Here is a 144179-nt window from a genome sequence, read left to right on the forward strand (position 1 = left end):
GAGAAATGTCTGTTTGAATGCCAATCTCTTCCTTTCCTAGGATACTTGGTCTCTGGCCAAGGACTACAAATGGATCCAGACAAACTCTCTGCCGTCTTAGATTGGCCACGCCCCTCCGGACTCCGTGCTATCCAACGTTTTTTGGGGTTCGCCAATTATTACAGGCAATTTATTCCACATTTTTCTACCGTTGTGGCCCCTATCGTGGCTTTAACCAAAAAAAATGCCAATCCCAAGTCTTGGCCTCCTCAAGCGGAAGACGCCTTTAAACGGCTCAAGTCTGCCTTTTCTTCGGCTCCTGTGCTCTCCAGACCTGACCCATCTAAACCCTTCCTATTGGAGGTTGATGCCTCCTCTGTAGGAGCTGGAGCGGTCCTTCTACAAAAAAATTCTTCCGGGCATGCTGTTACTTGTGGTTTTTTTTCTAGGACCTTCTCTCCGGCGGAGAGGAACTACTCCATCGGGGATCGAGAGCTTCTAGCCATTAAATTAGCACTTGAGGAATGGAGGCATCTGCTGGAGGGATCAAGATTTCCAGTTATTATTTACACCGATCACAAGAACCTCTCCTATCTCCAGTCTGCCCAACGGCTGAATCCTCGCCAGGCCAGGTGGTCTCTGTTCTTTGCCCGATTTAATTTTGAAATTCACTTTCGGCCTGCCGATAAGAACATTAGGGCCGATGTTCTCTCTCGTTCCTCGGATGCCTCGGAAGTTGAACTCTCTCCGCAACACATCATTCCTCCTGACTGCCTGATTTCCACTTCTCCAGCCTCCATCAGGCAAACTCCTCCAGGGAAGACCTTCGTCACTCCACGCCAACGCCTCGGAATCCTCAAATGGGGTCACTCCTCCCATCTCGCAGGCCATGCGGGCATCAAGAAATCTGTGCAACTCATCTCTCGCTTCTATTGGTGGCCGACTCTGGAGACGGATGTCGTGGACTTTGTGCGAGCCTGCACTGTCTGTGCCCGGGATAAGACTCCTCGCCAGAAGCCCGCTGGTTTTCTTCATCCTCTGCCTGTCCCCGAACAGCCTTGGTCTCTGATTGGTATGGATTTTATTACAGACCTACCCCCATCCCGTGGCAACACTGTTGTTTGGGTGGTCGTTGATCGATTCTCCAAGATGGCACATTTCATCCCTCTTCCTGGTCTTCCTTCAGCGCCTCAGTTGGCTAAACAATTTTTTGTACACATTTTTCGTCTTCACGGGTTGCCCACACAGATAGTCTCGGATAGAGGCGTCCAATTCGTGTCAAAATTCTGGAGGGCTCTCTGTAAACAACTCAAGATTAAATTAAACTTTTCTTCTGCATATCATCCTCAATCCAATGGACAAGTAGAAAGAATTAACCAGGTCTTGGGTGATTATTTACGACATTTTGTTTCCTCCCGCCAGGATGATTGGGCAGATCTTCTACCATGGGCCGAATTCTCGTATAACTTTAGAGTCTCTGAATCTTCCTCCAAATCCCCATTTTTCGTGGTGTACGGCCGTCACCCTCTTCCCCCCCTCCCTACTCCCTTGCCCTCTGGTTTGCCCGCTGTAGATGAAGTGACTCGTGATCTTTCCACCATATGGAAAGAGACCCAAGATTCTCTTTTACAGGCTTCATCTCGCATGAAAAAGTTTGCCGATAAGAAAAGAAGAGCTCCCCCCATTTTTGCTCCCGGAGACAAGGTATGGCTCTCCGCTAAATATGTCCGCTTTCGTGTCCCCAGTTACAAACTGGGTCCACGCTATCTTGGTCCTTTCAAAGTCTTGTGCCAAATTAATCCTGTCTCTTACAAACTTCTTCTTCCTCCTTCTCTCCGTATTCCTAATGCCTTTCATGTCTCTCTTCTTAAACCACTCATCATCAACCGTTTCTCTCCCAAATTAGTTTCTCCCACTCCTGTCTCCGGTTCTTCTGACGTCTTCTCAGTGAAAGAGATACTGGCCTCCAAGACGGTCAGAGGAAAAAGGTTCTTTTTAGTGGATTGGGAGGGCTGTGGACCTGAAGAGAGATCCTGGGAACCTGAGGACAACATCCTAGACAAAAGTCTGCTCCTCAGGTTCTCAGGCTCTAAGAAGAGGGGGAGACCCAAGGGGGGGGGTACTGTTACGCCGAGCGCTCCGGGTCCCCGCTCCTCCCCGGAGCGCTCGCTTCTCTCTCGCTACCGCAGCGCTCCGGGCAGCTCCACTGACCCGGTGCGCTGCGATACCGTCTCCAGCCGGGATGCGATTCGCGATGCGGGTAGCGCCCGCTCGCGATGCGCATCCCGGCTCCCGTACCTGACTCGCTCTCCGTCTGTCCTGTCCCGGCGCGCGCGGCCCCGCTCCCTAGGGCGCGCGCGCGCCGGGTCTCTGCGATTTAAAGGGCCACTGCGCCGCTGATTGGCGCAGTGGTTCCAATTAGTGTGTTCACCTGTGCACTCCCTATTTATACCTCACTTCCCCTTCACTCCCTCGCCGGATCTTGTTGCCATTGTGCCAGTGAAAGCGTTTCCTTGTGTGTTCCTAGCCTGTGTTCCAGACCTCCTGCCGTTGCCCCTGACTACGATCCTTGCTGCCTGCCCCGACCTTCTGCTACGTCCGACCTTGCTTCTGCCTACTCCCTTGTACCGCGCCTATCTTCAGCAGTCAGAGAGGTTGAGCCGTTGCTAGTGGATACGACCTGGTCACTACCGCCGCAGCAAGACCATCCCGCTTTGCAGCGGGCTCTGGTGAAAACCAGTAGTGACTTAGAACCGATCCACTAGCACGGTCCACGCCAATCCCTCTCTGGCACAGAGGATCCACTACCTGCCAGCCGGCATCGTGACAGTATGGCTCTCCGCTAAATATGTCCGCTTCCGTGTTCCCAGCTACAAATTGGGACCACGCTATCTTGGTCCTTTCAAAATTTTGTGCCAGATTAATCCTGTCTCTTATAAACTTCTTCTCCCTCCTTCTCTTCGTATTCCTAATGCCTTTCACGTTTCTCTTCTTAAACCACTCATCATCAACCGTTTCTCTCCTAAACTTATCTCTCCCACTCCTGTCTCCGGTTCTTCAGACATCTTTCCTGTAAAGGAGATACTGGCCTCCAAAAAGGTCAGAGGAAAAACCTTCTTTTTGGTTGACTGGGAGGGCTGTGGTCCTGAAGAGAGATCCTGGGAACCTAAGGACAATATCCTAGATAAAAGTCTGGTCCTCAGGTTCTCAGGCTCCAAGAAGAGGGGGAGACCCAAGGGGGGGGGGTACTGTTACGCCGAGCGCTCCGGGTCCCCGCTCCTCCCCGGAGCGCTCGCTACACTATCGCTCCCGCAGCGCCCCGGTCAGATCCACTGACCGGGTGCGCTGCGATACCGCCTCCAGCCGGGATGCGATTCGCGATGCGGGTGGCGCCCGCTCGCGATGCGCACCCCGGCTCCCGTACCTGACTCGCTCTCCGTCGGTCCTGTCCCGGCGCGCGCGGCCCCGCTCCCTAGGGCGCGCGCGCGCCGGGTCTCTGCGATTTAAAGGGCCACTGCGCCGCTGATTGGCGCAGTGGTTCCAATTAGTGTGTTCACCTGTGCACTCCATATATATACCTCACTTCCCCTGCACTCCCTCGCCGGATCTTGTTGCCATTGTGCCAGTGAAAGCGTTTCCTTGTTTGTTCCTAGCCTGTGTTCCAGACCTCCTGCCGTTGCCCCTGACTACGATCCTTGCTGCCTGCCCCGACCTTCTGCTACGTCCGACCTTGCTTCTGTCTACTCCCTTGTACCGCGCCTATCTTCAGCAGTCAGAGAGGTTGAGCCGTTGCTAGTGGATACGACCTGGTCACTACCGCCGCAGCAAGACCATCCCGCTTTGCGGCGGGCTCTGGTGAAAACCAGTAGTGACTTAGAATCGGTCCACTAGCACGGTCCACGCCAATCCCTCTCTGGCACAGAGGATCCACCTCCTGCCAGCCGGCATCGTGACAAGGACGAGATATGAGGGCGGGATTTGAGGTCAGGATATGAGGATGACATATGAGGACGGGATATGAGGACGAGATATGAGGACGGGATATGAGGACAGGATATGAGGACAGGATATGAGGACGGGATATGAGGACAGGATATGAGGACGGGATATGAGGACAGGATATGAGGACGCGATATGAGGACGGGATCTGAGGACGAGATATGAGGACGAGATATGAGGTCGAGATATGAGGACGGGATATGAGGACGGGATATGAGGACGGGATATGAGGACAGAATTTAACAAACGAGAGCATCATTGTTGCCACAAGGTTTAGACCGCGCAAAGCCGAGTACTCCCCCAGTCTTGTACTAATTCTAGTGAATGGATTTCTATTTTTCCCCATTCTCCAATAAACATGTCCACCCATGGGTAGAGCAGAATAAGCCCTTCTGCCTCTTATCTTGTGGGAACATCCAAACGCCGGTAGATTGAGCTCTGCAGGATAAGAATAGGCTGTAATATAAAGTGTATATAACTCAGGACAATCTGGCAATTATATATTATACACTTATATATTTTTTATATTGCATATGTATATACATATATATATATATATATATATATATATATATATACTGCTGCTGCATGATATTATCCCTATTGGGTGTAGACAGTGTGGCAGCTCCATGCAATAGAGTTAATCTGCCAGCAGGGGAGACTATAGAGCAGTGTTTGCCAACCAGTGTGCCTCCAGCTATTGCAAAACTACAGCTCCCAGCATGCCCGGACAGCCAAAGGCTGTCCGGGCATGCTGGGAGTTGTAGTTTTGCCACAGCTAGAGGCACCCTGGTTGGGAAATACTATCTTAGAGACTGTACAGAGATCTTGATCCCCTTAGGTGCCACGATCAATGGCGATCATAGCACTTAAGAGCCGCAATGACCGTCCCCCTGCCCAATCGGCACCCCGCAATATATAAATATATATACGCAGGGGGTCCGATCAGTACACATATCTACCAGAAGTCTCCACTCCTCTGTTTGGTGTACAGGGGGCCGTTCTGCCGACCATAACATTTATGGCGTAACAAAAAATATATATTATTTGTGGGCGGAAATTGAAGAGAAAAGAGTAATTTTGCTAATTTTATTAAATTTTTTTGTTTTTACACAGATCTCTTTACAGTAATAATGACAGGCTAGCTTTATTCTGTGGGTCAATACGATTAAAATGATACCCATGTTTACAGTTTTACCGTAAAGTGTACTGTGTACAAATAAAAAAAAAAAATAAAAAAAAAAATTGGGTTTTATTTCCAAATGCCCCCCCACAAATAATATTTTTATGGGTGCGCCGTGCGTTTTATGGTAAAATGAGGGATGACATTACAAAGTACAATTGGTCGCGCAAAAAACAAGCCCTCATATGGGTCTGTGGATGGAAAAATAAAAGAGTTAAAGTGAGGAAGATAAAAACAAAAAACGCAAAAAAATTAAAATTTTCTGTGTCCTAAGGGGTTAAACTGCTTGTGTTCCGGGGTAGGACAAGGCCAGGACTAAATAACATTATAATCTCTTATTATGACGTCACCGGCCTTATGTATAATACTGGAGACACTGGTCTCCCCACAGCCGCCCCCTCCCCCTCCCGTCTACATCACGTGCTCAGTAAGTCATGTGACCCCACCCTCCTCTCTGCGGCATATTCCCCCACCTTCCTCCCCGTTCCATTCTGGATAACCTGTCACGTGATAGCCCAGCCGCACAGTCACCAGCGGCCATATTGCTTATGGGCAACACGGGATTCTTCGTTTCCACACTTACAGTAAAAAGTCCGGATAGTGATGGCGGCCTAGGCGTCTGTGGGATTGACCGTCTTCTTTTGTCATTCGCTAAAGCCCGAAAGCTTGTGAAGGGGCGGGGCCAGGAGCGCCGCATTCCCTGAGGTGGTTGTGACGTAGGGCACGTCACGGGGCTGATCTCCAGGGGGACGGAGGAGGAAGGGGCAGCTGATGCTGAGCTCATCTACAAGGTGAGGGGACCGGGGGGTCTGGGGGGCACATAGGGTCTTCTATAGAGGCTGCCGGGTATATACGTGAGCGAGCAGTGTCCTGTAGTGATGTATATAGGATTGTGTCATCTCCTATTGTGTAATGTACAGAGAGATACATCAATGGCTGCGGTGTCATCCTGTGTCTGCTGTGTGTACAGTTCTGTCTATGTCTGCCTCATATTTATTCCATATCTATCTATCTCATATCTATCTCATATCTATCTATCTCATATCTATCTATCTATCTCATATCTATCTATCTATCTCATATCTATCATCTATCTCATATCTATCTATCTATCTATCTATCTATCTATCTATCTATCTCATATCTATCTATCTATCTCATATCTATCTATCTCATATCTATCTCATATCCATCTATCTCATATCTATCTATCTATCTATCTCATATCTATCTCATATCTATCTATCTCATATCTATCTATCTCATATCTATCTATCTATCTATCTCATATCTATCTATCTCATATCTATCTATCTCATATCTATCTATCTATCTATCTCATATCTATCATCTATCTCATATCTATCTATCTATCTATCTATCTATCTCATATCTATCTATCTATCTCATATCTATCTATCTCATATCTATCTCATATCCATCTATCTCATATCTATCTATCTATCTATCTCATATCTATCTCATATCCATCTATCTCATATCTATCTATCTATCTATCTCATATCTATCTCATATCTATCTATCTCATATCTATCTATCTCATATCTATCTATCTCATATCTATCTATCTCATATCTATCTATCTCATATCTATCATCTATCTCATATCTATCATCTATCTCATATCTATCTATCTCATATCTATCTATCTCATATCCATCTATCTCATATCCATCTATCTCATATCTATCTATCTCATATCTATCTATCTCATATCTATCTATCTCATATCCATCTATCTCATATCTATCTATCTATCTCATATCTATCTATCTCATATCTATCTATCTCATATCTATCTATCTCATATCTATCTATCTCATATCTATCTATCTATCTATCTCATATCTATCTATCTCATATCTATCTATCTCATATCTATCTATCTCATATCTATCTATCTCATATCTATCTATCTCATATCTATCTATCTATCTATCTCATATCTATCTATCTATCTCATATCTATCTATCTCATATCTATCTCATATCCATCTATCTCATATCTATCTATCTATCTATCTCATATCTATCTCATATCTATCTCATATCTATCTATCTCATATCTATCTATCTCATATCTATCTATCTATCTATCTCATATCTATCTATCTCATATCTATCTATCTCATATCTATCTATCTCATATCTATCTATCTCATATCTATCTATCTCATATCTATCATCTATCTCATATCTATCATCTATCTCATATCTATCATCTATCTCATATCTATCTATCTCATATCTATCTATCTCATATCTATCTATCTCATATCCATCTATCTCATATCCATCTATCTCATATCCATCTATCTCATATCCATCTATCTATCTCATATCTATCATCTATCTCATATCTATCATCTATCTCATATCTATCTATCTCATATCTATCTATCTCATATCTATCTATCTCATATCCATCTATCTCATATCCATCTATCTATCTCATATCTATCTATCTCATATCTATCTATCTCATATCTATCTATCTCATATCTATCTATCTCATATCTATCTATCTCATATCTATCTATCTCATATCTATCTATCTCATATCTATCTATCTCATATCTATCTATCTCATATCTATCTCATATCTATCATCTATCTCATATCTATCATCTATCTCATATCTATCATCTATCTCATATCTATCATCTATCTCATATCTATCATCTATCTCATATCTATCATCTATCTCATATCTATCATCTATCTCATATCTATCTATCTATCTATCTCATATCTATCTATCTATCTGTCTCCTATCTATCTATCTATCTCATATCTATCTATCTCATATCTATCTATCTATCTATCTATCTCATATCTATCTATCTATCTATCTATCTATCTCATGTCTGTCTATCTATCTATCTCATATCTGTCTATCTCATATCTATCTATCTATCTATCTATCTCATATCTATCTATCTATCTCATATCTATCTATCTATCTATCTATCTATCTATCATCTATCTCATATCTATCATCTATCTCATATCTATCATCTATCTCATATCTATCATCTATCTCATATCTATCATCTATCTCATATCTATCATCTATCTCATATCTATCTATCTATCTATCTCATATCTATCTATCTATCTATCTCATATCTATCTATCTATCTATCTGTCTCCTATCTATCTCATATCTATCTATCTATCTATCTATCTCATATCTATCTATCTATCTATCTATCTATCTCATGTCTGTCTATCTATCTATCTCATATCTGTCTATCTCATATCTATCTATCTATCTATCTATCTCATATCTATCTATCTATCTCATATCTATCTATCTATCTATCTATCTATCTCATATCTATCATCTATCTCATATCTATCATCTATCTCATATCTATCATCTATCTCATATCTATCATCTATCTCATATCTATCATCTATCTCATATCTATCATCTATCTCATATCTATCATCTATCTCATATCTATCTATCTCATATCTATCTATCTCATATCTATCTATCTCATATCTATCTATCTCATATCTATCTATCTCATATCCATCTATCTCATATCTATCTATCTCATATCTATCTATCTCATATCTATCTATCTCATATCTATCTATCTCATATCTATCTATCTCATATCTATCTATCTCATATCTATCTATCTCATATCTATCTATCTCATATCTATCTATCTCATATCTATCATCTATCTCATATCTATCATCTATCTCATATCTATCATCTATCTCATATCTATCATCTATCTCATATCTATCATCTATCTCATATCTATCATCTATCTCATATCTATCATCTATCTCATATCTATCATCTATCTCATATCTATCATCTATCTCATATCTATCTATCTATCTATCTCATATCTATCTATCTATCTGTCTCCTATCTATCTATCTATCTCATATCTATCTATCTCATATCTATCTATCTATCTATCTCATATCTATCTATCTCATATCTATCTATCTATCTATCTCATATCTATCTATCTATCTATCTATCTCATGTCTGTCTATCTATCTATCTCATATCTGTCTATCTCATATCTATCTATCTATCTCATATCTATCTATCTATCTCATATCTATCTATCTATCTATCTCATATCTATCATCTATCTCATATCTATCTATCTATCTATCTCATATCTATCTATCTATCTCATATCTATCTATCTATCTCATATCTATCTATCTATCTATCTCATATCTATCATCTATCTCATATCTATCATCTATCTCATATCTATCATCTATCTCATATCTATCATCTATCTCATATCTATCATCTATCTCATATCTATCATCTATCTCATATCTATCATCTATCTCATATCTATCATCTATCTCATATCTATCATCTATCTCATATCTATCATCTATCTCATATCTATCATCTATCTCATATCTATCATCTATCTCATATCTATCTATCTCATATCTATCTATCTGTCTCATATCTATCTATCTATCTCATATCTATCTATCTATCTCATATCTATCTATCTATCTCATATCTATCTATCTATCTCATATCTATCTATCTATCTCATATCTCCTATCTATCTATCTCATATCTATCTATCTATCTATCTCCTATCTATCTATCTCCTATCTATCTATCTCCTATCTATCTATCTCATATCTATCTATCTCATATCTATCATCTATCTCATATCTATCATCTATCTCATATCTATCTATCTCATATCTATCTATCTATCTATCTCCTATCTATCTATCTCCTATCTATCTATCTCCTATCTATCTATCTCATATCTATCTATCTCATATCTATCTATCTCATATCTATCTATCTATCTATCTATCTCATATCTATCTATCTCACATCTATCTCATATCTATCTATCTATCTATCTCATATCTATCTATCTATCTATCTCATATCTATCTATCTATCTATCTCATATCTATCTATCTATCTATCTCATATCTATCTATCTATCTATCTCATATCTATCTATCTATCTATCCATCCATCTATCTATCTATATACTATAGTGCTTCATCTGGCACTGATCTCCAACTTGTTGCTCTCCAGCTGTTACAATACCACAACTCCCAGCATGTCCGGACAACATTTGTCAACAGCTGGAGACCCCCACTTTCTGTGTGTGCAGTTTATGATATGACGATGAGGCGTCCATCACTCTGATATATTGTTCTCTGGACCTTCATTCACTGTCACTTATTCTTCCCTAATGATATAAATATTTATTCTGCCGATCTTCCTTGGTGAAAATGGATATTTTACCGTTTCATGTTAAGTCGGTTTCACGCGGGCGTAATACGGCGGTAACCCTGATGCAAAAATACCGCCATAAGTCCTGGCCTGACCGTGATCCCGCCACGTGCACGGTGCAGCAGAATCCCATTGAAAACAATACATCGGAATTTCCGAGGGGAATTTTTACGCTAAATTCCGCTCTGTATGAATATTTGTGTTCTTTATGGCTTCAATAGAATTCCTGGAGTCACATGATAAGAATCACATGACCTGTAGTAACAAAAAAAAAACAAAAAAAAAAAAACAGCAAGGGATTAAACGCTAAATAAAAACGTCTGTACTAATGCACTTTATTTAGGGGGGGGGGGGGAAAAGACACAAAATCTGCATCTTGGGAATTAAAGTCGTTTTTGGAGTGTTTTTTTTTTATTTCCTCCTTACAAGTCATGTGATTCTTTGAGAACGGATGTGGGGGGTGGGGGGGATGCCAAAAATGGCAAAAAAAAAAAAAAAGAGCAATATATAGATCAGTGTTTCCCAACCAGGGTGCCTCCAGCTGTTGCAAAACTACAACTCCCAGCATGCCCGGACAGCCAAAGGCTGTCCGGGCATGCTGGGAGTTGTAGTTTCGCAACAGCTGGGGGCACCCTGGTTGGGAAACACTGATATAGATATTCGTGTGTTTTTTTTTTTTTGTTTTTTTTTTTCATTCCTATCTGTAATGGAGGTAAAACGCCACAAAGTCGGGGAAAAAAAATGCTAAATCTACAACACGCTGTCATTTAGGTTATGTTCACACTGGAGAATGTGCGCTGGGAAAATTTCCGTGCGGACATTCCCTTGAGAGCAGAGCGCCGGCAGAACATGGAGGCGCTAGGACCGCTCGGGAATGCCCCATCTCCTAGACAGCAATGCATTTCCGTGTGGACGCCGCAGAAAGGATAGACATGTCTGCTCTTTCTGCGGACTCCGAAATTGGGATTTCCGTATATGCTGCGGAAATTCACCATGTGCACGGCGCAGCTGAGTCCCTTAGATATCACGTGGACTCTGCTGCTTCGTAATCTCCGTGCGGAATTCTAAGGCGCGCAATTCCGCATACGGAAATTTCACTGTGTGAACCTGGCTTTATAAAAATGAAAAACTACAAAAAAAAAGGCGTTTTTATTTTTGTGTTTATTTTTTTTAATTACTAACAGGTGTGTCTGATTGTCTGATTCTTCTTTAAAGGGGTACTCCGCCCCTAGACATCTTATCCCCTATCTAAAGGACCCCCACCATCTCCATGCTGCACCCGGCGTTTGTTTAGAGCATTGGGTGCAGCGCAGGAGAATCGCGACATCACGGCCACGCCCCATTCGGTGCAAGTCTACGGAAGGGGGCATGACGGGCGCCACGCCCCGCCCCATAGACTTGCATTGAGGGGGCGTGGCAGTGACATCGTGAACATCCGCCCCGCATCGCAAGTCATCTGGCACAGAGCGAAGTTTGCGAAGTCTGTCTGGGGTGCCGCAGCCGAAATCGCTGTGGACGCCCGCGATTCCTTTGGATAGGGGAGAAGATCTCTAGTGGGGGGGGGGGGGAAGCAGATTTGTAAATTACTTCTATTAAAAAATCTTAATCCTTCCAGTATTTATTAGCAGCTGTATGCCACAGAGGAAATTCTTTTCTTTTTGAATTTCTTTTTTGTCTTGCCCACAGTGCTCTCTGCTGACACCTCTGTCCATGTCAGGAACTGACCAGAGCAAGAGAAAATCCCCATAGCAAACCTCTCCTGCTCTGGACAGTTCCTAAAATGGACAGAGGTGTCAGCAGAGAGCACTGTGGGCAAGACAAAAAAGAAATTCAAAAAGAAAACAATTTCCTCTGTAGCATACAGCTGCTAATAAGTACCGGAAGGACAAATATTTTTTAAGAGAAGTAATTTACAAATCTGTTTTACTTTCTGGCACCAATTGATTTGAAAAAATAAAATAAAAAATGTTTTCCATCGGAGTACCCCTTTAACCCTTCTTTTTGTAAGAAAATAAATACGCTTAAAATTCTCCTCTTCTGACCCATATTACCCTTTTATTTTTTCCGTATACGCGGCTGTATGAGGGTCATTTTTGGCGACCTGATCTGTAGTTTTTATCGGTACCATTTTTGTTGTGATGGGACTTGTTAATAGCATTTTATCCAACCAAAAATCAGTAATTCTGGATTTTGATATTTCTTTCCGTTTACGCCATTCACCGTGCGGTTTAATTAGACTTCTGTTTGAATCGTTCGGACATTTCTGCACACGGCCATACCAAATAGTATGTTTATTTTTGTTTACATTATTATTATGTTTTTTTAATGGGAAAAGGTGGGCGATATAAACTTTTATTAGGGGAGGGTCTTATTTAACCCCTTAAGGACGCAGGACGTAAATGTACGTCCTGGTGAGGTGGTACTTAACGCACCAGGACGTACATTTACGTCCTAAGCATAACCGCGGGCATCGGAGCGATGCCCGTGTCATGCGCGGCTGATCCCGGCTGCTGATCGCAGCCAGGGACCCGCCGGCAATGGCCGACGCCCGCGATCTCGCGGGCGTCCGCCATTAACCCCTCATCTGCGGCGGTTCGCGATTTAAATGAACGATCGGATCGCCCGTAGCGCTGCTGCGGGGATCCGATCATTCATAACGCCGCACGGAGGTCCCCTCTCCTTCCTCCGTGCGGCTCCCGGCGTCTCCTGCTCTGGTCTGTGATCGAGCAGACCAGAGCAGGAGATGACCGATAATACTGATCTGTTCTATGCAGGGGCGGACACAGACAACAGGGGGCCCCTGTGCAAAGAATGTGCCTGGGCCCCCCTCCCCCCCCCCCCCCCCCCCAAAAAAAAAGTAATATGCCATAAAATTGCACTGCAACTCACATTAATCTGCATTAGATACTCAGCAGTTCCCCCACATTAGGTAGCATAGATTCCCCACATTAGGTAGCATAGTTTCCCCACAGTATGTAGCATATATTCCCCACATTAGGTAGCATTGCATAGTTTCCCCACATTAGGTAACGTAGCATAATTTCCCCACATTAGGTAGCGTAGCATATATTCCCCACATTAGGTAGCGCAGCATATATTCCCCACATTAGGTAGCGTAGCATAGATTCCCTACATTAGGTAGCGTAGCCCCACATTAGGTAGCGTAGCATAGCATATATTCCCCACATTAGGTAGCATGGCATAGATTCCCCACATTAGGTAGCGTGGCATAGATTCCCCACATTAGGTAGCGTGGCATAGATTCCCCACATTAGGTAGCGTAGCATAGATTCCCCACATTAGGTAGCGTAGCATAGATTCCCCACATTAGGTAGCGTAGCATAGATTCCCCACATTAGGTAGCGTAGCATAGATTCCCCACATTAGGTAGCGTAGCATATATTCCCCACATTAGGTAGCATAGCATATATTCCCCACATTAGGTAGCATAGCATATATTCCCCACATTAGGTAGCATAGATTCCCCACATTAGGTAGCATAGCATATATTCCCCACATTAGGTAGCATAGATTCCCCACATAAGGTAGTGTAGCATATATTCCCCACATTAGGTAGCATAGCATATATTCCCCACATTAGGTAGCATAGCATATATTCCCCACATTAGGTAGCATAGATTCCCCACATTAGGTAGCATAGCATATATTCCCCACATTAGGTAGCATAGATTCCCCACATAAGGTAGTGTAGCATATATTCCCCACATTAGGTAGCATAGATTCCCCACATAAGGTAGTGTAGCATAACCCCAACAAACAAACACACACACACTCTCACTCACCCACACACTCTTACCTGGCCTGCACTACTTACATCTGCCCATGGGGACTTCCTGGCCGAGGTGCGCGCTATAAGTGACATCATCGCACGCTCTGCGCTGGACGTCAGCGTCCAGGTGCTTGCGATGACGTCACTCACTGCACGCACCTCAGCCAGGAAGTCCCCATGGGCAGATGTAAGTAGCAGTTTAGTGACTGGGCAAGACTGGTTTCCCTGTCATATGTGCACTGGCAGGGCTGCCATCAGAAATTTCGGGGCCCCTTACACAACTCAAGGCCTGAGACCCCCACCGATCACCTTGGTTGAAGTGGTTCTCCAGCTGTTGGAAAGCTAAAACTCCCATCATGTCTGGAGAGCCTCAGGCAATGGGAGTTGTAGTTTTGTAACAGCTGAAGAGACACAGATTGGACACAGTTTTACCCATCATCACTGCAGAACTTACAAGTGACTACAGCTCTGATGGGACAGTCATAAGAACACACAATGATGTCAGTGACCTGAGTGACGTCTTCTGACTTATATCTTCTCTGTTATCTTTTCTTCTTCATCTGGTCCAGAGACCAGGTCTTCCCCCAGCTCCATCTTCTCTGCAGAGTCTGACCTCCAGACATCATTGGCTCCTCACTGTCAGCAGATCCTCATCCTCTGCATGAAGACAATAATCATTATAACCTTGCCAGAAAGTGTAACCTAAATAAAATACTGCCCCACACTGTACCCTGAATATAATACTGCTATACACTGTACCCACTAAATATAATACTGCCACACACTGTACCCTGAATATAATACTGCCACACACTGTACCATGAATAGCATACTGCCATACACTGTACCCACTAAATATAATACTGCTATTCACTGTACCCACTAAATATAATACTGCCCCACACAGTACCCTAAATAAAATACTGTCACACACTGTACCCTAAATAAAATACTGCCCCACACTGTACCCTAAATATAATATTGCCAGACACTGTAACCTGAATACAATACTGCTGTACACTGTACCCACTAAATATAATACTGCTATACACTGTATCCACTAAATATAATCCTGCTACACACTGTAACCTGAATATAATACTGCCACACACTGTACTCCGAATATAATACTGCCACACATTGTACCCACTAAATATAATACTGCCACACACTGTACCCTGAATATAATACTGCTATACACTGTACCCTGAATATAATACTGCTACACACTGTGCCCACTAATATAATCCTGCCACACACCGTACCCTGAATATAATAATGCTATACACTGTAACCTGAGTATAATACTGCTATACACTGTACCCACTAAATATAATCCTGCCACACACTGTACCCTGAATATAATACTGCTATACACTGTACCCACTAAATATAATCCTGCCACACACTATACCCACTAAATATAATACCTCTTATCCTCTGTGTCCTCATCATTCCTCATCACCCCCATAACCCCTGCCAAACCTCTCCTCAACACTACTATAACCACCCCCGCACCTCTCCTCATCACTACTATAACCACCCCGCACCTCTCCTCATCACTACTATAACCCCCCCACACCTCTCCTCATCACTACTATAACCCCTGCACCTCTCCTCATCACTGCTATAACCCCCCCTGCACCTCTCCTCATCACTACTATAAACCCCCGCACCTCTCCTCATCACTACTATAACCCCCCGCACCTCTCCTCATCACTACTATAACCCCCCCGCACCTCTCCTCATCACTACTATAACCCCTGCACCTCTCCTCATCACTACTATAACCCCCCGCACCTCTCCTCATCACTACTATAACCCCCCCACACACCTCTCCTCATCACTACTATAACCCCCCCACACACCTCTCCTCATCACTACTATAACTCCCGCACCTCTTATCATCTCTACTATAACCCCCGCACCTCTCCTCATCACTACTATAACCCCCGCACCTCTCCTCATCACTACTATAACCCCCGCACCTCTCCTCATCACTATTATAATGCCCCCTGCATCTCTCACCACCCCCATAACACCCCCCTGCACCTCTCTTCACCCCCATAACACCCTCCTGCACCTCTTATCACCCCCATAACCCCCCCTGCACCTCATCACCCCCATAACACCCCCTGCATCTCTCATCACTCCCATAACACCCCCTGCATCTCTCATCACCCCCATAACCTCCCCTGCATCTCTCATCACCCCCATAACCCCCCTGCACCTCTCATCACCCCCATAACCCCCCTGCACCTCTCATCACCCCCATAACCTCCCCATGCACCTTTCATCCCCCCATAACACCCCCTGCACCTCTCATCCCCCCATAACACACCCCTGCACCTCTCATTACCCCCATAACACCCCCCTGCACCTCTCATTACCCCCATAACACCCCCCTGCACCTCTCATTACCCCATAACCTCCCCATGCACCTTTCATCCCCCCATAACACCCCCTGCACCTCTCATCCCCCCCATAACACCCCCCTGCACCTCTCATTACCCCCATAACCCCCTGCACCTCTCATCACCCCCATAACCTCCCCATGCACCTCTCATCCCCCCATAACACCCCCTGCACCTCTCATTACCCCCATAACCCCCCCCCTCTCATCACCCCTATAACACCCCAAGCACCTGTTCCCCTGCTCCTGTCAGAGTGTCACTGCATGGGGAGGATCCGTCGGGAAGATGATGGACTGGAGATCGCGCCGGGACAGGTCAGGTGACTGGAGTAGACGTGCGTGCCTGCGCGGGGCACGTCGACTCCCATCAGCCCCTGGCCTGTCCGGCCCTGCCGTACTTCTTAAGGGGCCCGCGCCCTAGAAAGAGCGGGCCTCATAGTCCTGCGGGCCCCCCAGACTATGTGGCCCGGTCATAGTTCTGACAGGTACCCAGCCAGGAGTCAGTGAGTGACAGTCGCAGTCACTCACTGACTAGCCGGAAAAAAAAAAGTACAGGGTCGTCCGGGCCTCCCTGAAGCTCCGGGCCCCATACAAGTGTATGGGTTTACCCCCTGATGGCGGCCCTGTGCACTGGGTCCGATGGTAGGACTGGCCCAGCGTGTGAGGGCGGGCCCCCTCACACGCTGGGCCCCTGTGCAGCTGAACCTGCTGCACAGGCGATATGTCCGCCCCTGGTTCTATGTCCTATACATAGAACAGATCAGTATTAGCAATCATGGTATTGCTATGAATAGTCCCCTATGGGGACTATTCAAGTGTAAAAAAAAATGTAAAAGTAAAAGTAAAAAAAAAGTGAAAAATCCCCTCCCCCAATAAAAAAGTAAAACGTCCGTTTTTTCCTATTTTACCCCCAAAAAGCGTAAAAAACATTTTTTATAGACATATTTGGTATCGCCGCGTGCGTAAATGTACGAACTATTAAAATAAAATGTTAATGATCCCGTACGGTGAACGGCGTGAACGAAAAAAAATTTAAAAGTCCAAAATTCCTACTTTTTTAATACATTTTATTAAAAAAAAAATTATAAAAAATTTATTAAAAGTTTTTTATATGCAAATGTGGTATCAAAAAAAAGTACAGATCATGGCGCAAAAAATGAGCCCCCATACCGCCACTTATACGGAAAAATAAAAAAGTTAGAGGTCATCAAAATAAAGGGATTATAAACGTACTAATTTGTTTAAAAAGTTTGTGATTTTTTTTAAGCCCAAAAATAATATAAAAGTATGTAATAATGGGTATCATTTTAATCGTATTGACCCTCAGAATAAAGAACACATGTCAATTTTACCATAAATTGTACGGCGTGAAAACAAAACCTTCCAAAATTAGCAAAATTGCGTTTTTCGTTTTAATTTCCCCACAAAAATAGTGTTTTTTGGTTGCGCCATACATTTTATGATATAATGAGTGATGTCATTACAAAGGACAACTGGTCGCGCAAAAAACAAGCCCTCATACTAGTCTGTGGATGAAAATATAAAAGAGTTATGATTTTTAGAAGGCGAGGAGGAAAAAATGAAAACGTTAAAATTAAATTGTCTGAGTCCTTAAGGCCAAAATGGGCTGAGTCCTTAAGGGGTTAAAGGGGTATTTCAAGAAAAAAATTTTATTTTTATTTTTTTTATGTCAATTGGCTCCAGAAAGTTAAACAGATTTGTAAATTGCTTCTATTAAAAAATCTTAATCCTTCCAATAATTATCAGCTGCTGAAATTGAGTTGTTCTTTTCTGTCTGACCACAGTGCTCTCTGCTGACATCTCTGCTTGTCTCGGGAACTGCACAGAGTAGAAGAGGTTTGCTATGGGGATTTGCTTCTAAACTGGGCGGTTCCCGAGACAGGTGTCATCAGAGAGCAGTTAGACAGAGAAGAACAACTCAACTTCAGCAGCTCATAAGTACTGAAAGGATTATTATATATTTTTTTTTAATAGAAGTAATTTACAAATCTGTTTAACTTTCTAAAGCCAGTTGAGATATATATATGTGAGATTTTTCCTGGATAACCCCTTTAAATTTATAACAATTTCTAAAGTAAGTTTTTGACTATTTTTTTTTTAGCCCCCATAAGAGACTATTACATGAAATCTTTTAATTGCATACACTGTTCATAGTCTTCTATTATACCGCAATATAAACATCTGCAACTGCTGCAAAACTACAACTCCCAGCATGCCCGGACAGCCTTCGGCTGTCCGGGCATGCTGGGAGTTGTAGTTTTGCAACAGCTGGAGGCGCCCTGTTTAGAAAACACTGCGCTAATGTAATGCAAGTGACTATACAGGTTGCATATATGCTTTTGCTAGGTGAAGGAGAGCCATAAATAATTCCTCAGCCGGATACGGTGACACCGCCGGGAGGACGCGCACTTCTTCAGCTATTGTTTTTTTCTTCAGGTTTGTAAATCATTGCAGAACGGGTCGCTGTGACATCAGCCGCCGTCCTGCGTTCAGGTCAAAGTATATTCGTGCTGCAGAGGTGTCAGACGCTCCTCGTGATAACACAAGTAATAGGAAGAATGATTCATAAAATGACTATGAATCTATAGGGGACGTGTATACTGCATGGTCACCATTCATATAGGCAGGTAAATCTATAGGGGACATGTATACTGCATGGTCACCATATAGGAAGGTAAATCTATAGGAGCCGTGTATACTGCATGGTCACCATTCATATAGGAAGGTAAATCTATAGGAGACGTGTATACTGCATGGTCACCATTCATATAGGAAGGTAAATCTATAGGGGACGTGTATACTGCATGGTCACCATTCATATAGGAAGGTAAATCTATAGGGGACGTGTATACTGCATGGTCACCATTCATATAGGAAGGTAAATCTATAGGAGACGTGTATACTGCATGGTCACCATTCATATAGGAAGGTAAATCTATAGGGGACGTGTATACTGCATGGTCACCATTCTTATAGGAAGGTAAATCTATAGGGGACGTGTATACTGCATGGTCACCATTCATATAGGAAGGTAAATCTATAGGGGACGTGTATACTGCATGGTCACCATTCATATAGGAAGGTAAATCTATAGGGGACGTGTATACTGCATGGTCACCATTCATATAGGAGGATAAATCTATAGGGGACGTGTATACTGCATGGTCACCATTCATATAGGAAGGTAAATCTATAGGAGACGTGTATACTGCATGGTCACCATTCATATAGGAAGGTAAATCTATAGGAGACGTGTATACTGCATGGTCACCATTCATATAGGAAGGTAAATCTATAGGAGACGTGTATACTGCATGGTCACCATTCATATAGGAAGGTAAATCTATAGGTGACGTGTATACTGCATGGTCACCATTCATATAGGAAGGTAAATCTATAGGGGACGTGTATACTACATGGTCACCATTCATATAGGAAGGTAAATGTATAGGGGACGTGTATACTGCATGGTCACCATTCATATAGGAAGGTAAATCTATAGGAGACGTGTATACTGCATGGTCACCATATAGGAAGGTAAATCTATAGGAGACGTGTATACTGCATGGTCACCATATAGGAAGGTAAATCTATAGGAGACGTGTATACTGCATGGTCACCATATAGGAAGGTAAATCTATAGGAGACGTGTATACTGCATGGTCACCATTCATATAGGAAGGTAAATCTATAGGGGACGTGTATACTGCATGGTCACCATTCATATAGGAAGGTAAATCTATAGGAGACGTGTATACTGCATGGTCACCATTCATATAGGAAGGTAAATCTATAGGGGATGTGTATACTGCATGGTCACCATTCATATAGGAAGGTAAATCTATAGGAGACGTGTATACTGCATGGTCACCATTCATATAGTAAGGTAAATCTATAGGAGACGTGTATACTGCATGGTCACCATTCATATAGGAAGGTAAATCTATAGGGGACGTGTATACTGCATGGTCACCGTTCATATAGGAAGATAAATATATAGGGGACGTGTATACTGCATGGTCACCATTCATATAGGAAGGTAAATCTATAGGGGACGTGTATACTGCATGGTCACCATTCATATAGGAAGGTAAATCTATAGGGGACGTGTATACTGCATGGTCACCATTCATATAGGAAGGTAAATCTATAGGGGATGTGTATACTGCATGGTCACCGTTCATATAGGAAGGCAAATCTATAGGAGACGTGTATACTGCATGGTCACCATTCATATAGGAAGGTAAATCTATAGGGGATGTGTATACTGCATGGTCACCATTCATATAGGAAGGTAAATCTATAGGAAACGTGTATACTGCATGGTCACCATTCATATAGGAAGGTAAATCTATAGGGGATGTGTATACTGCATGGTCACCATTCATATAGGAAGGTAAATCTATAGGAGACGTGTATACTGCATGGTCATCATTCATATAGGAAGGTAAATATATAGGGGACGTGTATACTGCATGGTCACCATTCATATAGGAAGGTAAATCTATAGGGGACGTGTATACTTCATGGTCACCATTCATATAGGAAGGTAAATATGTAGGGGACGTGTATACTGCATGGTCACCATTCATATAGGAGGATAAATATATAGGGGACGTGTATACTGCATGGTCACCATTCATATAGGAAGGTAAATCTATAGGAGATGTGTATACTGCATGGTCACCATTCATATAGGAAGGTAAATGTATAGGGGACGTGTATACTGCATGGTCACCATTCATATACGAAGGTAAATATATAGGAGACGTGTATACTGCATGGTCACCATTCATATAGAAGGGTAAATCTATAGGAGACGTGTATACTGCATGGTCACCATTCATATAGGAGGGTAAATCTATAGGGGACGTGTATACTGCATGGTCACTATTCATATAGGAGGATAAATCTATAGGAGACGTGTATACTGCATGGTCACCATTCATATAGGAAGATAAATCTATAGGAGACGTGTATACTGCATGGTCACCATTCATATAGGAGGATACATCTATAGGAGACGTGTATACTGCATGGTCACCGTTCATATAGGAAGATAAATCTATAGGAGACGTGTATACTGCATGGTCACCATTCATATAGGAGGATACATCTATAGGGGACGTGTATACTGCATGGTCACCATTCATATAGGAAGGTAAATCTATAGGGGACGTGTATACTGCATGGTCATCATTCATATAGGAAGGTAAATATATAGGGGACGTGTATACTGCATGGTCACCATTCATATAGGAAGGTAAATCTATAGGAGACGTGTATACTGCATGGTCACCTTTCATATAGGAAGGTAAATCTATAGGGGACGTGTATACTGCATGGTCACCATTCATATAGGAAGATGAATCTATAGGAGACGTGTATACTGCATGTTCACCATTCATATAGGAGGATAAATCTATAGGAGACGTGTATACTGCATGGTCACCATTCATATAGGAGGATAAATCTATAGGGGACGTGTATACTGCATGGTCACCATTCATATAGGAGGATAAATCTATGGGGGACGTGTATACTGCATGGTCACCATTCATATAGGAAGGTAAATCTATAGGGGACGTGTATACTGCATGGTCACCATTCATATAGGAAGGTAAATCTATAGGGGACGTGTATACTGCATGGTCGCCATTCATATAGGAAGGTAAATCTATAGGGGACGTGTATACTGCATGGTCACCATTCATATAGGAAGGTAAATCTATAGGGGACGTGTATACTGCATGGTCACCATTCATATAGGAAGGTAAATCTATAGGGGACGTGTATACTGCATGGTCACCATTCATATAGGAAGGCAAATATATAGGGGACGTGTATACTGCATGGTCACCATTCATATAGGAGGATAAATCTATAGGGGACGTGTATACTGCATGGTCACCATTCATATAGGAAGGTAAATCTATAGGGGACGTGTATACTGCATGGTCACCATTCATATAGGAAGGTAAATCTATAGGAGACGTGTATACTGCATGGTCACCATTCATATAGGAAGGCAAATCTATAGGAGACGTGTATACTGCATGGTCACCATTCATATAGGAAGGTAAATATATAGGGGACGTGTATACTGCATGGTCACCATTCATATAGGAAGGTAAATCTATAGGGGACGTGTATACTGCATGGTCACCATTCATATAGGAAGGTAAATCTATAGGGGACGTGTATACTGCATGGTCACCATTCATATAGGAAGGTAAATCTATAGGAGACGTGTATACTGCATGGTCACCATTCATAGGAGGATAAATCTATAGGGGACTTGTATACTGCATGGTCACCATTCATATAGGAGGATAAATCTATAGGGGACTTGTATACTGCATGGTCACCATTCATATAGGAGGATAAATTTATAGGGGACGTGTATACTGCATGGTCACCAGTCATATAGGAAGGTAAATCTATAGGAGACGTGTATACTGCATGGTCACCATTCATATAGGAAGGTAAATATATAGGAGACGTGTATACTGCATGGTCACCATTCATATAGGAAGGTAAATGTATAGGGGACGTGTATACTGCATGGTCACCATTCATATAGGAAGGTAAATCTATAGGGGACGTGTATACTGCATGGTCACCAGTCATATAGGAAGGTAAATCTATAGGAGAAGTGATGGTCCTCAGTTACATAAAGTTTTAGGCTGGATTCACTGAGCCGAACGCAGAACATATGTGAACCCAGCGTAAAACATATCCTCTAGAGATAGCAGTATACAGATAGAGCTGGGGGGGAGGGATATAACTACTATATATCCTGATCCCATAGAGATAGCAGCAGTATACAGATAGAGCTGGAGGGGAGGGATATAACTACTATATATCCTGATCCCATAGAGATAGCAGCAGTATACAGATAGAGCTGGAGGGGAGGGATATAACTACTATATATCCTGATCCCATAGAGATAGCAGCAGTATACAGATAGAGCTGGAGGGGAGGGATATAAATACTATATATCCTGATCCCATAGAGATAGCAGCAGTATACAGATAGAGCTGGAGGGGAGGGATATAACTACTTTATATCCTGATCCCATAGAGATAGCAGCAGTATGCAGATAGAGCTGGAGGGGAGGTGTATAACTACTACAGTCATGGCCGTAAATGTTGTCGCCCCTGAAATTTTTTAAGAAAATTAGGTATTCCTCACAGGAAAGGATTGCAGTAACACAGGTTTTGCTATACACATGTTTATTCCCTTTGTGTGTATTGGAACTAAACCAAAAAAGGGAGGAAAAAAAGCAAATTGGACATAATGTCACCAAACTCCAAAAATGGTCTGGACACAATTATTGGCACCTTAACTTAATATTTGGTTGCACACCCTTTGGAAAAAATAAGTGAAATCAGTGTCTTCCTATAACCATCAATAAGCTTCTTACCGATACCGATAATCGGTGGAGGTTAGGGCCGATAGCCGATAACTTATACCGGAATATCGGTATAAGTTATCGGCTATTTAACCCCCTGCGACACCGCTGCAGATCATTGATTTAAAGCGGGCGCTTTAAATCAATGATCTGCAGTGGCTTTTGCGGGGCCATAGACCGCCACCGCCACCACCCGCTTCTCTCCCCTACCTGTCAGGGTGATCCGGGCCATCCATCCATCGTTCATGTAGTGTCCGGGGGCGTTCCGGGTGGAGGGTGGTCCGGTCCGGGCTGTCCTCCTTCTCCGGGGGTCATCTTCTCCACTCCGGGCAGGCTCCGGCCTAGTACGCTGCATAGACGCCGCTGCGCAGTGACGCCCGTGCGCAGCGACGCACCTGACGTCACGGCATAGCGGCGTCTATGCAGTGTACTAGGCCGGAGCCTGCCCGGAGTGGAGAAGATGACCGCCGGAGAAGAAGGACAGCCCGGACCGGTTCACTCTTCACCCGGAACGCCCCCGTACACTACAGGAAGGAAGAATGGATGGCCCGGACCACCCTCATTACGGGTAAGTTTAATTTTTTTATTGACTCAGAGGGTGGGGAAGGGGCCCGACCGGTATAGCGGTATGGCCAAAAATCCATACCGGTATACTGCCCAGCATCACGGTGGGGGGTGCGACACGGTGCGGGGGGTCGGGGGTGCGGTGCGGAGGGTCGGGGGGGGTGGCGGTGGCGGTGTGGGGGGCGGGGCGTTATCGGATTATCGGCAAGATAATTGCCGATACCGATAATGCCCAAAATCGTGATTATCGGCCGATAATATCGGCCATACCGATAATCGGTCGATCGCTACTTCTTACACCTCTCAGCCGGAATGTTGGACCACTCTTCCTATAACCATCAATAAGCTTCTTACACCTCTCAGCCGGAATGTTGGACCACTCTTCCTATAACCATCAATAAGCTTCTTACACCTCTCAGCCGGAATGTTGGACCACTCTTCCTTTACAAACTGCTCCAGGTCTCTTATTGGAAGGCGCCTTTTCCCAACAGTAATTATAAGATCTCTCCACAGGTGATCAATGGGATTTAGATCTGGACTCATTGCTGACACTCAACAACAAAAAACGTGGTCTCAAATGGCTGAAGGTGCTCAATCCCAAATGCAGTTGTGCATATATACTGGGGGAGCAGATCCTGCCCTTGTAGTCCGTTGCTAGGGGCGATCCCCAGCATAAAAATGCATACAATGGAGGATGCCTGCAGCGGACTACAAGTGCCACAATAGAATCCTACACCAGATAGACGGTGGGGATGTGTAACAATTAGAATAATACAATACAGAAATTAAGGTGCACTACTGTGGTAGATGTATACAGTGACATTGGCTAATCCCTCAACACTGATGTTAAAATTGAGACATTCGCCAGTATATCCTTATATGAAGGACACACCAGAGCCCGCACACCAACGCCAAGGTTTCTCAGATGGCACGGGACCTAACGCTAACCTACCTGTGCGTAATAAGCAAAAACCAGGGGCCAGTGGGCAATTACAGCAGCACTAGGTCGACATGCAGCCTGCTCCCAGTTCCCTCCAGCGTGACTGAGCACACATACAATGGAAGGGGGGAGAGAGGCTACAAGCCCCACCCAAGTTGGCTGATATAGGTGCATGGCCTCACAGGTGCAACCCTAATGCTGCCTGGAAAGTGTTCAAGGCGCATTAACATATGGAGTTTACACACCTCCAAGTATAAATTTACAAACAACAACAAAAAACGTGGTCTCAAATGGCTGAAGGTGCTCAATCCCAAATGCATTTGGGATTGAGCACCTTCAGCCATTTGAGACCACGTTTTTTGTTGTTGTTTGTAAATTTATACTTGGAGGTGTGTAAACTCCATATGTTAATGCGCCTTGAACACTTTCCAGGCAGCATTAGGGTTGCACCTGTGAGGCCATGCACCTATATCAGCCAACTTGGGTGGGGCTTGTAGCCTCTCTCCCCCCTTCCATTGTATGTGTGCTCAGTCACGCTGGAGGGAACTGGGAGCAGGCTGCATGTCGACCTAGTGCTGCTGTAATTGCCCACTGGCCCCTGGTTTTTGCTTATTACGCACAGGTAGGTTAGCGTTAGGTCCCGTGCCATCTGAGAAACCTTGGCGTTGGTGTGCGGGCTCTGGTGTGTCCTTCATATAAGGATATACTGGCGAATGTCTCAATTTTAACATCAGTGTTGAGGGATTAGCCAATGTCACTGTATACATCTACCACAGTAGTGCACCTTAATTTCTGTATTGTATTACTCATTGCTGACACTTCAGAACTCTCCAGCACTTTGCTGCCATCCATTTCTGGGGCTTTTTGATGTATGTTTGGGGTCATTGTCCTGCTGGAAGACCAAACATCTCGGACACAAACCCAGCTTTCTGACACTGGGCTGTACAGTGCAACCCAAAATCCATTGGTAATCCTCAGATTTCATGATGTCTTGTACACATCCAAGGCCCCCAGTGCCAGAGGCAGCAAAACAACCCAAAACATCACTGACCTCCACCATATGTCACTGTAGGTTCTGCGCGCTTTTCTTTGTAGGCCTCATTCCCTTTTCGGTAAACAGTAGAATGATTTGCTTTACCAAAAAGCTCTATCTTGGTCTCATCTGTCCTCAAGACGTTTTCCCAGAAAGATTTTGGTTACTCAAGTTCATTTTGGTAAAATGTAGTCTTGCTTTTTTATGTCTCTGTGTCAGCAGTGGGGTCCTCCTGAGTCTCCTCCATAGTGGGGTCCTCCTGGGTTTCCTCCATAGTGGGGTCCTCCTGGGTCTCCTCCATAGTGGGGTCCTCCTGAGTCTCCTCCATAGTGGGGTCCTCCTGGGTCTCCTCCATAGTGGGGTCCTCCTGGGTCTCCTCCATAGTGGGGTCCTCCTGGGTCTCCTCCATAGTGGGGTCCTCCTGGGTCTCCTCCATAGTGGGGTCCTCCTCCTGGGTATCCTCCATAGCGGGGTCCTCCTGGGTCTCCTCCATAGTGGGGTCCTCCATAGCGTTTCATTTAATTTAAATGTCGATGGATAGTTTGTGCTGACACTGATGCTCCCTGAGCCTGCAGGACAGCTTGAATATCTTTGGAACTTGTTTGGGGCTGCTTATCCACCATCCGGACTATCCTGCGTTGACACCTTTCATCAGTTTTTCTCTTCCGTCCACGCCCAGGGAGATTAGCTACAGTTCCGTGGGCTGTAAACTTCTTGATAATGTTGCGCACTGTGGACAAAGACAAATCTAGATCTCTGGAGATGGACTTGTAACCTTGAGATTGTTGATATTTTTCCACAGTTTTGGTTCCCAAGTCCTCAGACAGTTCTCTTCTCCTCTTCCTGTTGTCCATGCTTAGTGTGGCACACACAGACACACAATGCAAAGACTAAGTGAACTTCTCTCCTTTTTATCTGCTTTCAGGTGTGATTTTTATATTGCCCACACCTGTTACTTGCCCCAGGTGAGTATAAAGGAGCATCACATGACTGAAACAATCTTATTTATCCACAATTTTGGAAGATGCCAATAATTTTGTCCAGAACATTTTTGGAGTTTGGTGACATTATGTACAATTTTCTTTTTTTCCTCCCTTTTTGGTTTAGTTCCAATACACACAAAGGGAATAAACATGTGTATAGCAAAACCTGTGTTACTGCAATATATATATATATATATATACAGAGGAGAGGAGATCTATATATATATATATATATATATATATATATATATATATATACAGAGGAGAGGAGATCTATATATATATATATACACACAAAGGGAATAAACATGTGTATAGCAAAACCTGTGTTACTGCAATATATATATATATATATATACAGAGGAGAGGAGATCTATATATATATATATATATATATATATATATATATATATATATACAGAGGAGAGGAGATCTATATATATATATATACACACAAAGGGAATAAACATGTGTATAGCAAAACCTGTGTTACTGCAATCCTTTCCTGTGAGGAATACTTCATTTTATAGAGAAATTTCAGGGGGGACAACACTTACGGCCATGACTGTATATCCTGATCCCATAGAGAGTTTTCCTCCCGAGTACCCCTTTAAGCCCCCACCCATCTCCACCACCCTCTACAAGACCATCCACAGTATTTCGACGTTTGGAGGACATTCTTAGGGGTCGGAGGTCACCTTTAATAAACAGGTTCTGCTCTCGCAGTTGTTGCTCAAGACTTTGCACAAAAGCCACATGACAGCGACCCATAAGCAGCCATGAGACCATAATGAAGCTGTATGTCTACAATAGTCGTATTGTTATCTGCGCTGCTTCATTCCGCAGGTACTGTCTGTTCTTTTTGGGGAAGTCATGAGTCTAGTAAATGGCACTTACTTCTGGGAGGGCAGATCCCCCTCCAATCCCTGGTTTCATCCCCTTTCAGCCAGAACACAAGGTTGTCATTATATAGAGTAACCCTGCGTATAGGACTCCATTCACTGTATGTGATTTTTGGGATAATTTGGGATAATTTTGGGATAATTTGCGATTTCTGCTACTAATTCAACTGCTAAGTTAGTGTTTCCCAACCAGGGTGCCTCCAGCTGTTGCAAAACTACAACTCCCTGCATGCCCGGACAGCCTTCGGCTGTCCGGGCATGCTGGGTGTTGTAGTTTTGCAACTAACCTCTTAACACAGGATAGGGGATAAGTAGCTGATTGCAGGGAGTCCCACCGCTGGGACCCCCTGCGATCTCTAGAACCGAACCCTGCTCTTTGTGAGGAGCTCGTGCGGTAGACGAGTACAGGAGAACTCTGCTGGAAAACACTCCCATAGAAGTTAAAGGGGTACTCCACTGGGATTTTTTTTTTTTTTTTTTAAATCAACTGGTGCCAGAAGGTTATACAGATTTGTAAATTACTTCTATTTTAAAATCTTAATCCTTCCAGTACTTATCAGCTGCTGTATGCTCCACGGGAAGTTCTTTTCTTTTTTAACTTCCTTTTCTCTCTGACCACAGTGCTCTCTGCTAACACCTCCTGTCCATGTCAGGAACTGTGCAGAGTAGGAGCAAATCCCCATAGCAAACCTCTCCTGCTCTGGACAGTTCCTAAAATGGACAGAGGTGTCAGCAGAGAGCACTGTGGTCAGACAGAAAGGAAATTCAAAAGGAAAATAACTTTCTGTGGAGAATACAGCAGCTAAGTACTGAAAGGATGAAGATTTTTGAATAGAAGTAATTTACTAATCTGTTTAACCTCCTGGCACCAGTTGATTTTTTTCCAGTGGAATACCCCTTTAACTTCTATGGGAGTGTCAGAGATGCCCGAATGCTGTACTCCGGTCTCTTCGGCACTCTCATAGAAATAATAGGAGCGTGTGCTGTCTACCCCACGCGCTCCTCACTGAGAGCTGGGGACAGCCCTTTTTAAGCTTGAATTCTGGTCAGTATGGATCCACTGAGGAAATTTTACGAGGGTTTCCTTAAAGAGTACCTGTCATGATCTTGTTAAATTTTATAATCCTCCCAGGTCACTGCCCCCATCATGATAAACCACCCCCTACCTTTATTTTTTATTATTTTTTAGTTTTCTACCTTGATATTGCTCTGTATTTTCTGCTCAGTCTCAGTCAGGTTCACAGACTGGGGAGGGGCGTTCCCCAGCAGGCGTGACATCATCTGAAGCCATACAGGGGAGAACTTCCTCCCTCACTCTGCTACACACAGCCCAGAGCAGTTCAGTGTGAGATGAGCTATGATTGGCTAAGGCTGCTCACCCCACCCCTCAACATTTCCTGATTTTGGACTTGTGTCAGGCCAGAAGGAGTCCAAAGTCTGTGCAAGAGATGGGGGGGGGTAATGTGCTCTGGACAAGTAGGGAGACACCTAGTGGCAGATTTTTTAAACACAAATAAAACGCAGAAAACTTTTTTACATTTTCTTTTAAAAACAAAGTATATTAGAAAGGAGTGCAATAGCAAAAATTAGTTTTAATGACAGTGCTCATGTAAAGGGGTACTCCGCTGCTCTGCCTTTGGAACAAACAGTTCCGAATGCTGGAGCTGGCATCGGGAGCTTGTAACTTCATAGCCCCACCCCTTCATGTCATGCCCCGCCCCCTCAATGCAAGTCTATGGGAGGGGGCGTGACATTCGTCACGCCCCCTCCCCTAGACTTGCATTGAAGGGGCAGGGCATGACGGCATGAGGGGGTGGGGCTATGACATCACAAGCTCCTGGCGCCGGCTCTAGCGTTCGTTGTTCCAAACGCTGAGCAGCGGAGTACCCCTTTAAGGATTCCTATAGCAGTAATAAGACTATAGACGTGTCACCTTCAGGAGATCAGTCATATAATGACTTCCCCTTTGTCTCGGAGATCAGCTGATCACCATGTGATGTTTCCATTTTCCAGGAGGCAATGACTTATTCTAAGTCCATTTTCGGTAGTCACATTATTCTCCTCTGATCCTCAGAGCCGTCTGCAGTGTGAACTTTCCTATTGTATTTACATCCACCAGGACGGCTTGTTCCGTATAGTCTTTGCACAGCTGTTAGTGCCCTGGTTTCCCGATCACTTTGGAGGGTCATCCTCTACACTGACGTTACCGGCTGTTACTGAAGTCACAGGACAGAGCCCCCTCCATTCATTGTCTCGTCAGATTCCCTTGCGCGGATGTTCTGTCGCTCTCCTGTCAGGTAAAGTATGGACTGCCAAAAACAACAATGCATGGTTTGTACTCCAGTGACCGCTCTGCGGAATTCGATTTCCCTTCCCCGCTTGTAGCAGGAGTCGTTTTATCTAGTAAAATAATAGTAGGTATAAAGTGATTGAAAATTATACAGACACCTCCTATACATTTACCATAAAAGCGTAGCTGTACTTTCTAAAGGATTTTTTTTAAATCATGCCTGGATTTGTTAGTTTAACCCTTCAGATTGGTGACAAGGTGATTTCAGGGCTTTGATTTTCTTAGTCTCTTTCGGGACCAGATCTCTGTTGGTTGCCAGCAGTACTCACACCAGGACTTCCTTTCCCTTAAAGGGGTATTCTGGGCAAAAACATTTTATCCCCTATCCAAAGGATGGGGGGATAAGATGTCTGATCACAGGGGGTCCGCTGCTGGGACCCCCCATGATCTCCTTGCAGCGCCCGCATTCTATGCGGGGACTGCGTCTCTAGTTTCAGAAACCTCCGGGTTTCCGGGACTGGGGACGTGACGTCACGCCATGCCCCCTCCATTCATGTCTATGGGAGGGGGCGTGAGGTTTCTGGAGATTCAGCACCCTCATAGAATGCGGGTGCTGCAGAGAGATCGCGGGGGGTCTCAGCAGCCGCCCCCCCCCCCGCGATCAGACATCTTATCCCCTATCCTTTTGGATAGTGGATAAAATGTTTGTGCCCGGAATACCCCTTTTTAAAGAGGTACGCCATGGAACTGAACTTATCAGACACTTATCCCCTATCAACAGGAGATAGGGAATAAGTGTCTGATTGTGGAGGAGTCTAACAACTGTGATATATAGTAGTGTATAGTATAGGTCAGTGTTTCCCAACTAGGGGGGCCTCCAGCTGTTGCAAAACTACTACTCCCAGCATGCCCGGACAGCCGTTGGCTGTCCGGGCATGCTGGGAGTTGTAGTTTTGCAATAGCTGGAGGGCCTACTTGTAGGTTTAGTATATTATACAGACCCCTGTCCATCCCAGAACCCTGACTCACCTTCCCAGTTGCTGCAGGGACCGTCCGGGGAGGGTGGTCTGGGCCATCCATCCTTCCTGTAGTGTCCGGCGGCATTACGGGTGGAGGGTGAACCGGTCCGGGCTGTCCTTCTTCTCCGGGGGTCCTCTTCTCCACTCCGGGCAGGCTCCGGCCTAGTAACGCTGCATAGACGCCGCTGCGCAGCGTCGCACCTGATGTTGCGGCGTTGCGGCGTCTATGCAGCGTACTAGGCCGGAGCCTGCCCGGAGTGGAGAAGAGGACCCCCGGAGAAGAAGGACAGCCCGGACCGGTTCACCCTCCACCCGGAATGCCGCCGGACACTACAGGAAGGATGGATGGCCCGGACCACCCCCCATTAAGGGTAAGTTTAATTTTTTTTATTGACTCGGAGGGTGGGGGGAGGGGCCCGACCAGTATAGCGGTATGGGCAAAAATCCATACCGTGGGAGAAAAAAAAAAACGTATCCGGTTCATACCGGTATACCGCCCAGCACTACTTAGTAAATATGTTGGGTTTTTGTGAAAATGGCGGGAGCATGCCCCTTTTCTGAGACCACACCCCCTTTTCTCGGCGACCACGCCCCTTTTTGGGTATTCTTAGCAAAATGGAGAGTTAGTCGGGTTTTTTTCAATTCTGGCGCAAAATCTGGCACAGACAGAATTCCTGGCGCAATGCTCCATACAGATGTACCCAGACGGGTGTGTGTAGAGGGAGAGATGATACGCAGTGATATTGTTTTGTGTCTACCCTGTTTATTTTCCGTAAATAAAGAAGCCGGCGAGGAGACTTCCCTAATCAATTCATCTGAGGGGTTTGATGGTCGGTCGGGGTCCTACATGGGGAGAATGTGATATTTTATTACTCAAAGCACCAGATGTTTGTATAATTCAGCCTTAGATCTGCAGGGGTTCATTTACATTAGGAAGGGTTTGTTTACGGGGTCTTCAGATATCTGTTATGTCTCAGAACAGGGGTCACAGGGCAGGGTCTTGTAAAGTCCTGCAGATCCAATGAATGTTAGAGGGGTAAAAAATAATTTTTTTTTTTTTTAAATCAACTGGTGCTAGAAAGTTAAACAGATTTGTAAATTACTTCTATAAAAAAATCTTTACCCTTCCAGTACTTTTTAGCAGCTGTATGCTACAGAGGAAATTCTTTTCTTTTTTAATTTCTTTTTTTTTGTCTTCTCCACAGTGCTCTATGCTGACACCTCTGTCTGTGTCAGGAACTGTCCAGAGCAGGAGAATATCCCTATTACAAACTAGGGATCGACCGCTAATCGGTATGGCCGATATTATCGGCCGATAATCACGATTTTGGTCATTATCGGTATCGGCAATTATCTTGCCGATAAGCCGATAATGCCCCGCCCCCCGCACCGCCCCCACCGCACTGCGACCGCCACCCCCTCGACCCGCCGCACCGTACCTCCGCACCTCCGCACCGCGTCGCACCCCCCCACCGTGATGCTGGGCGGTATACCGGTATGGATTTTTTCCCATACTGCTATACCGGTCGGGCCCCTTCCCCTACCCTCCGAGTGAATAAAAAAATTAAACTTACCCGTAATGGGGGTGGTCCATGCCATCCTTCCTTCATGTAGTGTCCGGGGGCGTTCCGGGTGGAGGGTGGTCCGGTCCGGGCTGTCCTTCTTCTCCGGCGGGCCTCTTCTCCACTCCGGGCAGGCTCCGGCCTAGTATGCTGCATAGACGCCGCTACGCCGTGACGTCAGGTGCGTCGCTGCGCACGGGCGTCACTGCGCAGCGACGTCTATGCAGCGTACTAGGCCGGAGCCTGCCCGGAGTGGAGAAGAGGACCCCTGGAGAAGGACAGCCCGGACCACCCTCCACCCGGAACGCCCCCGGACACTACAGGAACGATGGATGGATGGCCCGGAGCACCCTGACAGGTAGGGGAGAGAAGCGGGTGGTGGCAGCGGCGGCCTATGGCCCCGCAAAAGCCACTGCAGATCATTGATTTAAAGCGCCCGCTTTAAATCAATGATCTGCAGCGGTGTCGCAGGGGGTTAAATAGCCGATAACTTATACCGGAATATCGGTATAAGTTATCAGCTATCGGCCCTAACCTCCACCGATTATCGGTATCGGCCCTAAAAAGACGATATCGGTCGATCCCTATTACAAACCTATGATGCTCTGGACAGTTCCTGATACGGGCATCAGGTGTCAGCAGAGAGCACTGTGGACAAGACAAAAAAGAAATTCAAAAATAAAAGAATTTCTTCTCTAGTATACAGCTGCTATAATGTACTGGAAGGATTAAGATTTTTTTTTAATGGAAGTAATTTACAAATCTGTTTAACTTTCTGGCACCAGTTGATTTAAAAAAAATAAATTCCCACCGGAGTACCCCTTTAAAGGGGTTGTCCACTTCGGACATCACCTAGTTCTATGTAAGGGTATGTTCAATAATAATTTCTATATTTATATAATGCCAACATATTCCGCAGTTAAAGGGGTATTCTGGCTTTATACATCTTTTTCCCTATCCTTTGGATGGGGGATAAGATGTATAAAGCCGGAATAACCCTTTAATGCTTAGATTGGTCCCTGTCCCCACTGGGGGTCACAATCTAAATTCCAAATTCACCTATCAGTGTTTTTTTGGGGGTGTGGGTCGTGGGAGATAACAAGAGTACCTGGAAGAAACCAGTGCAAACTTGGGGCGAACATACAAACTCCTTGCAGATGTTGAACCTAGGACCACAGGGCTGCAAGGCAACAATGCCAGTCACTGATCACTGTGTTCACCTCATGTTGCTGTTCGGGTCATGGATACGTCAGCAAAATATCAAAATGGGTGCCGAAATATCCATGCGTGTGAAGACTCGGGCCCCACTTTAAAGGGGCACTCCGGTGGAAACCTTTTTTTATTTTTTTTTTATTTTTTTTAAATCAACTGGTGCCAGAAAGTTAAACAGATTTGTAAATTACTTCTATTAAAAAATCTTAATCCTTCTGGTACTTATTAGTTGCTGAATACTACTGGGGAAATTCTTTTCTTTTTCGAACACAGAGCTCTCTGCTGACATCACGACCACAGTGCTCTCTGCTGACTTCTCTGTCCATTTTAAGAACTGTCCAGAGCAGGAGAAAATCCTCATAGCAAACATATGCTGCTCTGGACAGTTCCTAAAATGGACAGAGGTGTCAGCAGTCAGCAAAAAGAAAATAATTTCCTCTGTTGTATTCAGCAGCTAATAAGTACTGGAAGGATTAAGATTTTTTAATTGAAGTCATTTACAAATCTGTTTAACTTTCTGGCACCAGTTGATTTAGAAAAAAAAGTTTTCCACCGAAGTACCCCTTTAAAGGGGTATTCCAGTTTTTTTTTTACCCTTTGAGCCCATGATACAAGTTATAATACAGTGTAATATTCTTCTATCACCTTTGTGCGCCGTTTTGCCCCGTTTTCTCACACAGAGACCATGTGATTTATGACATTTGTCTCTGACAGCATGGAATGCTGGGAAAGGTCAGAGACAACCATAAAATAAAAAGACTTGTACTCCAGCACTTCCGGGTGCGACCCGCACCCGAAAGTGCTGGAGTAAAAGTCTTTTTATTTTATTTCCCCTGTAGTATTCAGCAACTAATAAGTACTACAAGTCTTTTTATTTTATTTTATTTCCCCTGTAGTATTCAGCAGCTAATAAGTAGTACAAGTCTTTTTATTTTATTTTATTTCCCCTGTAGTATTCAGCAGCTAATAAGTAGTACAAGTCTTTTTATTTTATTTTATTTCCCCTGTAGTATTCAGCAGCTAATAAGTACTGGAAGGATTAAGATTTTTTATAGAAGTAATGTCATAAGTCACATGGTCTCTAGGGGGCGGGTCTATGCTGCAGGATGGAAGGGATTTGCTGAAGTAATGTTATCCACCCACACACTGCAGCATAGCCACGCCCCCGAGAGACCATGTGACTTATGACATATTGTCTCTGGCTGCATGGAATGCTGGGAAAGGTCAGAGACAACAGTAAAATAAAGAGACTTTCACTACAGCACTTCAAGGTTCCTGCCCCAAACCCCTGGTATCTGTAATTTTATACTTCAGATCCTGTGATCAGTATGGTGGCCTGAGGGCACAGCGGACCCCCGGACCCCGCCTCCTGGACACTTCTGATGTGCATTTCTGAGTATCTTGTTGTTATATGTATTGTAAGTTATGTGTTTCTAACCTTTCCTTCTTCTTTTCTTTCAGTTTGCTTTAGGATAAGCATCGGGCGCATCCACAAAAATGGGGGAGCTCTTCCGCAGTGAAGAGATGACGCTGGCGCAGCTCTTTCTCCAGTCTGAAGCCGCTTACTGCTGTGTCAGTGAACTGGGAGAACTGGGAAAAGTGCAGTTCCGTGATGTAAGTTTACAAAAAAAAAGCCTAGTTTCTACCAGGGATTTGTTGTGTTACCTCAACTTCTGGATTGTTTGTTTATTTTTTTTTTTGTGTGATTTTTTTTAATTAACTTTATTGCTGTTACTACAACATGAACATGAACGCAAACAAAGGGTCCAGTGTTCCTGGTTAAAAACAAACAAAAACTGTGGCATACATTTTTTATGTCCCCCTGTGCCTTTGCTGCAAAAATATAAAAGACATATAAAAAAACAAAACTTTAAAGGGGTACTCCGCTGCTCAGCGTTTGGAACAAACTGTTCCGAACGCTAGAGCCGGGAGCTCGTAACGTCATAGCCCCGCCCCTCAGGACTTCACCCCCACCCCCTCAATGCAAGTCTATGGGAGGGGGGCGTGACAGCCGTCACGCCCCCCTCCCATAGACTTGCATTGAGGGGGCGGGTTGTGACGTCATGAGAGGGAGGGGCTATGACGTCCCAGGCTCCCAGTCCCGGCTCCAGCATTCAGAACACTTTGTTCCAAACGCTGAGCAGTGGAGTACCCCTTTAACTCGCCTTCCTACGTTCCCCCATTGCAGAGATATAGGCGTCCCGTTCCTCCGAAGGCTGTCTGGGCATGCTGGGAGTTGTAGTTTTGCACCAGGTGGAGGCAACCTGTTTGGGAGACCCTGTTCTATGGAAAGGGAATTGTCTGCTGAATCGCGCTATTTAGTTCCACGGAATGGACAATATCAGGAAATTACAAAAGGGAAGCGGTTTCCTGTAACGTTATTCTCCTCGGTATCACGGGCCCTGGGTATGAATATTTATGTGAATGTGATTGAAGTTACAAAACAGATGATCTTCATGGAGACAATGTTATGTCCTGAAACACGAACGACCTGTTTTACCTTTCCATTACCGCGCTGCCTGCGTTTTTTTCCCCGGAATTTATGATCATTTAAAGGGGTACTCCGGGGTAAAAAAATTTTTTTTTTATTAACTTATGCCAGAAAGTTAAACAGATTTGTAAATGAATTAAACAAATACCAACCCCTCAAAATTAGCATCAGAAAACTGATACATGAATAAGATCTGGTACCGCGCTTCAATTATGTGATACAAAATAATATAAAATGTTATTAAAATACAATAATAGATGCAAAAATAAACCTCATAAACACCGATATCTAATACTGTTTTATGAAGTAAATGAGATTTTCCGATAATCCGGTATCTAATAGTCCGGACAGTGCTGGAATGTCCCGTACTTTGGATTGAATCCTGATAGAACAAATGATATAATAAGAATATAGTTACCAGCCTAATGGAAAGCTCAGCCGTGATCTCCTTAGGGTGAGGTCCGCAATGCTTGGGTGGTATACAACGCTGGCGTGCATTACCGCGGTGGTCTGCCTGCCACAGACCAAGATGAAATTGGAATTGTGCCGCTCCCAAAGGTGCTCACTGATAGATGGTAACAGGCGGCTTCTGGATGCAGACCTCGTGGTGTCCTATGGCGTGTGACGTCACAGGCAATCGGCAAGACTGCCTGGACACGGGATCAGGAGAGTACGGCTGGTTTAACAAAGATCTTTGGCTGCATTCGGAGCAGGTTTAAAAGTCCTCAGGTGAGTGCGTGCTCAATAGGGATCGGTGGTGTAATAAACCTTTTTCTAAAAAACACCTAGACACGTTTCAGGGCACTTGTTTGTCGGAACGGCCCTTTCCTCAGTAGGTATAATCTTATATAATCTGTATAATCTTATATAAAGTGCCCTGAAACGCGTCTAGTGTGTGCAGCCTTAGCCAATCATAGCTCATCTCACACTGGACTGCTCTGGGCTGTGTGTAGCAGAGTGAGGGAGGAAGTTCTCCCCTGTATGGCTTCAGATGATGTCATGCCTGCTGAGGAACGCCCTTTCCCAGTCTGTGAATCTGACTGAGCAGAAAATACAGAACAATATCAAGGTAGAGAACTAAAAAGTAATAAAAATGGCTACGGTGTCATGCTGCGGCCTCCTGCACAGGAGAGCCGCGGCAGAGCCGGGGGCCCCCAGCATTCTGACCCCCTGCGATCAGGCTCTTATCCCCTATCCTGCAAATAAGAAATAAGTGTCTATGGCTGCAGATCTCCTTTAAAGGGGTACTCTGGTTGAAAACTTTTTTTTTTTTTTTTTTTTTTAATCAACTGGGGCCAGAAAGTTAAACAGATTTGTAAATTACTTATATTTAAAAATCCTTTTAGTACTTATTAGCAGCTGTATGCTACATGGGAAATTCTATTCTTTTTGAATTTCTTTTTTGTCTTGTCCACAGTGCTCTCTGCTGACACCTCTGTCCGTGTCAGGAACTGTCCAGAGCAGCATAGGTTTGCTATGGGGATTTTCTCCTGCTCTGGACAGTTCCTGATACGGGCATCAGGTGTCAGCAGAGAGCACTGTAGACTAGACAAAAAAGAAATTCAAAAAGAAAAGAATTTCCTTTGTAGAATACAGTTGCTATTAAGTACTGGAAGGGTAAAGATTTTTTAATAGAAGTCATTTACAAATCTGTTTAACTTTCTGGCACCAATTGAGTTAAAAAAAAATTTTTTTCCACTGGAGTACCCCTTTAATGATTTCGTGGTAAAATGAGTATTTGTTACATAAGGAAAGGAAGGGTTAAAAGGGTTATCCAGGAATAGAAAAACAGAGCTAATTTCTTTCAAGAAACACTCCCTGTCTGTCTCCAGGTTGGGTGTGATTCTGCAGCTCAGCTCCATTGAAGTGAATGGAGCCAAGTTGTAATACCGTACCCAACCTGGGGACAGACGTGAAGCATTTTTTTATTTTTTTTAAAAAGAAATTAGCTCTGTTTTTTAAATTCCTGGATAACCCCTTTAAATCCGCAGAATACATCTGTAACATTTCCACACAAGAATGAGCGCGCTTCGGATTTTACATCGTGCTCATACGATATATCTATGCCACATTGCACAGTCCACACCAATTCCGCCATGTCTGAGAGGGAAGGTGGGGGGGGGGGAGGATTTATTTATTTGTGTGAAATTATTTGCGCAATATTTCTTTTCATTTCCACAGTTTTTCATGCAACTTAATTAATTGCATGGATTTTTTAAAGGGTGCACCCTGGGGGGATAAAAAACACCCTCACGACCCTGAGAGTAAAGTTTTATACGCGCACAATTTTTTTTGTGCACAAGTTAATATTTTACACAGATGATAAACGCAACATATCTATTTTGCGCTATTTAGTCAGGTGATCTGTTATGCTTGACCGGTGCATACTCCCAGACAGAATGTAGTCATTTGGAGGAATATGATAGGAGTAGTAGTGTTCTAGAAGTTGTTGGTTAGTGCGTCCTTACTCACTCATTTTTTTTTTTCTTTTTTTCTTTCCAGTTAAATCCCGATGTCAATGTTTTCCAGCGGAAGTTTGTCAATGAGGTCAGAAGATGCGAGGAGATGGACCGTAAACTGCGTAGGTTTCTATTCTTATTCCTGGGCGCCTCGTTGATATGACTAAGCCTGATAAGCAGAACTAGGGCAGAGTCTAGTGACACCGGTCTGTCCTGCTCTCGTCTTAACAGGCTTTTTGCATAATTATAGTACTATTATTATTATTACAATATATATATATAATTATTATTAAAGTGTACCTGTCGTCAACAAAAACTTTTTATATAAAACAATTATATGAATAACAAACAAAGAAAACATAGGTGCACTCACCGCAAAGCTGAGACTGTCAGGTCTAGGTGTCCGGTGACGGGTAGCCGGGTCACGGCATAGGCGCTGGTGTAGTGTGGCGCTCAGAGGCTTGTCCTCAGTGTACAGAGCCCCGCTTGTCCTCAGTGCACAGGGCCCCGCTTGTTCTCAGTGTACAGGGCCCCGCTTGTTCTCAGTGTACAGGGCTCCGCTTGTTCTCAGTGTACAGGGCTCCGCTTGTTCTCAGTGTACAGGGCTCCGCTTGTTCTCAGTGTACAGGGCCCCGCTTGTTCTCAGTGTACAGGGCTCCGCTTGTTCTCAGTGTACAGGGCTCCGCTTGTCCTCAGTGTACAGGGCTCCGCTTGTTCTCAGTGTACAGGGCCCCGCTTGTTCTCAGTGTACAGGGCCCCGCTTGTTCTCAGTGTACAGGGCTCCGCTTGTTCTCAGTGTACAGGGCTCCGCTTGTTCTCAGTGTACAGGGCTCCGCTTGTTCTCAGTGTACAGGGCTCCGCTTGTTCTCAGTGTACAGGGCCCCGCTTGTCCTCAGTGTACAGGGCCCCGCTTGTCCTCAGTGTACAGGGCCCCGCTTGTCCTCAGTGTACAGGGCCCCGCTTGTTCTCAGTGTACAGGGCCCCGCTTGTCCTCAGTGTACAGGGCCCCGCTTGTCCTCAGTGTACAGGGCCCCGCTTGTCCTCAGTGTACAGGGCCCCGCTTGTCCTCAGTGTACAGGCCCCCGCTTGTCCTCAGTGTACAGAGCCCCGCTTGTCCTGAGTGTACAGAGCCCCGCTTGTCCACCCTCACTTCCTGTATTTGGACTCCTCATAGAGACACATAGGCAATAGCTGCAGAGACAAAAATATACACACTACACCAGCGCCTATGCCGTGACCCGGCTACCCATCACCGGACACCTAGACCCGACAGTCTCAGCTTTGCGGTGAGGGCACCTATGTTTTCTTTGGCTGTTGTAGTTGATGCTTTATATCTGTGTACGTGCACCCCGCAGGAGACTCTGACCGGAGGTCACCGAGGACCTTACTGTATACATCATTAGGTGATATAGTTTTCCATGTGTGCTCTCCCTACATTTCTATCTTGAGACTTGGTATATTACAATTATATGTATATTTGTATTATAAATTGATAAAAAAATTGTATATTTTGGGTGAAAAAATGCTGTCCCTGCAGCTATTGCCTGTGTGTCTCTATGAGGAGTCCAAATACAGGAAGTGAGGGCGTGACAAGCATGGCTCGGTGCAGGTTCCTGGCTTGTCAATCATCCTGATGTGTAAGTCCGGAGAGTGTCATAGAGCCTCAGTGTACAGAGCCCTGCTTGTCCTCAGTGTACAGGGCCCTGCTTGTCCTCAGTGTACAGGGCCCCGCTTGTCCTCAGTGTACAGGGCCCCGCTTGTCCTCAGTGTACAGGGCCCCGCTTGTCCTCAGTGTACAGGGTATCTCTTGTTCTCGGTGTACAGAGCCCCGCTTGTCCTCGGTGTACAGAGCCCCGCTTGTCCTCGGTGTACAGTGCCCCGCTTGTCCTCGGTGTACAGAGCCCCGCTTGTCCTCGGTGTACAGAGCCCCGCTTGTCCTCGGTGTACAGAGCCCCGCTTGTCCTCGGTGTACAGAGCCCCGCTTGTCCTCGGTGTACAGAGCCCCGCTTGTCCTCGGTGTACAGAGCCCCGCTTGTCCTCGGTGTACAGAGCCCCGCTTGTCCTCGGTGTACAGAGCCCCGCTTGTCCTCGGTGTACAGAGCCCCGCTTGTCCTCGGTGTACAGAGCCCCGCTTGTCCTCGGTGTACAGAGCCCCGCTTGTCCTCGGTGTACAGAGCCCCGCTTGTCCTCGGTGTACAGAGCCCCGCTTGTCCTCGGTGTACAGAGCCCCGCTTGTCCTCGGTGTACAGAGCCCCGCTTGTCCTCGGTGTACAGAGCCCCGCTTGTCCTCGGTGTACAGAGCCCCGCTTGTCCACCCTCACTTCCTGTATTTGGACTCCTCATAGAGACACATAGGCAATAGCTGCAGGGACAAAAATATAGACATTTTTTAACCAATGTATAATACAAATATACATATAATGGTATTATCTGCATTATATAAGAAGTTTTTGTTGACGACAGGTAAACTTTAATAATTCTTATTAATTATATATATATATTAATAATAATAATTTATTATTAATAATAATATATTAATAGTAATAAATAACTATATATATTATATTTATGTATAAATATATATATATTATAATATATTTAATAATATATAAAAAAAATATATACAGTGATCCCTCAACTTACAATGGCCTCAATATACAATAGTTTCAGCATACAATATTTTTTTCTGGACCATCGTAACTTGAAACCAGACTCAACATACAATGCTACAGACAGTCCAGATCTGTGAACGTGTCACAACTAGAGGAACTGACCAATCAGAATGGGCATTTTACTGGTAAATCACCTCTATTACTGAAGTGCCTGCACTGACTGGCTGTCTGGTAGCGCCCCCTACAGTACAGGGAGGAACTACAAGTTCTGTACTACTCCTTACCTGTGCCAGGGTTAGCTGCTCCTTTGGACACCAAGTAAGGGCGGCTCCATTTGGGACACTGTGTGTACTGTATAGGACCCTGAAGAAGCTCCTGTCCTCTACATAAACCATTGTTTCCCAAGCAGGGTGCCCCCAGCTGGTGCAAAACTACAAATCCCAGCATGCCCGGACAGCCAACGGCTGTCCGGGCATGCTGGACGTTGTAATTTTGCAACAGCTGGAGGCACCCTGGTTGGGAAACACTGACATAGACAGTGATTACAGCTCCCAGCAGATCTTTCTTACTTTTATATGTAAGGATTTGCTTTATCTATATTAGTTATCTACTTATTTTTCTTTCATTATCACTTTTTCCTATTTTTGGATGACATTTTTGTGGCTTCAGAACCAATTACCAGGTTTCCATAGAGTTCTGGTCCCAACATACAATGGTCGTCCTGGAACCAATTAATATTGTAACTTGAGGGACCACTGTGTATAATAATTTAGTTTTTTATTGTTTATATCTTTTTTTTTTTTCATCTTACAGGATTTGTGGAGAAGGAGATTAAAAAAGCAAGCATCCCAATTCTTGACACGGGGGAGAACCCGGAGGTCCCCTTTCCTCGGGACATGATTGATCTGGAGGTGAGACAGACTGGGTTGTTTTTTGTCTATTGGTAGTTCATCCATTCCCACCTTAAAGTTCTATGTCGTATCTTATAGGACTGATCCCAAGAGCAGGGGTCCCCTGCCCCCACCCCATCCTGCTACAGGCAGAGGCCGGGATTATGAAAGCAGAGAGTGGGGTCTTCTACATCAGTGTTTTCCAACTAGGGGGCCTCCAGCTGTTTCAAAAATACAATTCCCAGCATGCCTGGACAGCCAAAGGCTGGGGTTTGTAGTTTTTTTAAGGGGTACTCCACTGCCTCAGCATTCAGAACATTTTGTTTCGAACGCTGAGTGTGGGCGTCGGGGCTCGTGACGCCTCCACCCATAGACTTGCATTGAGGGGGCGGGGTTGTGACGTCATGAGCCCCGACACCCGCACTAAGCGTTTGGAACAAAATGTTCTGAATGCTGAGGCAGTGGAGTACCCCTTGTAACAGCTGGAGGCTCATTGGTCGTTGAACTTAGTATACTCCAGAGTTTGGCCTAAAATCAAACCGGTCGGAAACCCAGGTTACCCAGCCATTGTGCCCCCAGTAGTAGCGCCCCACCCCCAAACACACTGCCCCCATATAGTAGTTAGCCTTTTGCTGTCCAGGCTGTTTTGCAAGAGCTGGAGGGACCCTATTTGGGAAATACTGCAATACTCACTTACTAGGGAATGTCATAGCGCGCTGGTCTCTCAGAAACTGTTAGGCATGCTGAGCCTTGTAGTTGCACAAAAGCTCCGTTCTCATGTATCTCATTATCTCTCTATCACAGGCCAATTTTGAGAAGATCGAGAATGAATTAAAAGAGATCAATACCAACCAGGAAGCTCTGAAGAGGAACTTTCTGGAACTGACCGAATTAAAATACATCCTGCGCAAAACCCAACAATTTTTCGATGAGGTCAGCGTTTCTATTCCTCTTGATTTCAGAAATTGACTGAATTACGCAACAGCTTTGTGTCATACGGTAGTTTTTTTTTAATTTTCCCTCCCGGATAGATTTATTAACCTTTTTACATCTTGTGGGACGGATAAAGTCTGGTATATGTGTAGTGACAAGTAATGGCCGTCAGACTGAGGCCGTCACCATCTTTTATATACTGATTTATGACGTTTTACAATAAGTGTTGTGTGACTGTATTCTGAGATGTTTTATGGCACGTTCCCTTATGTTAATATGTGCCCCTGTATTCTGCTATATGCTATCTATTTGAATATATACCAACTTTCTCTATATACCATCTATTTCTTTCCGTCCTTATGATGCCGCTGCTTACGTTGCCTTCCTTTGGCTGCTTCTTGCTTCCTATTATCATTTATCACTTGTCTCAGTACCTGTACTGTAGTATATTATTTCTCTTCTATTCCCTCTTTATTTATTATTCATTTAACTATCATTTTCCTTTTGTCTTTTTCTCTTGTTCCTATTTGCTTTTACATATTGTTCACTGTTTACAGTTATCACTGTTCTGTTGCTTGCTTATACTGTTTGTTTCCTACTGCTACCTGCTTTAACCTTTTGACCCTTTTCTGCCATCTTTGTTTTCCCCATTCCTGACATTTCCTTTCAGTATTTGTCTCTCTTCTTGCTGCTTCTTTACACGGTTTCCCCTTTTCATCTTGTGTTTTGTGACTCTGGCATACATTCTCTCCACTTGGCTTCCACTCACATGGCTCCTTCTCTTCATCCCTCGTGCTTACACAGCTCCTCCCCTTCCTCTCTCCCCCTTACACAGCTCCTCCCCTTTCTCTCTCCCCCTTACACAGCTCCTTTCCTTTCTCTCTCCCCCTTACACAGCTCCTCCCCTTTGTCTCTCCCCCTTACACAGCTCCTCCCCTTCCTCTCTCCCCCTTACACAGCTCCTCCCCTTCCTCTCTCCCCTTCCTCTCTCCGGCTTACACTGCTGTTCCCCTTCCTCTCTCCGGCTTACAATGCTCCTCCCCTTCCTCTCTCCCGCTTACACTTCTCCTCCCCTTCCTCTCTCCCGCTTACACTGCTCCACTACTTCCTCTCTCCCGCTTACACTTCTCCTCCCCTTCCTCTCTCCCGCTTACACTTCTCCTCCCCTTCCTCTCTCCCGCTTACATGGCTCCTTTCCTTCCTCTCTCCCGCTTACACTGCTCCTCTCCTTCCTCTCTCCCGCTTACACTGCTCCTTTCCTTCCTCTCTCCTGCTTACACTGCTCCTTTCCTTCCTCTCTCCCACTTACACTGCTCCTTTCCTTCCTCTCTCCCGCTTACACTGCTTCTCCCCTTCCTCTCTCCTGCTTACACTGCTCCTCTCCTTCCTCTCTCCCGCTTACACTGCTCCTCTCCTTCCTCTCTCCCGCTTATACTGCTCCTCCACTTCCTCTCTCCCGCTTATACTGCTCCTCTCCTTCCTCTCTCCCCCTTACACTGCTCCTCTCCTTCCTCTCTCCCGCTTACACTTCTTCTCCCCTTCCTCTCTCCCCTTCCTCTCTCCCGCTTACACTTCTTCTCCCCTTCCTCTCTCCCCTTCCTCTCTCCGGCTTACACTGCTCCTCCCCTTCCTCTCTCCCGCTTATACTGCTCCTCCACTTCCTCTCTCCCGCTTATACTGCTCCTCTCCTTCCTCTCTCCCCCTTACACTGCTCCTCTCCTTCCTCTCTCCCGCTTACACTTCTTCTCCCCTTCCTCTCTCCCCTTCCTCTCTCCCGCTTACACTTCTTCTCCCCTTCCTCTCTCCCCTTCCTCTCTCCGGCTTACACTGCTCCTCCCCTTCCTCTCTCCCGCTTACACTGCTCCTCTCCTTCCTCTCTCCTGCTTACACTGCTCCTCTCCTTCCTCTCTCCCGCTTACACGGCTCCTTTCCTTCCTCTCTCCCACTTACACTGCTCCTCTCCTTCCTCTCTCCCGCTTACACTGCTCCTCTCCTTCCTCTCTCCTGCTTACACTGCTCCTCTCCTTCCTCTCTCCCGCTTACACTTCTTCTCCCCTTCCTCTCTCCGGCTTACACTGCTCCTCCCCTTCCTCTCTCCGGCTTACACTGCTCCTCTCCTTCCTCTCTCCTGCTTACACTGCTCCTCCCCTTCCTCTCTCCCGCTTACACGGCTCCTTTCCTTCCTCTCTCCCACTTACACTGCTCCTCCCCTTCCTCTCTCCCGCTTACACTGCTCCTTTCCTTCTTCTCTCCCGCTTACACTGCTCCTCTCCTTCCTGACCCCTTTTGACATGACCCCTATTTCTCGTTTACACATCGTTTCACAGTGAATGGGCTGATCCCCCTGCAATTATGGCCCCCCGATAATTATGACAAAGTTGCAGGGACCTCTGATTTTAATTTCTTAGTTTTTTTTTCTTTCTTCTTCTTAAAACTATGGAACATAGAAAAATCCTGTGGAGGCCAAAAAAAAAAAAACGTTCATGAATTAGATTCAAACGAAAATCTCAGATTAAATGGGTCTTTATTGCACATAACCTTAGTATCTTAATATTACCCTAATGCAGTGTTTCCCAACCAGGGTGCCTCCAGCTGTTGCAAAACTACCAACGGCTGTCCGGGCATGCTGGGAGTTGTAGTTTTGCAACAGCTGGAGGCACCCTGGTTGGGAAACACTACCCTAATGTGTATGGCCCAACTCAGTCTCTAGTTTTCTGCTTTCTACCTGTATTCTCTTCTTTTTTTGCTCTCCATGCACCCGGCCACCTGTCTGTTTGCTTTGTCTTCTTGCTGACGTTCACTTACCTTCATGGCTGACTACTTTAACCCTCTCATTCTTCATACTCCAGCTCCTAAGATCAGTGCAGGGATTTAACACTCTTTTGCTTTGACATAACAGGCAGTAACCAATGTCTGAGCAGCACTTGCTCTTCTTAGTTGTGTTATGGGGAGGTTTTAACATGGTGGGTGTATACGTAAGGTAAGTGCAGAATGAACACCCACCACCCCGTACTCCCCTCTCTTGGCTGTAATAGCTCACCTGAATGCTGCTTACTGCTAGGGTAATGCTTTCTTTATGTGTGACAGGTAAATACTAGTCTGTAATGATACTATTGTACAGAGGGGGAACAGCTATTATGATTGGTGCTTGGTCCTAACCAATCAGAATAGGTTTTGTTGCTTTTAAAGAAGAAGTTATTGGCATGCAGGTGGTATCCTGGCTTCACCGTCCTTTTCACCGCTCCATCTGATGTCTGTGTGTTTTGTGTCCAAATGGCTTAATCCAATATGGAGGCTGCATCCTAACCGCTCGTTGTTAAAGGGAACAAAACCCTTGTTTATTGTTCGTGAAAACAGGTGTTGGGTTATGGCTTTTCCCTAATTCATGGAATAGCAGAATATGGGAAATAAAAAAAAAGAAGAAAAAACGAAGGCGCTACCTGGTGCCGACACTACGGGTAACAAAGTAGAGAAAACAGGAGATGTATGGAATTCTCAGCTCACCCTCAAAGGCCCCGAGGCGCACGGACTGTGCGAGGCAGCACCACTTAGCAAAATGAAAAACTGGATGTCCAGCGCCAGGATACGTGCAAAACAGGTTCTTTATTGCTTAAAACGCCATAGCAGGGGTCAGAATGTGACGCGTTTCAGGTGCGTTAGCACCCTTAATCGTACATAAAATAAAACCACAATTGTCTGAGTATATATAGGGGAAATGACGTGGTTCCACGTCATTTCCCCTATATATACTGAGACAATTGTGGTTTTATTTTATATACGATTAAGGGTGCTAATGCACCTGAAACGCGTCACATTCTGACCCCTGCTATGGCGTTTTAAGCAATAAAGAACCTGTTTTGCATGTATCCTGGCGCTGGACATCCAGTTTTTCAAAGTAGAGAAAAGGTACATAAACTGCTCAACACCTAGTAGTGCATGAAATGTTTGTTGAGTTGTAAGACAGCTGCCACCATCCCAGACCGATCGCAAGGTAGGGGAAAAATGGGTTAAAGGGGTACTCCCGTGGAAAACCTTTTTCTTAAATCAACTCGTGCCAAAAAGTTAAACAGGTTTGCAAATTACTTCTATAAAAAAAATCTTAATCCTCCCAGTACTTTTTAGGGGCAGTATACTACGGAGGAAATGCTTTTCTTTTTTGATTTCTCTTCTGTCACAAGCACAGTGCTCTCTGCTGACCATTTTAGGAACTGTCCAGAGCAGGAGAAAATCCCCATAGCAAACATATGCTGCTCTGGACAGTTCCTAAAATGGACAGCAGAGGTCAGCAGAGAGCACTGTGGTCGGGACAGAAGATAAATCCAAAAAAAAAAAAAATAAGCATTTCTTCTGTAGTATACAGTCCCTAAAAAGTACTGGAAGGATTATGATTTTTTAATAGAAGTCATTTACAAATCTGTTTAACTTTCTGGCACCAGTTGATTTAAAAATAAATAAATAAATAAATAAAAGTTTTCCACGGGAGTACCCCTTTAAACAGATTTGTAAATTACTTCAATAAAAAAAAAAATCTTAATCCTTCCAGTACTTATTAGCTGCTGAATACTACAGAGGAAAATCTTTTCTTTTTGGATTTCTTTTCTGTCTGTCCACAGTGCTCTCTGCTGACACCTCTGTCCATTTTAGGAACTGTCCAGAGCAGCATAGGATTGCTATGGGGATTTTCTCCTACTCTGGACAGTTCCTGACATGGACAGAAGTATCAGCAGAGAGCACTGTGGTCAGACAGAAAAGAAATCCAAAAGGGAAGAGAATTTCCTCTGTAGTATACAGACGGTAATAAGTACTGGAAGGATTAAGATTTTTTTTAATAGAAGTAATTTACAAATCTGTTTAACTTTCAGGCACTAGTTGATCTAAAAAAAAAAATAGTTTTCCACCGGAGTACCCCTTTAAATGGGGCGCACGGATTAACCACAGGCACCAATAAAATAATAAAAGGAATGTTTTATTTTAGGATGACGCTTTTCTACAAGTTCCACCTCTCTTAGTCTGGTCCACCTGATGAAGAGAGGTGGAACTTCTCGAAACACGTTGCCCGAAATAAAAAAAAATCCTAACTTATGGAATACGAGATGTGATTCACAGTGAATGTGACTGATCGTAGAGCAGCTAAGAGCTTATAGGATGCAGTCTTCTCATATAATACATGATATCATTTAAGTTTTATTTATTTATTTATTTTTTTTTTTCATTTTCGTTTCCTTATGTCATCCTCCTCAGGTTTCTTAGGCTGTATCCCTTCAACTTGTAAAATGTAGCTCAACTTTCAGTAAAAATGTTCCCATTAAAAAAATAAAAATAAAAAAACTGTGGATTTCCCCTTCTAAAGACTATAAAAGGTTCTAAAAGGCCATTCAACAATTGGTTTCCCAAATCATGGAAATCCTCTGGAGCGGCCTATCCTTACTATCAACTCTGGTCATCACTCCCGCTGCGGGTTCCTGCCTTCATAATAATGGTTTGGACCCCTCAGTGCCAATTCTTGGAGTATGGATAAAAATAGAAAAAATGTAATACTCACTTGCCCTGATTCCCTGCCGGGTCTGGTTCAACACTCAGTTCCTTTCAGCTCGAAATGCTCGCTCAGCCAGTCACTGGCCCAAGATGGTTTGGGACTTGACCGGTGATTGGCTGTGCATGCTTTTTCTGTGTGTTGGAACAAAAGCAATGGGGACCATTGGGACGGATGTGGCGCAGATTCGGGGCAGGTAGGTATCACACCTTTTTTATTTTTTTCCATTATTATGCCAGCTTATACTCCACAATTGTGTGGTGCCAGACACCTGTAGGATTGGCTAATGCACGGAATGTCTTCCGTTGCAGGTCGGTGGTGTGCAGCCACCCAGCCCCGCCCCATCAGTCAGCTGTTGAGTGTCCCATATTACAGCCCTGCTCCGCTCATTTTATAGTGGTGGTGCCAGGTAACTGCAGCTTGGCTCCCATTCGCTTCAGTGCTAGTGGAGCTGCAGTTACGTGGCGCCATCGCTATACAATGATTTGCGTAGGGCTGTGCAGTGCATGCTGCCGAACAGCAGACCAGTTTTTGGCACAAAATTCTAATAGAGACGGGTGAGTCCGGCACTGCTGCCCGGAACCAGCTTCCACCAAAGTGCCAGATTCCAGTAAAACAACATGTGGGGCTTCACTGGGGTGCGCTCCAAAAGAGATAAGCAATGGCACAAAGTTCGGAGAATGAATGGATGCACTCACCCCAAGTTCTTGCTAGTAGAAATCTTTAGTAAAATGTACAGCGGGTAGACGCAGAGGGGCAGCCTCGCAGCGACAGACTGTTTCCTGCGCTCCAAGCGCACTTCCTCGGGCTGCCGGTCGGCAGCCCGAGGAAGTGCGCTTGGAGCGCAGGAAACAGTCTGTCGCTGTGAGGCTCCATGTACTCCATGTACATGGACTAAATGTTCCCTTTCTCTGCTGTTTTTTATTTACAGGCCATCCTGGGAAATCGGTCAGTCTGGTATTGTTACACCTTTATACCCTTACTTTGCATTACATCATTGGAAACTGCATACTGCAGGGTCACTGTGACAGTCTAGACCCATATTTAATGGGGTACTCCCCTCCCGTGGAAAACTTTTTTTTTTTTTTTTTTAAATGAACTGGTGCCATAAACAGATTTGTAAATCACTTCTATTAAAAATCTTAATCCTTCCAGTACTTTTTAGGGGCTGTATATACTAAAGAGTAATCCAAAAAAAGAAATGCATTTCCTCTGAGGTCATGACCACAGTGCTCTCTGCTGACCTCTGCTGTCCATTTTAGGAACTGTCCAGAGCAGCATATGTTTTTTGTGGGGATTTTCTCCTGCTCTGGACAGTTCCTAAAATGGACAGCAGAGAGCACTGTGATATCATGATATCAGAGGAAATGCATTTCTTTTTTGGATTTCTCTTTAGTATACAGCCCCTAAAAAGTACTGGAAGGATTAAGATTTTTTAATAGAAGTGATTTACAAATCTGTTTAACTTTCTGGCACCAGTTGATTTTAAAAAAAAAAATGTTTCCCACTGGAGTACCCCTTTAAGCTAATGATATGTGCTTTCTGGACACTGCTATGAGACCCTATTAATAATTTTGTATCTAGCCTAATTTTTAGGTGTCTAATGATTGTACCAATGCTATTCCCCTGAGGAAACCGTTACACACAGTGGAAACGCGTTGGGCTTTAATCCTTGGTACAACGGACGCTTGCATTTAATTTCATTTTAATGGGTCACAATTGTTTTGGTGGTGTCTTATATATCATGGAACCGTTAAAAGTTATGTTTTAGAGCACTTCCCATGGGCTTTATAACTCCCCTTTATTTATTGATGCATCCATTCATTCTCGGAACTTTAAGCATTTTTTGGCACAGTCTTTCAATAGGCCATGAAGATAGTGTTTGCCTCTTTTTGTGGTGCCCTCTTTGTGGTGTCTACCATCATGCAGAGGGCATTAGTCAGGGGGGGATACAGCGCTAAGACGTCCCATTTTGGTTAAACAGGTTGGCGTTTTCCATTGATGGCATCGAGCAGTTGCTATGGCAGTGCCACCCTTCCGTCACCTTCACCTCCCATTGTCCCCGCTTGTCCTCCAAGCATCTAATATTAAGGTTTCCAGGCGCATTATCGTATCTGACTTTTTAAAATCCATTTCACGCATTCATAATTGTCTTTTTTTTACTCTAACAGCAAGTATGGCAGCTATTATTTACCTTATCCCTTATATACTTATTCTTGGAAGGTTTGGCGTAGGCATGGGTGGTCGTACGGTAAAGACAGACTTGGCTAATACCAAATTCTGAGCTTAAAGGGGTACTCCGGTGGAAAACTTTTTTTTAATTTTTTTTTTTTTTTAAATCAACTGGTGCCAGAAAGTTAAACAGATTTGTAAATTGCTTCTATTAAAAAATCTTAATCCTTCCAGTACTTATTAGCTGCTGAATACTACAGAGGGAATGGTTTTCTTTTTGGAACACAGAGCTCTCTGCTGACATCACGAGCACAGTGCTCTCTGCTGACACCTTGCCCATTTTAGGAACTGTCCAGAGCAGCATATGTTTGCTATGGGGATTTTCTCCTACTCTGGACAGTTCTTAAAATGGACAGAGATGTCAGCAGAGAGCACTGTGCTTATGATGTTAGCAGAGAGCTCGGTGTTCCAAAAAGAAAACCACTTCCTCTGTAGTATTCAGCAGCTAATAAGTACTGGAAGGATTAAGATTTTTTAATAGAAGTAATTTACAGATCTGTTTAACTTTCTGGCACCAGTTGATTTAAAAAAAAGAAAGTTTTCCACCGGAGTACCCCTTTAAAGGATTTTTCTTTCTCCATTCCCTCCGCCATCTTGCTTTCAGCTAGCTGCTTATTTGCACAAGGCTGGATCTGTATACGTGAGCGTTTACTGCCGCCGCCGCCGCCGCCATTTACAGCCTGGATCCCTTAATAATTTTTGCTTTTATTGTCGTTTGTTCTTATTTTATTTTTCCCGCTTCATCTTATTTTAACCATTGTCTCTTCCCCGATGTTGGTGCTTATTATTTTCCTTTATTGTATAGTCTGGATTAATAATATATCTGTGTTTCATTTATTTATTTCCCCCCTTGGCTCCCCCCCCCCCCCCCCCGGTACAGAACTTTCGCAGTGTCGTGTTGTTGTTATTGTTGTTGCTTTTTGAAGATTTTTGTTTGCACTGGAAAAAAAAAAAAACCTGTTGCTTCTGCTGCAAAATGTTTTTTTTTTTTTACTGCATAAAGGATTCGGGGAAGAGGATAGAAAAAAAAACAGCCCTGTTGCCCATAGCAACCGATCAAATAAAAAAAAAAAATGAAAGTTGAGCTCTGATTGGTTGTTTTAGGCAGCAGGACCAGATTTTTGAGGCCCATTTTGAGGTCTATGATGGGAAACTATACCCAGAATGTAAGCTGATCCCAATCAGTGTCATTCTAGTCTTGGGACGCATTCACATGATCGTAACTCTGAGGGTTGCGCTACTGTTCACTTCAGTGCATCTACAAATCTGCCGTTGTTGCAGATTTTTTCGGCGGACCCTCTTACATGAATGGTACCTTAACTCGCACCGTAGTTACAGTTGTGTGAACGTATATTGGTTACGACGCACTAAGTTGGTTGCACGTGCTCAGTTCAGCTGCAGTCTCCTGACCGTATTAGCAATTGGTCTCCACTGTGCGTGTAAGCCAGGGGGATTGTGGGTAAGTCATAGTGTCCCACTGCCCCTTTTTAGGGCTCCTTAATATGGCCGCTGTGCTCCGCTAAAAGGAGCTCTGTTGGTCACTCCATCGTACACCCGACGGACCCTATTTAAAGGGGTACTCCACTGCTCAGCGTTTGGAAGAAACTGTTCCGAACACTGGAGCCGATGCCGGGAGCTTGTGACTTCATAGCCCCGCCCCCGACTTCATAGGCGCTGAGCAGCTGAGTACCCCTTTAAAGGGGTACTCCGCCCTTAGACATCTTATCCCCTATCCAAAGGATCCAGCGGCGGGACCCCCGCGATCTCCCTTCTGCATCTGGCGTTTGTTTAGAGAGTCGGGTGCTGCATTGGAGGCTTGTGACCTCACGCCCACTTGTGACATCATGGCAACGCCCCTCAATGCAAGTCTATGGGAGGGGGCGTGACGGCCGTCACGCCCCCTCCCATAGACTTGCATTAAGGGGGCGTGTCCGTGATGTCACAAGTGTTCGCCCAACATCGGCAGTCATCCAGCACGGAGCGAAGTTCGCTCCGTGCACCAGATGTCTTGGGTACCGCAGCCGAGATTACGGGGGTCTCCAGCAGCGGAGGGGTGGAGTACCCCTTTAAGTCAATGTAATCCGTCGGGGCACGGTGTTATCAGTTGTGCTTCGTCCCGTTTAGGGTCCATTCAGCACAAAAAATGTAAAAATAAAAGAGCTGAACAGACCCTCAATAGGTCGGAGCACAACTGCAGCGTGACCTTAGCCGGGACAGTCTGGGGATTTGGGACCTTGTACTGGCAAAAGCTGAAAGGCACCTATACGATTATCATCCCCGTTCTCTGTATGTAGCTCTGCTCCCTGTTCTCCCATACTTCTGTGCTGGCTGGACGGCACCCCCGTCTGTAGCATGGCGTCCTATGGAGGTGCATGTGACTATACATGTCAGTCTGCCGCTTCCGCTGCGCCTGCGCTCCATGCTTAGCGCGGTGTAATGCATGGAGGAAGCAGAGTGACATGTATCGCTTATTATTATGCTCTTGTTTTAGCATAATAATATTTATCTTACATTCATGGGTATAGTGTTCACGTAACCCGAAATCCTTTTGTTCCTATTCTGCAGCCCCCCCCCCCCCCCAAGTGCAGATTGTCTTAAAGGATTATTCCAAAGTCTATGTATTAATGCAGGCTGTTGGTTAATTTGGTTTAGGATTAAACCCTGAAAAAAAAAAAAAATAATAATAATAATATATAAAATATGTATATGTGTATATATATATATATATATATATTTATACATATATATATATATATATATATATTTATACATATTGCATTAATTTGGTAGACATCTATATGAATGCCGCCATTGCCTTGATACATAGACACCCCCCACTTTATCTCTGTGTGTCCCACGTCCCCATCACAACCCCCCCCCCTTCCCCACACACAGCTGGCACTCATGCCCGCCCCACACGGCCCCTGCATGCCACTAACTAGTTTGATTAGTTATTAATTGGTTTGTGAATTCAGGCTCAATTCCATCATCATCAGCAGATGGCGGATCCTGACCTACTGGAGGAGTCCTCTTCACTGCTGGAGCCAAGCGAAATCGGAAGAGGAGCACCACTGAGGCTTGGGTATGTACGGCAACCGCACCATTTATACGGCAACTGCACCTGCATGGTTTTAGTTTTTATAATTTTATGTATATATATATATATATATATATATATATATATATATATATATAAAAAACAGATACAGGCGCAGCACTCCAACAAAATAAGTGATTTAATATCTCATGTCAGCATTACAACGTTTCAGCTCCTCCTGGAGCCTTTTTCAAGCATATATATATATATATATATATATATATATATATATATATATATATAATTATGGGGAAATTTAGAAGGGATCTGTCACCTGTTTTATGCTGCTCAAACTGCGGGCAGCGTGAAACAGGTACAGGAGCGGGATGCCGGGACAAGAGGAATAATTCTGATACACTCGGGCAGTTTCAACGCTCGGTGCGATCAAAACTTTTCACAAGTCTGGGCAACATGTCAAATTTTTTTTAAATGATAGTTATAAAACTTTAAAAGGGTTACTATCTGATTGGGAGGGGGTCCGACCACTGGGGTCTTCTTTGACAATTGTCCCCCAAGTGAATGGAAGGGCAGCGCACATGCTGGGCCATTACTCCATAAACTGCCTATGGGGCTTATGACTATGCCCAACGTTAACACTTGGCAATATGAGGACTTCTGTCTTAAGCCAGTGTTTCCCTACCAGGGTGCCCCCAGCTTTTGCAAAACCACCACACCCAGCATGCCCGGACAGCCGAAGGCTGTCCGAGCATGTTGGGAGTGGTAGTTTTGCAACAGCTTCAGGCACCCTGGTTGGGAAACACTGTCTTTAAAAATTAATATAGCAATGGTTGAGCATGTGCGTTACTGCTCCGTTTACTCGGGACACAGCTGACCTCTATTCTTATTATTCCCCCTAATATGTTTACAGGTTTGTGGCCGGCGTGATCAACCGGGAGAGGATACCCACCTTCGAAAGAATGTTGTGGCGGGTCTGCCGTGGCAACGTCTTCCTTCGTCAGGCAGAAATTGAAAACCCGTTGGAAGATCCGGTGACGGTAAGACAACATTCTGCTGTTTTTGTGGGGGGGGGGGGGGGGTGTAAGTATGATTGTCATCAGTGTCCCCTGTACTACCTGAGGTCAACCATACTTACCTGTCCCTGCTCCGTACTTCCGGTACTCCCGCTATCTTCCTCCGTATCATCTGTTCCAGGGCCGACTTGAAGCAAGGACGGAGCCTCCTGACATCACTGCTGCTGTTTCCTAGCAGCGGTGACGTCAGGAAGCTCCGCCCATGCTCCAAGTCGGCCCCGGAACGGAAGATACAGAGGAAGTTAGCGGGAGAATCAGAGCACGGAGCGTGGACAGTTAAGTATGATTGTCATCAGTGTCCCCTGTACTACATGTGCACTGACAGGTGACTCTGAGGACAACCATACTTACCTGATCTCGCTCCGTGCTCCTGTTATCAGGCTTCCTCTGCATCACATCTTCCGCTGCATCTTCCGTTCCAGGGCCGCCATGGAGCATGGGCGGAGCTTCCTGACGTCACCGCTGCTGTTTCCTAATAGCGGAACCCAGCAGAGAAGCAACAGCGGTGACGTCAGGAAGCTTCGCCCTTGCTCCAAGCCTGCCCCGGAATGGAAGATACAGAGGAAGATAGTGGGATAACGGGAAGCACAGACAGGTGACCCTGAGGTCAACCATACTTACCTGTCCCTGCTCCTTTCTTCCGGTTCTCCCGCTATGTTCCTCCGTATCTTCTGTTCCAGGGACAACTTAAAGCAAGGGCAGAGCTTTCTGACATCACCGCTGCTGTTTCCTAGCAGTGGGACCCAGCAGAGAAGCAGCAGCGGAGACGTCAGGAAGCTCCGCCCTTGCTCCAAGTCGGACCCAAAAGGGAACATACGGGGGAAGTTATCGGGAGAACCGGAGCACTGATAGGGGACAGGTAAGTATGATTGTTATCAGTGTCCCCTGTACTACCTGTCTGCACCCACAGGTGACCCTGAGGACCACCATACTTACCTGACCCCGCTCCCTGCTTCTGGTTCTCCCGAGATCTTCCTCCGTATCTTCCGTTCCGGGGCTTCCTGACGTCACCGCTGCTGTTTCCTAGTAGCCGGACCCAGCAGAGAAGCAGCAGCGGTGACGTCGGGAAGCTCCGCCCTTGCTCCAAGTCTGCCCTGAAGCGGAAGTTACGGAGGATGTTAGCAGGAGAACCGGAGCGTGGACTGGTAAGTATGGTTGTCACCAGTATTGGTACCGACAGGTGACACTGATGACAGATTTCCTTTTTAAGTAAAATATTATTTTACATGTAGCACTATATCTATACTTCCATGCCATATGTCAAGAATTCTGCATAGAACGCGCCATTTTGCTTGTATCATAAGCATGAATCCAGATTTTCCCACAGAAGAGCCCTTTCCTGAAATAATCAGACTACACTATACAGAAATCTGACTGTACAGTCCTTACCCCTATTATACCAGCCTCGGCCTTTGTGTATGGCAGTGTTTCCCAACCAGGGTGCCTCCAGCTGTTGCAAAACTACAACTCCCAGCATGCCCGGACAGCCGTTGGCTGTCCGGGCATGCTGGGAGTTGTAGTTTTGCAACAGCTGGAGGCACCCTGGTTGGGAAACACTGGTGTACGGTATGTTTGTGGTTTGGCAGCCTCTCATTTTGTCCTCATTCGGCATTGTACTGCCAAGGAAGTGCCTTCAGAATGAGCTCAGTCCCTACTGATTAACAGATTGACTTCCTTACCCGTATCTCAGTATCCAGTATACAAACACAGGAAGGGTCTATAGTCTATCTGCACCTAGACAGCTGTGCTAGTGCCCCCTACTCGCCTGCGCACCCCATCGTATGGCCGCTCCAGGCACCTTGTTGTTCGCTCTGATTTGGAAATGGAAGCTACGGTAATTGTTTTGCTTGTTCTTTAACCCCTTAAGGACCCAGCCATTTTACACCTCAGGACCCGGCCATTTTTTGCACATCTGACCACTGTCACTTTAAACATTAATAACTCTGGGATGCTTTTAGTTATCATTCTGATTCCGAGATTGTTTTTTCGTGACATATTCTACTTTAACATAGTGGTAACATTTTGTGGTAACTTGCATCCTTTCTTGGTGAAAAATCCCCAAATTTTATGAAAAATTTGAAAATTTTGCATTTTTCTAACTTTGAAGCTCTCTGCTTGTAAGGAAAATGGATATTCCGAATAATTTTTTTTTTAATTCACATATAAAATATGTCTACTTTATATTTGCATCATAAAATTGACGTGTTTTTACTTTTGGAAGACATCAGAGGGCTTCAAAGTTCAGCAGCAATTTTCCAATTTTTCACAAAATTTCCAAACTCACAATTTTTCATGGACCAGTTCAGGTTTGAAGTGGATTTGAAGGGTCTTCATTTTAGAAATACCCCACAAATGACCCCATTATAAAAACTGCACCCCCCAAAGTATTCAAAATGACATTCAGTCCGCGTTTTAACCCTTTAGGTGTTTCACAGGAATAACAGCAAAGTGAAGGAGAAAATTCACAATCTCCATTTTTTACACTCGCATGTTCTTGTAGACCCAATTTTTGAATTTTTACAAGGGGAAAAAGGAGAAAATGTATACTTATATTTGTAGCCCAATTTCTCTCGAGTAAGCACATACCTCATATGTCTATGTAAAGTGTTCGGCGGGCGCAGTAGAGGGCTCAGAAGCGAAGGAGCGACAAGGGGATTTTGGAGAGTACGTTTTTTTGAAATGGTTTTTGGGGGGCATGTTGCATTTAGGAAGCCCCTATGGTGCCAGAACAGCAAAAATCCCCCACATGGCATACCATTTTGGAAACTAGACCCCTTGAGGTACGTAACAAGGAATAAAGTGAGCCTTAATACCCCACAGGTGTTTCACGACTTTTGCATATGTAAAAAAATAAAAATAAAATTTCACAAAAATGTGTGTTTCCCCCCAAATTTCACATTTTTGCAAGGGTTAATAGCAGAAAATACCCCCCAAACATTGTAACCCCATCTCTTCTGAGTATGAAGGTACCCCATAAGTTGACCTGAGGTGTACTATGGGTGAACTACAATGCTCAGAAGAGAAGGAGTCATATTTGGCTTTTTGAGAGCAAATTTTGCTCGGGGGCATGTCGCATTTAGGAAGCCCCTATGGTGCCAGGACAGCAAAAAAAAAACACATGGCATACCATTTTGGAAACTAGACCCCTCGGGGAACGTAACAAGAAATAAAGTGAGCCTTAATACCCCACAGGGGTTTCACGACTTTTGCATACGTAAAAAAAAAATAAAAAAAAATAACTAAAAGGTGTGTTTCCCCCCCAAATTTCACATTTTTGCAAGGGTTAATAGCAGAAAATACCCCCCAAAATTTGTAACCACATCTCTTCTGAGTATGGAGGTACCCCAAAAGTTGACCTGAAGTGCACTACGGGCGAACTACAATGCTCAGAAGAGAAGGAGTCATATTTGGCTTTTTGAGAGCAAATTTTGCTCGGGGGGCATGTCGCATTTAGGAAGCCCCTATGGTGCCAGGACAGCAAAATAACCCCCACATGGCATACCATTTTGGAAACTATACCCCTTGAGGAACGTAAGAAGGCATAAAGTGAGCATTTACCCCCCACTGGTGTCTGTCAGATCTTTGGAACAGTGGGCTGTACAACATTTTTTATTTGCACAGCCCACTGTTCCAAAGATCCGTCAGACACCTGTGGGGGGTAAATTCTCACTGCACCCCTCATTACATTCCGTGAGGGGTGTAGTTTCCGAAATGGGGTCACATGTGTTTTTTTTTTTTTTTTTGCATTTGTCAAAACCGCTGTAACAATCAGCCACCCCTGTGCAAATCACCTCAAATGTACATGGCGCACTCTCCCTTCTGGGCCTTGTTTTGCGCCCCCAGAGCAGTTTGTGCCCACATATGGGGTATCTCCGTACTCGGGAGAAATTGCATTACAAATTTTGGGGGGCTTTTTTCCCCTTTACCTCTTGTCAAAATGAAAAGTATAGGGCAACACCAGCATGTTAGTGTAAAAAGTTTATTTTTTTTACACTAACATGCTGGTGTAGACCCCAACTTCACCTTTTCATAAGGGGTGAAAGGAGAAAAAGACCCCCAAGATTTGTTAGGCAATTTCTCCCGAGTACGGTGATACCCCATATGTGGCCCTAAACTGTTGCCTTGAAATACGACAGGGCTCCAAAGTGAGAGCACCATGCGCATTTGAGGCCTGAATTAGGGATTTGCATAGGGGTGGACATAGGGGTATTCTACGCCAGTGATTCCCAAACAGGGTGCCTCCAGCTGTTGTAAAACTCCCAGCATGCCTGGACAGTCAACGGCTGTCCGGCAATACTGGGAGTTGTTGTTTTGCAACAGCTGGAGGCTCCATTTTGGAAAGAGTGGCGTACCAGGTGTTTTTCATTTTTATTGGGGAGGGGAGGGGGGCTGTGTAGGGGTATGTGTATATGTCGTGTTTTTTACTTTTTATTTTATTTTGTGGTAGTGTAGTGTAGTGTTTTTAGGGTACAGTCGCACGGGCGGGGGGGGGTTACAGCGAGTTTGAGCTGCCGCGCAAAATTTGCTGCATTGCAAACTTGCAGCCCGATACTCACTGTAAGCCGCCTGCCCATGTGAGTGTACTCTGTACATTCACAGGGGGGGGACCTCCAGCTGTTGCAAAACTACTACTCCCAGCATGCCTGAGAATGTTTGGGAGTTGTGGTTTTGCAACAGCTGGAGGCACACGGGTTGGGAAACACTGAGTTAGGAAACAATGTTTCCCAACCAGTGTGCCTCCAGCTGTTGCAAAACCACAACTCCCAAACATTCTCAGGCATGCTGGGAGTAGTAGTTCGGCAACATCTTTAGAGCCAGATGTTGCCGAACTACAACTCCCAGCATGCTTGGAGTTGTAGTTTTGCAACATCTGGAGGACTAGTTTGCAGACCACTAATACAGTGGTTCCCAATCTGTGCCCTTCCAGATGTTGCAAAACTACAACTCCCAGTATGCCAAAACTGTCCAGGCATGCTGGGAGTTGTAGTTCTGCAACATCTGAAGGGCCAGATGTTACAGAACTACAACTCCCAGCATGCCTGGACAGTAAGGGCATGCTGAGGATGTGTAGTTTTGCAACATCTGGAAGGGCACAGTGGTCCAAAAACTGTGGACCTCCAGATGTTGCAAAACTGCAACTCCCAGCATGCCCAGACGCCAAGGGCTGTCTGGGCATGCTGGGAGTTGTAGTTTACAGGGTCCTATTACAGCAATGCATGTCGCTTTACGGCGACGTGCATTGCTGTAAAGGGCCCGACCGCGGCTGAAGATCAACTCACCTGTCGCCGCCGCCGCCATCTTCCTCGCCGGGATCCGGGTCTTCAGGGACGAGGTAAGTACCGGGGCCGGTCCCCAGCACTCCCCCGTCCCCCGCCGCGTCCTCCGGTCTTCCTCCCGTCCTGTCCCGACTTTCAGGGGCCGGGCAGGACGGGAGGAAGTAACCGCCCCCCCTCCTGCGATTGGTCGGTTCACTAACCGACAGATCGCAGGGGATCGGAGGAGGTGGCCGGTGCATTGCCGTGGAATGAGATTTGCCATAGAATGAGATGGTCCGCCTCCATCACATTCTATTGGCTCTCTCTTGTCACGTGACATATTTAAACTTCACGCATCGATGCGCACAGTAGTCTCAGTTTGGCTATCACAGGGAGAGGATCTCCTCACCCTGTGATAGCTGAAGCTGCACGGAGCTAACATGGCCTCTGTGGCCCGACAGAAGTTCATACATTTACGCAGCTCATACGGCTGGCTCATATACACATACTCTATTATTACATGTACTGTTGATCCACAGCGCTATCGGGATTCCTATACCCGATGCCGCTGTCATCAGTGTGCGTCCCCGCGAGCGCCCCACGCCCGCAGCTCTACTCCCCGTCCTCCGCCCCCCGCAGCTGTACTCCCCGTCCCGTTAACGCTCAGGGAGCGGGGAACAGAAAGTAGAGCATCGGGCACAGGTAAAGTAGTACTGCGCATGCGCAGCACTACGCGAATAACTTAACCTGCGCCCGATGCTCTACTTTCTGTTCCCCGCTCACTGAGCGTTAACGGGACGGGGAGTACAGCTACGGAGGGACGGGGAGTAGAGCTGCGGGGGACGGGGAGTAGAGCTGCGGGGGACGGGGAGTAGAGATGCGGGGGACGGGGAGTAGAGATGCGGGGGACGGGGAGTAGAGATGCGGGCGTGGGGATCCTGATGACAGCGCCATCGGGCATAGGGATCCCGATAGCGCTGTGGATCAACAGTAAATGTATATGAGGCAGCCGTATGAGCTGCGTACATGTGTGAACTTCTGTCGGGCCACAGAGGCCATGAGAGCTCCGTACAGCTTCAGCTATCACAGGGTGAGGAGATCCTCTCCCTGTGATAGGCAAACTGACACTACTGTGCGCATCGATGCGTGACGTTTAAATATGTCACGTGACAAGAGAGAGCCAATAGGATGTGATGGAGGCGGACCATCTCATTCTATGGCAAATCTCATTCCACGGCAATGCACCGGCTTGCCACCTCGCTCCGATACTTCAGCATGGTCCTGGCTGTCTGTGACAGTCGGGATCATGCGAAATTACCGGGCGGTCGGGTCCCAGAGACCCGATCAGCCCGGTATCGCCGCAGATCGCAAGGGCGATTTCCCTTGCGATTTGCGGCGATCGCCGACATGGGGGGCCTACATGGCCCCCCTCGGCGTTTGCCCTGGATGCCTGCTGAAGGATTTCAGCAGGCATCCAGTTCCGATCTCTGCCCGGCGAGCGGCAGAGACCGGAAAACGCCAGGACGTACGGGGACGTCCTGGGTCCTTAAGGCCCAGGGTGCGGGGACGTCCCCGTACGTCCTGGGTCCTTAAGAGGTTAAAGGGGTTATCCAGGAAAAAGCTATTTATATATATATATATATATATATATATATATATATATATATATATATATATATATAATCTCAACTGGCATTAGAAAGTTAAACAGATTTGTAAATTACTTCTATTAAAAAATCTTAATCCTTTCAGTACTTATGAGCTTCTGAAGTTGAGTTGTTCTTTTCTGTCTAAGTGCTCTCTGATGACACCTGTCTCGGGAACTGTCCAGAGTAGAAGCAAATCCCCATAGCAAACCTCTTCTACTCTGTGCAGTTCCCGAGACAGACAGAGGTGTCAGCAGAGAGCACTGTTGTCAGACAGAAAAGAACAACTCAACTTCAGCAGCTGATAATTATTGGAAGGATTAAGATTTTCTAATAGAAGTAATTTACAAATCTGTTTAACTTTCTGGAGCCAGTTGAGATATATATATCTATCTATCTCTAAGGGTTTTCCTGGAATACCCCTTTAAATTTTGCGATTATGCATGTTCTGAACTCCCTCTGCTGGGGAGAGGATTGATGCAGGGAAAACTTAAAGGGGTACTCAGGTAAAAAAAAAAAAAAAAAACTATTTTTTTTTAATTTTTTTAAAAAAATTTTTTATCAACTGGTGCCAGAAAGTTAAACAGGTTTGTAAATTACTTCTATTTAAAAATCTTAACCCTTCCAGTACTTATCAGCTGCTGTATTCTCCACAAGAAGTTATTTTCTTTTTGAATTTCTTTTCAGTTTTACCACAGTGCTCTCTGCTGACACCTCTGTCAGTCTCAGGAACTGTCCAGAGCAGTAGAGGTTTGCTATGGGGATTTGCTCCTGCTCTTGACAGTTCCTGGGTGTGTCAGCAGAGAGCACCGTGGTCAGACTGGAAAGAAATTCAAAAAGAAAAGAACTTCCTGTGGAGCATACAGCAGCTGATAAGTACTGGAAGGGTCTGTTTAACTTTCTGGCACCAGATGATTTAAAAATAAAATGTTTTTTTTTTACCGGAGTATCCCTTTTTAAAGAAGCTGATCAGATACAGATACAGGGATTGTAAGTTCCCTTATAAATATCAAACAGGAAAAGGCTAGATTCACACCAGTGTTTTGCTCTGACCTGTTCAGGGTCGGCGCAACTTTTTTTTTTGTGCCGAACGGACCCTGAACAGGTCAGAGCACAACAGACACCTACAGGTCCCATTGACGTTGAATAGGGTCCGACGGGTTTCCGTCGGGTATCTGTTGCATCGCAGTAGTTGAAGGGAATAAAAAATGACTGCTTGCGGTATTTTTTTCTCCGTTCAAGTGTCATAGTTTGAATGGACTCCAATGAACTGAGCATAACGCTGGTGTGAACTTACCCTAAGTGGAAAAAAGAAGAGACCAGCGCAGGGCGTCTTGTGCGTTACCCAAGTAACTCTAGATGCCGGGATCAACACCTAAAAGAAGAAAATCCCATATAGATGGGCGCTCACGTGGAGCAATAATAAAGCGGGATGCACCCCTGAAATGCGTCATCGGTCCTTTTATTATTTTATTGTAATCCACTTTGGATCTGGACATTACTCCTGACTTGGAATCCATTTTCATTGGGATAAGCAACACCAGAAGGGTTTTTACTTTACCACATTCTTTAAAGGGGTACTCCACTGCCCCAGTCTGCGGAACATTTTGTTTCGAACGCTGGGTGCGGGTGGCCGTGAAGTCACAGCCACGCCACGAGGGGCATGGCTGTGATCTCACGACCCCCGCCGCCCGCACCCAGCATTCTAAACAAACGCCGGGTGCTGCACACAGATCGTGGGGGTCCAAGCTGCGGGACCCTCGCGGTCAGACATCTTATCCCCTATCCTTTGAATAGGGGATAAGATGTGTGCAGTAGAGTACCCCTTTAAGATTGCATGCACACTATGCTTTTGCAATACAGTTACCGTATCAGGTTTTTGATGAAAAACGGATTCCTCAAAACCGGACCAAACTGTATCAAAACGCGTGTACAAATTTACGGTTTACGGTTTTAAAAAAATGTCCGGATGCATCCGTTTTTTAAGAAAATAACTTATACTTTTTTAACTTTTCACTCCATTTTGTTCACTTGTCTGATTGAAATTCCAAGAAAAAAACCTGTGCAAAGTCAAAAACCGTATGGTGAAAACACGCACATACAGTTCCCATTGACTCCATGTAAAAAAAAAAATCATATATATATGGTTTAATAAGGTTTTTCATTTGGACTAAAAAACATGGTAGTCTACGGTTTTGGGTACGGGTAAAAAAACAGATAACAAAACCGTATAAGACGCAAAAAGGACTAAACTGGATGATGCGTTTGACATACGGGTTACAATGTTAAGTCAATGCATACGGTTTTTCTATACGGTTCCGTATGGTTTTTACTTTGAAACCGTATATGGGAGCTGTATTGCAAAAACATGACGTGCATGCACCCTAATTGTACTGTCACACCACATTTTTGCAATCCAGTTCCCGTATAGGTTTTCAACGTGAAAACCGTACGGAACCGTATGGAAAACCGTATGCATTGACTCTCCATTTAAAACTGTATGCCAAACGATGTATCCGGTTGCATCGGTTTTTTGCATTTTATTTTTTTCCCGTACCCAAAACCGTAGTCTACCACGGTTTTGGGTCCGGGTGAAAAACTGTATTAAACCGTATACGTTTTCTTTTTTTTAACATGGGAGTCAATGGGAACCGTACAGAAAGTTCCATCCGGTTTTCACCATACGGTTTTTGACTTTGCACAGTTTTTTTTTCTTGGAATTTCAATCAAACAAGTGAAACTTTATTCAAAATGGAATGAAAAGTTGAAAACTTATACGTTTATTTTCTTAAATAACGGATGCAACCAGACAACATTTTTCAAACCATATACGGTTTTTAACTGTGTACGGGTTAAAATTTGTACACATTTTGATACAGTTTAGTCAGGTTTTGAGGAATACGTTTTTTCATCAAAAACCTGATACGGGAACTGTACTGCAAAAATGTGGTGTGAATGCAGCCTTAGGCAGGGTGCATACTACGGTTTGTACTACGGTTCCCGTATACGGCGGGGAGGATGGGTGGGCGGGTCTTAATCGCGGCGCCCGCACTCAGCCGTATTAGGGAACCGTAGTTAATGTTTGTCTATGAGCCGACCGGAGTGAACCGCAGCCTCCGGTCGGCTGCGTTTTCGTCCGTTTTCGGTTTCCCGACCGCAAGCAAAAACGTGGTCGACCACGTTTTTGCTTGCGGTCGGGAAACCGCATATGGATGAAAAAGCAGCCAACCGGAGGCTGCGGTTCACTCCGGTCGGCTCATAGACACACATTAACTACGGTTCCCGAATACGGCTGAGTGCGGGCGCCGCGATAAAGGCCAGCCGTATACGGGAACCGTAGTTACAAACCGTAGTGTGAACCCAGCCTTAGACAGGATGCCCCTTTTCTACGACCAATGGGCTGAGCAGCTTTCCCACAGCATTTAAAACCCCACTAAATAGGGTTTATAGACGCATTTTTTCATGTACAAGGTTAGCGGCCATCTTTCAGAAGCTTCTACCTGTGTGGACCCCTCAGCAGAATCATTGATCACCGGGGTAATGTATAAGGCGCTGTCCTCTGGACTTACTCTTTCTACTCCCATACAGATCCAGTGTGTATGACCAGCTTTAGTCTTGCCGATCTGATATTTCACGGTCCGTATTCTAGCGGTGAACCTATTGGTCTGGCAAGGAAGACGAATGTTCTCGGCATGAGTCATTGTATATGCGGCTTATCTGCAGGGAACATGTGCTGGGCAGTGCCTGCCATCCAGGGTCTGATCAAAGATCTCTGCTAGGACCGCTGGACTTCCTGCCACACAAGATAAGATGGTCGCTGGCCGGATGCCAGCGGGACCTCTCTTAGCCGCTCTCTATATATACAGATACTGATCTTAGGTTTCCAGCAGAACATCTTAGTAGACGTCTCGTGAACTCCTCACCACAATATATACATCTACTGTAGTTATGAACCTGAAAGGTATCAGTCACTGCTGCAGGGAGGCTTATAGGGATGTGGGTAGCAGAAACCTCATCCTTGTGATCGTGTGTCATTTCCTCTACCCGTATCCTTCTGTGGGCAGTGCATCACAGTCAGGGATAGTTAGAATGGCTTCTTAAAGGGGTATTCCAGTGGAAACCTTTTTTTTTCAAATGAACTGGTGCCAGAAAGAGGAACACATTTGTAAATTAAATATACCGTAACCATAAACCTCAAGGCTAATATCAGATAAACCAATACAGTGGTCCCTCAACATACAATGGTAATTCGTTCCAAACGAGCCATCGTTTGTCGAATCCATCGTATGTTGAGGGATTCGTGCAATGTAAAGTATAGGAAGCTGTACTCACCTGTCCCCGCCGCTCGAGATGGTGTCCCCGCCGCTCGAGATGGTGTCCCCGGGCCTCCGTTGGGCTCTCCGCTGTCTTCTCCGGTCCTCTTCTGTCTTCTCCGGTCCTCTTCTGTCTTCTGCAAGGCCTTACTGGGCCTGCGTAGCAACGTCATTACACCGCTGCGTACGCCATTCCTATTGGATGACGTGTGCAGCAGCGCATTGACGTCATCGGAGAGGGCCGAGAAGACACCGGAAGACCAGCGCTGGACCCGGAGGGCACCCCGGAGCATCGTGGAGGGGTAAGTAATACTTACCGCACCACACGGGGAACATTAAGCTGCTATCCGACAGCAGCTTAAGCATTTGGCGCTGCCTGATAGCACTTAATGCGATGGCCCCGACATAAAAAAGCATCGTATGTCGATTTCATCATATGTCGGGGCCATCGTAGGTCGGGGGGTCACTGTACATGATGAATGTAAAAGAACTGTGTTTCAAATGTATGATGAAAAAAAATATATAAAATGTATTAAAATACATTCATTGGGGGGGGGCGTGACGTCACATGGGGGCGGAGTCGTGACGTCACGATCTCACGTCACCGTGGTCGTGAGGCGTTAGGATGAGAGCCTCCAGCGCTGCCGGAAGCCGCAACAGGTGGGTGCTGCAGCCGAGATCCCGGGGGTCTACTTTCGATAGGGGATAAGTTGTCTAGGGGCGGAGTACTCCTTTAATACTAAACCTCTTGTCACAGGGCCCTTGTGAGGAGGTAAATACCGTATTTATCGGGGTATACCACGCACCGGCCTATAACACGCACCCTCATTTTACCAAGGATATTTGGGTAAAAAAAGTTTTTTACCCAAATATCCATGGTAAGATGAGGGTGCGTGTGTGCGCGTGTATACCCCGATACATCCCCAGGAAAGGCAGGGGGAGAGAGGCCGTCGCTGCCCGCTTCTCTCCCCCTGCCTTTCCTGGGGGTCTAGAGCCCTGCTGCCGGCCCTTCTCACCCCCTGGCTATCGGCGCAGCTGCCCGTTCTGTCCCCCTGACTATCGGTGCCGGCGCCCCATTGCCGGCGCCGATAGCCAGGGGGAGAGAAGCGGCCCCATTGCCTCCCCCCATCCCCGGTGGCATAATTACCTGGGTCGGGTCCGCGCTGCTGCAGGCCTCCGGCGTGCGTCCCCTGCGTCGTTGCTATGCACGGCGCGGCGCTCTGACGTCATGCGCCGCGCATAGCAACGACGAAGGGGACGCACGCCGGAGGCCTGCAGCAGCGCGGACCTGGCCCAGGTAATTATGCCACCGGGGATGGGGGAGGCAACGGGGCAGCGGCGCCGGCAATGGGTGCCGCTGCCCCTTCTCTCCCCCTGGCTATCGGTGCCGGCGCCCCATTGCCGGCGCCGATAGCCAGGGGGAGAGAAGCGGCCCCATTGCCTCCCCCCATCCCCGGTGGCATAATTACCTGGGTCGGGTCCGCGCTGCTGCAGGCCTCCGGCGTGCGTCCCCTGCGTCGTTGCTATGCACGGCGCGGCGCTCTGACGTCATGCGCCGCGCATAGCAACGACGAAGGGGACGCACGCCGGAGGCCTGCAGCAGCGCGGACCTGGCCCAGGTAATTATGCCACCGGGGATGGGGGAGGCAACGGGGCAGCGGCGCCGGCAATGGGTGCCGCTGCCCCTTCTCTCCCCCTGGCTATCGGTGCCGGTACCGATAGTCAGGGGGACAGAACGGGCAGCGGCGCCGATAGCCAGGGGGTGAGAAGGGCCAGCAGCAGGGCTCTAGACCCCAGGGAAGGCAGGGGGAGAGAAGCGGGCAGCGACGGCCTCTCTCCCCCTGCCTTTCCTGGGGCGGTATCGGCGTATAACACGCACATAGACTTTAGGCTAAAAATTTTAGCCTAAAAAGTGCGTGTTATACGCCGATAAATATGGTAATATATATATATATATTGAATAAGAAATATAACACCACTGTATAAATTGTTATGTAATTCATTAGTCCGGCATTTGATGGTTCAGAATAGCAAAAATCTCACAGTCCGAAATTTAAAGCAGCATTGAGATTTTTGCGATTCTGAACCATCAAATGCCGGACTAATGAATTACATAACAATTTATACAATGGTGTTATATTTCTTATTCTATCATATATATATATATATATATATATTATATTTACCTCCTCACAAGGGCCCTGTGACAGGAGGTTTGGAATTAATATAATTTTGATTATATATATTTTAATACATTTTATATATTTTTTTTCATCATACATTTGAGGCACGGTTCTTTTACATTCATCATGTATTGGTTTATCTGATATTAGCCTTGAGGTTTAGGGTTATATTTCTCTTCCTTTTTACAAATTTATCTCACACCTTGGCTAATTAATTGTGAGCTGCACTCACTGTTATTATTTTTTTACATTTGTAAATTACTTCTATTAAAAAAAATCTTAATCCTTCCAGTACTTATCAGCTGCTGTATGCTCCACAGGAAGTTGTATTTCTTTCTGGAATTCTTTTCTGCCTGACCACAGTGCTCTCTGCTGACACCTCTGTCCAGAGTAGGAGCAAATCCAGTTTAACGTGATTTTTTATTGTTTTTTTTTCCAAAGAATTTCAACAATGAATTTGGCGGGGTTGGGGGGTGTAACACAGCTTTATTGACAGCAAAGTGCAGCGCACAGGCGCCAAATGCTTTGCTCCTACAGCTTCTTCACAGCCTCAATCCAACATTTGGGGGTGGGGAGTAATGTCGGATTGAGGCTGTGAAGAAGCTGTAGGAGAAAAGCGTTTGTCGCCTGTGCGCTGCACTTTGCTGTCAATAAAGCTGTGTTGGATCAAAGACGTGTGCTGCAGAGATTCTATCCCTCTCCGGTTGTTCTATTTGAGACATTACCTCTGTTCTGAAAAGTTGGGATCCCTGGACACTACTACGTGAGTCCGTGTATCATCCTGTACTAGTCAAGTACAGCAGTGCCAGCGTTTCTACCCTTATGTGACTGTAGTGCTACAGGTGTTGCATTTGCAGAAAACCAATGACTGACAAAAACCGGACTCTCACGTCCACTATAGCTAAATTATCTAAAATATATCCACAAAAAATATAGCTAAAAATATCTTTATTGAGTAACAAAATGACAAAAAGTCCAAAATATTAAAAACAACAAACCATTCGGGTTAAAGAGTCTCAAAAATCAGAGTACTCCAATGGGTCAATCCCCAATTGGGGATTGACCCATTGGAGTGCTCTGATTTTTGAGACTCTTTAACCCGAATGGTTTGTTGTTTTTAATATTTTGGACTTTTTGGCAATTTGTTACTCAATAAAGTTATGTTTAGCTATATTTTTTGGGGATATATTTGTTGCATTGGCAGAAGATTTTTTTTTTTGCACTGAATTGCCATGCAGAAAACCTGCAGCAAATACTGTAGCAGCCCAGTGGATGAAATCTAATAAAAATAAAATTTAAAAAATCTGCAGCGGATTTAAGATCTGCCGCTCTTTGAGTGCTGCGTCAGATCCGCTGTGTGTTTATCTGCAATAAATCTGCAGGGGTTGTGGATTTGAAACACTTTTGGCTTTAATAACTTTCAGCTGCCGTTGATTCCGCGTTATTTGATGGTATATGCGACCTTTAAAGGAATAGTCCGGTACGGAGTATCCTTATTCCATCCTGCCCGGGCTGGAAAAAAAGCAAAAATAAACTTTCACTTACCTTCCTACGTTCCCCCGGAGCTCCGCTACAGCTGATCGGTCGGCCGGGCTGTCTACTACCTACTTCCCTTAGCCCGGAACGTCACACGGTACTTCAGCCTATCACCGGCCGCAGCGATGTCCTTCTTCGCCGGTGATAGGCTGAAGCGCCGTTTGATGTTCCTGGATAAGGGAAGTAGAAAGAAGACAGCCCGGCCGACCGATCAGCTGTAGCAGAGCTCCGGGGAAACGTGGGAAGGTAAGTGAAAGTTTGTTTTCACTTTTTTTGCAGCCCGGGCAGGATAGAATAAGAATAGTCTGTACCGGACTATTCCTTTTAATATTTTTGTAGAACACTTTCTTTACCAAAAATGACTCCTTACCCCTAGAAAAGCAGCTTTAAAGTTTTGCCCACTTGATGTCTCCTTTCCCTGCAATCTGCTGTGTACAGCCTGTTGTTAGGGGAAATCTGTCCCTAGTAGCAGATCAGGACAGAATACAGGACATTGGGGCGGAGCTTAGCATGTGCTATGTGCAGGGGAGAGAGAGAGCAGAGTAACAATGCATTGTGAACATGAAAGCTGAGGCTTTCTCTGTCCTACTGAGAATCCTTACTGCCACTAAAAGTTAAATCAAGGCTTCCCTCTCATCTCAGTAGTAGCATAAGTTCAGTGCTCAGTGTACTTCCTCCCATGAGTTGCCTCTGCTGTTTCTTTCCTTATTGCTTACACAGCACCCTGTGAAGCCAGTCATCAGTAAGCCCATTTCCCTCCACATGCCATCTATAGTAGTGTACTGTAAATCATCCCTCAGCACGATGCCAGCCTATTCAGCTCAGGGAACTTTCACCAGCACTATGTCTGGCATAACAGAGAGGAGTATGTGCTGTGATTGGCCAAAGAAGTAAGGTAAAGGAAGTTCCTGTGGGTGTACGACTGGCAAACACCCAGCTGTGTCTTGGAGAATAACCCTTTAAGATATGTGAGGATCTTTACTTTTATTTTTGTGGAGTATGTATGGCAGGCATTATATATTTAATTATTTAACAAAGTTTGTTGCCTTGACGTTGCAGTCTTTTGCGTGTACCCAAAAGATGTATGTACATGCTCGGCATCAACCCGTTTCGGTTCACACTGTGGTACTAATCCATGTGCTTGCACTTTTCAGAGCGACAGCGTTCACAAGTCGGTATTCATCATATTCTTCCAAGGAGACCAGCTGAAGAACAGAGTGAAGAAGATCTGTGAGGGGTACGAGAGAATAATACTGTCCTGCTGATAAAATGTGATGTCATCCAGCTTTTGGATGCCAAAGGCTGCCTGGGTATACTGCCAGTTTTGGTTTTGCAACAGCTGGCGACACACTGGTTGGGAAACCCAGCTTTATCATCATTATAGAGGAGCACCCAGTTCTCGATCCCATGTCTTAACCAGAACAAAGAGTCTGTCTGCTCTTTATGTCAGTGTTTCCCAACCAGGGTGCCTCCAGCTGTTGCAGAATTACAAACCCCAGAATGCTCAGACAGCCAAAGGCTCCTCTATAGGATCACACTGTCCCTGAAAGGCAAATCAAGGCTTCCTTCTCATCTCAGCAGCTTTTGGCTGTCCGGGCATGCTGTGATCCATTCTTTTGCAACAGCTGGAGGCACACTGGTTTTGAAACCCTGCTATATTGTTATTATAGAGGAGTATCCAGCTTGCGATCCCTTGTATGAACCAGGACAAAGAGTCGCCTTGTGCCGCCTCCACCAGGTTTATGCTGCCGGCATTATGGGTTTCCCTTAAAGAGTACCTGTCATGATCTTGATAAATGTTATAATCCTCCCAGGTCACTGTCCCCATCATGATAATCCACCCCCGGCCTTTATTTTTATTATTTGTTAGTTTTCTACCTTGATATTGCTCTGTATTTTCTGCTCAGTCTCAGTCAGATTCACAGACTGGGAAGGGGCGTTCCCCAGCAGGCGTGACATCATCTGAAGCCATACAGGGGAGAACTTCCTCCCTCACTCTGCTACACACAGCTCAGAGCAGTTCAGTGTAAGATGAGCTATGATTGGCTAAGGCTACACACACACAATTAGTTCAGCTTTCAGGTGCTCCGGTGGCTGGAGACTCTCCTAGGAATGTATCCACCTTTTCCAGCCACCTGAGCACCTGAAAGCTGAACTAATTTATGCAGGACAAAGTCAGCAATCGCCGAGCTGCGAGGTTCATGCAGAATCGAAGAACTGTAACTTCGCTCATCTCTAATGATTATTATTCAGTGTTATTATTATTATTACTATTATTATTCAGTATTATTATTATTTTTGTTCAGTATTATTATGTTTTTTGTATTATTATAATAATAATAATTATTATGATTATTATTTCATTATTATTTATTATGACTATTATTCAGTAATATTATTTTTTAGTATTATTATTATTCAGTATTATCATTATTATTCAGTATTATTATTGCTATTATATTATTATGGTTTTTGTATTATTATAATTGATTATTATTACTCATTATTATTTATTATGATTATTATTCAGTATTATTATTTAGTATTATTATTACTATTATATTATATGTTTTTGTATTATTATAATTAATATGATTATTATTACTTATTATTTATTATGATTATTATTCAGTATTATTATTATTCAATATTATTATTATTATTCGGTATTACTATTATATTATATGTTTTTGTATTATTATAATGAATATGATTATTACTTATTTATTATGATTATTATTCAGTATTATTATTATTATTCAGTATTATATTTATTATTATTCAGTATTATTACTATTATATTAGGTTTTTTGTATCATTATTATTATAATTATTAGTAATATGATTATTATTATAAATACTTTGCTTAGTTGCTTGCTTTACTATCAATGTAGATATGTTACAATATATGTCATTTTTCTTTTGCCTTGCAGATTTCGAGCTTCTCTTTACCCTTGTCCGGAAACGCCACAAGAACGCAAGGAGATGGCTGCAGGGGTCAACACAAGGATTGATGATTTGCAGATGGTAAAACTTTATAGAGGTTGTCTATTATTGGAACAAATAAAATCGACCATATAAGGAATAAATGCTGGCTAATAGTGACTGCCAAAATCAGTGTTTCCCAAACAGGGTGCCTCCAGCTGTTGCAAAACTACAACTCCCAGCATGCCCGGACAACCGAAGGCTGTCCGGGCATGCTGGGCGTTGTAGTTTAGCAGCAGCTGTAGGCACCCTGGTTGGGAAACCCTGCAATATCATCATCATAGATAAACACCAAGCTCCCAGGTTGCCCGAGTTTTCACAATGTACAGTATTGGCACCGATCACTAATGGAAGCCATCTAAATTTTAGGTTCTTAACCAAACCGAAGACCATCGCCAGCGCGTCCTTCAAGCCGCTGCAAAAACAATCCGAGTCTGGTTTATCAAGGTCAGAAAAATGAAGGCCATTTACCATACACTAAACCTGTGCAACATTGATGTCACCCAGAAGTGTCTGATCGCAGAGGTCTGGTGCCCGGTGGCCGATCTGGACTCCATCCAGTTTGCTCTCAGGAGGGGCACGGTGAGTGGCGTCCAGGACTCTCTCATTGGTTTTCCCATTATCATTCTACATTTATATTGCTGGAGTAGATTGCTAGATCGGCACTGGTATCATTTCACTAAATTGTCCTTATCCCCTTAAAGGGGTACTCCGCCTCTAGGGGGGTTCTGCCGCTGGGGAGCCCCACGATCTCGGCTGCGACACCGCAGACATCGGAGTGAACTCCGCTCCATGCCGGATGACTGGCAATGCGGGGCGGAGGCTCGTGATGTCACGGCCACGCCCCCTCAATGCAAGTCTGTGGTAGGGGGCGTGACAGCTGTCACGCCCCCTCCCATAGACTTGCATTTAGGGGGCGTGGCCGTGACATCATGAGCCTCCGCCACTGCACCCGATGCTCTAAACGAACGCCAGGTGCAGCAGGAAGATTGTGGGGGTCCCCAACGGCGGGACCCCCGCGATCAGACATCTTATCCTCTATCCTTTGGATAGGGGATAAGATGTCTAGGGGAAGAGAACCCCTTTAAGGACACAGCGATTTTTCTTTTTTTTTCTCCTCGCTTTTTTTCTTCTAATACCCAGAACGTTTTCAGTTTCCCCCTACAGACCCATATGAGGCTTGTTGTTATTGTTTTTTGCGCCACCAATTATACTTTGTAATGACATCACTGATTTTACCTCCAAATCTACGGTAAAACAAAAAAAAAAAACACTTTTATTTTTCCGTACACAGGAATTTCTTTACATTTTTTTGATGTGTAGTTTTTATCAGTACCATTTTTGATTTGCTGGGACTTTTTTGAATTTTTTTTATAAAATTTACGAATAAATGAAGTCACCCAAAATTAGCAATTCTGGACAATTTTTTTTTACATTTACACCATTGACCTTGTGGTTTAATTAATTAGCATTTTATTTTAATAGTTCGGACATTTCCCCATGTAGCGATACCACGTATTTTTGTTTACATTATTATAATTTTTTTTTTTATGGAAAAGGGGGTGATTCGAACTTTTATTAGGGAAGGGGCTTACTTTTAAAAATAAAAAAATAAAAATTTCCACATTTTATTCACTATTTTTTAGTCCCCATAGGAGACTATTACATGGATTCTTTAGATTGTAAACACTGAGCAATGCTGCACGTAGCACAGCATTGATCAGTGTTATCAGCGATCCATTACTACAGGCGGTTGAGGCTTCCTGCACTATTGGATTGCCGGTTGGACGAGCTGGAGGGAGGTAGGGACTCTCCACCTGTCCTCTGAGCTGATCGGGACATCACAATTTCGCTGCGATCCACTTTGATCACTGTGTCTAAAGGGTTAATGCCGGATATCACCCTGATCAGCGATGTCCACCTACGAACCGTGCTAAGAAGCCGAAGCTGGACGTGCATCACAATTCTGGATCAGCTGCAGGGCAAACATTTATGCCCTGTGTCCTTATAGGGGTTATCCAGGAATAGAAGAACGGAGCTTGAATTTCTTTCAAAAACCACTCACTGTCTGTCTTCAGGTTGGGTGTGGTTCTGCAGCTCAGTTCCATTGAAGTGAATGGAGCCAAGTTGTAATATCACATCCAACTTGGAGACAGACGGGGTGCGGTTTTTGAAAGATGTTAGCTCTGTTTTTCTATTCCTGGATAACCCCTTTAAGGTACTAGACAACGACTTGTATGTACATTCATATCATTGTAAATCTTTTATCTTTTTCAGGAACATAGCGGATCTACAGTCCCCTCCATCCTGAACAGGATGCAAACTAACCAGACTCCGCCAACGTACAACAAGACCAACAAGTTCACGTACGGTTTCCAGAACCTTGTTGATGCCTATGGTATTAGTACTTACCGGGAAATAAATCCAGGTAAATCTGCTGTATAAATATGTGTATTAAAGGGATTGTCCAGTAAAAACAACTTATCCTCTAAGCACAGGATAGGGGTAAGTGCCTGATCATGGGGGGGCTCAACCTCTGGGTCCACCTGCGATCTCCAGAATGGGCCCGCCTCTCAAGGAACTGCTCAGGGTAGGGGATAAATTGTATTTTTACCAGGCAACGCCTTTAAAGAGATGGTTGACCAGTGGGTGTCTCTTTAGATGGTTGACCAGTGGGTGTCTCTTTAGATGGTTGACCAGCGGGTGTCTCTTTAGATGGTTGACCAGTGGGTTTCTCTTTAGATTATTGACCAGTGGGTTTCTCTTTAGATGGTTGACCAGTGGGTGTCTCTTTAGATGGTTGACCAGTGGGTGTCTATTTAGATGGTTGACCAGTGGGTGTCTCTTTAGATGGTTGACCAGTGGGTGTCTCTTTAGATGGTTGACCAGTGGGTGTCTCTTTAGATGGTTGACCAGTGGGTGTCTCTTTAGATGGTTGACCAGTGGGTGTCTCTTTAGATGGCTGACCAGTGGGTGTCTCTTTAGATGGTTGACCTGTGGGTGTCTCTTTAGATGGTTGACCTGTGGGTGTCTCTTTAGATGCTTGACCTGTGGGTGTCTTTTTAGATGGTTGACCAGTGTGTGTCTCTTTAGATGGTTGACCTGTGGGTGTCTCTTTAGATGGTTGACCTGTGGGTGTCTCTTTAGATGGCTGACCAGTGGGTGTCTCTTTAGATGGTTGACCAGTGGGTGTCTCTTTAGATGGTTGACCAGTGGGTGTCTCTTTAGATGGTTGACCAGTGGGTGTCTCTTTAGATGGCTGACCAGTGGGTGTCTCTTTAGATGGTTGACCAGTGGGTGTCTCTTTAGATGGTTGACCAGTGGGTGTCTCTTTAGATGGTTGACCAGTGGGTGTCTCTTTAGATGGCTGACCAGTGGGTGTCTCTTTAGATGGTTGACCAGTGGGTGTCTCTTTAGATGGCTGACCAGTGGGTGTCTCTTTAGATGGTTGACCTGTGGGTGTCTCTTTAGATGGTTGACCTGTGGGTGTCTCTTTATAGCTCCATATACTATCATCACCTTCCCTTTCCTGTTTGCCGTGATGTTTGGCGACTTTGGACATGGAATCCTGATGACGCTGTTTGCTGTTTGGATGGTCATAAGGGAAAGCCGAATTCTGTCGCAAAAAACAGATAATGAGGTACGCAGCCCGCTTCCACAGAATGTTTCCCAAATTTATCTATCTGTCTATTTATCTCATATCTATCTGTCCATCTTATCTATCCCTCATCTATCTTTCTATCTATCAACACAAGCAAAAGAATTACAGCAGCACACGGCTAGCACAAAGCTATATATGAAATATGATATGCTATACTGCTATAGTAAAAATTGAGGTTCTTAGCTTATCATTTGGCCAAATAGTTTGTACCATCCCACCAAGATAAGGTGACATTTATCTATCTGTCTCATATTTATCCTATCTATCTATCTATCTCATATCTATCTGTCTATCTATCTCATATCTATCTATCTCATATCTATCTATCTCATATCTATCTATCTCATATCTATCTATCTCATATCTATCTATCTCATATCTATCTATCTCATATCTATCTACCTCATATCTATCTCATATCTATCTCATATCTATCTATCTCCTATCTATCTATCTATCTCATATCTATCTATCTATCTATCTCACATCTATCTATCTCATATCTATCTGTCTCATATCTATCTATCTATCTCATATCTATCTATCTCATATCTATCTATCTATCTCATATCTATCTATCTCATATCTATCTCATATCTATCTCATATCTATCTATCTCCTATCTATCTATCTATCTATCTCATATCTATCTATCTATCTATCTCACATCTATCTATCTGTCTCATATCTATCTGTCTCATATCTATCTGTCTCATATCTATCTGTCTCATATCTATCTGTCTCATATCTATCTGTCTCATATCTATCTGTCTCATATCTATCTGTCGCATATCTATCTGTCGCATATCTATCTGTCGCATATCTATCTGTCGCATATCTATCTGTCGCATATCTATCTGTCGCATATCTATCTGTCGCATATCTATCTGTCGCATATCTATCTGTCGCATATCTATCTGTCGCATATCTATCTGTCGCATATCTATCTGTCGCATATCTATCTGTCGCATATCTATCTGTCGCATATCTATCTGTCGCATATCTATCTGTCGCATATCTATCTGTCGCATATCTATCTGTCGCATATCTATCTGTCGCATCTATCTATCTCATATCTATCTGTCTCATATCTATCTATCTATCTCATATCTATCTATCTCATATCTATCTATCTCATATCTATCTATCTCATATCTATCTATCTCATATCTATCTATCTCATATCTATCTACCTCATATCTATCTACCTCATATCTATCTCATATCTATCTCATATCTATCTATCTCCTATCTATCTATCTCCTATCTATCTATCTATCTATCTCACATCTATCTATCTCATATCTATCTGTCTCATATCTATCTGTCTCATATCTATCTGTCTCATATCTATCTGTCTCATATCTATCTGTCTCATATCTATCTGTCTCATATCTATCTGTCTCATATCTATCTGTCGCATATCTATCTGTCGCATATCTATCTGTCTGTCTCATATCTATCTGTCTGTCTCATATCTATCTGTCTGTCTCATATCTATCTGTCTGTCTCATATCTATCTGTCTGTCTCATATCTATCTGTCTGTCTCATATCTATCTGTCTGTCTCATATCTATCTGTCTGTCTCATATCTATCTGTCTGTCTCATATCTATCTGTCTGTCTCATATCTATCTGTCTGTCTCATATCTATCTGTCTGTCTCATATCTATCTGTCTGTCTCATATCTATCTGTCTGTCTCATATCTATCTGTCTGTCTCATATCTATCTATCTGTCTGTCTCATATCTATCTATCTGTCTGTCTCATATCTATCTATCTGTCTGTCTCATATCTATCTATCTGTCTGTCTCATATCTATCTATCTGTCTGTCTCATATCTATCTATCTGTCTGTCTCATATCTATCTATCTGTCTGTCTCCTATCTATCTGTCTGTCTCATATCTATCTATCTGTCTGTCTCATATCTATCTATCTGTCTGTCTCATATCTATCTATCTGTCTGTCTCATATCTATCTATCTGTCTGTCTCATATCTATCTATCTGTCTGTCTCATATCTATCTATCTGTCTGTCTCATATCTATCTATCTGTCTGTCTCATATCTATCTATCTGTCTGTCTCATATCTATCTATCTGTCTGTCTCATATCTGTCTGTCTCATATCTATCTATCTCATATCTATCTATCTATCTGTCTCATATCTATCTGTCTCATATCTATCTGTCTCATATCTATCTGTCTCATATCTATCTGTCTCATATCTATCTGTCTCATATCTATCTGTCTCATATCTATCTGTCTCATATCTGTCTGTCTCATATCTGTCTGTCTCATATCTGTCTGTCTCATATCTGTCTGTCTCATATCTGTCTGTCTCATATCTGTCTGTCTCATATCTGTCTGTCTCATATCTGTCTGTCTCATATCTGTCTGTCTCATATCTGTCTGTCTCATATCTGTCTGTCTCATATCTGTCTGTCTCATATCTATCTATCTCATATCTGTCTGTCTGTCTCATATCTGTCTGTCTCATATCTGTCTGTCTGTCTCATATCTATCTATCTCATATCTATCTGTCTGTCTCATATCTATCTATCTGTCTGTCTCATATCTATCTATCTGTCTGTCTCATATCTATCTATCTGTCTGTCTCATATCTATCTATCTGTCTGTCTCATATCTATCTATCTGTCTGTCTCATATCTGTCTGTCTCATATCTGTCTGTCTCATATCTATCTATCTCATATCTATCTATCTATCTGTCTCATATCTATCTGTCTCATATCTATCTGTCTCATATCTGTCTGTCTCATATCTGTCTGTCTCATATCTGTCTGTCTCATATCTGTCTGTCTCATATCTGTCTGTCTCATATCTGTCTGTCTCATATCTGTCTGTCTCATATCTGTCTGTCTCATATCTGTCTGTCTCATATCTGTCTGTCTCATATCTGTCTGTCTCATATCTGTCTGTCTCATATCTGTCTGTCTCATATCTGTCTGTCTCATATCTGTCTGTCTCATATCTGTCTGTCTCATATCTGTCTGTCTCATATCTGTCTGTCTCATATCTGTCTGTCTGTCTCATATCTATCTATCTTGCTCTATTACACAAGAATGTTCATTCGCGATGGCCGACTTAATTCGGAATAAATTGTGATCTCCCATTCTGGATTTGAAACCCTGTGAAACCCAACTACATGTTTCAGATCTCTGTAACCATCTTGTTCTTTCTTCCCAGCTCTTTAACATGGTGTTTAGCGGCAGATACATCATTCTTCTGATGGGAGCCTTCTCCATCTACACCGGCCTCATCTACAACGATTGCTTCTCTAAGGCTCTCAACATCTTCGGTTCATCCTGGAGCGTTAGACCAATGTTTACCAGCCCGAAGGCCAACTGGACGTGAGTATGGAATGTTTCTAGGTGTTCGTATGGGATTGGGATAAACATGGCCGTTTTCTTCTGAACGCAGCGCCGTGCTCGTCCACAAGTTGTTACATTGCAGCTTAGCCCCATTCACGCCAATAAAGCTGCGTACAAAATACATCCCATCGCACCGTTTCTGCAACTTAGGCTCCGTTTTTGTCCAGTAGGGGAACATAGCAGGAGAAAAATGTGTGAATGTCACGTCTTTTTCTTCCGCCATCATAACGGGCCTTATAACAGACGTTAGAGGAATCCCATTCAAGTGAATGACATCCTCTTTGCCCGTTAGAACTCCCATTAAAGGGGTATTCCAGAAAAAAACTTTTTTTTTTTTTTTATATATCAACTGGCTCCGGAAAGTTAAACAGATTTGTAAATTACTTCTATTAAAAAATCTTCATCCTTTCAGTACTTATGAGCTTCTGAAATTGAGTTGTTCTTTTCTGTCTAAGTGCTCTCTGATGACCCCTGTCTCAGGAACTGTCCAGATTAGAAGCAAATCCCCATAGCAAACCTCTTCTACTCTGTGCAGTTCCCGAGACAAGCAGAGATGTCAGCAGAGAGCACTGTTGCCAGACAGAAAACAACAACTCAACTTCAGCAGCTGATAATTATTGAAAGGATTAATAGAAGTAATTTACAAATTTGTTTAAGTTTCTGGATCCAGTTGATATAAAGAAAAACATTTTTTCCTGGAATACCCCTTTTAACCCCTTAAGTACCAGGCCATTTTACACCTTAGGACCAGAGCGTTTTTTGCACATCTGACCACTGTCACTTTAAGCATTAATAACTCTGGGATGCTTTTACCGAATATTCTGATTCTGAGATTGTTTTTTCGTGACATATTCTACTTTATTTTGGTGGTAAATTTTCGGCGTTACTTGCATCCTTTTTTTGTGAAAAATTCCAATATTTCATGAAAATTTTGAAAATGGAGCATTTTTCTAACTTTGAAGCTCTCTAATTGTAAGGAAAATGGATATTCACAATACATTTTATTTTTCTTCACAAATACAATACGTCCACTTTATGTTGGCATCATAAAATGGACATATTTTTACTTTTTGAAAAAATTTGAGGCCTTCAAAGTAGAGCAGCAATTTTCAAAAATTTCATGAAAATTGCAAAATCTGAAGGGACAGATGTTACAGAACTACAACTCCCAGCATGCCTGGGCAGTCTAGGCATGCTGAGTGTTGTAGTTTGGCAACATCTGGAGGGCTACAGTTTGGGCACCACTGTAACAGTGTTCCCCAAACTGTGACCCTCCAGATGTTGCAAAACTACAACTCCCAGCATGCCCAGACAGCCTTTGGCTGTCTGGGCATGCTGGGAGTTGCAGTTCGGCCTTCCTAGTGGTTGCCACAGTAAAAATCACTTTACTTTCAGTTTCATTTCTCCCCCCCACCGTCGATTCCCTACCTGAGCGGGATCTCCGGTGAATATCTGCGATGATTGCCGGGCCCCACGAGTCTTCTCCTCCAGGTACCGGCCTCCATGTTCTCCCCCCGTTCTGCCTGACATCCAGGGGTGGGCAGAACGGGGGGTTTCCATGGCAACCCACTGTCCTGCTCTGCCATTGGTCAGAATCAGTTCTGACCATTGGCAGGGGATGGGAGGAGATCGCAGCATTGCGACCTCACTCCTAACCTGCAGGATGATCAGGGCTGTCACTCACAGGTCACCAGAGACCCGATCAGCCCGGAATAGGAGAAAATCGCATATCTGAATTGACATGCAATTTTCTGCGGTCGCCGACATGCGGGGGTCCCGGGACCCCCCTAGGCATTTGCACGGCATGCCTCCTGAACGATTTTTGCAGGCATGCCGTTCCGATCTCTGCCCGGAAAACGCCATGACGTTGTGGGACGTCATTGGTCCTTAAAGCCCAGGGTGCCATGACGTTCCACAACGTCATTGGTCCTTAAGAGGTTAAAGGGGTACTCCACTGGAAAATATTTTCTTTTAAAACCACTGGTGCCAGAAAGTTAAACAGATTTGCAAATTACTCCTATTAAAAAATCCCAATCCGTCCAGTACTTATCAGCTGCTGTATAATACACAGGAAGTTCTTTTGTTTTTGCATTTCCTTTCTGTCTGACCACAGTGCTCTCTGCTGACACCTCTGTCCATGTCAGGAACTGTCCAGAGCAGAAGCAAATCCCCATAGCAAACCTCTTTTGCTCTTGGCAGTTCCTGACATGGACAGAGGTGTCAGCAGAGAGCACTGTGGTCAGGCAGAAAGGAAATTGTGTATATATGTGTGTGGTCACATGGTCACTAAGATTCTTCTGCTTCAGGATGAACATTCTCTAAATCGTCCATTTCTTTTTCCCATTGTAGTGAAGATCTTCTCAGGCATGTCCCTGTCCTGCAGCTGGATCCCGATGTCAATGGAGTGTTCAATGGACCCTATCCATTTGGGATTGACCCGGTAAACGGCGGACTGCTATTTTAACAGATAACACATATATATGTATTTTGTAGTCTATTGATTGGTTGCTGTAAACATCCTTTTTTCTTATGAACAGATTTGGAGCATAGCAACGAACAAGCTGACCTTCCTGAACTCCTACAAGATGAAAATGTCCGTCGTCGTTGGCATCATCCACATGCTTTTTGGGGTCACACTCAGTTTATTGAACCACATGTAAGTATATACATTAAAAGGGCTGTGAGATCTTGTCATGTTGGGCTATATCACAGTTTTTTCAAACCATCCTGCCTCCAGCTTTTGCAAAACTACAACTCCCAGCATGCCCGGACAGCCAACGGCTGTCCGGACATGCTGGGAGTTGTAGTTTTGCATTAGCTGGTAGCACGCTGGTTGAGAAACACTGCTATATCATCATCATCAGAGGAGTACCCAGCTCAACTCCCAGTATGGCCGGACAGCCATTGGCCTGTCTGCCTCTTCCATAGGATCCACACTGTCCCATAAAGGTTAATCAAGGCTTTCCTGTCATCTCGGCAGCCTCAGGCTGTCCAGGCATGCTGGGAGTAGTTTTAATAGCTGGGGGCACCCTAGTTGGGAAAACACTGCTGTATATCAGTTAACCCCTTAGTGGCCAGGACAAATTAGAACTTAAAGGAGTAGTCCAGTGGTGACCCAGTGGTGAGCAACTTATCCCCTACCCTAAGGATAGGGGATAAGTTTGAGATCGTGGGGGGTCCGACCGCTGGGGCCCCCTGCGATCTCCTGTACGGAGTCCCGACAACCCGCGGGAAGGGGGCGTGCCGACCTCCGCACGAAGCGGCGGCCAACACGCCCCCTCAATACAACTCTATGGCAGAGCCGAAGCGCTGCCTTCGCCAATCTCCGGCTCTGCCATAGAGATGTATTGAGGGGGCGCGTCGGCCGCCGCTTCGTGCGGGGGTCGACACCCGCTATCTGGCCGGAGAGCCTGGCCCCCATACAGAGAGATCGCAGGGGGCCCCAGGGGTCGAACCCCCCGCGATCTCAAACTTATCCTCTATCCTTAGGATAGGGGATACGTTTTTCACCACTGGACTACCCCTTTAAAGGGGTATTCCAGGAAAAAACTTTTTTTTATATATCAACTGGCTCCAGAAAGTTAAATAGATTTGTAAATTACTTCTATTAAAAAATCTTAATCCTTTCAATACTTATGAGCTTCTGAAGTTAAGGTTGTTCTTTTCTGTCTAAGTCCTCTCTGATGACACCTGTCTCGGGAACGGTCCAGTTTAGAAGCAAATCCCCATAGCAAACCTCTTCTAAACTGGTCGGTTCCCGAGACAGGTGTCATCAGAGAGCACTTAGACAGAAAAGAACAACCTTAACTTCAGAAGCTCATAAGTACTGAAAGGATTAAGATTTTTTAATAGAAGTAATTTACAAATCTATTTAACTTTCTGGAGCCAGTTGATATATATAAAAAAAGTTTTTTTCCTGAATAACCCCTTTTAACCCCTTAAGGACGCAGGACGTAAATGTACGTCCTGGTGAGGTGGTACTTAACGCACCAGGACGTACATTTACGTCCTAAGCATAACCGCGGGCATCGGAGCGATGCCCGTGTCATGCGCGGCTGATCCCGGCTGCTGATCGCAGCCAGGGACCCGCCGGCAATGGCCGACGCCCGCGATCTCGCGGGCGTCCGCCATTAACCCCTCAGGTGCCGGGATCAATACAGATCCCGGCATCTGCGGCAGTTCGCGATTAAAATGAACGATCGGATCGCCCGCAGCGCTGCTGTGGGGATCCGATCATTCATAACGCCGCACGGAGGTCCCCTCACCTTCCTCCGTGCGGCTCCCGGCGTCTCCTGCTCTGGTCTGTGATCGAGCAGACCAGAGCAGGAGATGACCGATAATACTGATCTGTTCTATGTCCTATACATAGAACAGATCAGTATTAGCAATCATGGTATTGCTATGAATAGTCCCCTATGGGGACTATTCAAGTGTAAAAAAAAATGTAAAAAAATGTAAAAGTAAAAGTAAAAAAAAAGTGAAAAATCCCCTCCCCCAATAAAAAAGTAAAACGTCCGTTTTTTCCTATTTTACCCCCAAAAAGCGTAAAAAACATTTTTTATAGACATATTTGGTATCGCCGCGTGCGTAAATGTCCGAACTATTAAAATAAAATGTTAATGATCCCGTACGGTGAACGGCGTGAACGAAAAAAAATTTAAAAAGTCCAAAATTCCTACCTTTTTAATACATTTTATTAAAAAAAAAATTATAAAAAATGTATTAAAAGTTTTTTATATACAAATGTGGTATCAAAAAAAAGTACAGATCATGGCGCAAAAAATGAGCCCCCATACCGCCGCTTATACGGAAAAATAAAAAAGTTATAGGTCATCAAAATAAAGGGATTATAAACGTACTAATTTGGTTAAAAAGTTTGTGATTTTTTTTAAGCGCAACAATAATATAAAAGTATATAATAATGGGTATCATTTTAATCGTATTGACCCTCAGAATAAAGAACACATGTCATTTTTACCAGAAATTGTACGGCGTGAAAACAAATCCTTCCAAAATTAGCAAAATTGCGTTTTTCATTTTAATTTCCCCACAAAAATAGTGTTTTTTGGTTGCGCCATACATTTTATGATATAATGAGTGATGTCATTACAAAGGACAACTGGTCGCGCAAAAAACAAGCCCTCATACTAGTCTGTAGATGAAAATATAAAAGAGTTATGATTTTTAGAAGGCGAGGAGGAAAAAATGAAAACGTAAAAATTAAATTGTCTGAGTCCTTAAGGCCAAAATGGGCTGAGTCCTTAAGGGGTTAATGACTAAACGGTTTTATTTTATTTTTAATTTTTTTTATCGTCTCATTTTAACATTAATAACTTCTTTTTTTCCATTGGCCTAGCTTGTTTTTTGCAGGACAAGATGTACTTTTTTTTTATTGTCACCATTTTGGGGTTCATATTAAGTATTGAATATTTTATTAATAATGTGTTGCTTGGGGGGGAATGATGAAATAAATATGTGGTTTTGTGTTGTTTTTTATTTTTGGTCACTTTATATATCAGAAAACTAAATTAATAAAAAAGTGATTGATTGAAAAGTCCCATCAAAACAAAAATTGCATATTCTTTTTCAATTTCGCCACAAAAAAATAAAATAAAATATAAATATTATATATATACATATACAAAAACTATGGCGAGGCAAAATTTTATATATATATATATATATATATATATATATATATATATATATATATATATATATATATATATATATACTCGATTATAAGCCGACCCGAATATAAGCCGAGGCCACTAATTTCACCCCAAAAACCCAGGAAAAGTTATTGATTCGACTATAAGCCTAGGGTGGGAAATGCATCATCCCCCCCATGTCATCATACAGACCCCCGTCATTAACACTCTCATCATCATCACCCTGTCATCATCCCCCCCTTCATCATCCCCTTCATCATCACCACCTGTCATCATCCCACACCCCCTTCATCATCACCACCTGTCAATGTCTGAACAGTGGTCTTCAACCTGAGGACCTCCAGATGTTTCAAAACTACAACTCCCAGCATGCCCGGTGGGGAGGGATAGTCATTCCGGGCTGTCCATCTTCACCGGGGGGGCCTCTTCTTTGCGCTTCGGCCCCGGAATAGTGACATTGCCTTGACGACGACGCACAGGGACGTTTATGTGCAATGTCCCTGTGCGTCGTCGTCAAGGCAACCTCACTGTTCCGGGCCCGAAGCGCGGAGAAGAGGCCCCCCCCCCCGGTGAAGATGGACAGCCCAGAATGACTATTCCTCCCCACCGAACGGTCCCTGCAGCACAGATGGCCCGGACCAACTCACCCTTCCTTGCCGCCGAGCGGAGGTGAGTACAAAATTAAAGGGGGGGGGGGTGGTCTGGATGATGACGAAGGTTGCAGTGGTCTTCAACCTGCGGACCTCCAGATGTCTCAAAACTACAACTCTGGGCATGCTGGGAGTTGTAGTTTTGAAACATCTGGAGGTCCGCAGGTTGAAGACCACTGAAGGTGGAGAGTTCACTCGAGTATAAGCCGAGGGGGGTGTTTTCAGCACGAACAATCGTGCTGAAAAACTCTGCTTATACTCGAGTATATACGGGATATATATATATATATATATATATATATATATATATATATAAAATATAATTTATTTAAAATAATTTTTTGTCCTCTCCATAGTTTTTGTAGTAAACAAATGATTACAAAGTACAATTGGTCCCGCATAAACAAGCCTCGTATGGGTCTGTAGGTGGAAATATTTAAAGTCATGGCTATTAAAAAGTCAAAGAGGAAATCAAATTGCAAAATGAAAATCGCTGCGTTATTAACGTTTATTACATTTCTGTTTTTGTGGCAAAAACATTAAACATTATCTACTTCTCTATTCCTTTTTTTTTTCCTCAGATATTTCAAGAAACCTTTGAACATTTACCTTGGATTTATCCCAGAAATGATCTTCATGGCGTCTCTCTTCGGTTACTTGGTTATCCTGGTACTTTACAAGTGGTGCGCCTACGATGCTGCCACCTCCAAGAGTGCCCCAAGCCTCCTCATTCACTTCATTAACATGTTCCTCTTCAACTACACTGATAAATCTCTTCCTATGCTTTATAGCGGTCAGGTAAGAGCATTGCTGGGGATATGGAGTTTATACCTAGGATACCCGTTTACTGCCCCTGCCAAAAATATGAGAAATATTAAAGCGTCCCTGTCATATCATAGAAAAAAATAATGCTTCTATACGTTCTTCACTTGGTCATGCATATTCTTTACCTGTCTTTTTTTTTGTGTGTCTAGCTTCTGTATGTGGCTCACAAATCCCTCTGTTCTGCTACTCACTCATTCTGATATCCACTGCTCAGGAAGGGGCGTGTCCGAGGCAAGCACTAAGGCCACCCTCACTCACCATGCATTTACTTCCTCCCTGAGTCTGCTGTGCTGGGTCTCCTCATCCTCTCACTGCAGGCTGCTCTGTAACCCCCTCCTCTTTATTTTCATTCTGCAGTCTGATAGGACAGGAGTGAGCACCGAAGAATGCTAGTCCTGCCCTCACTTCCTTGACTTTGGCCCAGATTTATCAAACTGTGTGAGAGTAAAACTGTTGTGATTTTCCCACAGCAACCAATCACAGCCCAGCTAATGAGCTCTGGTAAAGTGAAAGCTGAGCTGTGATTGGTCGCTGTGGGAAAATCACTTCAGTTTTACTCTCACACAGTTCGGTAAATCTGGGCCCTTGTCCCTTCCTGTGCTTCAACTGGAACAAAGACGATGCTGCAACCGGACAGGATTATGTTCTGGATTGTATGGGATCCGTAGTGGTCTTTTTGTTCTTGGGCCCGCGCTGGAGCCCCCTGTGTTGACACGCCCCCAACATGCTTTCTCTATAAGAGCGCCGGAGATACATGAGTGCTATACTTTCGTATGTTCAGCGCTCTAATAGAAAATGCATGTTGGGGGTCTTTTTGACAACGCTCCGCGCACAGAGAGGTTTACAGGGGCTCCCAGCGCTCATAACTCCACGACTAGTCACTTATTCCCTATCTTTTAAAAAGGGGATAAGTTACCAAATCCTGGAGTAAGGCTTAAAGGGGTATTCCGGCTTTATACATCTTAGCCCCTATCCTTCGGATAGGGGTTAAGACGTATAAAGCCGCAATACCCCTTTAAAGATATGCAAAACCCAAATCGGCAAGCGAGATCAGAAACATTGTAATAAATCTTATTAGACAAAAATGCTTCTTTCTCCTGTTTTCAATTTTTTCTTCCCTCCTCCTGCTTCTCAAATTTTCTTGTCTGAAAATCAGCTCAACTTAATACTTTGGGGGGGGGGGATTTAGGAGGGAACTCTGCCCACCAGTTTTGGGAGAACTACAAATTCATAGATGAAGCCTGCAAAGCAGAAATCTGCTTAAAAAAATACCATATGCAAGTTATATAATGGCCAAACGTAGTGCTGCTCCTCATGTACACACAGGGGAGAGCTTATCCTGAAAAGCCACCTCTTAAGATAGGTACACTTTAAGGGCCAACGTAATGCTGGTGTTATGGGTTAAAACATAATTCATAAAGGTAAAATTAAAAAGTGTGAAAATGTATGTTTAAAAAATAATGATAAATTTTCCTACATTTTCCTACCATTTCCAGCAATGGATGCTATGAAGATTCTAAACCAATGCTTTCTGTAGGGTTAAAATGATAAATCTGATGGGCGTCTTACCAGCCCATTCTTGTGTCTATCAGTAACCAAAGGCGCACATAATGGCAGTGATCTTGGATAAGTTGTTACTGGATATCATGGGGAATTTTTTTTTTTAAAGGGGTTCTCTGCCCCTAGACATCTTATCCCCCATCCAAAGGATAGGGGTTAAGATGTCTGATTGCGGGGGGTCTGTCCGCTGGCCAATCTGCAGCTTGGCACCCTGCCGCTTTGTACAGTTATGTTCAGAATGCTGGTTTCGGGCAGCTGTAGTCGTGACGTCACACCCCCCCCTCCCAGTGGTCGGACCCCCGCGATCAGACATCTAGGGGCAGAGTATCCCTTTAAAGATCTCGGCTGCAGCACCCCAGACATCCGGTGCATGGAGCGAACTTGCACTGGCAATGCGGGGTGGAGGCTTGTGACGTCACGCCCCGCTCGTGAGGTCATGGCCACGCCCCCACAATGCAAGTCTATGGGAGGGGGCGTAACGGCTGTCACGCCCCCTCCCATAGACTTCCATTGAGGGGGCGTGGCCGTGACCTCGCGAGCCTCTGACGCTGTAAACAAACACCAGGTGCAGCAGGGAGATTACGGGGGTCCCCAGCATTTGGACCCCCTGTGATTAGATATCCTTTGGATAGAGGAAAAGATGTTTAGTGGCGGAGTACCCCTTTAAGGGCAATGACTGCAGAGGAGAGCCTTAGGTAACTATATACAGATCACAAACTTGTGACTTTGACACTTTTCCGGGATTCCGGTTGATGCAACGTAACAACTAAGAATACTCTCCGGTCTGAACACAGACTAATGATTGTAAACTTTTGTCTTCCAGAAAGGACTGCAGTGCTTCCTGGTGGTGTGCGCCATCTTGTGCGTGCCTTGGATGCTGGTTGTAAAGCCCTTCATACTTCGCCATCAGTACCTCAGGAGGAAGCACTTGGTGAGTAGCATGCCAATATAATTCCTTTGTTTGCCGCGCAGGTACCTTACCACTGCGCAGTCACAGGGGTCTGCACGTGTGCAACAGGAGAGTGACTCTGCAAGTGGCAAGAAATGTCTTTATAAATGTATACATACACTGACACATCCGCCATCCAACCTGATCTGTCAGAGCCGCGTACTGAGGCCTGGTAGTCAGTGAAGATGTTTTCTTTGATTGGGCCTAAATATGATGATGATTCCGCTCACTGACATAAAAAATAAATAAGATATCAGATTACTGCAAAACTCGTAATATAGTAATGTCTCAATCTGTAAATGATCACATGGGAAGGGTGTAAAAAGAGCTTCCTCCCCCCCTGCCCACCAAAAAGATCTTAGTGAGAGAACATTGACCCCTAGACTTGCCTGTATGAGGCACATTTGCCCAGTCGACATACTTTGAGACGGGGCAAAGCAGGATGACGGTTTGACAAATCATCCACCATCTGGGCCTTTCTGACCAAGCTGTTAGATGTTGGGAGCCGTGTTATGTGAGGGCACCCACATGGGGAGCGGCATCCGGACGGCCCAGACAGATCACCAGTTGGGGGGATTGTTTGATGTACTGAAAAGCACGAGCAGCTCCCACAGTTTCCTTGTCCACCATCCAGACAGAGGTGGTGCATTCATTACACACCCCTGTCTCTTCATTGCACACCCCTGTCTCTTCATTACACTCCCCTGTCTCTTCATTACACTCCCCTGTCTCTTCATTACACTCCCCTGTCTCTTCATTACACTCCCCTGTCTCTTCATTACACTCCCCTGTCTATTCATTACACTCCCCTGTCTCTTCATTACACTCCCCTGTCTCTTCATTACACTCCCCTGTCTCTTCATTACACACCCCTGTCTCTTCATTACACACCCCTTTCTCTTCATTACACTCCCCTGTCTCTTCATTACACTCCCCTGTCTCTTCATTACACTCCCCTGTCTCTTCATTACACTCCCCTGTCTCTTCATTACACTCCCCTGTCTCTTCATTACACTCCCCTGTCTCTACATTACACTCCCCTGTCTCTACATTACACTCCCCTGTCTCTACATTACACTCCCCTGTCTCTTCATTTCACATCCCCCATCTCTTCATTACACACCCCTGTGTCTCCATTACACTCCCTGTCTTTTCATTAAACCCCATCTCTACTTGGACCATTTCCAGGTGCTTAGTTAAAGGAGATTTAATGTCACAGCACCCATTACCTGTCCTGCCATTGGTAGCCATCCACTGTCGCCTTTATTTTCAAAGGTGTCATGAATGAGAACTCCGAACTGCTATACACTGGTACCTTATTGGTGATAAAACCAGACTCTGTTTGGGATTGGACAATGGACTGGTTGGAGTGGTTGGAGCCTCATGGTGAGCGCTTTAATCCTGTCTTTGCTGTGGAGGACACGCTGCCCCCTGCTGGTGGGATGATCTGCATACGGACATTCTGCAGCCACATGTGTCGCCTCTCATGGCTTCTAGCAGGATAATGCTCGCCCACACACAGTAAGGGTTTCCCAGGAACATCTCCACCAAATGGTAACACTTTCTTGTCCTGCCCGGTCGCCAGATTTATCGCCAATTGAGCATTTATGGCGAGCCAGCTTCGGCAACCTACAAGTGTGCGGGATCTACCACAGGATACCGTATAGAACTGTATGTATGTATCTGTTCTTGTATCCAGGCTAAGAGCGACAAACAGGGTACAAGAGCAGTGTTTTCCAACCAAGGGGCCTCCAGCTGTTGCATAACTACAACCCCCAGCATGCCCGGACAGCCTTTGGCAGTCCGGGCATGCTGGGCGGTTGTAGTTTTGCAATAGCTGGAGGCACCCTGGTTGGAAAACACTGTACTAGAGCATCCTTTTCCTTGTTAGGCTTATCCTTTCGCTCTAGCACTGTAATCACTTACAGATAACATCATTACAGTCCTACATAGAAACTTTCGTTCAATTCCAACCACTCCTTCTCGGTGCGTTATATTTTTTTCAGTGAGTGTATATTTGCTCCTCCATTCCCAATCGTATCTGTTTTTGTATCCAGGCTAAGCACGACAAACAGGGTACAAGAGCAGTGCTTTGCAACCAGGGTGCCTCCAGCTGTTACAAAACTATAACCCCCAGCATGCCCGAACAACCTTTGGCTTTCCGGGCATGCTGGGCGGTTGTAGTTTTGCAACAGCTGGAGGCACCCTGGTTGGAAAACACTGCACTAGAGCATACTTTTTCCTTGTTATGCTTATCCTTTCGCTCTAGCACTGTAATCACTTACAGATAACATTATTACAGTCCTAAATAGAAACTTTCGTTCAGGTTATATTTTTGTCAGTGAGTGTAAATTTGCTCCTTTATTATTTGGATCAAAATCAGTCTACTGATACGTGATGTGTGTGTATGTATATGTGTATATATATATATATATATATATATATATATATATATATATAGTCTTATGTTCTTTTTACTCCTGAGTTTAAAACAGTGGTTACATTTTGTATATTACAATTTATTATAATCCCGGTTGTTGATACTGAATGGGTGGTTCCAGCTATGTGTTTGGGTGCGTTTGCTGCCCGAACTGATGGTAGGTGACCCAGTACAGCCCAGGCCAAGCATACAGTGTCAGTGGCCTCTTCTGCAAACCAAATCTAAATGAATAGCTGAGATCCTGCGCATGCGCAGTGATAGGGCCGTCCGTGCTGGAGACCTGTGCGCGTGATCTCCGCACAGGGCAGTTTCCTGCACAAGAGGGAGAGTATGAATATTTATTAGGGGACATGAATCAGGGATTGGGAAGAAGAACCAGTGCACCCAAGCTGGGGACCCACCTGTAATGGCGGACATCGGCGATACTACTGATGCCCGCCATTAAACCTTCAGATGCTGGGATCAATACTGATCACAGCATCTGAAGTATTATTGGGGCTTATAGATTCATTTGACCACCCGCAGCGTAACTGCGGGGGTTGGGTGAGTCAACATGGCGGCCGGAGGTCTCCTTACAATGCCACCTGCAGCTCTGCTGCGATCTTCTCCTCTGGTCTACCTTTTGGCAGACTAGAGAAGTTGATTGCGGATAGTACTGATTAGTGCTATGCTTAGGCTTAGCACTGAACAATATAAGCAGTCGAGTGATTGATATAAATAGTCCCCTAAAAGGTAAAGACCATAAAAGGTAAAGACCCATAAAAGGTAAAGTTTGTAAAAAATAAATAAATACATTTTAAATGTGAATAAGCCCCTCTCCAATAAAAATAACCTCCCCTCCCCCCCTAAAAACTAAAATAAAAAAAAGTGTAAAACAAAATTATAATAAACACACATTGAATTAACGTCCGAACTATTAAAATATAATGTTAATGATCCCATACAATGAACGGCTTTAAAAAAAAAATAAATAAATAAATAAATAAATAAATAAAAAAAAAAAGGCCAAAATTGCTGCATCAAATCACATTCCAGTAAAAAAAAAATTATTATTAAATAAAAAGTGATAAAAAGTCACGTATACAAAAGTGGTACCGATAAAAACTACAAATCACAATAAAAGACCCTCATACATCCCCGTATATGGAGAAATGAGAAGGTTATCGGGGTCAGAATAAGACAGTTTTAAACATATTTTTTGTTTACATTTTATTTAATTTTTTTATGCAGTGTTATAATAGAAAAACATGTAACATGGGGATCGGTTTAATCGTATTGACCCAGAGAATAAAGAAAAACTGTCAGTTTTACTGTAAAGTGCACTGTGTAAAAACAAACCGTCCTAAATATAAGATTAATTGTCAACAAGCCGGATATTTATGTTAAAGGGGTACTCCACCCCTAGACATCTTATCCCCTATCCAAAGGATAGGGGATAAGATGTCTGATCGCGGGGGTCCCGCCGCTGGGGACCCCCACGATCTCCCTGCTGCACCCGGTGTTCCTTTAGAGCATCAGGTGCAATGCCGGAGGCGCGTGACGGCCGCGCCCCCTCAATGGAAGTCTATGGGAGGGGGCGTGACATAGTCACGCCCCCTCCCATAGACTTCCATTGAGGGGGCGTGACCGTGACATCAAGAGCCTCCGCCCCGCATCGCCAGTCATCCGACACGGAGTGAAGTTAGCTCCGTGCACCGGATGTCTGAGGTGCCGCAGCCGAGATCACAGGAATACCCAACAGCAGGACCCCTGCGATCAGGCATCTTATCCCCGATCCTTGGGATCGGGGATAAGATATCTAGGGGAGGAGTACACCTTTAAAGGGGTACTCCGGTGGAAAACATAATTTTTATTTTTTATTTCTTTATCAACTGGTGCAAGAAAGTTAAACAGATTTGTAAATTACTTCTATAAAAAAAAAAAAATCTTTATCCTTCCAGTACTTATTAGCTGCTATATACTACAGAGAAAGATCTTTTCTTTTTGGATTTCTTTTTTTTTTTTTTTTTGTCTTGTCCAGGGTGCTCTCTGCTGACACCTCTGTCCATATCAGGAACTGTCCAGAACAGCATAGCAAACCTATGCTGCTCTGGACAGTTTCTGACACGGACAGAGGTGTCAGCAGAGAGCACTGTGGACAGGAAGAAAAAAAAAAAGAAATCCAAAAACAAAAGAACTTCCTCTGGAGCATACAGCCGCTAATAAGTACTGGAAGGATAAAGATTTTTTTTTTAATAGAAGTAATTTACAAATCTGTTTAACTTGCTGGCACCAGTTGATAAAAAAAATGTTTTTCCCCCGGAGTACCCCTTTAAGTATATGTGGCATCTGTTTTAAACTCCTTTTATTCTATACACAGTGAAACCTCTCCGAAAGACCACCCCCTTATCCAGACCACATTTTGTGTGCCCGATTTTCGGCCCGTCTTACTATATGCATAGTGATTAGTGACCTTTTATTATGAAAACACCAGTACCCCCACCCCCTCCAATTTTGGTGGTCTTCTTAAAGAGGGTTCACTGTACCAGCTGCACTGTCTCTATTACATTCCAGCATGTTCTCTTTCCTAGAGGGTGGGTTAGCTTTTCCTGGTGTGTTTTATAAGTTAATAAGGTTAATGCCACCACCATATTATGGGGATAAGAGCCGCAGACACCGTCTCCTTGTTGCGCGTGTAGCAGACCCCCTCTTATCACGTAAGTGGCCGAGTAGCATTAACGCTATTAAATTATAAATCAGGGTTTCTCTTTCTAAAACTTTTACTAATCTGGGATCTGACTGTTCACAATTTTCTTAAAGGGGACCTTTCATCAAAAAAACTTTTGATATATTATAGATTAATGTATGCAGAATAACTTTCCAATAGCATGTTATAAAAAATATGCTTCTTTCTATTTAATTTTCCACTTTGAAAAAATGACCACTAGGGGTCTCCCTACCAGTCCTTTTTTTCTAGATTTCAGACTCATGCTGGAGTTCTAAATCTCAGACTGCAGCCGGGACACAGACAAACTCAGCACTGCTCACTGCCAGGGAGTTTGTCTGTGTCCCGGCTGCAGCTATTGAAAAGTTATTCTGCATACATTAATCTATAATGTATCAAGAGTTTTTTTTTGATGAGAGGTACCCTTTAATATTTTAATGTCAAATAGTGTTTCCCAACCAAGGTGCCTCCAGCTGTTGCAAAGCTACAACTCCCAGCATGCCCGGACAGCCAACCGCTTGTCCACATTGTCCCCGAAGAGTAAATCAAGGCTTCCCTCTCATCTCAGCAGACTTCGGCTGTCCAGGCATGCTGGGTGTAGTTTTGCAACAGCTGGAGGCACCCTGGTTGGGAAACACTGTTATTGGGGGGGGAATCTGGCTTAACTAATCCAAGCCTATTGATGGTGTCTAATCACTTTTTGATGGTACTTGCGGTGGGGTTGGGATTTTGAAGGAAATAGAGCATGCTGATTGGCCGAGAGCCCTGACCCTGATTTATAAATACCCCTCCCCGCACCCCACTAATCCAGGGTACGCATAACTTCGGAGGTATCCGCGTTGGTAACGGCCCCACGGAAGAAGATGCCGAAATTATTCAGCACGATCAGCTGTCCATGCACTCGGAGGAAGGCGAAGAGGTAATGCATTATTTACATTGACGTTGTTCTCCTTTGCTGTTAGCAGAGCCGACGGTGAAGGGTTAAATGTTGTCTCACGTAGATGAACATTGCTTTGAAATGTCAGTCCCTCGTATGCAGTGCAGCTTTCCAAATATGTAGGACACCTATTCATCTTTGGGTTCAACTGTGGACCTCTAGATGTTTCAAAACTACAACTCCCAGCATGCACAGAGTTGTAGTTTTGCAACTTCTGGAGGTCCACAGATTGGAGACCACTGACCTGGAAGAATGTTACCAATTGTTCTGGTTTATGGGGAGGAAAAGAAACAGTTCAAGAAAGAGGGATTTTTTTAAGGGTTGTCAAAAACTGTAGAATCGGGTGTATTTGGGCCAAAAAAAGGGAAAGCTGCAAGTTGTCAAGGCATATTTCTAGTTTTAAGATAAGGAGGGGCATGGGACTCTGATCCGCTGTACCATGTCAGTCACTGTGCCATTAAAATGGGATCACAGCCCCCCCCCCCCCCCCCCCCATTCCCATGACTATTGGGTTTCACCGATCAAACACTTATCACCTATCATTTGGACAACACATGATGTGAAAGCCGACCTGTCAGCAGGTTTGTAGGTTGTAAAGTAAGGGCGTGGCTTTGTACGCCTTGTGACCCTCAATCCGTACATCCATTAGTTAATTGACCTCTCCAGTGCCGTGATATCAGAGTTTAGTCAGATATGCAAATTAGGCTTTGGAGCCCACTGGGTGTTCCCCTCGGCCTCTAGATTACAGGGCAGTGGTGGGAATTACAGTACGGTCTAGAGACTGTCAATCGGGGGGTTGAGGATGTGACCAGCGCACAGAGGGGAATGACTAACTATTGAATGAGTCTAACTGTGTTTGGGTCCAGAGGCCGAACAGAACGGACAGTTAAATAAAATATGCAAAGTAGGCTTAGGAGCCAACTGGGCCATCCCCTCGGCCTCTAGATTACAGGGGAGTGGTGGGAATTACAGTACAGCCTAGTGACTATCAATTGGAGGGTAGAGGATGTGACCAGTGGAGGAACAAACTGGTAGAAATTACCGTACAGTCCATCAGATAAGGCTTAGGAGCCCACTGGGCGTTCCCCTCGGCCTCTAGATTACAGGGGAGAGGTGGGAATTACAGTACATCCTAATGACTGTCAATTGGAGGGTAGAGGATGTGACCAGAGAAGGCACTAACTGGTAGGGATTACCGTACAGTCCATCAAATTAGGCTTTGCAGCCAACTGGGCGTTCCCCTCGGCCTCTAGATTACAGTGGAGAGGTGGGAATTACAGTACATCCTAGTGACTGTCAATTGGAGGGTAGAGGATGTGACCAGTGGAGGAACAAACTGGTAGAAATTACCGTACAGTCCATCAAATAAGGCTTAGGAGCCCACTGGGCGTTCCCCTCGGCCTCTAGATTACAGTGGAGAGGTGGGAATTACAGTACATCCTAATGACTGTCAAATGGGGAGTAGAAGATGTGACCAGAGAAGGCACTAACTGGTAGGGATTACCGTACAGTCCATCAAATAAGGCTTTGGAGCCAACCTGGCGTTCCCCTCGGCCTCTAGATTACAGGGAGTTGTGGGTATACAGTACAGTTTAGTGCATGTCAATCAGGTTGGTAGAGGAGTTGACCCGCTCACAGAGGGGAGAAACTTACTGGTGAAGGGACTGAACTGTGCTGGATCGGCCGAGAGGAACGCCCAGTGGGCTCCAAAGCCTAATTTGCATATCATATTTAACTGGCCACTAGACCCCAGCCACAGTTCGACCCCCCCCCTTCATCAGTAAGTCACCCCCCTCTGTGTGCACTGGTCACCTCCTCTGCCCCCATAATTGACATCCACTCGGCTGTACTGTAATCCCCGCTTCTCCACTGTAATCTGGATGGCGAGGAGAACACCCATTGGGCCCCTAACCTAATTTGCATATCTTTTTTAAACTCTGATATGCACACTAATTAGCTTATGAGAGGTATGTACGAATTCAGGGTCACAAGCCCTATACAGCCATGACCCTACTTTCTACCTGACAGGTCCACTTTAAGGATTATCGATACGATTGAAGGGGGTCGATTTCACGATAGCATTCAATTTTTTAAAAATTGTTAGATATTGACAGTTGTTTCCAAAATCTGAACATTTTACAAATTGTTTGTATGTCTTCACTATCAGTACTATGGACATACAAGCTATATCTAGCTATGCTACTAGACTGTAGACGAGTGTTTCTCAACCAGGGTGCCTCCAGCTGTTGCAAAACTACAACTCCCAGCATGCCCGGACAGCCGTTGGCTGGAAGTTGTAGTTTTACAACAGATGGAAGCCCCCTGGTTGATAGGCATAGGGCTGCATTGATTTATGGTGTAGATACGTTGACGACGTTTAATCCTTTCCAGCAGTAACCAATGTCTCATTCTATACATATTATCCCTATTTTTGCCTTTTGAATTCCATTCTAGGACCTTTATTAGAGGGACTGAAGTTTTAAAGTGATAATTTATGGCTAACCTGTATTTCTCTCTCTTTTTAACCCTGTATTAAATCTGGATTTATATTATTCCAAGCCTGCCGTGGAGGAAGTGGTAAGACCTGATGCCCGTTGTGCATGCCCTCAATCAGCCGAGGAGTCCTGGACTTTTCGTTCTATTTCATCATCATTATCGTCATGTTAATTTTATCCATTACAGGGCTAATTTTCTTTTTATACGCTTGGTGGTCTTGGTGGTCTTCAGGAATCATCCCAGCATCCATCTTCATCCCATCCTAGCCAATCAGCTGCTTCGCTTTCTCTGATAGATTTAAAAGTGCAGTTCTCGTCTCCAAAATCTCGTCATTTCCATTTGATCTATTACATCATTAGCCCTTGGTGCTGTAGTATTTTGGCAATTTGTTATTTTTATTCATGTTGTGGCTTATTATCCACTGTGTTACTCCAGGTCTATGTAGCCTGTGAGTAGGATTATCATAAAAGAATACTAAGGATGTCCCGATACCATTTTTTAGTACTCCCTGATACCAATTACTGATACATTTTTTTAATGTCATGTGACAGCAGAGTTGTCTCTAGACTTTGTGAAGCCTCAGGAGAAAGTCGAACATGAGGCCTAAACTGCCACTCATAATAAATATGTCCCCAGTAGTAAGGAAACGCACTCCTATTAAGTAGAAGCTCCCAGTAGGTAGGAAACTCCTTCTTTTAGGTAGAAGCTCCCAGTAGGTAGGAAACTCCTTCTTTTAGGTAGAAGCTCCCAGTAGGTAGGAAACTCCTTCTTTTAGGTAGAAGCTCCCAGTAGGTAGGAAACTCCTTCTTTTAGGTAGAAGCTCCCAGTAGGTAGGAAACTCCTTTTAGGTAGAAGCTCCCAGTAGGTAGGAAACTCCTTCTTTAAGGTAGAAGCTCCCAGTAGGTAGGAAACTCCTTCTTTTAGTTAGAAGCTCCCAGTAGGTAGGAAACTCCTTCTTTTAGGTAGAAGCCCCCAGTAGGTAGGAAACTACTTTTAGGTAGAAGCTCCCAGTAGGTAGGAAACTCCTTCTTTTAGGTAGAAGCTCCCAGTAGGTAGGAAACTCCTTCTTTAAGGTAGAAGCTCCCAGTAGGTAGGAAACTCCTTCTTTTAGGTAGAAGCTCCCAGTAGGTAGGAAACTCCTTTTAGGTAGAAGCTCCCAGTAGGTAGGAAACTCCTTCTTTTAGGTAGAAGCCCCCAGTAGGTAGGAAACTCCTTTTAGGTAGAAGCTCCCAGTAGGTAGGAAACTCCTTCTTTTAGGTAGAAGCTCCCAGTAGGTAGGAAACTCCTTCTTTTAGGTAGAAGCCCCCAGTAGGTAGTGTTTCCCCCTTGTTATGTGGAAGCCCCAGAAGTTAGGTAGAGAATCCCTCCTATTAGGTAGAAGCCCCTAGTAGGTAGGGAAGCCCGCAGTATTAAGGTAGGAAATCCCTCCTATAAGGTAGAAGCCCCCAGTAACTAGGGAATCTCCCTATTAGGTAGAAGTCCCCAGTAGTTAGGTAGGGAATCCCTCCTTTTAGGTAGATGCCCCCAGTATTAAAGGGGTACTCCGGTGGAAAACTTTTTTATTTACTTTTATTTATTTTTTTATTTAAATTAACTGGTGCCAGAAAGATAAACAGATATGTAAATTACGTCTATTAAAAAATTTTAATCCTTCCAGTACTTATTATTGTCTGTATACTACAGAGGAAATTCTTTTCTTTTTGGATTTCTTTTCTGTCACGAACACAGTGCTCTCTGCTGACACAACTGTCTATATTAGGAACTGTCCAGAGCAGGAGAAAATCCCCATAGCAAATATATACTGCTCTGGACAGTTTCTAATATAGACAGTTGTGTCAGCAGAGAGCACTGTGTTCGTGACAGAAAAGAAATCCAAAAAGAAAAGAATTTCCTCTGTAGTATACAGACGCTGATAAGTACTGGAAGGATTAAGATTTTTTAATAGAAGTAATTTACAAACTAGTTGATAAAAAAAAAAAAATATATTTCCACCGGAGTACCCCTTTAAGGTAGGAAATCCCTCCTATAAGGTAGAAGCCCCCAGTAGCTAGGGAATCTCCCTATTAGGTAAAAGTCCCCAGTAGTTAGGTAGGGAATCCCTCCTATTAGGTAGAAGCCCTTAGTAGTTAGGTAGAGAATCCTTACCTATTAAGTAGAACCCACCTGTAGTTAGGTAGGGAATCCCACCCATTGGGTAGAAGCCTCTAGTAATAGGGTAGGAATCAAATTCCCTTATTAGGTAAAAGCCCCCTGGTTGGTTGGTAGGGAATCCTACCTATCAGGTAAAAGACCACAGTATGTATGCAATCTGCCACCATTAATATAGGCAGGTAGGGAATTCCCCCTATAAGGTAGAAGCCCCCAGTAGGTAGGAGGATAGAGAACCCTGCCGTTTTAGGTAGATACCCCCCATTGCGAAGTGTTCCCCAATAATTTCCCTCCAATAGAAAATAATAACAATCCCACTCACCATCCCTCCGCTCCTGCACTAAGTCCTCCGCTCAGTTAGTGGTGCTGGACCTTCTCCTGTACCCTGTGCATTGATGTCATTTCATCGCACGTGGCAGGTCCGGCAATAACAGAGCAAATAATGAAGAGGTCTCAGTGCGGATGCATACGGAAGGTGAGAGGGATTTTTTTAATTTTTTTTTAATGGTCTATCGGGATTGGTATTTGGGACATTTGCACGAATTCAAGTACTTAAAGGGGTACTCCTGTGGAAAACTTTTTGCTGGTGCCAGAAAGTTAAACAGATTTGTAAATTGCTTCTATTAAAAAAATCTTAATCCTTCCAGTACTTATTAGCTGCTGAATACTACAGAGGAAATTATTTTCTTTTTGGACCACAGAGCTCTCTGCTGACATCACGACCACAGAGCTCTCTGCTGACATCACGACCACAGTGCTATCTTTTGACATCTCTGTCCATTATAGGAACTGTCCAGAGTAGGAGAAAATCCCCACATGAAACATATGCTGCTCTGGACAGTTCCTAAAATGGACAGAGATGTCAGCAGAGAGCACTGTGGCCATGATGTCAGCAGAGAGCTCTGTGTTCCAAAAAGAAAATAATTTCCTATGTAGTATTCAGCAGCTAATAACCGCTGGAAGGATTAAGATTTTTTAATAGAAGTAATTTACAAATCGGTTTAACTTTCTGGCACCAGTTGATTTAAAGAAAAAAAAAAGTTTTCCGCCGGAGTACCCCTTTAAGCAAATACCAGTATCGGGACATCACTAGAGAACACTGTTAAAGTAAAGACAAAACAAAAGAAATATCAAGAGGCTGCACTTTTAACTAAACTGTGTCAAGTATAATAGATAATGAAGCATAATTTAGAAGATATACCATTTATATATATGTATAACTAATCATATACATATATATCCCAGTGGGTTGTACTTATTTATATAGAATATGTTGTTTTATAAAAGGGTTTTCTGGGATTTTTATACCTATTACAGAGGTTTTCTGGACAAATAATATTGATGACCTTTCCTCAGGATCGTTCATCATTATTGGATAAGAGGGCGTCTCGTACCCAGCAACCCCGCTGCGCTGCTGTACACTGTGAAGCAATGCAGAAAGCAAACAGCGCCACACAATGTTTAGTGGCCATTTGGGGTTACTGCAATTTTCATTTACTTCAGTGCGAGCTGAGCTGCAGTTACCCAACACGGCCACTACACACTGAACGGCGCCACCTGTTCCTGCTCAAACAGCTTTAGCAAACAGCTGATCTGCAGGGATGCTTAGTGTGAGCAATTCACCGATCCCATAGTGATGACTTTTCTTAAAGGGGTACTCCACTACTTTAAAACTTATCCCCTATCCGAAGGATAGGGGATAAGTTTTAAAGTAGTGGAGTACCCCTTTAAGGATCAATCATTAATACGTTTTGCTCAGAAAACCCCTTTAATATTGTATCAATGAGGGTTCGACTCCTGGCACCCCCCCCACTGTTGAACTGAATGAAGGGTCCGCGGTGCACTGGTGAGTGCTACATCCTCTTCATTAGTTACCATGCACAGCTCCACATACTTTGTAGTGGCTGCATCAGGTACTGCAGCTCTTTGCGGCAGTGTAGTAGTAGTAGTGCAGTGAAACATAACTTATCCCCTATCCAAAACATAGGGGATAACTTATAGATCGCGGGGGGGGTCCGACTGCTGGGACCCCCCGTGATCTCCTGAATGGGGTCTGCCAGAAGTGGCCATTCCGTCCCCCACAGGAAGCGGCAGCCGACACGCCCACTCTATGTATCTCTATGGGATACATGGAGAGGATGTGTCGGCCGCCGTTCCGACACACCTTCCAGCAGACTGACGGGGCCCCATTCAGGAAATTGCGGGGGGTCCCAGCAGTCGGACCTCATGAGATCTATAACTTATCCCCTATCCAAAGGATAGGGGATAAGTTATGTTTCACTCCTTTAAATGGGATCTGGATGTAATACCAGGAACAGCCACTATGCAATGTACGGCGCTGTTCCAGGTAAACAGTATCGTGGATGTAGAACTTGCCCGAAACCCGTGTAGGCCCTTTAGTCAACCAGTGAGGGTTCTAGGAGTAAGACAACCAATTTGATACTGACTGCCTATTCTATGGATAGGCCAACAATACGAAATCACCCCCAAAAACCCCTTTATGTTTGTGTGTAGTTAGTCTCCTTGAATTATTTGCTTAAAGGGGTATTCCAGGAAAAAAAAAATGAACTGGCTCCAGAAAGTTAAACAGATTTGTAAATTACTTCTGGTTAAAAAAAATCTTAATCCTTCCAATAATTATCAGCTGCTGAAGTTAAGTTATTACAACAGTGCTCTCTGCTGACACCTCTGCTTGTCTCAGGAACTGCACAGAGTAGAAGAGGTTTGCTATGGGGATTTGCTTCTACTCTGGAAAGTTCCCGAGACACGTGTCTTCAGAGAGCACTTAGACAGAAAAGAACAACTCAACTTCAGCAGCTCATAAGTACTGAAAGGATTAAGATTTTTTAATAGAAGTAATTTACAAATCTGTTTAACTTTCTGGAGCCAGTTGATATTTGCTATATAAAAAAAGTCTTTTCCTGGATAACCCCTTTAATTTCTGCCTCAATGCATTATGGGTCACGTCTACCAGCGACAAAGGCCCCATTTGTAATGTGTGTGTGTGGGTTGATATGAAGTGAATATGTGTATTATTATTATTATTATTATTATTATTATTATTATTATTATTATTATTATTATGTCTTTGTTATAGTTTTATATCCTCTTAATAATTACATTTGATTTTATTGTGTGATATTGAAAAAGGAATTATTGGCCTGTGAAATTATAATATAGTTCTATTCGTACAGAGACCTTTTTAGGAGACGCATAGCCAACCCCCCCAAATAACACGAGATTGCATTGTTTTTAAATACGCCCTCCTGTTCCTGAGACATGAGGCATTGTTTGTCTGACTATTGAGGAAAACCAGTCAGATGGGAGTGAACTTTAAAGGGGTACTCCACTGGAAAACATTTTTTTTTATTTTTTTAATCAACTGGTGCCAGAAAGTTAAACAGATTTGTAAATTACTTCTATTAAAAAATCTTAATCCTTCCAGTACTTATCAGCAGCTGTAGTCTCCACAGGAAGTTCTTTTTTTTTCTTTCTTTCTTTCCTTCATTCTGATCACAGTGCTCTCTGCTGACACCTCTGTCCATTTTAGGAAGTGTCCAGAGTGCAAGCAAATCCCCATAGCAAACCTATCCTGCTCTGGACAGTTCCTAAAATGGACAGAGGTGTCAGCAGAGAGCACTGTGGTCAGACAGAAAGGAGATTCAAAAAGAAAAGAACTTCCTGTGGAGCATATAGCAGCTGATAAGTACTGGAAGGATTAAGATTTTTTTTAATAGAAGTAATTTACAAATCTGTCTTTCTGGCTCCAGTTGATTAAAAAAAAAAAAAATGTTTTCCAGTGGAGTGCCCCTTTAAAGGGAACCTGTCATCAAATTGTAATATATAAAACCCGTGCCAATGCGTTATGTGTGGTAAAACCTTCTTCCTTACCCTGCCCGGGAGGCGTTCCTGCCGGCAGTGATGGTGAACATATGACGTGTGAAAGGTGTCCCTGCTGGTCCCGTAAGAATTCCCTGGGCAGAGCCACGTCAGCTCGGGCTGTAATCCCGCCCCCTCAGCATGATTGACAGCCCGAGTTGATGCTCTGCTCCCTAAGCAGACGGAACAGAGCGATGGCATAGGTCGTGCTGGGGTTGTCAATCACATTGAGTTGGCGTGATTACAGCCCAAGCAAACAGGACTAAAATAGGTGACAGCGGGGACACCTTTCAAACTTCATATCTTCACTATGACAGGAACGTCTCCCCGGCTTATTGGTATGACTTATGCCTTATTATGTGGCAGTCAGGATCAAGGTGAAGGAGTAGATGAAGAAATCGCACAATGCGTGTGTCCAGACACTGGGGTTGTAGATAATTAGATTTAGGCCACATTCACACAGCCATACTATGGACACATTTTAGGGGCATTCTTAAAGGGGCACTCCGGTGGAATCTTTTTTTTTTAAATTTATTTATTTATTTATTTATTTTTTTATGAACTGGTGCCAGAAAGTTAAACATATTTGTAAATCACTTCTATTAAAAAAATCTTTATCCTTCCAGTACTTATTAGCAGCTGTATGCTACAGAGGAAATTCTTTGCTTTTTGAATTTCTTTTTTGTCTTGTCCACAGTGCTGACACCTCTGTCCGTGTCAGGAACTGTCCAGAGTAGAATAGGTTTGCTATGAGGACTTTCTCCTGCGCTGGACAGTTCCTGATAAGGGCATCATGTGTCAGCAGAGAGCACTGTGGGCAAGACAAAAATAGAAATTCTAAAAGAAAAGAATGTCCCCTGTAGGATACAGCTGCTAAAAAGTACTGGAAGGATAAAGATTTTTTTTATAGAAGTAATTTACAAATCTGTTTAACTTTCTGGCACCAGTTGATTTAAAAATTAAAAAAATGTTTTGCCACCGGAGTACCCCTTTAAGGGGTATTACCATCACTAGGACATGCCATCGTTTTATGATTGTTCAGGGTTTGACCCCAGTAATACATGTTTGATGTGAGCTCAGGAGTCTACTATTCCCTGTAGATTAGTGTTTTCCAAGCAGTGTGCCTCCAGCTGTTGCAAAACTACAACTCCCAGCATGCCCGGACAGCCGTTGGCTGTCCGGGCATGCTGGGAGTTGTAGTTTTGCAGCAGCTGGACGCACACTGCTTGGGAAAGACTGCTGTGGATGCTCAGTTTTCTCCCCTCCAGGCTGCCTTTTGTCTGCTTTCCTCCCTATCTCCAGCCTGTGTGAGCTGCCCTCCATGTATGCTCTCCCAACTCTCCACACCAATACTGTATATAGGCTACACATCAGGCTGCGACAGAAATCCCCACCTACCTACCCTCCAGTTTCTGTTCTTGGTGGGCTATGAATCCGCTGACATCCCACCTCCGTTCCCTCCTTTAGCTTGCGTCCCAATTCTCCTATCAACAAGACTCCGTAGTGATTTCCTCCCAGGAAATAGATAAGGAGGAAATTGAGGTTGCTATGGTAACAGTGGAATCTGTAAGTACAAAGTTGGGTGAGCCACCATGACTAATGTTCTCACGGGTGAGCGTGTGGTTATCGGTCACGGTAACATAGGTCGGCATTTCGTGGCGTTATCACCTATGCACGTTTTTTTTCGGGTTGTCTGGTTGTGATAAGTTCTATCACTGGTGAACGGGCAGCTGCTGGGGCGTCCTTCACATCCTATCCACCGCGACCATCGCAAACCTGTCAGTAACCAGCCGTCTGTATGTTCTTATGTTTGCAGTTTAATTTTGGAGATGTCGTGGTCCACCAGGCCATTCATACCATCGAGTACTGTTTGGGTTGCATTTCCAACACAGCTTCATATCTCCGACTCTGGGCCCTGAGTTTGGCGCATGCTCGTAAGTATGCTTGAGATTTTATAAATATATTTCCTGCCGGGCCTAATTTGGGGGGGGGGGGGGGGGCGGGCCGTGCAGGACACAGGGGCTAGGCTCTGTTACGTGAGGCCAAGATTGCCCTGGGTAATAGTCACAGGGAACGGCTGACAAATGAGAAAGCCATGGCTCGTTGGCTGACTTCTGGGAGGCCAGTGGGTAATTTGTGGCCAACAGTGATGAAGTGTAGGGTCACATGGACCCAGCCCATCATTCATTGCCAATTATTGGAATTTCTAAATTTCTGATAGTCGGCCCATCTACTGAGAGTTGGCCCATCTACTGATAGTTGGCCCATCCACCGATGGTTGGCCCATCCACTGATGGTCAGCCCAGCCCATCATTCATTGCCAATTATTGGAATTTTTAAAGGGTTCTTTCAACGCGGCTTGTTCACCGATGGTCGGCCTGTCCACCCATGGTCGGCCTGTCCACCCATGGTCGGCCTGTCCACCGTCCATTGGTCCGACTGTCGGCCCGCCCACCGACCGTCGACCCACCCACCGACCGTCGGCCCGCCCTCCGACCGTCGGCCCGCCCACTTAGAAATACGTATGCCACTGATACTTAGAAAAACTTATGATGTGTCACAGGGACATGTTAAAAGTTCTGAGTGCTGAGATTTCCACCAATCACAAGATCAAGCCCAGAGAAGTGAGCAGCATTGCTCATATCGATTGGTCTCGCTGTTCCAGGTGGTGACATACACAGACCACACTACTACAGCAATGCCGCACACTTCTCTGTGATGGTTCTGATCAGTGGGGGTCCCAGCACTGATACCATGACTGATTATTGAAAGGTCAAAAGTTTTTAGAAGTGACCTTTCTGATTTAAAGGGCACAATTCTAAGTGACTGTGATTTAAAGGGCCCAATTCTAAGTGACTGTGATTTAAAGGGCCCAATTCTAAGTGACTGTGATTTAAAGGGCCCAATTCTAAGTGACTGTGCTAATTTTAGGGGAAAAATGTGGATCCCTGTATCATACACAGCTTCTCAGGCCTTTTACTTGACATAATACCCTGTGTTACTTTAGCATGGAGAGTTCCTTTAAAAAAGAGAAAAAATGTTTTCCAATAAACTGGTGCCAGAAAGTTCTACAGATTTGTAAATTACTTCTATATAAAAATCTTAACCCTTCCGATACTGATCAGCTGCTGTATGCTCCACAGGAAGTTGTGTAGTTCTTTTCAGTTTAACCACAGTGCTCTCTGCTGCCACCTCTGTCCGTGTCAGGAACTCAGAGTACAGAATAAAGAGTATGAATGAGGCTGAAGTGACCATGATTACAGAGACTATAATAAGTGATGTATGGTATAACGTTGATCATATTGTTTCTACCTGCAGAACTCTCGGAGGTCCTGTGGACCATGGTGATGCACTTAGGTCTGAATGTGAAGAACCTGGGTGGTGGAATCCTCCTGGTCTTTGTGTTTGCAGCATTTTCAACCCTCACCATTGCCATCCTGCTTATCATGGAGGGATTGTCAGCATTCTTACACGCCCTCCGTCTGCACTGGTGAGTAGTAGAAGCATTTTTGATGATGTATTTTTCTAGTTTTCCATTTTGCAATCTGTATTTTAAAATAATTATCCTGAAATCTTGGCAGTTTTCCGTTTGGCCACTAGGCTTAAAACTAAGCGGAGACTCCCTGTTGTGTATGTGATGATAAGGAGGAGGCTGCTTGAAAGTGATCTGTACACGATAACATAGAAAGGGACACAAGTATATAGATAAGACAGGATCTTTACAATAGCTGTTGCTCACAGATAAGCCTCCCCCTCCCTGTGGAATGACTTCTTCAAAAGTACCCAGCCTGCCCAGATACCTTTACCATCCATATTAGTGGGACAGCTCCTCTGCATTTAAAGGTCACTCAGCCTGCCCAGACACCTTTTCCATCCATATCAGTTAGACAGCTCCTGTCCATTCAATGGTCATCCAGCATGCCCACACATCTTTTCAATCCATATCTATTGAACAGCTCATGTCCCTTCAAAGGTCACCCAGCCTGCCCAGTCACCTTTTCCATTCATATCAATTAGACAGCTCCTGTCCATTCAAAGGTCACCCAGCCTGCCCAGTCACCTTTTCCGTCTACATCTATGGGACAGCTCCTATCCATTCAAAGGTCACACAGCCTGCCCAGTCACCTTTTCCATTCATATCAATTAGACAGCTCCTATCCATTCAAAGGTCACCCAGCCTGCCCAGTCACCTTTTCCATTCATATCAATTAGACAGCTCCTATTCATTCAAAGGTCACCCAGCCTGCTCAGTCACCTTTTCCATTCAAATCAATTAGATAGCTCCTATCCATTCAAAGGTCACCCAGCCTGCCCAGTCATCTTTTCCATCTACATCTATGGGACAGCTACTATCCATTTAAAGGTTACCCAGCCTGCCCAGACATCTTTTCAATCCGTAGGAAAATGGCCGCCCCCCCCCCCCCCCCCTATGATAACGTACATAAAAATAAATAAAAACAGTCATAAAATACTAACTGATTAGGAAAAAAAGAATGTGTTTTAGTTCTAATCAGTAAAAAAAAAAATATAGGTAATAAATTCCCTTTAAAGGAGAAGCGAACGCATAGTGCTTGTCACATGACCTGGATGGAGTTACAGTGTAAGCCCATGGGGCTGTCCAGGATTTCCTACGACAGTATTTTAGGAAACGACAGTATTTTAGTCACAGTGTTTTCCAAACAGTGTGCCTCCAGCTGTTGCAAAACTACAACTCCCAGCATGCCCAGACAGCCAAAGGCTGGGAGTTGTAGTTTTGCAACAGCTGGAGGCACACTGTTTGGAAAACACTGCTTTAGAGGGAACCTGTCATCAGATTTTACCCTATATTACAGATAGCAACGTGTTAAAGGTCCTGCTGCTGCTCCTCGCTCATTTTAATGACACTGAAGTAGTACCAGGGGCACTCGGCTTTCTGTAGTAGTCTCCGCTGCTCTGGGCTGTAACCACTCCTCCCAGCTGTGATTGACAGTCGGGATACAGCCCGTTTCACAACTCGAACTACTTCCTACTCTGTCAATCAGGGCTTAACAGCTTCAGGGTTGTCAGGGCATGCTGGGAGATGTAGTTATGTGACAGCTGGAGGGCCACAGGTTGGAAACCACTGGTCCAGAAAGTGTGGTCACTTTTCGTTTGACGACAAAGCCATCTACCTATCACAAAGAACCAAATGAAATACCATTCTGCTCACATGGAGGGGATTCATCTGGCGCGCTCTGTGGTGGCGTGAGTGCTCTGCTATAGCGCTGCTCTATTTTAAGCTTGGAATCCCAATGAAACGGGAGACCCTGTCACTTCTGTACATGTGGGACATACCTGTCATACCTCGACCACATGGAAGAAACAAGCCCGCCGTCCCCTCCGTGCACCACCGCCTCGTATAATAGTTATGGCACCCGCCTCCTGGGATGATGAATGGGCACGCATCTAGTTCACCGCTAGAAGCTGCTGCTGCATTTTTAAGGAGTCACTCCGAGGATATACAGATGGTACTATTCCACATCATGCACAGATAGCTTCAGCTGTAGTAAGGTTACAGTATACATGATGGAGTATAACACGGTATCGATGCTAGGCAGCAGTGACCATGCATGTTGGCAGAGAGCGGCGCAAGGATTGCGGCATAAAAATGGCATCAACAATCCTTGCAGGGTTTCTATATGGCAGTCTCCAACCTGATCTGACATCGCGTGTAGAAAGATGCAAAAGTAAGAAGCAAAGTTACAAAGGCAACCAGATGATCTCTAGGAGTCTTAGAACATGACTGGGAATGTACGCCAAGGCAGAAGTCTCTCCATAAAAGAATATCCATTTGTAGACAGCTGGAGACAGTCAGTGGATACTTATATTGGACCACTTAGGCATCACTATGAATTCTGGGAAGAAAGAATATGCAAAATAGCTCTCTAGCACCACCTTTTCCAGGTTAATTTCTCTTAACCTCAGTGTTTTGTTTTTTTACAACTAGAAGTTTTAAAACATGACTGGGAATGTATTCCAAGCCAAGAATCTCTCCTAAAGGAAAGAATACCAATCTGTAAACAGCTGTTTCTGGTAGCATTCTCTTAACGTCAGTGTTTTTCTCCCACAATTAGTCTTAGAACATGACTGGGAATGTATTCCAAGCCAGGAATCTCTCCAAAAGGAAAAAATACCAATCTGTAGACAGCTGTTTCTGGTAGCATTCTCTTAACGTCAGTGTTTTTCTCCCACAAGTAGTCTTAGAACATGACTGGGAATGTTTTCAAAAACCAGAAGAACATACAGACTCCTTGCAGATGTTGTCCTTGGTAGGATTTGAACCTAGGACTTCAGCACTGCAAGACAACAACAGTGCTAACCACCGAGCCATGGGGCTACCCTAGTGATCAGTGGGGGATTTAAACAATGGACGGTAACACTGTCACGGTACATGGTGGCCTCTTTATTTTTTTGTTCTCTTGTTATTTTGCTTGGTCTTTATCGAGCACATTTACTGCTTTGAAGTTTCCCACAGACTAAATATTGTTTATCTGGAGCCCAGAGAAGTGCAAAAAAAATAATAAAAACAATAAAAATAAGAGTCCTGAGGAGAGGTTGGCATCCGGCCCGCAGTTCCAGCTTGGGGTTTTTATGGAGAGAGCAGGACCACATACGGGGTTCCAGTGACTTTAGGCTGATAGAAGTCCTGTGAGATCCGTCAATGTGAATAGTTCCTTATACGGGACTCCGCTCCGGCTCATCCTAACTAGAGGCAAAGAGATTTTATTGTCCTTATTTGGATGGAGCCTGTGGAAGCCATGGCAGATCTCCAGCATTCCTGCCTCCACCGCGATTCTCCGCAGGACAAACTAGTAGCACAAATGTCCCCAGTCAGAAGGGAAAAAAAAAAATCTATGTTTAAAGGGGTACTCCGCCCCTAGACCTCTTATCCCCTATCCAAAGGATAGGGCATAAGATGTGTGATCGTGGGGGTCCTGCCGCTTCCTGCTGCACCGTGATCTCCCTGCTGCCCCCGGCATTCATTTGGGAGCATCCAATGCAGCGCCAGAGAATCGTGACCTCATGGCCACTCCCCACTCGTGACATCACGGCCACTCCCCACTTGTGATGTCACAGCCACGCCCCCTCAATGCAAGTCTATGGGAGGGGACGTGACAGCCATCACGCCCCCTCCCATAGTCTTGCATTGAGGGGGTGTGACCGGGACGTCACAAGCTTCCACCCCGCATCACCAGTCATCCGGCACGGAGCGAAGTTCATTGTCAGCAAGTCGGATATTAATGTTAAAGGGGTACTCTGCCCCTAGACATCTTATCCCCTATCCAAAGGATAGGGGATAAGATGTCTGATCTCGGCGGTCCTGCCACTGGGGACCCCTGCGATCTCCCTGCAGCACCCAGTGTTCCTTTAGAGCGTCGGGTGCAACGCCAGAGGCTCGTGACGTCACGGCCGCGCCCCCTCAATGTAAGTCTATGGGAGGGGGCGTGACTGCCGTCACGCCCCCTCCCATAGACTTGCATTGAGGGGGCATGACCGTGACATCAAGAGCCTCCTCCCCGCATCGCCAGTCATCCAGCACTGAGCAAAGTTCGCTCCGTGCCCCGGATGTCTGGCATGCCGCATCCGACATTGCGGGGGTCCCCAGCGGCGGGACCCCCGCGATCAGACATATTATCCCCTATCCTTTGGTCCCAGCAGTCAGAGATTGTTCTTCTCTATGCCCATGCTGCTGAAGAGATGACACTACTTTCCTGATTGTAAGAGCCGATAGGGAGAAACCTGTCAAAAGAAAACAGGCAGAAGCTGCATCTCATAGGACTACAGGGAGACTCTGCAAGCTGCCCAATGGTGTCACATATTTTTGTGGGGGTTCAGGTACCTTTTGCATTATTAATAGATTCAATACTACCGGAGTTACTTTAGGTCTCTATATTATTACTTAATGTTGAAACTGGTGCCACTGCCTCCAGCCGTTGTCTAACTAGAACTCCCAGCATGCCTGAACAGCCTTGGGTGTAAGGGTTAATGGTTTCTTTTCCTTGCGCTTTGTAATAGGTATTTAGCTCGGTTAAAATTCCCATCACCCTGTGAAAATTCTCATAACCACGAGAGGTTAACAGCAGGACACAACTGTGTATTAGTTCAGTACAACTCTAAGGCGCCCCCTACTGTAGACTGGAATAATGCAAGTTACCTAGAATATTGGAAGAGCTTTTCTATGGGTCACAAAACATTGTACTGTAAGGTTCTCTATAATGTAGTTATTGATATGTTATCGCTCTATATATATATATATATATATATATATATATATATATCTCTCTATCTATATATAATCTTAACGTTTGTGTGTACTGTATATAAGTTTATATGTATGTTCCAGCACAACTTCCGAAAATTCTGGAGATATTTCGATTAAGCTTAGTCAAACGTAACTTGTCAAATAAAAATATAGTACAGTTTAACCCCTTAAGGACCAAGCCCATTTTCGCCTTAAGGACCAGGCCAATTTTATTTTTGCGTTTTTTTCCTCCTCGCTTTCTAAAATCCATAACTCTTTTATATTTCCATCTACAGACCCATATAAGGGCTTGTTTTTTGCGTGACCAATTGTACTTTGTAATGAAACCTCTCATTTTACCATAAAATGTGCGGCGAACCCAAAAAAATTTGTTTTTAGGGAGGAAATTTAAATGAAAACCACAATGTTGCACATTTTGGAAGGTTTCGTTTTCACGCCGTAAACTTTACGATAAAAATGACCTGTGTTCTTTATTCTGTGGGTCAGTACGATTAAAATGATACCCATGGGTAGATACTTTTATATTTTTGTACCGCTTAAAAAAAAATCTAAAACTTTTTGTACAAAATCAGTGATCTAAAATCGCCTTATTTTGACCACCAATAACTTTTTCATTTTTCCGTATATAGGGCGGTATGAGGGCTCATTTTTTGCGCCGTCATCTGTACTTTTGCATATATAAAACTTTTAGATCATTTTTTATAAATTTTTATGGGAATAAAATGTGACAAAAAAAGCAACATTTGTGGACTTTTTTTTATTTTTTATGTTTACGCCGTTCACCGTACAGGATCATTAATTAGCATTACATTTTGATAGTTCAGACATTTACGCATGCGGTGATACCAAATATGTTTATAAAAAAAAAAAAAAAAAACTTTTTGGGGGTAAAACGTGAAAAACTGACAATTTTCATTTTAATTGGGGGAGGGGATTTTGCCCTTTTTTAACTTTTTTTTTTTTTACACTTTTCATGTTCCCATAGGGGACTATCTATAGCAATCATTTGATTGCTAATACTGTTCAGTGCTATGCATAGGACATAGCACTGATCAGTGTTATCGGTCATCTTCTGCTCTGGTCTGCTCGATCTCAGACCAGAGCAGGAGATGCCAGGAGATGGACGGAGGCGATCCGATCATCTATTTTAACGTGCGCATTGCCGAAGATGATGTGATTTGTACTGATCACGGCATCTGAGGGGTTAATGGCAGACATCCGCATGATCGCGGATAGCAGCCGGAACCTGCCGTGTATGACGCGACCACCACTCTGATGCTCGCGGTCATACACAGGATGTAAATGTACGTCCTGGTGTACGAAATACCGCCAAGCCAGGACGTACATTTACGTCCGTGGTCGTTAAGGGGTTCGTGGTCGTTAAGGGGTTCGTGGTCGTTAAGGGGTTCGTGGTCGTTAAGGGGTTAAGGATGTCCTGATACTGACGATCTCCGCAGCCCGAGAGTAAAACAGTGGAGCCGGGACAGTTAAATCATACTTTACCGTGACATTGGTCCATCGGCAGAATGTTTAAAACTCCCGGACAATCTCTGCATCCTAAATAACACGATCAGGAGATGTATAACAAGTCCTATGGGACTACCGGTACATTTCCTGTTCACGTTTCTTTCAGGCTTTGGAGATTGCCTGGGAGTTTAAAGGAGTATTCCAGGAATAAAAAAAAAAAAAAACAGGCCTTGTTTCTTTTAAAGACCTCTCCCTGTCTGTCTCCAGGTTGGGTGTGGTTCTGCAGCTCAGTTCCATTAAAGTGAAAGGAGCCAAGTTGTAATACCACACCCAACCTGGAGACAAGGAGGGCGCTGTCTTTGAAAGAAAAATGCCATTTTTTTTTATTTTATTCCTGGAATACCCCTTTAAACATCATCCTGCTGACGGACTGTCATGGTAAAGTATGATCTAACTGTCCGGCAGGCAGGTGCAGAGAATAGTTGGGGAGGAGAATTTTTATTGCGGACTGAGAAAAGAATGAGGTGGGGAGAGAAGACATCAGTGCAGGGGCAGGAGGAGAACATGGTAGCGCTGGTACAGTGAGGACGATCAGCTTTTCACTGCTGGAGCTTCAGGAGACTGGAAAAAGCTGGGTGGCACGCAGTATGCATGCCACCCAGCTTCTCCAGTCTTCTGAAGAGTATTGGTTTTCCTCCTTCACAACGTTTAGGTAGAAAGACTGGGCAGTGGCAGGTACTTAGCTAGCTTATTTATTTATTTATTTTTTTTGCAGAATGGGTATTGGTACTTACTGGTTAGCTAGGACTCAATGAGTTTCTGCAGCAGCTGAAGTGCTTTTTTTTTTTTTTGGCTTTTTTTTTTTCATGCCGACTGACTTAACGCTTTCTTTTTCCTTCTTCAGGGTGGAATTTCAAAACAAGTTCTTTGGCGGAACAGGGTTCAAGTTCTTGCCGTTCTCCTTCGAGACCATCAGAGAGGGCAGATTCGATGACTGAGCGCGCGCCGCTCTTACCCATCCGTGCCCCGGAACACCTCCCCATCCCCCGTCATCCTCTCCCAGTGGTGGTGCAGTGATGTGAAACCTCGCCTGTCCTTCACGCTTCCTAGGCCCCCAGCAGTAGTCTCACCACGATCCACAGGAGCCTCCCAGAAGCGGACGAGTAACAAGTACTGGCCACTAGGGGTCACTCTATACCAATATAACGTAGCTGGAGAAGTATCATTGATTTTAATGTCCGAAACGGGAAGGTTCTTCATTCGTGTTCTCCTCGCCATCCTCTACCTCATCGTTTTGCCCAAGGATAGGATTTTTTTTGTTTGTTTTCACATTGCGTATTACAGTGAAACCTCTTTGAGCAGACCAGGCACTAAAAAGCTGGTCTTTTCAAAGAGTTTTTTTTTTTTTTTTTTTTAAAGTAATTATTAATATTTCATACCTGACCCCTGGGATCGAGCTTAAAAAAAGCAAAAATTGCAGGGATTTAAACTATTAACCCCATGTTTTCCAAGCAGTGTGCCTCCAGCTGTTGCAAAACTACAACTCCCAGCTGTCCGGGCATGCTGGGGAGTTGTAGTTTTGCAACAGCTGGAGGCACATTGCTTGTAGATCAGTTGCTCTTATGATTATTACTGTAAACCAATTCCAGCAACGTCCTCAGTCTCTAGATGTATGGGGGTCCACCGTATCACCGAGCCTTTCCCATATAGTTTCACATTGGACGAGCTGACTCATGGTTCGGGCAGCATGAAAGTGATGACCGGTTCCTGTTAATAGGTTAAAGATTTAGGAAGAGAAGCTAAAGAGAGATGTTATATCCTGATATACTGAGACCCTATATCAGTGTTTTCCAACCAGGGTGCCTCCAGAGGTTCCAAAACGACAACACCCAGCATGCCCGGACAGCCAACGGCTGTCCGGGCATGCTGGGAGTTGTAGTTTTGGTACCGCTGAAGATACCCTGGTTAGGAAACACTGAGCTGTACTATAGATTCGTCAGCTGTTCCCCTTTATAACTCTGTTAGTAGACCCCAGGAGGCTGTTCTACAGACGGTGTGCACACTTCATGCCACGCTTATATTCAGCGTGGCAATTCGTCACTAACTGCCGACACCGCCGAGCTTTCTTGCACCTTACGCCCAGTGAAGTGAATTGGTTGCATTTCCGTTGCATTGCGGACATTGCGTGGACCCTCTCACCTTCCCAGGTACCATAATCCCGACCCTCCGACAACTCTCCCTGTCCCGCACACGTTTACATGTAGCAACTCCTCAGTTTATTGTCCGGTTCCATTGTTGTGACCTTGTTGTTGTTGCTGCTGTTGTAAATCGGTAAATGAAGTTTCCCCTTTGTGACAATAAACCTTTAATTTATGACAACCAGAACCTGCGGAGTTCTTCTTTTTTTGCCTCCTTCAATCAAAACCAAAGCTCTGGAGATATCTTATGTGCATGGATTTCTGCAACTCCGTATGGATCCTGTTGGAGAAAATTCTGCAATTTCAAGGTAATTTTAAGGGGAAAATTTCGGAATCTACCCTTGAAATTACACAATACAGCGTTGAGTTAAAGCAACACTGACCTCTTGTGGACAGATTTATCTAAACACCTTGATGATAAAATAACCTGAGAAACAAGTCGGGGGATGCAGGGTGTTTCCTCCTATTTTGGCTTACTTTGCAGTCTTGGCAGGAAAGTTACTGTAGATTCTACTAAGTGATTCCATACAAGTTAAAGGGGTACTCTGGAGGGGAAAAAAACTGGTGAATGCAAGTTATACATATTTGTAAATTACTCCTATTTAAAAAAAAATATTAAAGGGGTACTCTGGAGGAAAAAAAAAAAGTTTTTTTTCCAGAAATGTATACAGATTTGTCAATTATGTCTATTTAAAAACCTTTAATCCTTCCAGTACTTATCAGCTGCTGTATGCTCCACAGGATGTTGTGTAATAGTTCTTTCCAGTCTGACCACAGTGCTCTCTGCTGACACCTCTGTCCATGTCAGGAACTGTCCAGAGCAGGAGAGGTTTGCTATGGGGATTTCCTCCTGCTCCGGACAGTTCCTGAGACAGACAGAGGTGTCTGCAGAGAGCACTGTGGTCAGACTGGAAAGAACGACACAACTTCCTATGGAGCATACAGCAGCTGATAAGTACTGAGAGGATTAAGGTTTTATATAGAAGTAATATAGAAAGGTCCAGAGTACCCCTTTAACCTATGGTGTGATCTCTCTCGCAGCACCCCAGATGAGTTTTTAGGGACGATCAGGAACATTCTGTTATTGGATCAGGAGGCAGATGTGACTGTAGTAAAACCTTATTTAAAAAACAAAAACAGAACGCAAAACTGAACTTTAGAAAACAATTTACTTTTTACAAGATAATCATTGTCTTCTCTTATTTATATGGCGGCATATAGACCTTTAAAGGGGGACTCCATTGGAAAACTTTTTTTTTTTTATAAATCAACTGGTGCCAAAAAGTTAAAAAGATTTGTAAATTACTTCTATTTAAAAATCTTAATCCTTCCAGCACTTATCAGCTGCTGTATGATCCACAGGAAGTTATTTTCTTTTTGAATTTCCTGTCTGTCTGACCACAGTGCTCTCTGCTGACATCATGACCACAGTGCTCTCTGCTGACACCTATGTCCATGTCAGGAACTGTCCAGAGCAGCACATGTTTGCTATGGGGATTTTCTCCTGCTCTGGACAGTTCCTGGCATGGACAGAGGTGTCAGCAGAGAGCACTGTGGTCATGATGTCAGCAGAGAGCACTGTGGTCAGACAGAAAGGAAATTCAAAAAGAAAAGAACTTCCTCTGTAGTATACAGTAGCGGAAAAGTACTGGATTTTTTTTAAATAGAAGTAATTTACAAATCTGTTTAACTTTTTGGCACCAGTTGATTTAACCCCTTAAGGACAATGGACGTACTCCTACGCCCCCGTTTCCGAGTCCTTAAGGACCGAGGACGTAGGAGTACGTCCTGTCCTTTTCCGGCCCCCTGCCGCTAGCCGGAGGGGAGCCGGTGCCCGATGCCTGCTGAAATCGTTCAGCAGGCATCGCGGCATATCGCCCAGGGGGGTCATTATGCCCCCCCATGTCGGCGATGGCCGCAGATCGCTGGACAATTCAGTCCAGCGATCTGCGGCGATTCCGGGTCAATCGGGTCTCCAGTGACCCGGTGACCCGGAATTACTGGCTGATCGGGGCCGTCAGAGACGGCCCCGAACAGCCAGAGCCTGCAGGGGTGAGGTGGCACTGGTGCCACCTCACGATCGCCCTGATTCGTCGGCCGGATTACCGGCCGACGAATCAGGGCGCCTGCTGCGGGTGTCACTCCCGCACCCGCTCCGCCCCTCTTCCGGAGGACGTGAGCGGGTGCGGGACGTGCACCCCTGGTGCTGGGGACCCCGATCCCCGGCGTTAATGTTGGGATCGGGGCCCCAGGAGCGACGACGGCGGCGGCAGCGGGACTGACCTGTGCGGCGATCAAGCAGCAGCAGGAGGTGAGTGACAGCCTCCTGCTGTTGCTTAGCAACAGCTCCCAGCATGCAAAAAGGGCATGCTGGGAGCTGTAGTTATGCAACAGGAGGAGGCAGACCACCACAACTCCCAGCATGCACTTATGGGCATGCTGGGACTTATGGTTTTGCAACAGCTGGAGGCACATTCTTTCTATGGAAAAATGTACCTTCAGCTGTTGTGTAACTACAACTCCCAGCTTGCACAAACAGCTTAAGTGCATGCTGGGAGTTGTAGTGGTGCATCTGATGGTTGCATAACTACAACTCCCAGCATGCCCGTTGGCTGTCGGTGACTGCTGAGAGTTGTAGTTTTGCAACAGCTGAAGGCACACTGAGTTAAGTAGCAAACCAGTGTGTCTCCAGCTGTTGCATAACTACAATCCCCAGCATCCCCAGCCAAAGTAGTATGCCTCCCGCTGTTGCATAACTACAACACCCAGCATGCCCTTCCGCTGTCCGTACATGCTGGGGGTTGTAGCTTTTGCAACAGCTGAAGGCACACTGGTTGCAAAAGACTGAGTTTGTTGCCAAACTCGGTGTTTCACAACCTGTGTGTCTCCAGCTGTTGCAAAACTACAACTCCCAGCATGCACTGATAGACCGTACATGCTGGGAGTTGTAGTTTTGCAACAGCTGGATGTCCCCCCCCCCAATGTGAATGTACAGGGTACACTCACATGGGCGGAGGATTACAGTAAGTATCCGGCTGCAAGTTTGAGCTGCAGCAAATTTTCTGCTGCAGCTCAAGCTGCCAGCGAGAAACTACTGTGAACCCCCCGCCTGAACGACTGTACCCTAAAAACACTACACTACACTAACACACAATAAAATAAAAAGTAAAAAAACACTACATATACACATACCCCTACAATAAAAATGAAAAACGTCTGGTACGCCACCGTTTCCAAAACGGAGCCTCCAGCTGTTGCAAAACTACAACTCCCAACATGCACTGATAGACCGTACATGCTGGGAGTTGTAGTTTTGCAACAGCTGGATGTTCCCCCCCCCCCCCCAATGTGAATGTACAGGGTACACTCACATGGGCGGAGGATTACAGTAAGTATCCGGCTGCAAGTTTGAGCTGAGGCAAATTTTCTGCCGCTGCTCAAACTGCCAGCGAGAAACTACTGTGAACCCCCGCCCGTGCGACTGTACCCTAAAAACACTACACTACCACAAAAAATAAAATAAAAAGTAAAAAACACTACATATACACATACCCCTACACAGCCCCCCTCCCCTCCCCAATAAAAATGAAAAACGTCTGGTACGCCACTGTTTCCAAAACGGAGCCTCCAGCTGTTGCAAAACAACTACTCCCAGTATTGCCAGATAGCCACTGACTGTCCAGGCATGCTGGGACTTTTACAACAGCTGGAGGCACCCTATTTGGGAATCACTGGTGTAGAATACCCCTATGTCCACCCCTATGCAATCCCTAATTTAGGCCTCAAATGCGCATGGCGCTCTCACTTTGGAGCCCTGTCGTATTTCAAGGCAACAGTTTAGGGACACATATGGGGTATCGCCGTACTCGGGAGAAATTGTGTTACAAATTATGGGGGGTATTTTCTGCTATTACCCTTTTTAAAAATCTAAAATTTTTGGGAAACCAACATTTTAGGTAAAAATTTTTTTTTTTTTTTTTACATATGCAAAAGTTGTGAATCACCTGTGGGGTATTAAGGTTCACATTACCCCTTGTTACGTTCCCCGAGGGGTCTAGTTTCCAAAATGGTATGCCATGTGTTTTTTTTTTGCTGTCCTGGCACCATAGGGGCTTCCTAAATGCGGCATGCCCCCAGAGCAAAATTTGCTTTCAAAAAGCCAAATGTGACTCCTTCTCTTCTGAGACCTGTAGTGCGCCAGCAGAGCACTTCTCACCCCCATATGGGGTGTTTTCTGAAGCGGGAGAAATTGGGCTTCAAATTTTGGGGGGTATTTTCTGCTATTACCCTTTTTAAAAATGTAAAAATTTTGGGAAACCAAGCATTTTAGGTAAGAATTTTTTTTTTTTTTTTTAACAGATGCAAAAGTCGTGAAACACCTGTAGGGTATTAAGGTTCACTTTACCCCTTTTTACGTTCCCCGAGGGGTCTGGTTTCCAAAATGGTATGCCATGTGGGGTTTTTTTGCGGTTCTGGCACCATAGGGGCTTCCTAAATGCGGCATGCCCCCAGAGCAAAATTTGCTTTCAAAAAGCCAAATGTGACTCCTTCTCTTCTGAGACCTGTAGTGCGCCAGCAGAGCACTTTTCACCCCCATATGGGGTGTTTTCTGAATCGGGAGAAATTGGGCTTCAAATTTTGGGGGCTATTTTCTGCTATTATCCTTTTTAAAAATGTAACATTTTTGGGAAACCAAGCATTTTAGGTAAAACATTTTTTTTTATTTTTTACATATGCAAAAGTCGTGAATCACCTGTGGGGTATTAAGGTTCACTTTACCCCTTGTTATGTTCCCCGAGGGGTCTAGTTTCCAAAATGGTATGCCATGTGTTTTTTTTTTGCTGTCCTGGCACCATAGGGGCTTCCTAAAGGTGACATGCCCCCCAAAAACCATTTGTCGCTCCTTCCCTTCTGAGCCCTCTACTGCGCCCGCTGAACAATTAACATAGACATGAGGTATGTGCTTACTCGAGAGAAATTGGGCTACAAATACAAGTAAAAATTTTCTCCTTTTTACCCCTTGCAAAAATTCAAAAATTGGGTTTACAAGAACATGCGAGTGTAAAAAATGCAGATTGTGAATTTTCTCCTTCACTTTTCTGCTATTCCTGTGAAACACCTAAAGGGTTAATACACTTATTGAATGTCATTTTGAATACTTTGGGGGGTGTAGTTTTTATAATGGGGTAATTTATGGGGTATTTCTAATATGAAGACCCTTCAAATCCACTTCAAACCTGAACTGGTCCATGAAAAATAGGGAGTTTGAAAATTTTGTGAAAAATTTCCAAATTGCTGCTGAACTTTGAAGCCCTCTGGTGTCTTCCAAAAGTAAAAACTCATAAATTTTATGATGCAAACATAAAGTAGACATATTGTATATGTGAACCCAAAAATGTTTTATTTTGAATATCCATTTTCCTTACAATCAGAGAGCTTCAAAGTTAGAAAAATGCAAAATTTTCATTTTTTTCATCAAATTTTGGGATTTTTCACCAAGAAAGGATGCAAGTTACCAAAACATTTTACCACTAAGTTAAAGTAGAATATGTCACGAAAAAACAATCTCGGAATCAGAGTGATAACTAAAAGCATTCCAGAGTTATTAATGTTTAAAGTGACAGTGGTCAGAATTGCAAAAAACGCTCTGGTCCTTAAGGTGTAAAATGGCCTGGTCCTTAAGGGGTTAAAAAAAAAAGTTTTCAACCGGAGTACCCCTTTAAGTGTGTCGGCTGTACCTGGTGGGATCTGCTAACCATCTCATGTGTCTGGGGGTCTCCCTACACCCTTACAGATAATGAAGGGGCAGCTCCTAGTGATACAGGCGAAAGTTCCCCCACATAACACTAACACAGTGTTTCCGAAGCAGTGTGCCTCCAGCTGTTGCAAAACTGCAACTCTCAGCCAAAGGCTCCCCGGGCATGCTGGGAGCTGCAGTTTTGAAACAGCTGGAGGCACACTGATTGGAAAACACTGACCTAACCTGTGTCTTGTAACAGTGGGGATCGGACCCCTACCAATCAGCTTGTTATCCCCAATCCAAACGAGTTGGGAAAACCCCTATAACCCCCTTCCACCGTATGGCGTATATTTATGTAAAAAATGTAAAAAAATTTTAATAAATGTGAATATACCCCTCCTCTAATAAAAGTTTAAATCTCCGCCCTTTTCCCATTTTTCAAATAAATAATGTAAACAAAAATAAACATACGCAGTATCGCCGCATGCGGGAATGTCCAAATGATCAAAATATAACGTTAATGAACCCGCGCGGTAAATGACGTAAGCATTAAAAAAAAAAAAAAGTCCTAAATTGCTGATTTTTTGTCACTTTATATAACAGGAAAAAAAAATGATAAAAAAATAAATAAAAATATTCCTTCTAAACAAAAATTGTATCGATAAAAATTACAGGCGCTAAAAATGAGCCCTCGTATAGCCGCATATACGGAAAAATAAAAAAAGTTATAGGGGGCAGAATAAGGGATTTGGAATACGGTAGTTTTTTTTTGTTTTTTTTTTAAGAATATTTATATTCTTTAAAAAAATGTATTTCTTAAAAAATGTTGAAAGTAGTAAAATAAAACAAAGCCTATATAAATTGGGGATCATTCTAATCGTATGAATCTGAAATAAAGAGAACCTGACATTTTTACCCAAAAAATTTTAAGTTGCATAATTGCATGTTTTTTTAAATTTATTTATTTATTTCTAGATATGATATTTTTCTTATTAATAATAATAATAATAATAATAATATATATATATATATATATATATATATATATATATTTTTTTTTTTTTTAAGTCTGGAGTTCCAGAATTTCCTCTATGTGGAGTTGTCCTCGGTGTAATTTTTTTATGTTTTTTATTGCAACCTACATTTTATGGAAAAATAACGAAAGGTGACATTGCAAAATGCAATCGGTCGCGCGAAAAAAATAAAAACCCTAAATAAAAAAAACACTCTTCTAAGCGATGGGTGTCAGTGGAGACGGAGGGATCGTGCGTAAATATAGTGACGGCCCCTTGGCTACCTACTGGTACACTGCCTTCTACCACACAATGCTCGCTACCCTGGGTTACAAGTGAGATGCTGGCATTCTTTAGGCGTTATTTCTCAAAGACACGATTGCTAACCCCCGATGGCCCACTGACCCCGGTCGTGGGTAACCCCCGGTTCCCTCCGGGCCTCTTGAGGACGTCTTTCTTAGGTGTCTCGGACCCTCCTTCACTGCCCATACAGACCTTCCTGTTAGGTACAATGCTCAAGCCGTATGAGGACTTAGTCCCCACACACCTACGATCCCCGACTGTCTATCTGAACTACCTTCAACTCAAACATTTCATCTCCTCAGAGAGTAGCGTGCTACAACTAGCTAGGCCGCTTACACCCTTTGAGCGATTGTGCACCTCCTCCTCTCAGCCTGCAAGAGCCGTGTCACTGATATACGGGCTCATTATGGATATCTCCGCGCAGACCCCTCCGTCCTTCGTGGCGGCCTGGGAGGAGGACCTGCAGACCTCTTTTGCCCCAAGTGACTGGTCGGCGGCCTTCTCCCTTTGTCATAAGCTCTCTATCTCCTGCAGAGCCCAAGAGACCAACTATAAGCTTATGTCACGCTGGTATAGGGTACCGGTGGTCCTGCATAGGATGTTTCCCTCGACTTCTGACCTCTGCTGGAGATGTGGCTCTGACCGTGGGACGATGACGCACATATGGTGGTCCTGCCCTTCCCTCACCCAGTTCTGGGAAACAGTAGTTTCCCGGATAGAACACATCTCTGGGGTAAAATACCCCAATGACCCTAAGGTCTTACTCTTGACCATCCTACCGATGTCCAGAAAAACACCTTCGAAAAGATTAGCCCACTTCTTCCTCATGGCGGCTCGCACCGTAATACCGAGGAAGTGGAAAACGACCACACCACCCACCCTGACAGATTGGTATAGAGAAATCCTATTTCTCTGCCACATGGAAGAACTAATGGCGGATTCCTCGGGTCGCACCAAGAAATTTGTGACAATTTGGAGTCCCTGGTTGGCATTTCTCGAAACCCCCCTATATAGGCAAGGATAATCATGCCATATTCAGGGCCGGATTAACGTAGGGGCGGATGGAGCTGCCGCTCCAGGCCCCTACATGAAAATAGGCCCAGTGGCCTGCACAGATGGCCCGCAAAGGCCGCCCGGCACCCGCGATAAATATAATAACAGAAAAAGAGGGCCGGCCCTGCTTCTTACTTACGGCCCTGGATCACTGCAGGCCGCTGCAGCACTGTTTTCTTTTTATAAATAGTTAGCCTCTGGCCCTTTAAGGTAAGTGCAGGGGCCGTGGCCGCAATGCATCTCTGGGAAGAGAGCAGAGGGACGCTCCTCCCCCCCACACTCCTCTGTGTGCAGGCTGCAGCCCTATTGGAGCAGGTTCTTTGCTTCCTGCTCCATTGCTGACTACATCACCCGCCCGCGCGAAGGGGAACAGGAAGACTTCCCCTGCCCACCGCTGTGGCCCCCCATACAACAGGTAATTTTCTGGGAGGAAAAGGTTGAGGGGCAAATTGCTGTTTGGGGGGTCAGTGGGAGTTAAATGGGCAATTTCTTAATGTTTCCTGAACAGGGGGCCTCCAGCAGTTTTAAAACTACAACTCCCAGCATGCCTTTGGCTGTCCAGACATGCTGGGAGATGTAGTTTTGCAACACTTTATCTATCTATCTATCTATCTATCTCCTATCTATCTATCTCCTATCTATCTATCTATCTATCTCCTATCTATCTCATATCTATCTATCTCCTATCTATCTATCTCATATCTATCTATCTATCTATCTCCTATCTATCTATCTCCTATCTATCTATCTCATATCTATCTTTCTCATATCTATCTATCTATCTCATATCTATCTATCTATCTCCTATCTATCTATCTATCTATCTATCTATCTCATATCTATCTATCTCATATCTATCTATCTATCTCATATCTATCTATCTATCTCCTATCTATCTATCTATCTCATATCTATCTATCTCATATCTATCTATCTATCTCATATCTATCTATCTCATATCTATCTCATATCTATCTCATATCTATCTATCTCATATCTATCTATCTATCTCCTATCTATCTATCTCATATCTATATATCTATCTCATATCTATCTATCTCATATCTATCTATCTCATATCTATCTATCTCATATCTATCTATCTATCTATCTCATATCTATCTATCTATCTCATATCTATCTATCTCATATCTATCTATCTATCTCATATCTATCTATCTCATATCTATCTATCTCATATCTATCTATCTCATATCTATCTAATATCTATCTATCTATCTCATATCTATCTATCTATCTCATATCTATCTCTCTCATTTCTATCTTATATCTCAGTGTTTGCTGACCATGGTGCCTCCAGCTTTTACAAAACTATAACTCCCAGCATGTGTTTGGCTGTCCAGGCATGCTGAAAGTTGTAGTTTAGCAACAGCTGGAGGCACCCGGGTTAGGAAACACTGATCTATCTATGTATCTAATATCTATATTATATCTGTGTTTCCAATATACCATTGTACCCAATATACCACTGTACCCAATTTACCATTGTACCCCATATACCAGTGTACCCAATTTACCATTGTACCCCAATATACCAGTGTACCCAATATACCAGTGTACCCAATATACCAGTGTACCCAATATATCAGTGTACCCAATATACCAGTGTACCCAATATATCAGTGTACCCAATATACCAGTGTACCCAATATACCAGTGTACCCAATATACCAGTGTATCCAGTGTACCCAATATACCATTGTACCCAATTTACCATTGTACCCCAATATACCAGTGTACCCAATATACCAGTGTACCCAATATACCAGTGTACCCAATATACCAGTGTATCCAATATACCAGTGTATCCAGTGTACCCAATATACCAGTGTACCCAATATACCAGTGTACCCAGTGATATAGTGTACCCAATATACCAGTGTACCCAATATACCAATGTACCCAATGATAGTGTACCCAATATACCAGTGTACCCAATGATAGTGTACCCAATATACCAGTGTACCCAATATACCAGTGTACCCAATATACCAATGTACCCAATGATAGTGTACCCAATATACCAGTGTACCCAATGATAGTGTACCCAATAGACCAGTGTACCCAATATACCAGTGTACCCAATATACCAGTGATACAGTGTACCCAATATACCAGTGTACCCAATATACCAGTGTACCCAATATACCAGTGTACCCAGTGATACAGTGTACTCTCCCCAGGGCACCGGCTGCTCTTCTGCCCCACATAATGGATAGTCCTGATGGGCAGGGGCATATACTGTCACTGGGGTCCGGGCATATACTGTCACTTGGGTCCGGGCATATACTGTCACTGGGGTCCGGGCATATACTGTCACTGGGGTCCGGGCATATACTGTCACTGGGGTCCGGGCATATACTGTCACTGGGGTCCGGGCATATACTGTCACTGGGGTCCGGGCATATACTGTCACTGGGGTCCGGGTATATATACTGTCACTGGGGTCCGGGTATATATACTGTCACTGGGGTCCGGGCATATACTGTCACTGGGGTCCGGGTATATATACTGTCACTGGGGTCCGGGTATATATACTGTCACTGGGGTCCGGGTATATATACTGTCACTGGGGTCCGGGTATATACTGTCACTGGGGTCCGGGTATATTCCTCTTTCCTTCCTCATTAAACTAAAGGGCTCTTGTTTTTCTTGTCCTGTGTTTTCAAATATATTTTTTTATAGATAATGTGGAAGTTAGTAGGTGGGGGGGGGCCTTGAGTTGTGTAAGGGGCCCCAACATTTCTGATGGCAGCCCTGGTCTTGTATATAATCACTTATATGGTATACAGATCCTGTGTACAGCTGGTAACTTTCGCTATATGGGCACTGTGTGGGGGAATACTGGTCTGTGTATAGTGGTTTTATTCAGTACAGTATGGCGGTATTATCAAGTTATTGTGTGATTTATATATTTTCTCCTTGTATACTGGTATTATTGTGTGGTGGTATATATTTCCTCCTATACTGGTATTCTTGGTCATGGAAAATTATCTTCCCTATGTTATCTTGTTATATATTTTCTTTTCTTTTGTGTGTAGGTTGGGGCATTAGGAGGCATTTGGATGGGATAGGGGCGTGGCAGAGATGTGGCCATGGGTGGAGCCTCACAGGGGGCCCTTGCTTTATTTTGTCCGAGGGCCCTGAGTGTTGTCAGTCGGCCCCTGCCTGGGTGGTCACATGGGCTGGGTAACCTCCTGACCAGCGGGACTCACGTCACGGTATCGTAGGACTCTCCTCCCCCCTGTCAGAAAGAGGATGGTATGTGCTGCTTTCCTGCCTGGCCCACGCCCATCAAAAAATGTTACTGTGTGACAGCGGCTGAGGTCCCACAGGCGGTCATTGTTCTCTGCTTCTGAAGTCCCCCAAAAAGGTACCACCACCAGTCATGAACTGACTTGCAATTCAGGTACATAGAAAAGCTTGGTGACAATTTCTCACCTAGCTTTTCCATGCTCCTGAATGGCATGCTTGCCTATAAAAGCTCAGTTTTTATAGGCAGACATGCCATTCAGGAGCATGGAAAACTAGGTGAGAAATTGTCACCTAGCTTTTCTGTGTACCTGAATGGCAATGGTGCATATCATAGCTCAGCTATTATAGACAGATTTACCTATAACCTTTCTGTCATATCTGTCTATTCTATGGTAAGCAGACATGCTATTCAGGAGCCCAGAAAAGCTAGGTGACAATTTCTCACCTAGCTTTTTCATTCTCCTGATTGGCATATCTGCATATAATAGCTCAGCTATTTTAGACAGATTTGACTAAAGGCTATAGGTAAATCCTATAATAACTGAGCTATTATAAGCAGATATGCCATTCAGAAGCATGAAAAATCTAAGCGAGAAATTGTCACCCAGCTTTTCTGTGCTCCTTAGTGCCATTTCTGCTTATATTTTAAGCTAATATAGACAGATTTGCCTATAATTAATAGTAGGTTATCCTTATAGGCTATAAGCAGCAATGGCATTCAGGAGCACAGAAAAGCTAGGTGATAAGTTCTCACCTAGCTTTGTTATGCTCCTGAATGGCATATCTACTTATAATAGCACAGCTATTATAGACAGATTGGCCTAGAAGTTATAGACAGGTGTGCTTGACCCCTTCCTGCGAAAAAAAAGTAATAATAAAATTTAATTAACCCTTTCCCTAATAAAAGTTGAATGACCTCCCTTTTCTAATTTTTCAAAGAAACATTTTTTATATATATATATATATAAAAAAAAAAAAAAATAAATAAATAAGTGGTATCGCTGCTTATAATGTTGAGTAATCTGCATGGTCAGTGGCCCAATTTGGGTATCATTGTAATCGTATGGACCTACAAAATAAAGCTAATGGGAGAGACTTATCAAAACCTGTGTAGAGTAGTGGTGCAGGTGCCCATAGCAACCAATCAGATCGCTTCTTTCATTTTTTAAAAAGCCTCTGAAAAATGCGATCTGATTGGTTGCTATGGGCAACTGCACCACTCTTCCTCACAGGTTTTGATAAATCTCCCCCAATGTGGGACTGTTTGCAAAAAGTGCTCTGTGTAGAAAGACCCCAAAATTGCATTTTTATTCAAGTTTGTCCCACAAATATTTGTTTGTTTGTCATTGCAAAGTATAATTGGTGACGCAAAAAAACAAGCCCTTATATGAGTCTGTAGGTAGAAAAATAAGAGTTATGTCTAGAGATGAGCGAATCGGAGCTGGCGACCCAGAATTCATTAGGAATTTCAGAAAATATACGATTCGCAACGAATGTGAATATCTCTGCGATTCTATTGCGCAAATCGCTTCATTGAACTCCATTTTCTGCGGTGCAGGCTCCAGGGCATCTAAAATGGCGGATCCAAATGTCAGTATATGGGGCAAGGAATGCTGGGAAGGCGGGAAGGGAGGTAGACATGATGACCCTGAATGACATGCAGGATGTAGCCAGTCACCCCTGTGATGTCACAGCCCTATATAATCGGCAGCCATCTTGCGGCCAGTCACTTCATTATATTACACTGCAGAAGGATCATAGGACGCAGAGCCTGTGTGTGTTACAGCAGAGAAAAGCGCAGTCCTCCTAACATCCTCCTAGTAACATCAGATAAAAGAAGCCATCTGATTGGTTGCTGTGGGCAACTCGGCAACCAGCATATTCATCTATCCTGGTAATTTAATGTGCATAATACGTGACGGATGCGCTTTATTTGTGTTGCTTTGTGTTGCTTTTTCATTTTATATATTTCGATAAAAAGGCCCATCAAAATCTTCAGCACCAGGCCCATGATCCTCTTAATCCGGCCCTGGCCATATTGTCCCGCACACTCAAGCCCTTATCCCTTATGTATATAGACGACTTGTGGTTGGTTGGAGGGGGCTGCGAAGGCTGGTGGGGACGGAGAGGGGCCTCTGGAGAATAGGTCAGTGTTATACCCCTTACCCCCCCCCCCCCCCCTTATTTTTTATTTTTTTTATTTTTTTTATTTTTTTGTCCTTCATTTCTTTCCACATCTCCCTACCTTACACCCTTTTCTCTTCTGTCGCCCTACACAAGGGCTCCCTCTCACTCCTTACTGACTATGTTATTACATACCTTATTTTACATGTTTAAATATATGTTTATGTTAATGACTGTCAACCCGTTCGCGCTCAAATGCGCCCTAGGGAAACTACTTGACAGCAGACTGGGCATTTTTATTGTCTGCCTGGACATATGTGCCTATAGGTCGCCCCTTTTCTCTGATGTCTCTTTCCTGGTGAACAAGCGCGACTCTATGTCTTGGTATCATTATTTTCTGACCTCTTGTTTATACTCTGGAAATGTCATATGTCCTTTTGTTACTGATTTTGACAGTTTAATAAAATACTTGGTTGAATAATTAAATAAAAAAAAAGTGCCCTGGATGGAAAAATAAGTTATAATAATAATAATACTTTATTTATATGGTGCACACAGATTCCGCAGCTCTGTACAGTCACATCGGAGTTATGTCTCTTTAAGGGTGAGTGGGGGGGAAAAAAATTAACAAAAAAGTGCAAATTAAAATTGGCCGCGTCATCAAAATTGGCTGCTGTACAGTCACATTACAGTTATTTCTCTTTAAGGGTGAGGGGGGGGGGGAAAAAAAATGAAAACGTGCAAATTAATATTGCCCACATCCTCAAGGCCAAAACGGCTTTCATTTAAAACTGAATGTGTATTACAGGTAAATGACCCATAGATGGCGCTGTTTGCCTTCCCATGATGTCACCTTGGAAGTTTCATGTAGGTAAAGGCGAAAAAATATGAATTAATGGTGGATACGGGATAATTCAGCTGTAAATGTACAGATGTTGCAAAACTACAACTCCCAGCATGCCCGGACAGCCGACATCAGGTGGCACCCTGGTTGGGAAACACTGGAGTAGTACAAATAAATGTATACCTGTTATTGCTACTTCAATGTCACTTTACCACAAGGTGGCGCTGTTGTATTGCACCCTGCGGTCCATGTTACCAGTAGACTCCTCGTTCCCACACTCGTCTTCCCGCTCCGGACGCTATAATTATCGCAGGAATACAAGTCACATGTTCCAGTGTTTTAAGACTTCCATTTGTAATAAAAGTCACATTTCTTTTGAGTAGTCTGCAGTAAAAAGAAACGTACGGGAACTCAAAGTAGTTGAAAAGTCTTGTTAAAAGGGTAATTAGATGTTTAAAGGGCAACCTACACTCCATGGCCGCTTTATTAGGTACACCTGTCTAGTCCCAAGTCGGCGCCCCCCTTATATGAGAAATTCTTTCCATATAGACATGATGACATCACACAGTCCCTCTATATGGACATGATGACATCACACAGTTCCTCCATATGGACATGATGACATCACACAGTTCCTCCATATGGACATGATGACATCACACAGTTCCTCCATATAGACATGATGACATCACACAGTTCCTCCATATGGACATGATGACATCACACAGTTCCCCCATATGGACATGATGACATCACACAGTTCCCCCATATGGACATGATGACATCACACAGTTCCTCCATAGACATGATGACATCACACAGTTCCCCCATATGGACATGATGACATTACACAGTTCCTCCATATAGACATGATGACATCACACAGCTCCTCCATATGGACATGATGACATCACACAGCTCCTCCATATGGACATGATGACATCACACAGTTCCTCCATATAGACATGATGACATCACACAGTTCCTCCATATAGACATGATGACATCACACAGTTCCTCCATATGGACATGATGACATCACACAGTTCCTCCATATAGACATGATGACATCACACAGTTCCTCCATATGGACATGATGACATCACAGTTCTTCCATATGGACATGATGACATCACACAGTTCCCCCATATGGACATGATGACATCACACAGTTCCTCCATATGGACATGATGACATCACACAGTTCCTCCATATGGACATGATGACATCACACAGTTCCTCCATATGGACATGATGACATCACACAGTTCCTCCATATGGACATGATGACATCACACAGTCCCTCCATATGGACATGATGACATCACACAGTTCCTCCATATAGACATGATGACATCACACACTTCCCCCATATGGACATGATGACATCACACAGTTCCTCCATATAGACATGATGACATCACACAGTTCCTCCATATAGACATGATGACATCACACAGTTCCTCCATATAGACATGATGACATCACACAGTTCCTCCATATAGACATGATGACATCACACAGTTCCTCCATATGGACATGATGACATCACACAGTTCCTCCATATAGACATGATGACATCACACAGTTCCTCCATATGGACATGATGACATCACACAGTTCCTCCATATGGACATGATGACATCACACAGTTCCTCCATATGGACATGATGACATCACACAGTTCTTCCATATGGACATGATGACATCACACAGTTCTTCCATATGGACATGATGACATCACACAGTTCCTCCATATAGACATGATGACATCACACAGTTCCTCCATATGGACATGATGACATCACACAGTTCCCCCATATGGACATGATGACATCACACAGTTCCTCCATATAGACATGATGACATCACACAGTTCCTCCATATGGACATGATGACATCACACAGTTCCTCCATATGGACATGATGACATCACACAGTTCCTCCATATAGACATGATGACATCACACAGTTCCTCCATATGGACATGATGACATCACACAGTTCCTCCATATGGACATGATGACATCACACAGTTCCTCCATATGGACATGATGACATCACACAGTTCCTCCATATAGACATGATGACATCACACATTTCATCCATATGGACATGATGACATCACACAGTTCCTCCATATGGACATGATGACATCACACAGTTCCTCCATATGGACATGATGACATCACACAGTTCCTCCATATAGATATGATGACATCACACAGTTCCCTCCATATGGACATGATGACATCACACAGTTCCTCCATATAGACATGATGACATCACACATTTCATCCATATGGACATGATGACATCACACAGTTCCTCCATATGGACATGATGACATCACACAGTTCCTCCATATAGACATGATGACATCACACAGTTCCTCCATATGGACATGATGACATCACACAGTTCCCCCATATGGACATGATGACATCACACAGTTCCTCCATATGGACATGATGACATCACACAGTTCCTCCATATGGACATGATGACATCACACAGTTCCTCCATATGGACATGATGACATCACACAGTTCTTCCATATGGAAATGATGACATCAGACAGTTCTTCCATATGGACATGATGACATCACACAGTTCCTCCATATGGACATGATGACATCACACAGTTCTTCCATATGGACATGATGACATCACACAGTTCCTCCATATGGACATGATGACATCACACAGTTCCTCCATATAGATATGATGACATCACACAGTTCCCTCCATATGGACATGATGACATCACACAGTTCCTCCATATAGACATGATGACATCACACATTTCATCCATATGGACATGATGACATCACACAGTTCCTCCATATGGACATGATGACATCACACAGTTCCTCCATATAGACATGATGACATCACACAGTTCCTCCATATGGACATGATGACATCACACAGTTCCCCCATATGGACATGATGACATCACACAGTTCCTCCATATGGACATGATGACATCACACAGTTCCTCCATATGGACATGATGACATCACACAGTTCCTCCATATGGACATGATGACATCACACAGTTCTTCCATATGGAAATGATGACATCAGACAGTTCTTCCATATGGACATGATGACATCACACAGTTCCTCCATATGGACATGATGACATCACACAGTTCTTCCATATGGACATGATGACATCACACAGTTCCTCCATATGGACATGATGACATCACACAGTTCCTCCATATGGACATGATGACATCACAGTTGCTGCAGATTTGTCTGGTCCTGCACCTCTAATTAAATACTGATCCTAAACACAGGAAGGACCTTAAAGGGTTATTCCAGGCAAAACCTTTTTTTTTTATATATCAACTGGCTCCAGAAAGTTAAACAGATTTGTAAATGACTTCTATTAAAAAATCTTAATCCTTCCAATAGTTATTAGCTTCTGAAGTTTTCTGTCTAACTGCTCAATGATGATGTCACGTCCCGGGAGCTGTGCATGATGGGAAAATATCCCCATAGGAACTGCACAGCTCCCGGGACGTGAGTCATCAGAGAGCAGTTAGACAGAAAACAACAACTCAACTTCAGAAGCTAATAACTATTGGAAGGATTAAGATTTTTTAATAGAAGTAATTTACAAATCTGTTTAACTTTCTGGAGCCAGTTGATATATAAAAAAAAAAGTTTTTGCCCGGAATACCCCTTTAATGTTTTAGTTCTGAAAACCTTCATTTCCTCTTGGACTACACAACAGTATACTGCAGGGACTGCGATCTAGCTGAAATTTCTAAGCATAACCCAGTGTTTCCCGACCAGGGTGCCTCTAATTGTTGCAAAAATAAAACTCCCAGCATGCCTGGACAGCCAAAGGCTGGAGTTGTAGTTTTGCAACAGCTGGAGAGACCCTGGTTGGGAAAAAAAAACTCCTCCAGAGGATCCTCACTGTCTCTGAAAGGTAAATCAAGGCTTCCCTTTTATCTCAGCAGGGTCTGTCTGTCCACACATGCTGGGGGTTGTAGTTTTGCAACAGCTGGAGGCACCCTGGTTGGGAAACACTCCTCCAGAGGATCTGCAATGTCCTTGATAGGTAAATCAAAGCTTCCCTCACATCTCGGCATCCTTTGGCTGTTCGTACATGCTGGGCGTTTGTAGTTTTGCAACAGCTGGAGGCACGCTGGTCTGGAAACACTGTCCTGAACAGTCACCGCACCCCCAGTAGGAGATTTCCTCGGTTCTGACCCATCACAGCAGTAATTCCTCCACAGAACAGAAGCCGTTCCAGGAATTTTGTTTTGTTATTTTTCCAAACAAAGTTGAGCTGGGAATATGAGCGCACGAAAATAAAACTAAAATAGAGTGGCCCGTGATGTGTGGGAAGTTTACCGTATGGTAAGTCGCACGCGGCTTCCGCCCCCCCAACCTTCTGGCCTTGACTGTAAGGACCACAAAACAACTCACATCAAATATTTATTCCTTTATTTACAAAACAAATATTAACAAAGTGACACTGGCAAAATATGACACTTCTACTATACAACACCGGGGACCAGTCCAATGGCCGTTCAGCCAGATGGCCCCGCTGCAGCAATGGGGATCGGTGTTGTAGTCACGGCTCGTACCTTGTGTCCTACGAGTGCAACATCGATCACTATTGCTGCGGCGGTGCCACCTGGCTGAACGGCCATTGGCAATGAGATACATGGAATTGTACATATGGTGCCCATGTAGTCCCAGCCCTAAATATGGGATCTGGAGATAAACCAACATTTACTATGGGGGGGGGACTTCGCTAATGTGGTACTATGGAATATTAACGTGTAGCTCTACAGAACTATACAGTTCCCATGTCCTATGGATAGAAGACCTTGGTTTACCTTCTCGAAGAACCTCAAGACTCATTAAATATAGGGAGGTGGTCATTCTGTATGCGTATATCAATAGGCGCGGTGGTGGTGGGGGGGGGGGGGTGACCATTATATTAACTTTATTTTTTTTTATTTTTCCCCACCTAGTGAAAAACTAGCAATTTGCTTAAGAGGAAAAAAAAAAAATCAAGAAACTATTACAATGGCTCCCTGGAAAAACATACCTCAAAAGTGGTAACTAGCTTTAAAATGGTCGCAGCCAGGTGCCCAGGAGATGTTGCAGTTTTGTGAACTAATGTGGACTTTGTCCTTAAATGGGGTTGTCTGGTAAAACACAACTTATTCCCTATCCACAGCACGTGTTGGACTGCTAGGGTCTCCGCCATCTCCGGTGTTCCCATAGAAATTAATGGAGCACGTGCCATCTCTCAGAGCCCCGTTCTGGAGACCACAGTGAGGTCCAACCGCTTAGACACCCCCTTTGATCTACAGAACGGGGCCCTGGTTCTCCCCTGTGCATTACATAGAGGCCATGCTGGTTTCTTGCAGCTCAACTCCAACATACGCCAACAATACCTGAGCTGCAGTAACCCAACATGGCCACTACACAATGTACGGCGCTGTCTGCTTACAGCTCTGTTCATTGTCTCCGCTGGACAGTGGTTTCCGGGTTTCGGCACCATTTGATCTTACACTGAAGTCCTGAGTTTAGGTCGTCTATATATTTTGACCAGAATCCCCCGTAACATTAGATAAATCAGACAAATCTCTTCAATTATAAACAATAATAGCACAAAAAAAGTTGCATCCTTTTTTTTTTCTCTTTAGAAAAATAAAATAAGCCACATTTATAAATATATGATATTTTACATAACTGGGGAATATTTACATCTTACGTGGGTAGGTTACATTTTGAATCTGTTCAGTGCCATTTTTATTTTTTACAATTGTTCGCATAGGGCTATACAATAGGTCCTGTGTGGTGGTCGTCTCCAAACACTGGCCCTCCATATGTTGCAAAACTACAACTCCCAGCATGCTAGGAGTTGTAGTTTTCCAACATCTGGGAGGGGGTTGCCACAGTTTGGAGACCACTGGTCTTGTGTAATACGTGTGAATTCTAATGTCTGTGCCCCCTGCATGATGTCAGGGAAAGAAAAAAAAAATATATATATATTTATATACAGTATATATATCTCCATAGCTGCATAGTCAAGAGCACTACCCAACCCACAAAATGATGATAAAAAGTTTGTATTTTTCTTTCACAAACAGTGCCACCCCTGTCCTCAGGTTGTGCGCGGTATTACAGCTCGGCTCCATTCACGTTAGAGCAACCGAGCTGCAATACCACATACAAACTAAACACAAGAGTGGCGCTGTTTCTGGATGATAACAGCTATGGTTTACCAATCTTAGACAAACTCTTTGGGGGCGGTCCACAGTGGCCATTCCCCGCTCAATCAACCTTGAATAGTAGCCTTTTTTGTCCAAAAAGTTTCAGGATAACCATTTATCCATGTAAATCTCTTCTCATTCTGGGCTTGGTAGTCAAGTGGGCGGTGCTACTGTGTGAGTGACAACTTTAATAGCGCACATAGCTGTCAATCACTGATTAGGACCTCCCACTTCCTCCAACACGAATATTTCAGGTGTTTTTTGGGGGCATTTTTGGGTTAGTCAGAGGCAGGGGCGTAGCTATAGGGGATGCAGAGGTAGCGGTCGAACCAGGGCCCTGGTGCCTATGGGGGCCCCAAAGCACATCTGCCCCATAAGAGACCAGTATTATAATTGGGACAGATTCAAAAGAGGAATGTAGATGGCACTCACCTATTAAAACGTAAACTTTATTGCTTCATTTAAAACGATGCTGGCTCATGGCTGGACAGGAACAAAAAAACGCCCGGCCATAGCTGCACGTAGTGATGACGACAAGCTTGTTTCGCGGTAGCCCGCTTCTTCTGGCCTTCCTGTCCAGCTCAATGCTGGACAGTAACAAAAAAAACGCCCGGCCATAGCTGCACGTAGTGATGGCGACAAGCTTTTTTCGCGGTACCCTGCTTCCTCTTGCCTTCCTGTCCAGCTCATGGCTGGACAGGAACAAAAAAACGCTGCAGCCACACGTAGTGATGGTGACAAGCTTGTTTCGCGGTAGCCCGCTTCCTCCGGCCTCCAGAGGAGGCCGGAGGAAGCGGGCTACCGCGAAACAAGCTTGTAACCATCACTCCGTGTGGCTGCAGCGTTTTTTTGTTCCTGCCCAGCCATGAGCTGGACAGGAAGGCTAGAAGAAGCGGGGTACCGCAAAACAAGCTTGTCGCCATCACTCCGTGCAGCTGCGGCGTTTTTTTGTTCCTGCCCAGCCATGAGCCAGCATTGTTTTAAATGAAGCAATAAAGTTTACGTTTTAATAGGTGAGTGCCATCTACATTCCTCTTTTGAATCTATTCCATGAATGCTATTTTTTATTGATGTGCACCCCTATTGGTTTTTTCTTCCCCGCTCTTCCCCACTCACTAGGTAATATTTTACCGTCATTTGGGCTATAATTTGTACCGGACTGGTGGTGCCACCCCGCTTTTCCTCAATATATGCATTATAATTGAGACATGGGGCCCTGTTGCAGATTTTGCATTGGGCCCAGAAGCTACAAGTTACGTCTCTGGATGGGAGGGCAGGGGCTTCCGAATGCCCCACAAATCTGGATTCCTCTGCTGGTAGGTATGGTTCCTGTAGGTACCTGTCAAGCTAAGTGTCATATGCAATGAAGGGGCCAAAAGTTCGGTTTTAGGATCATAGGAAAGACCGAAGCCTAAACATGGACAGCTTCCGAGAGTCCAATATCTCCCACAGGCAATAAGGCAGCGGTAAAAACACAGTCATGCGTGAGCGGACCCGTTTCGTTCCTGGCATGTAAGACACCTGGTGTTGGTACAAGTGGCCGGTCTCCAAATCTGGCCTTGAAGGACAGAACCCGCTTTGGTTTGCATTGAAGGTCCTTCGGATGTTAACACACGACTTCAGGCTGAATCTCCTTCAGGGCTGTAAATGGGTTCCTCACACCTTTCAGGTCAGTCTCTATGGTTTCACGACACGGACAATGAACGGTATAAGCCAAAAGCACGATTTCTTCGGACGCTTCGGGTGTTTCTAGTTTACTTTCATTCTGCTCGAAGGTTATGGCCTTCAAAGGCTCCGGCTCCTGGTGTGAAGATAGCCAAGTGTGTTTAAGACACTGGTCAGCTCGAGCCCGCTTCCTGTAGAGAGAGGGTTGAGATGGAGTTTAGTTCTACTTCCAAATGTATGGATGAGTTACAAAAACCATGGCGGCTTTACTCTGGGATGAGATCAGTAGGACTGGACCAACTTGGCCTCTAAAGGTGGTCATACACCTTCAACAGCTTTCAGACAAACGTTCTTTCGGCCAACACCTATCTCTCCCGTTTCACCAATTTGCCAAGGGGTGGGGGGCAGTGGTGGTGAGCATCGAAATTTAGGTTTTACTTACAATGGACCATACCACCTGTACTCAGATGATCTCAGTAGGACTTGACCGAAATTGGCCGCTAAAGGTGGCAACTTATCCCGTATCGGCGATCTCCTGCCTGGTGCCACGGCTCTCTCCGTGAATGAAGCAGTGAGAAGCGGTGGCCATCACGCCTTCCCTATGCATCTCTAAGGGAGAGCCAGAAGTACAGCGATCGTGTATCTCAGGCTCCCCCATACAGATGCATGGAGGGGGCGTTTCGGCCATCGCTTTGTGCCGTGGTCGACAAAGCTTCATTCATTCATTCATTCATTCATTGGGAGAGCCAGGACGGGAGATCGCAGGGGGGTCCCAGTAGTAGTCGGACCCCCCCCCCCCCCCCAGTCAGGCACTTATCTCTGGCAGGGGATCGCATATAGGGGATGAGTTTTTGTTCTTTTTAAACTAAACTACTCCTTTAACACAGTCTAAGAAGGTAGAAGTCTCTGTCCACATATACAACATTTTCATCACCAGACTCTATCGGCCATCTATTCTTGGAACCATTTGGTTCTCCTCAGTGCCAGAGGTGACTGGTATCCAGCCACCCTTTCTACTCTCAACACATTGCTCAATCCCCCCCCCCACCACCCAAGATCATGGAGCACTCTTGTATCAAGCATCAACATCTAGAGAACATATTGGACCAACACAACCATAGAGTAGGGTCATCATGTCCTCAAATGTCTTTTAAGGGTCTTCTACATACCCTGATAGGTCAGTCAGATTTCAGATGCCCTCACCTGGGGTTTTTAATCAGAAGAGACTTAATGAAGTTGATGGCCTCGTCCGAGATTCCCTCAAATTCCTCTTGCGAGTACTGAATGGCCACCTGGGAAATATTCAGGAACGTCTCCTGCTTGGTATCTCCCAGGAACGGAGATATCCCAGTAAGCATGACGTAGGTAAGTACCCCAATACTCCTATAACACAAACACATGATGATCATGTAGACAACCGGTACGGGTTCGCTATAGCTGTGGTCTTCAAACTGTGGACCACCGACTTTTACAGCCAACGGCTGTCCGGGCATGCTGGGAGTTTGTAGTTTTGCACCATAATAAAGACTGATACTTACCACATATCTGTGGCTGTGCTGATTGGTTCATAACTCAACACCTCGGGGGCTAAAATCCAGAAAAAAAATCCTATTTTAGAATTTATCGGCACTAAAGTCTGAAATAGCATTTAGCATATTCTTATATATCCCTATATAGTGTACTATGTGACTATATAGAACGGGTTTGGCATTTCCATTTTCGAACACTCGTTCCACACCGACCACCCACATCAACCTTTTGTGTAACCTTATGGAGAAAGAGAGTTAGGCCTATGCCCAGCTATGCCACAAGGGGCGCAACGATCGAAGTCGAGGCCTCATTTGGGAATTCGGGACAGGTATCCCGGATGCCTGGACAACCACTGCTTTCAACAGTGTATGCGTCTTTAAGAAGTACATCCAGTTGAACGTACGGTACGCCCATGACATGGCAGAGCCGGCTGCACCTTGTCCCGTCACTCCAGCCAGGACTTCTGGTGCCAGCAGAGTCTCCGTATGATGCTGCCTGCAATGGGTGCTCAGAAAGGAGGTTCCATGGGAAGAGGTGAATGATTAACTTTTTTCATGGGGCAATGTGGAGTCCAATAGTATATGGTGGCAGTGTGAGGGCCTAACTACTATATGGGCCAGTATGGGAGTCTAACACCATATGGGAGCACAGAGGTGGGCTTTACTACTATGTGGTGGCACAAGAGGCGTAAGTGCTATATGGGGCTTACAGGGGCCTAAGTGCTATATGGGGCTTACAGGGGCCTAACTACTATATGGAGGCACTAAGGGTCCCTACTACTACCTGGGTACACAAAGGAGGGGGGCTAACTACGATATGGAGAGCACTAAAGAGGCCTAGCTTATATGGGGGGCACTATGGAGGTCTGACTATTATATTGGGGACACAGGAGGTCTAACTATTATATGTGGCTTTGAGAAGGCCTAATATGTGGGCACAGAGGGGTCCTAACTGCTATATTAGGACATAGAGGGGGCCTAACTACTATATGTGGGCACAGAAGGGGGTCTAACTCTTATACAGTGACCCCCCGACATAGGATGGCCCCGACATATCATCAAATCGACATACGATGGCCTCTCAGAGGCCATTGCATGTCGATGTCAGCAACGACATACAATGCTTTTTTATGTCAGGGCCATCGCATTAACTGCTATCCGACAGCACAAAATGCTTAAGCTGCCGCCGGATAGCAGCTTAATGTTCCCCGTGTGGTGCGGTAAGTATTACTTACCCCTCCATGATGCTCTGGGGATCCCTTCGGGTCCAACGCTGGTCCTCCGGCGTCTTCTCGGCCCTCTCCGGTGACGTCAATACGAAGCTGCGCACGTCATCCAAGAGGAACGGCGTACGCAGCGACGTAATGACGTCGCTACGTAGGCCCAGTAAGGCCTTGCGGAAGACAGCGGAGGACCGGAGAAGACAGCAGAGGGCCGGAGAAGACCAGGAGAGCCCAGCGGAGGCCCGGGGACACCATCGGGAGCGGCGGGGACACCATCGGGAGCGGCGGGACGTGGTGTGGAGCGGCGGGGACAGGTGAGTATGACTTTACTTTTTTACATTGCACGAATCCCTCAACATACGATGGATTCGACAAACGATGGCTCGTTTGGAACGAATTACCATCGTATGTTGAGGGACCACTGTATGTGGGCACAGAGGGGGGCCTAACTACTATATGTGGGCACAAAGGGGGGCCTAACTACTATATGTGGGCACAGAGGGGGGCTTAATGACTATATGTGGGCACAGAGGGGTACCCAACTACTATATGCGGGCACAGAGGGGGGCCTAACTACTATATGCGGGCACAGAGGGGGACCTAACTACTATATGTGGGCACAGATGGGGGCCTAACTACTATATGTGGGCACAGACGGGGGCCTAACTACTATATGTGGGCACAGAGGGTGGCCTAACTACTATATGTGGGCACAGAGGGGGGCCTAACTACTATATGTGGGCACAGAGGAGGGCTTAATGACTATATGTGGGCACAGAGGGGGACCCAACTACTATATGTGGGCACAGAGGGGGGGCCTATCTACTATATGTGGGCACAGAGGGGGCCTAACTACTATATGTGGGCACAGAGGGCGGCCTAACTACTATATGCGGGCACAGAGGGGGCCTAACTACTATATGTGGGCACAGAGGGGGCCTAACTACTATATGTGGGCACAGAGGGGGCCTAACTACTATATGTGGGCACAGAGGGGGCCTAACTACTATATGTGGGCACAGAGAGGGGCCTAACTACTATATTTGGGCACAGAGAGGGGCCTAACTACTATATGTGGGCACAGAGGGGGCCTAACTACTATATGTGGGCACAGAGGGGGCCTAACTACTATATGTGGGCACAGAGAGGGGCCTAACTACTATATGTGGGCACAGAGAGGGGCCTAACTACTATATGTGGGCACAGAGGGGGCCTAACTACTATATGTGGGCACAGAGGGGGCCTAACTACTATATGTGGGTATGTGGGCACAGAGAGGGCCTAATAACTATATGGGGCACGGTGGAGGCATAACTATGATAAAGGGGCATATACCCGCTAATTGTTTGGGGGGGGGGGGGAGGTCCAGAATTTGCCATGGATGCCACAGTAATGGTGGCATAGTACAGGGATAATGTATTCATACTAAATTCCTAAAGTCAAAGGAAGTTATGCGAAATGCAGAAGCTGGTCAACTGTTTTTGGCTTTCCGACCACCTTCAGCCCCAACAAGCAGGCCGGGGAGCGTTGGGAGGCCTTGATAGGTTTGAGTCCCAGAGGTGGCACCTGCATATACAGACATTTATGGCGTATCATGTGTTCGTGCCATAAACGTCCTAGATGGGAATACCCCTTTAAATGTTCCTCCTTAGTCCATCCTAATGGTGTCACTTACCCACATACTCCGGTGTCCCCAGTATCTCCCGCACCTCTTTAATGCTGTCCACCTGCCGGGAAAGACCAAAGTCCACAATCCGAATGTCTCCCAGCGGTTTACTGCAGGTCAGCAAAATATTCTGCGGCTGTAGAAGAGGAACCAGAATTAATAAGGATGGAACTAAACACAAGACAGAGAAGACGTTCAGCCCAAAGTCATCAAAGGGTTAACGAGTCACCGAGACCTTCTGACCGGTCATACAGACATGTGAGGAGATCACGTTGGGGAAGTCTATGATCTCGGACCACCACAGACATTTCAGAATGAGAGGTCTCTATACGGTGATCTCCTCACGTGTCTCCATGACAGATCATTCAGAGAGGACTTCCCCTTTAAAGGGGCACTCCGGCCCTAAAACATCTTATCCCCTAAGATGTCTGAC

The 144179-nt window shown here is 44.4% G+C and overlaps 2 protein-coding genes across 7 annotated transcripts in view; one reads left to right on the plus strand and one right to left on the minus strand.

Annotated features, from left to right (window-relative positions):
- Positions 1 to 5717: 5717 nt before the first annotated feature.
- On the plus strand, positions 5718 to 116268 carry ATP6V0A1 (ATPase H+ transporting V0 subunit a1). 6 transcript variants are annotated; one of them, XM_056548158.1, is made up of 22 exons: positions 5718 to 5952; positions 36062 to 36214; positions 39594 to 39672; positions 42976 to 43073; positions 43857 to 43985; positions 54726 to 54832; positions 55716 to 55842; positions 71966 to 72048; positions 73745 to 73838; positions 74166 to 74378; positions 76074 to 76224; positions 77297 to 77436; positions 80663 to 80826; positions 83197 to 83287; positions 83385 to 83503; positions 87751 to 87967; positions 90378 to 90485; positions 96459 to 96566; positions 106575 to 106673; positions 106924 to 107041; positions 108426 to 108597; positions 115760 to 116268. In XM_056548158.1, the coding sequence occupies exons 2-22, from the start codon at positions 36098 to 36100 to the stop codon at positions 115851 to 115853; spliced, it is 2628 nt and encodes an 875-aa protein (XP_056404133.1). In that variant the 5' UTR covers positions 5718 to 5952; positions 36062 to 36097; the 3' UTR covers positions 115854 to 116268. The 6 variants fall into 6 exon arrangements, with proteins under 6 accessions (XP_056404133.1, XP_056404132.1, XP_056404128.1 ...); XM_056548152.1 differs by lacking the exon at positions 106575 to 106673 and adding an exon at positions 99144 to 99161 and having other exon boundaries at positions 5724 to 5952; XM_056548155.1 differs by lacking the exon at positions 106575 to 106673 and adding an exon at positions 99144 to 99161 and having other exon boundaries at positions 5729 to 5952; positions 54750 to 54832.
- Positions 116269 to 138680: 22412 nt separating this feature from the next.
- LOC130296728 (serine/threonine-protein kinase 17A-like) overlaps positions 138681 to 144179 on the minus strand; it is a 78629-nt gene continuing 73130 nt past the window's right edge. The window contains exons 4-7 of the mRNA XM_056548593.1: positions 143756 to 143882; positions 140867 to 140915; positions 140532 to 140711; positions 138681 to 139519 (exon numbers count right to left, since the gene is read on the minus strand). Of these exons, the coding sequence (XP_056404568.1) occupies positions 139270 to 139519; positions 140532 to 140711; positions 140867 to 140915; positions 143756 to 143882 (606 nt within the window). The 3' untranslated portion in view covers positions 138681 to 139269. The remainder of the gene's footprint in view (positions 139520 to 140531; positions 140712 to 140866; positions 140916 to 143755; positions 143883 to 144179) is intronic.

The sequence above is a fragment of the Hyla sarda genome, chromosome 12, assembly GCF_029499605.1.
Source record: "Hyla sarda isolate aHylSar1 chromosome 12, aHylSar1.hap1, whole genome shotgun sequence".
Taxonomy (NCBI): domain Eukaryota; kingdom Metazoa; phylum Chordata; class Amphibia; order Anura; family Hylidae; genus Hyla; species Hyla sarda.

What these genes read in the sequence shown, in the direction of transcription:
- ATP6V0A1 (XM_056548158.1), top strand. Translation starts at nt 36,098, where the DNA reads ATGGGGGAGCTCTTCCGCAGTGAAGAGATGACGCTGGCGCAGCTCTTT. An exon ending in GGATTGATGATTTGCAGATG is followed by an intron (nt 73,839 to 74,165) that starts GTAAAACTTTAT and finishes TCTAAATTTTAG; the next exon opens with GTTCTTAACCAAACCGAAGA. An exon ending in ATCCATTTGGGATTGACCCG is followed by an intron (nt 83,288 to 83,384) that starts GTAAACGGCGGA and finishes TCTTATGAACAG; the next exon opens with ATTTGGAGCATAGCAACGAA.